The sequence below is a fragment of the Balaenoptera borealis genome (assembly GCF_965194805.1).
Source record: "Balaenoptera borealis genome assembly, chromosome: 9".
In the NCBI taxonomy this organism is placed as follows: Eukaryota; Metazoa; Chordata; class Mammalia; order Artiodactyla; family Balaenopteridae; genus Balaenoptera; species Balaenoptera borealis.
This window is the reverse complement of record NC_138873.1, coordinates 28510994-28632889: the sequence shown is the minus strand read 5'-3', so window position 1 is coordinate 28632889 and position 121896 is coordinate 28510994. Positions and strand designations below refer to the sequence as shown.

The following is a 121896-nucleotide window of genomic DNA, read 5'->3' as shown; positions in this document are numbered from 1 at the left end:
TGATCGTCCACCAAGCAGCACATTCATGTTCTGTACACTTTACCATATGGATGTTATTCTTCAATTAAGAAGCAATGCTGTTGAATATAGTAAGCCATCAATATATAAATCACACCATTTCCCAATATAAAAAAATTGTATCATATGGTCCATCAGAACACTGTCCCAGCCTCAGCTGAGGACAAAATCCACTCGAAAGCAATGGTACCCAGGAGGGAGCTCAACAAATACCTGTTAACTAAATACACCTTGGAGTTTGTTGAAACTTTAAAGAAAAACATGACTCTTACTCATAGGGGACTTACAGTCTACAAGGAATATGAGATAAAGTCATCATACATGTAATTATAAAAGTGAGAATGGGAAAAATAAAATTAAGTTATGGTTAGAAATGGATGAGATTAAATTTGATCTGCTATTAGGATAAAAAGCAAGAATTCAGGTGAAAGAGTGGGGAAACCCTCAGGTGAAAAAGACACCATAAAACCCAAGTCCTACTTAGAATCTCATAAACATTGAAGAAACACAACACATTTTGTTGTTATGCTCAAACTAAGGCATTTTATTAGCTGGTTTTACACCTTAAATAGTATCTTGGTTACCAAAGGAACAATCTCCACTAACTGCAAGCTAAGCAGTTCCAAATGGCTGTTTGTTGAAGGAAGAACACTCCCTGCTCAACACAAAACACCTTTATTAGCCTTCAACAAATCTTTTCTTACAGTTAACTAAAAAACTGCTCAGGTCAAATATTAACTACCTCAATAACCCATTTTAGTTATTCTTCCTTAAAAATGTGTGTTGTAAGTTGAAATCAAAAGAGAAAACTGTAAACATTTTGTGGTTTGGCTGGAAGTAGAGTTCACGTCATGATGATTCAATGTCTTCTAACACATATTTCTGATAACTTCCGTAAGTCTCAGCAAGGTAAATCCATTACTAACATTTCAAAGGAAAAGCTAGTTTTTTAAATGAAAGTGCAATATTAGCCTTTCTTTGCCAGTTGGCAACTTAAAATTTTTGTAGGAGTGATGAATGATACTTCTTTGCAGCTGGTTATAGCTTGAATTTTCTCTCCCATTTAAAAAAATATCAATTGAACATTGTTGCTTTAACTGAATAACTGGATTCTTTCAAAACACGGAGGTTAGCTATCTCATTGTGTTTAGAAACATGGTAGAAATTCTGACCCATCAGTCTTTTATCTGTAAAAGAAAAAAAAGTATTTGCTATAATTTAACCAATCACATTATATGAACAACAACAACAAAAGGAAAAAATGGCAGTGGAGTAATCATTACATCAGGTGAAACTTTGTTTTTCCTGCAACTTTTTTCCTTCCCTAGTCTTGTTATTTGAGATTTTCTATAATCTCTCCATTATTTTCCACAAGAGACTGCATCTTATTTTTATTTATTTATTTATTTTTGGCTGCATTTGTCTCCGTTGCTGCACGTGGGCTTCTCACTGTGGTGGCTTCTCTTGTTGTGGAGCACAGGCTCTAGGCGCGCGGGCTTCAGTAGTTGTGGCTCGTGGGCTCTAGAGCTCAGGCTCAGTAGTTGTGGCACACAGGCTTAGCTGCTCTGTGGCATGCGGGAGCTTCCTGGACCAGGGATCGAACCCGTGTCCCCTGCACTGGCAGGCGGATTCTTAACCACTGCGCCACCAGGGAAGCCCTGCATCTTAGTTTTAGAATGCTCTTTTATAAAGAATGTTTTGACAGTTAAATGTGATGCTGCTGCTGCTGCTATTAGGTAACATTTACTGAACGCTTTCTAAATGCCAGTCACTGTGCCAAGTGCTTTATGCAGATCATTTCATTTCACAACTCCAGAAGGTAGATTCTATTACCCCATTTTCATAGATGGATAAATTCCAGGAGAAATGTTGTTCTTCTGCAGCTAGGAGTTAGTGGAGCAGTAACTCAAACTTAGACTTAAGTTTAACTCCAAAGCCGTTTACATGGTACACGTATAACTGAATTTTGATGCAACCTAAAGCCCTATGTCCAAAGTATCCATCCAGTTAAACGAACTGAGTAATTTTTGTGCAGAAAACAAGCATATGAAGTAATGAAGCCCCTTTTAAAAATACATGCATACCTCGGAGATATTGTGGGTTCCGTTCCAGGCCACCTCGATAAAGTGAGAATCACAATAAAGCAAGTCATAGGAATTTTTTGGTTTCCCAGTGCACAGAAAAGTTATGTTTACACTATACTATAGTCTATTAAGAGTGCAATAGCATTATGTCTAAGAAAACAATGTACATACCTTAACTTAAAAATACTTTACTGCTAAAAAAGGCTAACCATCATCTGAGCCTTCAGTGAGTTGTAACCTTTTTGTAGGAGTAACATCAAAGATTACTGATCACAGATCGCCATAACAAATATAATAATAATGTAAAAGTCTGAAATACTGCAAGAATTACCAAAATGTGACACAGAGACATGAAGTGAGCAAATGCTGTTGGGAAAATGGTGCTTAGAGACTTGCTCAATGCAAGGTTGCCACAAACCTTCATTTTGTAGAACGCAGTATCTGTGAAGTGCAATAAAATAAGGCATGCATGTATTCATAAGATCTATATTAATCATGATAGTGTGGAAGAAATTTAAATCACTGAAATTCTGGTTCATTTCTGGCTATTTTCTCCAAAACTCAAATGTACCTTACATTATATATTAATGTTTCAGAAACATTACTGATATATTAACTGAACTTTCTGAATGAATGAACTGAGAACCAGTTATTAAAAAAAAAAAAATGTAATGAGGGCACTTCTGTTAAACAAAACCACTACCCCCAATTCATTTGACTCTTAAAGTCTGTTCTGATGATTTGGACTGCATACAGATGTATTTTTCAATGATTTCCTTTAATTTTGAGCAATATTACTGGTGGAGAAGACAGTTTGGAAGTCTCGTTATGAGACGATCTAAGATGAAACATTTTCTTCCCATCACTTTTAATCTTTAATAAAATTTTAAAATGTTGTTCTAATATAACTGCACTCCCCTTAAGTCATAAAATCTCAGTAATCATTCTTAAAAAGTAGAAAAAGAGGGCTTCCCTGGTGGCACAGTGGTTAAGAATCCGCCTACCAATGCAGGGGACATGGGTTTGATCCCTGGTCCAGGAAGATCGCACATGCCGTGGAGCAACTAAGCCCGTGCACCACAACTACTGAGCCTGCACTCTAGAGCCCGCGAGCCACAACTATTGAGCCCACGTGCCACAACTACTGAAGCCCATGCACATACAGCCTGTGCTCCGCAACAAGAGAAGCCACCACGACGAGAAGCCCATGCACCGCAACGAAGAGTAGCCCCCGCTCGCCACAACTAGAGAAAGCCCGTGCGCAGCAACGAAGACCCAACGCGGCCAAAAAATAAAATAAATAAAATTTTAACAAGAAAGTAGAAAAAGACATAATAACCATGGATACATAATCAGTCACTTTAAAATACCTCGGTGACTACACCAGCAGCTATGGTAGAACCACTGTAGCGCAGCATGAATCTCCCCAGCTCTTTAAAGTCTTTGTACAGCTCAAGAGCCACTGGTCTTTGTGTCTGCAGCTCCACCAATGCATTCTGGCCTTTGGTCAACAATCTATCACGAAAAATAAAATGGATATCTAATAGAGGTAAAGAAATGTAATTAAAACCTGAAAAATATTTCACATTCCATCTACACATCAACTTAAGTTTTTCAAAAACTTAAAAAGTAAAAAGGGATTTTCTTAAAATGAAAATATATGTCTCTGAATTTGGGGGGGTTAGTTGAAAGAAATGAGAGGAGTAATTCTAGATTTAAGAAATATTAGCTAGTTCGTGTGTGTATGAGTGTATGTGTGTGTGTATATTTTTTAAACAATCCTCCAAATTGAACTCTATCCTTTGAAGGACGCTATAATCTAAAATACTCAAGACTCCTCCACCAAAGTCTTCCCTTTCATTCCCTCATGAAATTAAAGAAAGTGATGCGGTTGCATTTTAAGAAAGGAATGCAATGTCCTATGTCTTCCCTAGTACAATCCTAATTGGTAGATTATGTGTTAAAAAGTTATCTTTAAAGAGGATAATCTCCTAGTGCCAACACACTACCCTAGATCTCTCTCTCCCTCCCTCCTCTCTCTTTTCTCACATAGGAAGAGTGGTTCTTTAACAGACATTCAGGATAAAATCATGTAAGATTCTTCCACATTAAGATGTTTGTAGGAAATGAAGGGAGATGAGGCACGGGCCTGATTGCAAACAGCTTCACACAAATAAGCAAAAAAACCAAGAATCCTTGTGCACGGGCCCCACCAGACTTACTGAAAGAGGGAGAACCCAAAGGGGACATTCTGAAATGTTCTCTAATTCAATTTTGATGTGTTCTAGAAGGATAGAGAACATCATTCATAAACTCCCCTTCTGAAAGATTAATTCAGGGACAGACAGATAGAATAAGCCAAGGTTTCTAAAAAAAAGTATTCCCAAAATTCTAAATATTGGTTTTGGGCAATTTCAGCTTAAGGTCCCGTTCCTTAGGAAGGAGAACATCTAATATATTCATAATTTGCATTAAGTTTGGTTCTAGAAAGTTTGATTCCATCCCATATAAAGCAATCGAGTCTACAATGTGCCAGGAATGGAAACAAAGGGGAAAGGCCAAATGGTGTTGGTGCAAAATAAAAGGACGAAGCTACAAATACGGTGACAGGAAAAACTAGCATGAGAATATATTAAAACCTAGAATTAGCATCATTGAGCTAGACTCTGCAGCAGGAGCAGGGAGGGTAAAATTCAGGATTACATCTGATGAGCCAATGTCAGATTGAGAATTTTCCAAATCACTTGTCTCAGTCAAACAGCCTGCCTCCTGCCAACAGAATTTATGTGACCCAACTAACTAGATTAGAATCCTGGGCCTGCCACTTGCTAGCTTTGTGATCTCAAACATGTTATACAATCTCTCTAAGCCTCAGTTTCCTCATGTGAAACATGGGAAACATAATAGTACCTGCTTCATATGGCTGCTGAGAATGTAAACCATGTGAAAGCACTTATGACAGAGCCTAGAAAATAGTGGTCCTCAAGAAACATCAGCCATTAGTTCTATCACACTTCTCAGTACATTATGACAGACATTCATGCTAGAAGCTAAAGACTCAGGTTAAAAATAAAGAACTATCTTTAAAAGAGAGGTGAAGTAGCCTCTTTTTTCTAACTAACGGAGAAACAGGCATGGGTTTAGAACAGTGTGAAGATTCTTTCTTCTACGTGCAGCCAATCCTAAATTAACCCTCTAACCACCTTGGCCTCTTACACAGGTGCAAATGAGGAGGAACACCCCAGGACTGAAAAAAAAGGGGATTTTGGGTGGGATTCCCCATAGGGCTAAAGTGAGGAAAACCCCAAAGCTGAAGCAGCCAAGCCAAACTGTGGTCAACCTTTAGTTGAATTAGAGTAAGAAGCTCAATATTCTCAGGAAGCACCTCCTCTGAAAAATCCCGTGCCTATCCCAGCCAAGGGGGAACTGTCCACACCTAGACCTAGACATTAATGGTAAGCAGAGGGGACCAACATGTGGTGACCACCTCAGCCTAGGCACCAGGTAGACTTCAAGCAGAAAATAAAAGTACTTTCCAGGTGGGAAAAAACAGTGTTTAGTTCACTCTCTTCCTGAGGTATTCTTAGCATAGGGCATGATTCCCATGAGGGGGTGACAAGAAAGTTAAGAAGAACAATCAACTGGAATTTGGGACAAGTGGCTAGGCATAAATCAAATTCATCTTCAAAAATGTAGGACTGATTTTTTAAACGCCTTCATTTTTACATCATCAGTATCTAGGGCTTGATACATATAAACTTATATTTACATTTTTATTTACAATTCACACCCATCACCATCATATATAACTGAAATTATATCTAACATTCCTACCTAAACAGGAGCTTAAATATTTGTTTTTGTGTTTTCATCTAGTCCTTTAAAAAAATGATTTCTGGAACAAGTAAAAACAGACTTCACTTATAGCAAAGAGAAATATTATACAAATGAATTAATCTGTAAGGAATGTGCTTAAGTTGTGTTTATTATTTATGCATTAAAACACTTACTTAGGCTTTTTCTTTGTGACTTCACCAGTGCTTTTGTTTAAGACGCTAATCAATCGTTTAACAACAGCAGGTTCACTGACGGTTTGGTAGTGTAACAGCACCTAAAACAAAAAATTGTAACACTACAAAGCTGTTCGCTGCAGCACCTCTGGCCTTTTACTCTGGCACTCACACGGAATCACGTTAGCCTCAGCACTACTGCCTGGGGTTGCAGGATCTCCAGCTGTCTCCCCTAAGTCCCACCACTCCAATCAGGCTGTCCCTTAACTCACTAGGGGAAAAGGTCATGGGAAGCAGTTCCAATTTCTCCTCCACCACCTACTGTGTAAACTTGAGTAAATTACATAACCTTCCTTACAGGATTATGATGAGAACTAAATAACAGCAGAGACAGTGTCTGGTACAGCAGATGTTCAACAAATGTGAATTGTTTCACCATAAAAATGAGGGAAGTAACGAATTGTATTCATTGGTGGATAATGAGAGTAAAATACTATATGGGCGTTTAGACAGGCTTTGAAGTCAGGCAGACCTGAGTTCAAATCCTGACTTTACACATTCTAGTTGTGTGATCTGGGGCAAATCCTGTAATAACCGTTTCCCCCCCAATATCCCCAGCATCAGGTCTCTCGTCACTAAATGAGGAAAACCAGATGATGTTATTTTAAAGTGGTGTCTAACACACGGTAAACCTGAAGTTAACTGATGGCCTTATATATTAGCTATTACTGTTCACGTTTTATATGTAAGGAAATTAATATCAAATAGGTTAAGCAGCAATAAGGGTGCCAAGACCACTCAATAGGGAGAGAACAGTCTTTTCAACAAACGGTGCTGGGAAAATTGGATATCTACATGCAGAAGAAGCTTATACCATATACAAAAATTAACTCAAAATGGATCAAAGACCTAAACAAAAGGATTAAAACTACGAAACTCTTAGAAGAAAACAGAGTGGGAAATCTTCTTAATGTTGAATCTGGCAATGACTTCTTGGATATGACACCAAAAGTAAAGGCAACAAAAGAAAATGTAGATAAACTGGACTTCATCAAAATGTAAAACTTTTGTACATCAAAGGATACTTAAGAGTAAAAAGACAACCCACAGCATGGAAGAAGATATTTGCAAATCATACACTGATAAGGAATTAAAACCCAAAATACATAAAGAAATGAAAAGATGCTCAACATCACTAGCCATTAGGGAAATGCAAATCAAAATAAACCGCAAGGATACACCCCTTCACACTCATCAGTATGCCTATTATAAACAAACAAACCTAACAAAAAATCACCCCCCCCAACACCCACACACACAAGAAAGGAAAATAACAAGGAAGAGGAGAAATTAGAACCCTTGTGAACTGCTGGTGGAAATGTAAAAATGGTGCAGCTGCTGTGGAAAACAGTTTAGCAGTTCCTCAAAAGTTAAACACAGAATTTCCACACAATCAAGCAATTCTACTCCGAGATATATACCGGGAAGAACTGAAAGCAAGGGTTCAAACAGATACTTGTATGCCAGTGTTCACAGAAGCATCATTTACATCTGCCGAAAGACAGAAACAACCCAAACATCCATCAACGGATGAATGGATAAATAAAATGTGGTAAATACTTACAATGGAATATTATTCAGTTTTAAAAAGAAATGAAATTCTGATACATGCTATAACATGGATGAACCTCAAAAACATTATGTTAAGTGAAATAAGTCAGACACAAAAGGACAAATATTGTATGATTCACTTATATGAGGGATGTAGAATAGGCAAATTCATAGAGAAACAAAGTAGAACTGTGGTTACCAGAGGATAGGGGGAAAGCGTAATAGGGGGAGTTGTTTAATGGGTACAGAGTTTGGGATAAGGAAAAAGTTCTGGAGGTGGGAGGTGGTGATGGTTGCACAAGGTGAATGTACTTAAGGCCACTGAACAGTACACTTAAAAATGGTTAAAATGGTAAATTTTCTGTTATAAATATTTTATCACAATAAATCAAAATCAAAACATGAATTTAAAGTCTAACCCATTCTTCTTTTTACTTCTTCTTAAATATATAGACAGTTTACCATATAAACTAAGGGAAACAAAAATATTTATGTATTAAGGAACTAGTCCCTAAATAGTGAAATTTAATTGCTTAGGACGCCTTTCTTTGGTTAAATTTTTAAAAATTGTGAAAGTTTCTTCCCACAGAGAGTGGATTAAATGACAAAACGTGATCGTTTTTTCTGAAACAAATTTCATCCTGGTATTTGTGAATCAACATAAGCAAGTAGAATCTCATAAAGCAGCACTGAAAAACTTTTAATTCATAAAAGAAACTACAGTACACAGGAAGACAGTATTACTATTCCAAGTAACTACCGACCTCCTGATCTCTCTACCTCTCCATTGGCAAAAATTATTGCCGCATGAGTAAAAACACAGTAACCAACCTCTCCAGCTTCTCTCCATTGAGTGCCATTCGTTCAGAGCAATTTCTTGCTTATCAACACATGAATTTTAAATATTTAAAAGAAGTATTTGCAACAATAACTGTTTTTTTGGACAGAAGCTTTTGCCCCTCCCCTTTTTTAGCATACGGGAGAAATGGAATATAATTATAAAACTAAAATACTTAAACACTATTTTATAAATATAATTTTATAGGACCAAGTTTACATAGAAATAATTACAAAGAATTATAAGCAAAGCACATGGTTATCTCAAATAAAGGTGCAGAGGCATAAAATAAATTTAAATGAGCTAAATAAATTTATTCCCAATCTTTAAAATACTATCACTAATTTAAATAAAGTTTAAAGGTCAATTACTATTACTGCCTTACTTTTATTTCAAAGATGCATCAAATGGAGAAAATGATCTGTTTATATTTTTAAAGGCAAGCCATTTAATTCCACCGAGAACCATTTTTGATCCTCATGCAGAACCTGTACTATATAATAAGCTGATCAAGAAAAGAAAAATAAGTCTAATGGGGAAAATGTCCATTAGTTAAATGGCAGAAGCAAGGTGCCAAACTATAAACAGAGTATGGCCCCAAATAGCTGAAAAAAAATTTACACATAAAACAAAGAATTCATGCTATTCACAAGTAGTATCTTTCCTGGATAAGTAACATTATAGTATAAAATCCCCCTCTTCCCATAAATGTGTATGTTCAAATGGTGCTAGTCAATGATAACCTGCAAACCAACCTCACAGCTTCAGCGTAATTAAAGTTTACCTAGGTCAAGCATCACCAAAATATACCCATAGATAGCAATGTACACAAAAAAATACTCTGAAATGTGAAGAATAGATAATTATAGGTTGCACAATTATAGAAGATTGTTTTTCTTAATAAGATGTTAAATATGATTTTTTAAATTAGTTAATTAATTTATTTATTTATTTTTGGCTGTGTTTGGTCTTTTGCTGTGCGTGGGCTTTCTCTACTTGTGAAGAATGGGGGCTACTCTTCGTTGCGGTGCACAGGCTCCTCATTGCGGTGGCTTCTCTTGTTGTGGAGCACGGGCTCTAGGGTGCACGGGCTTCAGCAGTTGTGGCTCGAGGGCTCTAGGGCGCAGGCTCAGTAGTTGTGGCACACGGACTTAGTTGCTCCGTGGCATGTGGGATCTTCCCAGACCAGGGCTCGAACCCGTGTCCCCTGCATTGGCAGGCGGATTCTTAACTGCTGCGTCCCAGGGAAGTCCCAGAATTTTCTTATCATTTTTACTTTTTGTGTGTTTTCCAAAATTTTCTATAACAATGTATTACTTCTATAATCAGAAAAACTAAAAATAAGCTTATTTAAAAATAAAAACAAAAACAGAAAGACCCAACCTAAGAAGTAACATTTGGAACTCAGCAAAAAAGTATCTACCATTTTCCCTAAACGATTTTTTTATTATCATCAGTTTGTATCCTATTGATTATGAAATTTCTTCTCAATGCCTTTTTGAAAAAAACATCCCCAGACTTAAGGATCAAAATAAAAAAAAACAAAATAAAGATGATTTTCAAATTCCAATTTCATGTTTTTCTGGATGAGAGTAATACAAATGTTAGTTGAAAATAACAACAGCATCATCACTTATAAAGAGAGTTACTACTTTTTAGGATAAAGTTATATTGACTTTATAAAAACAGTAACAAACATTTTGGAACTTACAGGAAATCCTTTAGTGATAGGAATTTCAATATTAAAGATGAGGATTCGGGCTCTGAAACGAGTGCAAACCTTAATGGGTTCTTTGGGGCCACAAAATATGCAGCCAACACTGTAACAACAACAAAACAAAAACAAAAAAGGAGAGCAGGTAGTTGGGGGGATAATTAAATACACATCCAATAGGAAACCTTTAAAACCATTAACAAGGTAAAACAATCCAGTAAATTAGGGACTTTTTCTAAATAGTCCCTTTTGGGTTAAAGCATGGCTTTACACCATTATTAACCTTATGTCATTTTCATACATTACAGTTTTCCCTCAAAGAACATGTCAGGTACACGCGTTGACGCATATTGATTTAAATTTTAGTAGGTTTTGCTTATCATTCTTACACTTCCACAAGTGCCTATTTTTGGCCAAATGAGATTCAGAATTAACACTCATTCTTTCATTTGAGCTGGTGAATTGCAAATTTTACGCGTTTTGAGGTCCTACATCCAAAACAATGGTCGCTTAAACTCATTTTCTCACTCACTTGATTTTGATGACATCCATCCCAACCAACGTGAGACTAACATGATCGCCCGCCGCCGCCCAGTCGACAGGTTCATCATGCAGAGTGATTCCTGGAAATGAGTAAGAACCAAAGCATACAGTGAAACACCTCAATATCAAACCATAACAACCAAGGGAGTTTGGCTGATTTGTGCCTCATCAGTCACTACTCATCATTTTCAATATGAATGGATTGAGATTGAGAAGTGTTAACTGTAAGCATTGAGGAAAACACACTTCCTCTAGACTTGACTCTTCTGGACCACCACCCTAAACATAAAGTGACTTGTATTTGTCCATAAAAGGCTGATTTCTACTTATTTAATCAAGATTTTTTAAACTCATTTACACGACTGGTATATTCATTAAATAGGCCCCATTCTAATACTTCTCTTATATTAATGGATACAGGCATAACAGTACAGTCCCAGTTATTTTTAAAACATAAAAGATGGGACTGGGGAAGATGCCTAGTAGTATTTAAGCTTTGCTCTAATTAGACAACCACGTAAACAATCTCTGAGTAACCCACAGGGCATCAGTACTCAATCAGATGGTACCCTCGGCAGGCCCCTTCATTATTCCTGGCTCAAAAGAACTGCTTCCCAGAGAGACAGATGCACAATGATAAATAGTTTTATGAAAAGGAGGAGATTAATAGTGTAAGAAAATTTAATTTAAAAATGGTCCCAGCTATTGCTACCTTTATTACCTAGGGAAAATCCTGGAGTATAATTGCAAAGGGCAATAAAACTCAGGTATTTGAATAAAGGCTTTTAAAAGGTTTCTCATATTTTCTGATTCTGTGCAGTAAGTTCCTTTCTATAGGAACTTGAGTCTTATGATGAAGACAGTATGTAGACCAACCACTGGGGAACAGTTCTTGATTGACATGTTTTTAGTAAATTACAATTCACCCATCTCTTCCTGAAAATACTTATTTTTCCCATGTAGCATACTCTTAAGTGAGTTTCTTTGAGACTCTTTGGGAGTTCAAGGAGAACTTTAAGGGCTCTGAGACAACCTAAAGTTTTATTCCAAGTTTCATGTAGGTGCACATCTGCATTAATCTGAGAAGAGGGGCCATAACTTTCATCAAGGTATCAAAGAGGTTCCTGACTCTAAAAACGTTAACAATTATGACATTTTAAAATGTCTGTCAAATTTTCAACTAATTAAATTTAGTTTTTACGTGTAAATTTAAAATGACCATATCTGAGTTTTGGTATGAAATGTGGAATTGAAGTCAGGAGCTAGCTACTTACATAGACTAGAGATTGCCTTTAGCTTAGGATTTAAGAGCTTTCATACTAGAAGTTCAATTAACAATATAAAATTTTCTGAAGATAATATATAATCTGACTTCCTTCCCCCAAACATGTCACACTGTCCTACATGTGATATTTATCTTCTTAAGGACTTTCTTCATTGGAGAAAGAAGTTCTTTTTTAACACTCCATGAACTTATATGTTAATAAAGTGAAAATGTAATTTAGAATTTCCATTTGTTGGTAGCAGATTTAGTCAGTTCTCTTTTTTAGGACACTACTGGTTAGTGAGCCACTGTAGCACCTAAAGTGTTCAGATAGAAGCGTGCATTAAACAATCAAGTAAATCAAGCAAAAGCATTAGGGTGAGAAATTGAGGACTGAGAATCTCCAAGTTGGGTTAAAAGGGTGGCTCTCAAGGAGTGAAGCAGTGCTTCTCATATGGCTTCCCTTTAAGAACCACTGGGTTAAAGATAAGTGGTTGGAGTTTTTCTGGTAGGGTAGGGACAGGAAAGAAAGAGGGAAAGAACGTAGAACTTTCAGAGGTGACCAAATTATGATTTTGGAGCTCACAAAGGAGCCAATCTGTAAGGTCTATGACCATGGTTTAGGATCATGGTTTTAATTCATGTCTGATTATATTTTTAAAAAATTTCCTATTCTCAAAAAGGTCTTTAACATATAAAGAAATTAGTATTTCAATAGTATTGCAGCTCTTGATCACTTTAAGAAACAACAGCAGAGATAATTTAACCTAAATTTAAAGATGAATAAGGGAATGAAAGCCAAAGTTATTTCCATTTTACCTTTTTCTTTCTACTTGCTTAGAGATCAAGAAAATTTTGTTAGATAAAAATAATATACACTTTTTTAAAAAGAATCATTTTCCACAGACCTTTTGTTTGCAAGTTTACTTTATAGTATAATACAGATCTTCAGTTTTATGTTGAAGTCAGAAGTTTAGTTGGAAGCTAGAATAAGGTAAGTATAGAATTACAAACTTTTAAGCAGAATTCAAAGAAGAAGAACATGTATACATGTAAGGTCAAATGATCAGAAGATAGAAACAGTTATAAGCTATTATGAAAGGTCATATACGTCCAAAAGCAATAATTGTGGCACTTAAAACTAGCTCAATTTCTCTTTTCAACATTAGGATTCTCTCCATTTGCATCTTATTTTCTTAAGTCTTCCTGTCAAAAATTTCTTTTGGTATAAACATGATCTAGGTTGTTAACTTATAGTAATTCTGAAATACACATTTCAAAACAACAGACTGTAGCACTCTGCTTTGCCATTGACTATTTAGTGCCAGGATGGGGTCAGACTTAATTTCTGCTACTGAATACTATTTTAAATGTATGTGACAGGTGTCCATACATCTGGTTCAATCCTAGCCAGGCTTCTCAAATCAATGTCCAAAAAAAAAAAAAAAAAATGCTACCACAGTTAGAATGTTATATGTACATTTATACACACATAGTCACAACAGAAAAAAATCGTTTAATGTTTTCACATTTTTATCTTCAACAGTTAGTATCATTTTGACAGTCAGTTACAATTTCAGTAAGAGGTTATTTACTCTGGAGTTAATAACTAAACTACTTTTAAAAATCTGCTGTCTCAACTTAAGGGTTATTTAACAAAAGAACCTTGCAGAGGAATACCTTTTGCAGTACAAGTTTCATTAGGAGGCACTGCTAGCAGTCGGTCACCAGTTTGGATATAACCAGCTTCAATTTTACCAGTTACACAAAATCCAGATCCTTGATCTGCAAAACATGCCAAAATCTTATAATGGTTCACATAACAATATCATCTATGTTTAATACTGCTAGCTATACTTAGTTCCCTTGTAGTTATATAAAACTAGTAGTTCAATGAACATTAAGCAATGATCATTTCAGAATTTTTAATATATCTACTAAATATGACACACCACATTCTACTCTTGATTTTCTTATAAATAAAAATATTTATATTAGAAAAAGTGGGAATTCATTCCTTTTTCAATTTCATTGAAATGAAATTTATTGAATACGTACTAAGTACCAGGCACAGTGCTAAACTCTGGGAATAAAGAGATGAAAATATAAGCCCCTACCTATAAGGAGTTTTTTTACACTAGTGAAGAGAAAGGCAAAAACAATTACATTGTCCTGAGACAAATGTTATTTATAATGTGCAATGGAAACAAAACAAGGTTCATCGAAGAATCCATGATGATGGCGAACGACTACACTTTAGCGAGGCACTTAGAAGAAGGAACAGGAGTTTACCAGATAGTTTGTGTGCATGTGCAAAGGCACAGTCATAACCAAATGTGGGACATGCTAAGACCCATGCGTCATTTATATGGAATTTATATGGGGACCATTTGGAATAATGAGGGAAAGGGCAAGACAGGAGGCAAAAGAGGTAGACATGGGACAAATAATGACGGGGCCTCATAAATCACACTTAGGGCTTGAATTTCATCCTCAGTTAAGTAATGGGAAACCAGAAAAGAATTGTGAATGGAAAAGTGACATGGTGGTGTTTCTGTGTCAGAGAGATGGGGAGGCTGACTGAAATGCATACATGGACTACAGAAAGGGAAGAAACTCAAGAATTTGAGAATAAGGTATGACAGATTTAGGGTGATAAGGTAAATGGGGGATAATGGCAAAAACAGAAAAATCTGAGATGTGCATTAATTGTGAGATAGGAAATTAAAGAACAAGATCCATTTTAGCCTTGGTGAATTTGAAGTGTCTGCAAGACATACAGATGGAGAAGATGCATTCAAGGGGGCACCAATCACACCAAATCCATGAGAATGGTACCCTGGCAGCACACTCCCTGTGGAGATGCCCAGCAGCAGTTAGCAGATGTACCTGCAGAGTGAGAACAGGTCTGGGTTGGAGATTTGGGAAGCATTAAGACGCAGGAGATAGATGAAATCATGGATGTCGGTCCAAAGGGAGCATGTAGAATAAGAAGAGGACTGAAGTGATAGAACACGAGTCAAGGGACAGAGAAAGAGAAGCCCACAGAGAAGATACAGAAAGGTGAAAGAAACAGAAGAGCAGGAGAAAGTCGGTCACAGAAACCAAGGGGGAAAAGTTTCAAGGTGGATGTGGCTACGAGCCTCAGAAGTAATGCCAAATTCAAGTAAGATGGAAGTAAGATAGAACTGAAAAATGTGTACTGACGTTGGCAACCAAGAGGGCATTTGATAATCTCAGTGGGAACTGAGATTGAGGCAAGCAATGCAGGCAGAAGCCAGGAAGCTGCCTGAAGAAAGAAGAGGTAAACAAGTAGAGTCAGCAAACCCTGTTAATCAAAAAGAAAATTAAGCACCTCTTATATTTTAAATAGATAATAGGCATTTTGAAAAGAATTACCGTATTTCCTCTTCTACTAGAATGCTGGAAAATGATAATAATAAATTTCAATTTCATTGAATGATTTTTGCAAAGCACCTTCATTTATTCATTTATTAAACAACGTTTATTAAGCATGTGTTATGTGCCAGGCACTGAGCTAGGTCTTGCAAATATGGATATAGAAGTGACAGTACTTGCCCTCAAGGAGTTCACAATCTAAGTGAAATAAACAGCACAGGAACAATTATAAAACTACATGAAAAATGCAGTGACAGAGGATACAGAGAACACAGAGCGACACCTTAGGGTATGTGTGTGGGTGACCTCAATTATCACCCCAGAATTATCAATTTATTGCTGCTCAGTTCCAAATCTAATCTTTACTTCCTGCACTGTGATAATGGAGATATGGGGAGCAGCTGACATCTTTACCATACTGATTATTCCAATATATGTTATATATTGGAATAATAAGTTATATCCTTTTATTTATTAAGACCTTTTATTCCATTTCCATTTTATATTTTTCTGTGTAGGGCCTTGTACACATTAAACTGGATGTATTCTTAGGTATTTAATACAACACCTCCTCCCACACCTCTTCTGAGTTTGTCCTTCCTTGGGTTCTCTTCCTCAGCCCTAGGGTACCATATAGTGCCCTTGTATCTTATAGTCACTCTTTTTAATATATTAATAATCCTTATATTAAACTTCCCATTTTACATATGTGTGGTATCTATTTCCTGACCCAGACTGCTATATATGGGTAGGAAATGGACAAGTAAAGAGAGAGAAGAGCACAACATGGGTAGACATAGTGGCAATAAAAACTCTATGTGATTAGGAAATACTGAATGATCCAGTTCAGCTGAAGGATACAGAAACTAAAGGAATCTAATGGGAGAAAAAAACTATGAGGCTAGACAGATAAAGGATCAGGGTTTTTTTTATACTTGGAAGGTGAGTATGAGTTGGGGAAATGGTAAGTAAATTGAAGATTCTTCCGGGCAGGGGTGTTAAGTAACTAGAATTGTATACCACTGACATAAAGAAGGAAGAATCTGAAGACAACATGATAATTTTGTCCAACAATAGAGGTCAGGAGAAAATGGAAAGGCAGGGACCATACTGAAGAAGGCCAATAGAGGTAGCACTTACCTTTGAAAACATCAGATACACATAATCTAAAAGGCTTGTCAACAGATCTTCGAGGAGGCTTGAAGGAATCTGGAAAAAATGGTAAAATGGCAAGGTTTAATTTTAAAGTAATTTTTGACTCATGTCCAATGAGTCCACTATACTCCCATGTCTCTCAGAAAATAATTTTTTAATAAATACTAACAGCAAATTGACTGTGATTCATATAATACTCTAGTTTATAAAATGTTTTCACGTGTGTTTTCTCATTAATGTCACAATAGTCTGTGAGGTAGGTAGAGCAGGCATTAATTAAACACGAAAAATTTAGCATCAGTTTAAATATTGCATAATTTCAAAACTGGTAACCTAGCTCCTCTGACTACAAATCCTATGCTTTTTCACACATATCACTGTCCCCCACAAAGAACTCTAAATAATAATTAATATCAAGTTCATAATGTATTAAAATTAATATGGCAGTATTCTTACCAATTTGTTCTAATAAACATAGTCCTTTATACCATTTTGTAAGTTCACTTGACTGAGATCTTGTGATTAGATTTTCACCACTGAGACCACTTGTAGGGATAAAAGCTACATCACTTTCCTATAAAAAAGATTGAACATATGAAACTCAATACAACATTGTTTTTAAAAAGTTAAAAGGTTCACTATTAGCATAACTGTACCAAGTTTGCAAAAGCAACACTGTACTTTTTAAAAAGTAATAGAAATCAGAGAACTACCGCCCTGAAGTTACCTGATACAACAGTTTTCAACTTTCTTGATTTTGTGGGAGGGAAACTTACAAGCATTAAGTATTGAGTGTTTCCAAAACACTCAAGCATTTTTACCTAGTAACATAGGCATATTTCACATTTTTGCTGGAGAAATTTCTCTCTACTAGTTTCCACATTCCTCTGTGACCTCCTTAAACCTATACATCTAATTTAATAGGTGGAGAAAAAGTCTTCTACTTATACTAGATCCAAGCCAATTTATAAAATGTACGCAATTTTCTAAAATGAAGTAATCCAGGGAATTCCCAGGCAGTCCAGCGATTAGGGCTCTGCGCTCCCACTGCAGGGATCCCTGGTTGGGGAACTAAGATCCTGCATGCCACGCGTGGCATGGCAATAAACGGTCAAACAAACAAACAAACAAATAAAATGAAGTAATCCAAAGAATGTAAGATATACATAATACCAGGGAGAAATAAAAACAAAAAGAATTAAAGTACTGAACAAGAATACCAAAGTAGTTTTTTCTCTCATATCAGTAAGATGAGACTTAAGGAAAGTACCCAAATAAATTTAAAATTATCTTACCTTAAAACCTGCTTGCTTAAGAAAGTGCCCAAGTTTTCCAGTAATCTCTTGAAACCTTTCTTGTTGCCAATTAACCTGATAAACATCCAATTTATTTTTAAAACTATGCTTCAGACCATGCTATATATAAAAAATTTAAATTTTTGCAATAAAATATAAACAGTCAAGACTATAAAATATAATTATAAAATCTATTAAATATGAAATCTATTAAAATTAAAGCTCACAATGTCAGATCTTACTATTAATATGATCTAAAAGTAACTTTTCTTACAACAGAAAGGCTGGAAACAAACTCCAATGTTTATAGAATTTTTTGTATATGCTAAAAGTGACTTCAAATGTGGGGAGAAAAAGTGAATAACTTATTAAATTGTGCCTGGACCAACTGCTGAAATAAAATAAAATTACTGACACCACCCCCCCAAGTCAAACAGACATCTTAGTGTATGTATATGTAATATGAACTCTAGATAACCATTCCCATGCTATAGTATTTAGGAGTAAATGTAACAATGTCTGTAACTTGTAACTTACATGGAAATTCATGTCAAAATAAGATGGATTAATGGATGGATACAGGGGTAGATAGACAAAAATGAGATCAAGCAAGTGGCAGAATATTATGTAGTAGGTATAATATGGGTGTTACTGTAAAATTCTTTCAACTTTTCTTTATGTCTGAAAATCTACATACTGGGAAAAAATAAAAGGTATATGTAATAATGACACTATAAAAGAGTTATGTAGAAAAACCTAGGTGAATATGAATTTGATCCCAGGGTAAGAAAATACCTAAGCATAATGAAAGAAATCAAAAGGAAATAGTAATATCTTTAAATTAAGCTTATAAATTGATTTTTTTAAAGTTTCAAAAATGAGCAAATTACATAAATTCCAAAAGAAAAAATACAAATGATAATATACAAAGTATATTTAAATATTATGACCATTCATAGAAGAGTAAGTTTAAAGAAGAAAAATCATGTTTTATATACCAAATTGGAATACAATCTTTTAATAACAGCTGTGTTGATAAGAATTTGGGGAAGTGAACACACCATATAGAAGTAAATAACTAGAACTTTTCTCAAAGACATTTTCATCATGTACAGCAAGTCTTAAAAAATATATATATCCTTAGGCCCAGAAATTTCCATAGAATAGACTACTTCTAAACACACACACACACACAAAACTGGAAATATTCAAAAGTAGGGGATTGTCTGAATAAATTTTAGTATATCTTTAAAATACACTAGAATAAAGCTATAAAATCTACCTCTTTGCCTCTTTGCCTAAAAATTATTAATTACTTGGAAACATGAACAAGAATATTGTCATTTTTTTTTAAAAGTAGATAATGAAACAGACTAGAACCCAATATTATTAAAAAAAGATTTTTATGTGTAAAAATAAATTGGATGGAAGTACAAAATGAAAAGTTAAAAATTGGGTGGGAGAGTTAGAAATATAGGTTATTCCAGCTTTTATTTATACTAAAATAAACATGCATTTTTATAACTTAAAATGACTTTAAGATTTATAAATTAATTCTGAAAGTGAGAATTTATCTTCTTGCTTAAAAATTACTAATACCTCATTTATTTAATATTAGCATCATGAATTTATTTTTTAAAATATGACAACTGGACTAAGAAAATGTATACTAGTCACACCTGAGGTCATCAATACGGCAGAACATCATCTTAACTACCATCTAAAACGAATTCTCAAGAAGCCTTTAAATACCTGATCCATTTTATTGACTGCAACTGCGAGCTGGGTCACTCCCAGAGAACGAACCAAGAGGCCATGTTCTCGTGTTTGTCCCCCAGTCTCAAATCCAGCTTCAAACTCTCCCCTGCTGGCATCTACAACCAAAACAGCTACATCTGCCTAAAAAAGAAAAAAATAACAATCAAAACTAGACATAATGTCACAGCATTTTAATTCAAAGGACAGATTATTAAATTAATTGTGTTGGTGAGATTTTAAAGGCAGACTCTAACCCGACACCAAACACAAAGCAAATCAAAGGAATTACACAGATGGATTAAAATTTTAAATAGAAGAAAGTACTAGCATGTGCCAAAAAAATAATGACATAAAGAATAAAAAATTCCCATATTTGATTACATAATAATTATGATAACCAGGCAAAGGAGGAAAAACATAAAATTAAAACATACTTAAACAGGGACAAATATTTATAACATTTAAGATGAAAATTATAATCTTAATATCAAGTCTTTACCAAAGAAGAAAAAAAAGTACAGCTCCATAGAAAACTAGTTAAAGGATACAAGCAACTTGCTAAAGAAGAAATATAAATGGCCAATAAACATTAAGAAAATTCAAATTTATTAGAAACCAAAAAAAAAAAGGACATTAAAAACACATCAACATATTCCTCCCTTCTCCAATTTTACAAATCGCAATGTCAAAGATTTAAAAGACAAAATTATTTACACAGGCAAGGGTGCAGGGAGACAGGCATTCATATACATTGCCTGCGGGACAGTAAGTCCACCACCTTTCTGGAGGCCATTTTCACAATAAGTATCAAGAGCCTTAAAATTATGTTTATTTTGTTTCCCATCAAACTCTGTATCTAGGAATTTATCCTAGAGAAGTAATTATGGATCTACAAAGAAATTTGTCAGAGTACTGTTTATAATGATAAAAAAGTTGTCAATAAATGAATTTTCAAAAAATAGCATATTCACCCCCTACAGCCACCAAAAAAGAACCTGAATAACAAAGTTTCCTAACCTTTGTGGACCATTTTGAGAATCAGATGAAAGACATTTCTTCTCTTATGCTCAATTTACACACACACACACACACACACACACACACACACACACACACACACACACACATGCACAAAGAAGGAAAAGCGCTAACCTTAGCTTAGGTCATTTTCTTCTTTAGCCTTACTGAACCTAGTTTTACAGGTTCCCACTATTCCTTTGTGTTGTTGATGCTTCTTTATGTGACTCCACTTGCACCATATGAATGCAGCGTTTGAAAATTTGCAGAAAACAGTTTGTGCAACCATAGATGTTCCTCCATTCTCATTCTCATCAATGATTTCTGTCAGTGCATTGTCAGGACATTTCTTAAATGAACACTCCATCTTTCATTTACCCCTTTTACAGTTTTGCCTTGTATGCATACCTGTTCTTATAGAAATCTGCTTTTCTGTAATTCAGAATATAATGTCTAAATTTGGCACTCCCCTCTTCAGCTATCTCAGACTGTTACAAGACAATCACTTTTTCTCAAGGGTCCTCTTATATTCGATTCACATCAAGTGCTCTGGCCTTTTGGTCAGAACAGAGTCCAGAACAGCTTTTCTCTCTGTTGTTTCCTCAATGACACTTCATGATTCTGCTATCAGTTTTTAAAGATTTTCACATATGTCATCATATAATCCACACCATAATGGGAAATGAAATGGTCATAAAGTAAGTAAAGCATTTATCAGATACTCTGCTCGGAACACAACAGAACTTTATAATTTAAATCAGAAGTATCATGTACATACTTTGGTGGGGGCAATTTACACTATTATTTCTATTCTTTTTCCTTTAATTCTTACCCAAATATTCCTTCTGCTTTATATCTACTCTTAAGTGCATCTTTCATACCCAATCCTTCATGACTTCTAATGTTAAACTCCTAATTTCTTCAATGAGATCCAGTTCTTTTGATCAAGGATTCTTAGTTAAGAGCACAAACTAAAGCAATCAATTTGAAAATTGGCTCTTTCACTCATGTGTAGTCACTAGCAGGTCTCACGCCTCAGGCAAATAGACAGCTATCTCACCTCACAGAAACACTGGGGGATAAATGTAGTTTACTTAAAGCCCTGACCTTCCAAATCCTAGGCTCAATGACTGTAAATCTCCTTCTCATCAGGTTTTGCTAATAACTGTCAAATTATATTTACTTTTTTAGATTAAAAATGGAAAGTCACTGAACTGGTATTAAGATACCTAAGTCAGTAAGTATTCTTCCTGATCCTCTTTCCTATTAACATCTCAAAAAAAATTACTGGGCAATTTCTCTATTCTTTCTAAGCAACAGCTTGTCTTTGGGAGCTCAAATGCCTATACATTTTCAAGGAAGCCTTTTAAGTGGTAAAAAGCGATCTCTCCTCATCCATCATGTATACTGTGTATATTCTTCTTGTAGTACATCTGTGTTAGCCTTTCATTGTTACGTGTCTTACCTTTCTACACTGTGATTTCCTTGAGGAGAGGCAACATGTGCCATATGCATCTCTGTATCCAGAAAAGCCTACCACAGTACTTCATACACTGGGTACGTTACTTAATGTCTTTGAGCCTATTTCTTCATTTGTCTTATAATGGAATTCAATTAAATAATCTCTAAAATCCTTTCTTACCCTAATTCCATCAGGAGTTTGGAATAAATGTTCTTTACGATTACTCCGGACTCTAAGATTCTAGGATTAAAAAACATTTTAGTGTCATTGTGTGTTCTGGTGTTTGCCTCCCCCAGTAAACTATCAAAATGTGCTTTGTAGTCCATCATATCTCCACACTGCCTACCACTGTGCTTGGCACATAGCAGGCATTCAGTAAGTTTTCACTGAATGAAAACATACATACATACACACACATACACACACATACATACACATACACACATACATACACACACATACACATAAGGAAACAAAGAGAAAAATATATCCTTTGGTAAATGCAATGAGAAGTATATCAATTTAAAATGGGGCTAATATGTATTTCACAGAATTGTTACAAGGATTAGATTAAACTAAATGCATGCAAAATACCTAGTACAGAGTCTGGCCTGTATTCAGTACTCAATCAACGTGATAATTATTACTTTTCAATCTTCATTATCTCATTCAGTCCATGGACTGCAAATTAATATTCTGAAATTATATGTCAACTTCCTTAAATAGAATCAAATACTTCCTTATTTACCTTCAAATATATTCTAATTTATTCATATAACATCCTTTTTACGTTGACAAATGCTCATAACATTGTTTGATAAACATTCCCTTTAAATGGCTGGAAGAACTCAGAAAATGGTCAATCGCTGAACACTTTTGCCAAGTGACACAAACTTATGAACTCTCCACATTTTCCAATAGTCGTCTATCATAGAAGAAACCAATGTCCTATATGTGTAGTGCTATTTGCATTGTTTTAATTATTTAAAGTTATTATCTTTGATTTTTTTTCAGTATCCTCATTAAGAATCATGTAAGCTTACAAATTGCAATGGTTTTTTAATCTTAAGAAAGCAAATAAACCACAAGGGGAAGACTCCCAAGCTTCACTATTTCTGCATAAATTAGCTCTTTAAAAAGATACATGACTTGAATATAAATATAGTAAAAAGGCAGATGTTGAAATATTCACTCCAACTTAGTAATAAATAAATTATAAAGCTATGCCTCATTGAGCCCTTACCATTATTTTTACTACAAAGAAATTCGTAGCTTTTATACATTTGCTTCTTTGTAATAAATTAGAAAAGGTTTTATAAAGTACCAATAGAGATCATGAAAAATACATCTCTATTTTTTTTCAAATTTTTAAAAAAGTTAAAATTTAAAATTTTAATATTTTAAAAGTTATAATCCTAGCATTATAACCTCAGCATCAGGAAATTATCAGTGTACTTTGGTTAAGGAAATATCTGGTACCTGGGCTGCTCCTGTAATCATATTTGGAATGAAATCCTTATGGCCTGGAGCATCCATTAATATAATAACTTTGGTTTCGGTCTCAAACTTTGTCATACCAACATCCATTGTTACTCCCCTTAAAGAAAACATAAAATGGTTAGAATGCACTATAGAAATAATCAGTGTTATGGATTAAATTATTTAATAATATAGATGAAATGACAGTCTAAATTCTTAAGTAACAATAGGAATTCTATTATATAGTCTATTATTTTGAATAATTAGGCTATCTGGAATTTCTGCTGTAACAGAATTACACTGGTATGGCTTTAAAACAAGGTTGTGGATACAACAAGAGCTTAATCAAAATGACTGATGCTTCCTATTTCCTTTTTTTTTTTTCAGTAAGAAGCAGTACAGATTGTGAACAAAGAAAGATATATAGGGACATATCTGGAGTGGGAAACAATAAATATTGCACATGAGAAAAGATAAAAATGAAGAATGACCACTATCAGGAGGTACCTTTCCTCATTTTCTTACATTTATGCTTCACTAATTATAGAAATAAACTTATAAAACTTTCATTTGTAAGGTTGGTCAGTATGTTACACACTCAGCAAACAGGAAATATCAAAGGAGATGCACAATTTTTTAACAATTGAGAGAGAGGGACAGTAGTGGTTTTGCATCCCATGTCATCCTCTTGGAGTCCAACACAGTGCCTCATCTTAGCCACAAAAACATAGATTCAGATATAAGAAAGCCCAGGAGGGTCTACAAAAGCAGCAAGTCTTTCTAGACTTTAGGAATTTAAAAAGGGAAATCACGTGGGCAATAAACTAGGTAATTATTCATCCTGGTTTGCCCAGGATAGTCCCTAGTAAGGAAGGAGCACTCCCTTCTACTACCAAAGTGTCCCAACAATTATAATGGTAAATTATGTGTTCACCCTAGCAGTCAGGTAACTGTGGGTCTCCTTAGTCAGGTTATTCTAGTTTAATCCGAAACCATGGGCCATTTGAGTTTGCAAAAATGATACTTAATTCTTTTTAATAATCCCCAAATAACTGCCTGAGAATAGTGATGAACCAAGACTGAGTCTGAGCTCCTCCCTGGACTGCTTTGACCATACTCTTTTGACCCAGCTCTGCTCTGCATTTGTAATTGAGAGGATATGAAAATGTCACTCAGGCTACTAATTTCTGTCCAACACATGAGCAGAACAGAGGATTTATAAATATTTAACATGGTGGGATAAGCAATTCACTGTATTTTTGAAATGCTACTAAGGAATATATAGTGGTGAATTAAAACTCCCATTATGTGTATGGAAGCTTCTGCTACCTACCGAATAAAGGAATATTCTAAAAATTGTAGCATGCTGAGCAATAGAAAACTACCAGCAGCAAAAATATGACAGCCAACTAGCAGATTTATTATTAAAAAAACACTAAAATTATTAATTATTCTAGGAAAGAGATTATTAGCTTACTTGCCTGCTCAACTCACACATGAAGTAAATTCAAACAAAGCCATTCTAACTTAATTATACAGTCCTCAATCTCTTTACCTAGTTAATAGATGGTACAAAGAAAACTAAAAAGCCATATATCAATAATCTGCTTAATAAGCTGATAGATGGAAATTTAGTCTTCTAATACTGATATCATACAAAATTCTGTTTTCCAATATTCGTTTTCCAAAAAGGTGTAACTGTCCAACTATTTTTTCTTACTAGGTTGTAAAACAAGCTTGTGATACTATGAAGAATAAGAAAGACACCTACAAGAAAAAACAAAACAAAACTCAAACCACTATGATATAAAATTCTATTTACCAGAAGAGCTAAGGAATAGTGTGACCTGCTTTATTGAGAATTATCTTATATCAATACTCCAAGAAAATAAACATACACACTTTTAAAAAGTATGAAAAGCCAAATATGTTCTCTAATCATATTCAGAATGAAGACATCAGAGAACAGAGTAACTTCTTTGTTGATTCAGGACTTTCAGAGGACTTCAGTCTTTATTATTTTGAGACAGTAGGTATATTTGCCATTTCACTTAATTATAAGTGTCCTCTTTCTTTCCTGACAAAGGTGCCATTGGCTTCCCCATCCCTACCAGTTCTAACATGAAATATCTAAAAAGACTTCAAGAGAAATACTGTGGCCAGAGGTATATGAATAGCTGTATTCTCCTAAAATCTCACCAAAGTTAGCATTGAACACAGTAACGCATACAGGAGTAATCGAATGGATTAGATCTACCTGGTAGGAGACAGGTTTAATTACTTGTTTGTTGACTCTGTCTCATAAAAGCATAGTACAGAAAGTATAATGATGAATTAAGCCTGGTAATTTGAATTTACCGGTCATTTTGATTCTAGACAGAAGACAGTTTACTACAAAAAGTTACCTTTCCTTTATAACCTGATATAATAATCTTACGTATATTAACATTATATATATTAATTTTAAGTTAAGAGTCTTACTCATAATTTTAATTCAAAATCAAGACAATCTGACATATACTCAGGGGAGTGACAACCGAAACTTCTCCCACAGAATAATTAGCTAAGGGTTTTTACTGCCTTTTTCTCTGTGTTTTTTTTAAAATTTTTTAATAAACATTTTTTAAACTATTTTCATAGAACTTGGAAGAGTAAAAAATGTATGTAGACTACAATGAAAACTACAATAAAAACATTTCCCTGATAACTGAAAACTTTTTTCTAAAAATAGTCTCTAAAATATTTCATGCTTTGTTTCATGCATATTCAACACATATTACGTACGTATTTAAAAGACTATATACCATTTCAGAATGAAAATTTTGAAATAGTGACTACCTTTCCCTTTCTTCGCCAGTCTCATCCAAGACCCATGCATATGCAAACGAAGCTTTGCCAGCCTTTTTAGACTCTTGTTCATACTTATGCATAGTTCTTTTGTTTACATTACCCAGAAGATAAAGCAAATGGCCCATCAGAGTACTTTTCCCAGCATCAACATGACCTAAGGAAAATTGATTGAGGATTAATACTAGGTTCATTTTCTAGATGCTGTTCACATTGAGGCATTGCATGAATATGTAATTCAATAGTTCATGTCAGTGTTTAGCGTAATAAATACCAATTTTTATCAAATAATAGTTAAGATGTCTAAATGGAGGGAAAAAAGCATGTCTCTTTAAAGGGGGGATAATTTCCTTGATTTCTGGAAATTAAGATTGTCAACAAGACATGCAATTTTCAAATGTTCACAAAATGAAAATGCCACAACCAAGTCTAATGACCTCTTTAGTAACTTGGCATTGTTTCACCCAGAGTGACCTTGGTAACTTGACATTATGATGCAATGCCTCCTTGCTTCATGTCTATTTACACCCACACAGAAATGCAGAGTGGAACGAGTTTCCATGCTGCCACTGGAAAGTTATTGGGCTTGAGCAGTTGACTGACAATCCAGAGGAACAAAGGGCATTACCAATGACCACTAGGTTGAGGAGTTGCTTCCCTCCTTGCCGCTTTTCCAGCTCCGCTTTGATATCTATTTGTTGCCTCAGCTTGCTAGACTTTTTCACTGGTGTTGGTGTTGAACTCTGCTCTTCTGATGCTTGAATGGTGTGGGATGGAAGAGCTGATTTAGAAGCGGTCTCAAGTACATCAGAAGAAACAAGGCTGGTATCTTCACTAGAATGTCCTTTTTGAGGTGTGTGGAAAATATGACCATTTTCTTCAGCAGTTACTCTACAGAAAGCATAGATAGGAATAAAGTGCTTAAAACAATTTGACTGACATCCTATAATGTCAGAAGGGCAGAGAAGTTGTCTCTTCATATTCCTTACACTTGCAGACCAAAAAATGATCTTCACTAAGTGGCTAGAGTCTGTTAAGGTGGAAATGATAAGTAGCTAGACCCAAACCACACAAATACATACATGGAAGATCCCAGGAGAAAAACAGACGACCAAAAACTAAGATAAGAAGAAAATATCCCATAAAATAACTGAAATTCAATGTGTAAGCCCATAGCTTAGCCATACAATCCTATCAAAACAGATGGCATAAAGGAGATATTTTGTAAAACTTGGCACTGTGTTCCTGGAGATAAATCAGTACTAAAAAAATAGCTTTATCAGTTTTATCCCTAACTCATTCCTCCAACCGGACAGAGACTTACAATTTTTTTTGCTCAAACACTATCCTTAAGGGAGAAATCGTTAAATGTGTACATTTTCTTATTACTTTTGGCAAAAGAGTTTTAATTCATTAATTCAACAAACACTTGATTCACTAAAAACTATATTAACATATACTAGCACTGATGTTGAGAAGAAAAGATAAAGAAATGAAAAAGTTATCAACTGATCCCAAAAGCTTACAATCTACTGAGGAACTCAGATATGTAAAGTAGAAACAATACCATCTAGCTTAACTTATTTCCTCCTTGACAATGACAATGCCTCCAAAAGTAAACACTGATCTTAGTTCTTCAATAGTTCTTGGACTATCCTCCACAGAAACTCTACCAGTGCTATGCTATGGATAGCTACAAAGGATGTAATCTAATCAACCAGACTACGATGTGTCTTACCTTTCCTTCAATGACACAGAATTAGGACAAAGAACAGGTTAAATTGCAAGTTATTAAGAATGAAACCAATTATATGTGACTCAATGTGGATCTGGCAGAGAAGAATTACATACAGAAAGCAGTTTACAAAAATAACTTAAGGGGCTTCCCTGGTGGCGCAGTGGTTGAGAATCTGCCTGCTAATGCAGGGGACACGGGTTCGAGCCCTGGTCTGGGAGGATCCCACATGCCGCGGAGCAACTAGGTCTGTGAGCCACAACTACTGAGCCTGCGCGCCTGGAGCCTGTGCTCCGCAACAAGAGAGGCTGCGATAGTGAGAGGCCCGTGCACCGCGATGAAGAGTGGCCCCCGCTTGCCACAACTAGAGAAAGCCCTCGCACAGAAACGAAGACCCAACACAGCCAAAAATAAATAAATAAATAAATTAATTTTAAAAAAATACCTGCAAAGGAAAAAAACTGGAGATTTAGTTCCATGGCATCATTATTAAAAAAAAAAAAAACACTTAAGGATTGCAGCGTAATGGAAATGTGTACGAACAGTAAATCTGCCAATATTTTCTTCTTGCCCACAATAACAAAAACAGATTCTTTGTTCCCCCTCAGGGTGTTTTTACATGCTCAACACTGACCCTTCCTCCTATGCCTCAGGAAAGAATCACATTCGTTATATTTGCAACTTCATTAAAAGCCTCATATTCATTCCCATCTTATTTTGGTTTTGCAAATCTCCACTAACCAACTTGGGTGTTCACTTTTTAACACTGCTTAGACAGATTAGCTTCATCTCAAACTACAAGGAAAAAATATAAGTATGTGGAAAATGTTCCCATTCTTTTTTTTAAAAGAGTCCAACAGACTAAGTTAAGTAAATCAAATTTAAACTATAATTTGCAAACATTTATTTGAATGACCACAGCTACTCCTCTAAAACAAAAACATGACAACTCTGCATTTAGGGGAGCAAAAAAAAACCCTACAAATTACAATGAAAGTATTCAACCAGAATGACTAGTCACGTCACAGAATCTGGTTCTGATCAGACCTGAGAGAAATCACAATCTCTGGCTGCAAATCTTTCTGTTTTCAGTGACAGAGGCTTTTCTTCAAAGGAAAGCTCACGCTAACTCCAACATGGAAAACAGATAAAAGCAGAACAGCTATGGCTGACACAGTGGGTTGAGGCCTGAAACTCAGCTCACCCACCAATCCAGGCAGCCCTGCTCAGGATAGGAAGAGCGTCACAAAACATGGCCTGACTCGGTTATTTCATTTACAATTCAGTAACATGAAAGGTTTGCTTTTTTTTCACTTTCATAGTAACATTCCCTTCAAGTAAATTTTAGGCAAACTGCAAATTAGTTCACTAAACTGTACAATGTTAGAGAAAAAGGGTCAAAGTAATTAGAAAAGCATCGATGAAAGTCTGTACTTAGTAAAAACTTCTGCGTAATATGAAGTAAAAGTTAATGTTTTAAGATTTTGAAAAATCTCAAAGATGAGGTCTAAAAATGACCATTCTGGGTTCAGGGTTATAATTACTGACTGGTACAAAAGAAAGAACAGGTTGGTTGAATATTTTTTCAGGTGCTTTCTGATATAACTTTGTAACCTTATCTACTATTTTAAAGTGACCGGTCTGTTTTTTTTTTAAAACCATCTTTCCAAGAGTGGGACTATTTCTACATGAATCTAGAGGCTTAATCTTTCTTTGTGAGTTATTTAAATGATACTAGAAAGCTAATAATTTAGATTGAAGAGGTTAACCACAGAGTTATTTGTTCTCTATGCAAGGTTCTAACGATTTTTACTTACTGCACTTTCTAGAGAGATATTTACTATCTTTACTATTAGTGAAGAAAAAGTTTGCTGTTTCAGTTTCTTCTAAGAAATGCATTATCCTTTTTTTATAAGCTGCCACTGGGAATCACACTATGTAGAAATCTATGATGCTGAAATCTTGACTCAAAAGTGTTTTTTTTTCTTTGTGTTTTCTTGAGACCAAATCAAAACAACAGCCTAAGTATTATCCCTACTATAAATTTCCTCCCAAAATCCTATAAAAGTATTTGAAGTAAATATAGCTTGGTCCTTGAGCAACAATATGCATTCTGAGTATCTCCATTTGTAATTGCAGACCTTTCACATTCTGATGACTTCTCCCACAGGGCCACATCAAAATATTGGCTCACAGGCTGCTTTTTACCTTTATACTATTTCCAGGTTTATTTTTAAAATAAACTGTATTTCTCCAAGGACTCTGATCAATAAATATTTAAACAACTATTCTATGAAAGGAATATGATGATGAACATTAATGGTCCCTGTCCTCATGAAGCATATACTCTTATAAGATTTTGAAAGGCTTGCATTATACTTGTAAAGCATAAAGGTGGGTTTCTAAGAATTATTTACTTATATTTACTATTTATTTTTTTCTTGATCATTTATTACCCATTATTTTTATAAATATTCACATAGATAACTATGCATTTACTTCTAATATATAGATAGATTAATATACGTAGACAAGTCTAGAATCAAGCCTATTTTCTCATTCCCTTTTCTTTGTACTATGCTCATCTGCACGTTGCTTTCTAAGCCTCCGAAACCTTTTGCATAAGATTATAAAATCCTTAGAACAAGGAATTGTGTATTCTATTTATTTTTTCCTCTCTCAATGAAAATAATTCCATAATAGGATTAAATGGCACTCAAGACATGAGAATAAAAAAGGTACTTATGATTCTTACAACTCAACCTTCATTCAGAGAGAAAAGACATACATTGAGCTTTTTGTTACTGAATCAGGATTCAGAATTATTTTAACGGGCTAAAGTTACTCAAATTAAAAATTAACTTTTTCATTCATCCATTTAACTAACGTATACTGAATGCCTACTATGTCCTAGATATGGAGTTCTTTCCCTCACTAAATTTGAAATCTAATGAATAAAGTCTTGCTTCTATTAAAAAAAAAAAAAAAAAATGAACTAGGTAATCATTAACATTCTTCCCAACCAAGACTCATGGATACTTCTATTAATTTACATAAAAGAATGTTGTAAGGGAGAAAAAAATGGCTGCTGAGTTTGTATTTCCTGCAATTGGGGAAAAAAAAAAATCCTCTATTGTTTATATTTGATAATAGTGTTTCTTGTCTGATAGACAAAAAATATATAATTTATAAATAATAGATTTAGGAAATGATTGAAAAACCTGAAAACTTTTAAAGAAGTTTAAAGTTAATGTCTTTAGGGGAACTAAGATCCCACATGCTGCACGGTGCAGCCAAAAAAAAAAAAAAACAAAAAAAAATTAAAGTTAATGTCTTTAAACTATGCTGTTATGTCTCAAGCAACCCACTTCCCTTGTCTATAAAAACTCCCGAGAGAATCCTAAAGACTGTGAAAAGAAAGAATAAATGAGTGCTACTAAAGCAGCACTTATTATCACTTAGCACTTATAATAAGTAGCACTTATTAAAGTAGACTTATTATCGTTTCTCACTAGATATTTGCAGTTCTAGGTAAGTTTTATTTTATATTTTGTCTTTGTTATACTGATCCATTTTATTCAGTATGAAAATCTAAAAGAGTTTAAAGATAATAGTAAAAAAAATTTAATTAATGATTCCTTGATTGACCAACTACATTTAATTCCCAAACACTGCTTACTTACGCCATCTAGTGGCAAAGGATTCCCTACCTCACAGTGCTAGATTTCACAAAATCATAGGTTTTTAACGTTAAAGTAGCTATATTTAATTTGTATAAGGAAACTGACAGTGAGGTAGGTTAATATACATAGATAAGTCTAGAATCAAGCTTAATTTCTCATCCCCTTTTCTTTGTACTATGCCATACGGAGGACCCATTATACTTCAATGATTATATTATGCAAAACTGAAACAGATTCTCTTTCTTACAGTCTAACAAGGAGACAATACTAATTTCAAAAAAGGGGGGAGGGGTTAAAAACGTTACCCAGGCACTTCAAATCCCATAGTTTGCTTCTTTCCAGATACCGTCATTTTAGCAACTTTTGGCACAATTTCAGATTCACTTCGAGATGACTGGGAATCTATTGATTTTCCTAATGAAAGAGTAAAATATAAAAGGCTAGTTAATTCAAATTGATTCCTAGAAACATTTATTACATATTAAATACATATTATGGTAATTTTCACAGAATCACATCTTTATACGTATTTTTTCTCTGAAAAAAATTCAGCGCAATTTTAAAATGCTGAAAGAAATTCTTCTGTCACCCTATTCTGGGAAATCCCCTATTGTCAGGACTCTGCTGTGCTTAACCTCCACCAAATCTCTTCCTAATTTTGAACTGACTCTTAAGTTTCAGTATTAAGAGGTCACAAGGTGGTTTCTGCATTGAGCCTCATTCTGACATTATACCTAGACCCTGTATCTCCCTCTCCTACCACACCCTTTCACAATACTAAAATTGTCCGGTCAGTTAGCAGATGGCTAAACTATTTTTAATCGTGATACCTATAAACTGAGGAGCAAGCTGAGAGTTCGCTGAATCGTGCTAGATACCGCATATATTTTACTTGCTCACAATACGAGACTTAGTAAGATATTTGATATCTCCATAGAATATGGGGGAAGAAGTCAATATAGAAAAAGTGAATTAAGAACATGAAGGAGGATAAGTTACGAGCTAGATCAAAGTAAGACTTTTATGCATTTGATCCTTTAAAAAATATATATGTAATTCATGAAATTCTTCAGAATGTATCTTCATTATTTTCAGTAAGAGTACCATCAGGATTGGGTCCACATAAAACTATGGAAACTGCATTGCTACACTGGTAAATATATATACAGAAATTACTTTTAAAAATTAGAAAAGATAAATTAATGTACACAATTCATTCAAAATGTTTGCTATTTGCTTACTATATGCCAAGCACTACGCTGGAAATATAGTGGTGAACAAAAGCAGACATAATCCTTGTACTGAGAGAGCTTACAGTCTAGTGGAGAAAACTGATCACAAAAAATAAAAGTAAAATTAAAACTGTCATTAGTGTTATAATCTGTATATGGTACTATCAGATTTGGTGACAGGGCACATGAATTAGAATGCTTCCATAGGAAAATGAGAGTTAAGTGAAGACACAAAAAATGAGTAGGAATAAACTACCCAGAAAGGAAGAGCGTTCCAAACAGAGAGAGTAGCTGTATGAGGGCCCTGCTGTAGGAGGCAGCATGGCCTTCAGAGGGAGTAAAACCAGAGGGGAGAGGGAGCGTAGTTAAATGGAGCTGAAGAGGGGGGCAATGGCCAGGCAATGCAGGACCTTTAAAGCCACAGCAAAGATCCTAATGTTCTTTCTAACACAACTGGAAGCCAACAAAATGATGTAAGAAAGTGGGGGGAAAGGAAAGAGAGGAGAAGATAAAACAAAGGGTCAAACTCAAAGGAGAAGTCTGGGCTGGAGCATATATTTATGATTCATCAGCACATAATTAGTTGTCGAAGGCACTGACATAAGTAAGATCACCAAGGGAGAGAATACTGAGTAAGAAAAGGAGTGGTCTCAGGACAAAGCCTTGGAAGAAATTCAACCTTTAATCACAAGATAGAGGACAGCAAGAAAGAGGACAATGAGCTTTCAAAAAGGTGACAGAGGAGGGCCGGGGAGGATGGTGCCCAGGAAGCTAAGGGAAGTGGCATCACCAGAGTCTGAAGTTGCTGTTCAGTCAGGTGAGACGACTGAAAACATTCACTAATGACACGATTCCTTTAGATGAAGGTCATTGGTAGAGTTAGCAAGAACCATCTGAGAGAAGTGAGGGAAGGAAAAGTCAGAATGGGTTAAAAAGATGAAGGTGAGAAAACAGGCAGCACATGTCCACTATCTCTTACGCGTAATTCCAAAATCCAAAAGCTCTGAAAAATTAAGGTTTTTTGTTTTAACTCATTCGGAAGCAAAACCTGACCTGGACTAAAGTGAAGCTTTTTGTAGCCCTTATTTATCCCACTTAAAGTGGAAAGCCATACATTTCAGTGCAGAAATAACAATGTGATGATTAAAGGGTGCTGCCCCAAATTCCACTGGGGTTATCATACCACAGATGTTAATGCTTTTCTCAATCCAAAAAATTCTGATTTCTGAGTCAAATCTGGTCCCAAGGGCTTTAGATAAGCAATTGTAGATATGGACTAATGACTCTCTCAAAAAAATCTGGTTGGAAAGGGAGGAATGAGGTAGAATGGTAGCAAAAGGGAAACATGGGATCATCTGATGGAGAACATAAAACTGAAAGGGCTGGCTGAAAATATCAGGATGAAAAAAGATCATGTCAGATATTTTAGAATTTCTGAGAATGCAGAGAGGGATGGGACATAAAGCACAGGTAGAAACTGAACTAAAATAGGAGAAAGGCACTTTTACTGTAATAGAAGCCAGATCTCAACATTCTCATACAATTTTGAGAAGCTAGAAGATGAACACCCCTAACAGTTAGCTTCTATTTTCTCTGTAACATAGCAACAAGTTACCTGGTGAGACTGAGGGTGAATAAGAAAAGTAAAAAGACTGGTGAAGCAAATAAAGTTTTCAATAATCTTTGCACAAAGAATGAGTTGAATACACACAAAAATAGGGGAATCGTTGGATAGTACTGAGGGCCCATTTAAGATCTGCGATAACGAATCTGCAGTGGAATCCATCTGCCTATCCATGCGGCTTTTTCCAGCAAGGTTCAGCCATTCAGGAAGAGGCACAGAGAAGACACTGACTGCTTCATTCACAGTGAAGTTTCTACCCAACAGGTACAAAAAAAGGGCAGAGAAACAAGGTGGTTGAAGATACTGGCAACAAAAGGGGGGAAAGTTATTGAAATGATAAATAATGAGCTCTAAGCTGAATTAAACAAATAAAATGACAAAGGAAGAGTACTGATGTACTGAAAGAAAGTTGAGGGGTCCAAAGGTCAAGAAAAGGTAACAATGTAAGAAGTACAACTAGGTGGCTGTTGTCAGAATGGGACAAGCGGTTTCATGATTTTGGAAGAGGCGGAGTTACAGTGAATTGCTGACGAGAGGGGAAGGTCACTGGAAATAAGGTGGTCAAGGAACTGCAAGTCCAGGCCGCTGGACTTGTTTTCCCATATTGATGCACAAGCTATGATCATGAAGAGCTTAGGGTGTAGAAGAACACTGTCAGCCAGCTGCCAAAGTCTTAATGAATAAGGAAAAGTAACCATGAGATTGTTCAGGAGATGAGAGCAGTGAAGAGTAATAAAAGGCTGGTTCGGGCAAAAGACAGAAACTTCAAAGGAGCAGAGATTGAAGGGGAAAAAAAGGAAGGAGGGGGGTGAAGGAATAATTGTTGGAAAAGGCAGAAAAGAAAATAAAGTTGACCTTCCAGACCCTGGGGTTTGAGAGGATATACATGAAGTAAGGCAAGGAAGTAGAAAAAAACACTAGGAAAACAGATTGAGAATTGTGGAGGGGTTTGATTTCCATGATAAAAGCAGTTCCAAAGTTCTAGCAAAGGTAAAAAAGAGTGAGAGGTGAGTGAGTGATAAGGAAGGAGGAAACTGAGAGCATGATGGTGATGGTGATGGTGATGGTGATGGTGATGGTGATGGTGATGGTGATGGGGAGGAGGAGGGCGGGGGAGTGGTGTGTGTGGGTGGGGAGAACACCCTGACTGATAGAGGCATGGCAGACTTTGGCCTCTGTCAAAACAGGGAAAAAGAACCATAAAGCATAAAAACGCCTCAGTCCACGCTATACAGGGCTAATCCCCACTTCCTATTAATTTTAATACCTTCTATTTTGTGTGTAAAAAATCCCTTGACTCACTTATACATTTAGTACATTGAAATACTGTTAATGTTGACTTTTAAAAAAAAGTAGGAGGGTCTTTAAGCAGAGAAATGTGACAATATGAACCTGTAATATTTCCGGGAATGCAGTAAATATATTATTTTTCATTTCTGGCGATCCTATCTAGAGGATATCAAACCTCAAACCTAAGATGTAGTATTTCAAAAATTTGGTTATGTAAATGAAAGTCTTTTTTAGAGGAAAAAGTACTACAGGTCTGAATATCACCCATTAAAGCAATGGTTCATAAACCTTTTTATTTAGGTCAGATACCCCTTTGAAATAGCTAATGAAAACAATGGGACACTCTTGGCAGAAAAATACACCACACACAAAATTTTGCATGCTATTTCAAGGGGTTCAATAATTCCAATCCTAGAACCCTCCCCTTGAGAGACAACCTTGATTCAGGCTACTTTGGAAATATGTTAATTCAATTTGATGTTCTCCATAGTCAATGAAAACATACATTTAGTAAATTTTCCATTAAGCTGTTATTAACGGCAATGTGACATACTTTGACTTATCCAACCGTATTACACAGTCCCCCTCGTAACTAGCATCATGCTGATGACAGGCAAAATCTACTGACAGAGGTCAGAAATGAACTAATAACTAAAATAATCAGTCATGGATCAGTAAGAGATACATATATCCATCACATAAAAGTGTAAAATGTTTACTGTATTCCCTCATCTTCCCCAACCAAATAACAAATTCATTTTCTGTATAACAACCTCAAGAAATTGAGCACTGAAAGTCCCAAAATAATGGCAGCATGGAATGAGTACTGGATGGAAATAAGGAGCTTGGATTCTGATTCCTGCTCTGCCACTAATTAACTGTTACCTACCTTACAGCTTAAACAGTTCATTTAATTTCACTAGCTTCAGTTTTCTCATCTACATAATGAAGTAAATTAAATGGTTTCTAGTTCTGTGGATGTATGTGTCTGTGACTCCCAAACCATTAAGATATCCTTTAAATCAAATAGCCTACTAGGAGGTTAAAATGTGCCATTCCAAAGAAAAGCACCAATGTCCTCTCCCAAGTCATGTAAAACCCACCCACCAAATCATGGTCACCAGAAAGAAACATGTTCTGAAGATTCATATATTAGTGATTAATATATTAGTGATTAGTGTTCTGTCTCTAGTAGGATGAAGAATTGATCATCTTTTAGATTTTTCATTTGGATGAAAATAACAGCTACCCAGTTAATCAAGTCCAACCTCCTTGTTTTGTAGACAAAACAACAACAACAACAACAAAACCAAGGAACAAAGAAGTGACTTCACCTTAGCAGCAAGGCATGTACTTAATTAATCAGCTCACCTACCTGTCCCCTTCTCCTTTCTCATACTCCAGTTGTCTCTAAAGCATCGCCTTCTTCTGTCCCTAGTGGTTACCCTTTGCTGGGCTACTTCCTCCAGAATTCTACTGTTTCCTTCCTGGGGCTAAGATCTAAGCAGCAAAATCTATTTGGCTCTGTCTCTTGAACATGAAATTATCTCAGTCCCTTTCCTGAAGACATTTTTCAATGTATATTCCTTTGTAAAGGATCCAAAGCCAAATTTCCCTAGCACCACACGACTGTCATAGACTTGCTGAATTTAATGAAACTTCCTGCTTACATATCCACAAGATTTACCCTCTTTTGACTCATTCCTTTGGTCTTTACAACACAATCAGTATTAGACTACTAGCTCTTTGAGGGTAAGAAGTGCCTCATACACCTGTCCACATAGTACAAAGCACACAGCACAGTGCTCTGCTCACAACAAGCATTCAAGAAACAGAGTTTAATGATCAACCCCTAAGGGTTTAAGTTTTGAAACCATGAGTTGATCTCTATTGTTTTTGCAAGTTATCTTAGTTCTCTTCTTAAGGCAATAACCTCAATTTACTCTCTCCCTACTTCCTGCACTTATTATCAGCCACCTTGGACTTCCCTGGTGGTGCAGTGGTTAAGAATCTGCCTGTCAATGCAGGGGACACGGGTTCTATCCCTGGTCCAGGAAGATCCCACATGCCACGGAGCAACTAAGCCTGTGCACCACAACTACTGAGCCTGTGCTCTAGAGCCCGCGAGCCACAACTACTGAGCCCGGGTGCCACAACTACTGAAGCCTGCGCCCCTAGAGCCCGTGCTCCACAACAAGAGAAGCCACTGCAATAAGAAGCCCGCGCACCGCAACGAAGAGTAGCTCCCGCTTGCCGCAATTAGAGAAAGCCCGCACGCAGCAACGAAGACCCAACACAGCCATAAATAAATAAATAAGTGAATGAATGAATGAATAAATAAATAAATAAATAAATAAATAAAATACCAGCCACCTCCTAGTGCTTAGAGCGCTGGGTTCTAGAAAGCCCACCTGGCACTTCCTATGGGCACTCTTGTATGCTCTCCTGCCAGGAGGTTTTTATATGCTCTTTTTTTTACCTTCACAGCAACCACGCAGAACGGGTATAATTATTCCCACTTTACTTTAGAGAAACTGAAGTTCAAAACAGTTGATTTGCCAAAGATTATGCAGCCTTGGGCAGTGACAGAGCTAGATTAAAAAAAAAGATATGAATCACATTTTTTTCTTTGGTGTGGACCTTTTTTTTTTTTTTAAGTCTTTACTGAATTTGTTACAATATTGCTTCTGTTTTATGTTTTGTTTTTTTGGCCCTGAGGCATGTAGGATCTTAGCTCCCTGACCAGGGATTGAACCCACACCCCCTGCATTGGAAGGTGAAGTCTTAACCACTGGACCGCCAGGGAAGTCCCTCAAAGAGTTTATACACTATTCTGAGACAATTATAAACACTGTGGAGATTAAGTTGTAGAAAGAATAAGCAAGAGTATTCTAAGCATGCACCTGAGTAATTAGGAACAACTTAACAAATGAAATGAGATTTGATCTGACCCTGAAAAATAAACAAAAAGGAGGAGAAAATAACATGGAAAAGTCATTTGTAAGGGTTAATGGGGTAAATATTCTGAAAAAGACTGGGCAGTGATCAATAAATTTTTAAAGACTATATAACTGAAGCTTTGAAGGAAAGAACTCTTTAAAACAAAAGATCTTTTATAGATTTATTTTCAAGGACTATTTTCTCATTCAATAAGTAGAAAGTAAAACAATATTAAATATTCTAAATTAGGGAAGGTAATAATTGAGACTATTTAGAAATGGGAAAAGCTAAATTAAGAAGAGGTAAGAGAAAAACCATGCAAACTTATATGTAATAGTGATTTCTCCATAAAATATGCTGCCCTGTCTCAGCAGTCTATAATTCCCTAACTTCTCCCTAGCCATTAATGAGGCATCCCCCACTCTTCAGTCCTAGGGTGCTTTAAACTCTACAGATATCTTCCACCCTGCAGTAATCAGTTCTAATCAGCATGGCTAGAAATCTAAGGCTCTGCCACCAAAAAATGCATGAACTTGAGCCTTGACCTAGCCATCAAATACTCCAGAGACTGAGTTTATCCCATGTGCAAAATAAGGATATCACCACCAATACCATCTACCAAAGATTTTGTAATAAATATTATACTTGTAAAAGCACACCAACTATTTTAAAATATTCTCAACAACAACAAAAAAGACCTTATTCTATGGAATTATCTCATCATTGTTCATAGAATATCCTTGCCAGAAAACTCATAAATCAAAATAATTACTGAAGTTTGTGGTCAATACATATTTACTGTAAGTATCTTTAGTTTGACTGGATGTTGTTGCACCCATTAACCGCCTTTATTTTTTAAATGATTTTAGGCAATTATAGGATGAAAAAGTGCTAGAATAAACATGCACCTAGTCACAAATAAACAGTAACACAAAAAGTATACCTCACCTTGGCTTGAACCCAGTGGTTTTTTTAATTCGCTTAAGTGTCATACAAGTTAAGTTTCAAGAGTACATACAAAAAAAAAAGAACATGCTAAGCTGATGTTCATCTGGAAAAGTAAATGTGAGAGAAGGACCAATAAAATTTTTAAGTTAAGGATAATGATAGGGGACTAGAACTACCAAGATATCAAATATCATAAAGCTGAAGTAAGTTAAAATGTGGTAATGGCACAAAAATAGCTTGATGAATTAGAATAGAGCATCTGTAAATGAACCAATTAATAGTAATATATTTATGTTTGCTATACATAAAAATAAGAACTGAATGTTCTTATAGGAATATATAGGTTACACAGTTTTAAGTAGGAATTCAACATATGCAAAGAGATGTTTCAAATCAGTGGGAAGAGAATGGGTTATATTCAATATTGTATTGGGAATACTGGCTATCCATTTGAGAAAAAGACTCTATCATACGTTTATGGTGTTTCATATATAAATTCCTTGTTGTTAAAGATATGAAGAATAATATAAAAATATATTTAATTTTCAGGTAAGGAAGACTGACAAACTTTACATAAAATTTAAAAAAATTTTCCCTGATTAAAGATACCACAAGCAAACATAAAAGTATGTGAGGAAATACATACAAGGGGTTAATATATATATGTGTGTGTGTATGTATATATATATATAAAGAGCTCCTACAAACCAATAAATAGACCAGTTCAAAATACACAAGTCAAAGAAAGGTGTGGCAGAGGAAATGGGGGTGGGGTGGGGTGGGGAGGGATAAGCAGGAGGAGCGAGGGGAGGACGGAAAAGAGGAGATGGTGGAAGAGAGGGGACAAACGGACAAACGGAGCAGAGGAGTAAGTAGAAGGATTTCTACTTTTTTTTATTAGCGTCCAGCGTTGCAAAGGAAAATGGGGAAAAAAGCACTATCTGACACCGTTGGCGAGAGTACAGCCTGGTACAACCTCTGGCAGGGAGAAATTTGATAAAATAAAAAACTTTACTATATACACTATATTTCTGGGAATGTGTTCTACAGAAATACTAATACTACTGAGCAACAATATATGAACAACATTGTTTACCGTGGTGCCGTCTGTAATGGTGAAAAAACTGTAGATGTACCTCAATAAGGGAATGGTTAAACAAATTATGATGTATCCAAACAATGAAATAATTTGCTTCAGATAAAATAGTAAACCTACATGCATGAAAAGAAAACAATGACACATTAAATGGGAAAAACAATTGCATTATACAGCAAAGATGCTATATTATTATGTTATTGGCATTAAAAAGTCTACAAGAATGTAAGTGAACTTTTAAAAGAGATTACTTCTACAGACAGAGAAAGAGAAATATCGTATGACATCCCTTATATGCGGAATCTAAAAAGAAATGATACAAAAAAAACCAAAAACAAAAACAAAAAAAAACAAAAAAATTAAAAATAAAAAGAAATGATACAAATGAACTTATTTACAGAACAGAAACAGACTCACAGACTTAGAGAACAAACTTATGCTTACCAGCGGGGAAGGGTGGGGAGAAGGGATAGTTAGGGAGTTTGGGATTGACATGTACACACTGCTATATTTAAAATGGATAACCAACAAGGACCTACTGTATAGCACAGGGAACTCTGCTGAATGTTATGTGGCAGCCTGGATGGGAGGGAAGTCTTGGGGAGAATGGATACATGTATATGTATCGCTGAGTCACTTTGCAGTGCACCTGAAACTATCACAACATTGTTAATCAGCTTTACTCCAATATAAAATAAAAAGTTTAAAAAAAAAGTTATTACTTCTAGAGAGTGATATTAGGAAAGAGAGGAAGTGACTTTTCATATCAAAATTTACATACTTCTATGTTACAATGACTATGTATAATTTTTATAATTAAAAACCGTTAAGTGAGAAGCATATATATTAAAACATTTCAAAACACTAAAAACTTATTTCTATACTATTCTTCAGAGATACTCTTGATTTTTCTTATTTCATGTTTTGAAACAAAGGTACAAAGTTCATCCAATCAATCATCCAATGACAACTTTATATTCAGAATGCTCTAGTAAGGCTGAAAGTAATGCTCTGAACAGTTTTGTCTTTTGTGTTAAGTAACCCCTTGTTAGGCTCTGAGGCTTCTTGACAGCAAGGACTGAATCTTTTGGATTTTTCTATTTCCGCAACCAAAGTATGTGATACATGGCACATCATTTATACATGTTTGCTGAATGCTGAATTGAATGAACAAAATCATTTCCTAATAGCTCTTTCAATGCTCTAATAAATTCCTAAAGGAATGAAGGTGAAAACTAAAGGGAATTATAAATGTGACGTCTTTGAACATGTCATCTCTTACGGGGAAAAAAAAAACATGGTAAAATCTATCCTGCACTTCTCAGATTTTCTCAAGCAGGACTTCTCAACCTCAGGACTACTGACATTCGGGGCAGGATATTTCTCTGATGGAGGCAAAGGGGTGTCCCACGTATTGCAGGATGCTTAACAGCATCCCCAAAATGTCTACAGAGCCAAATGTCCTTTGTGGGGCAAAATCACCTCCAGTTGAATACTGCTCTAAATAGTTATTAACTAAAGAATTAAATATATATTATACACCCAATAACCACTCCATGTCAAAATCCTCCAATTCAACTCTCACTTGAGAGTCTGGTAAAGTAGGTAAGACATAGACTCTGCTGCCAGATAGCCTGGGTTGAATCCAGGCCCTGGCACTTTAGTTATGTGACTTCAAGTAAGTCACTTCACTTCCCTCAGTGCCTAGTTTCCTCATCTGTAAAATGATAACAATATTAGAACCTACCTAATAGGTATGTTAAGAGAATTTAATGAGTTAACACATGTAAAGTGTTTAGAGTAATGCCTGGCATATATTAAGTACTGAATGATTCACACCACATTGAATCTATAGACACAAATTACTCTCTGACAGTCACATATTAATTCATGATGGGGAGGAGGGAAATGCCAGCTGTATGACACTGTGCTAGGTATTGGAATAGACAGATCAAAGAATAAGACATGATTCCTATCCTCAAGAAACCTTAAGTCTAATAGAGATACCACACAAACATTATTACAGTGTGAACTGCTATAATGCAGGTACAGTGACAGTGCGTAGGAAAGGTACTAACCCACCATACTGGAAGAATTAGGCAAGGTTTCCTTCAAAAGATTCCTAATGAATCTTGGAGGGAAAAATAAGGAACAGGGGCTCAGGGAACATGACACAATGCATACAACTGACAGTAGATCGGCATGGCTGGGATATAGGGAAAGAGATTAATTGTGTGAGACTTAAGGACAGAAAAACTGGCAACTCATTTAGGGCCACATAAAACATTTAAGTACTTAACTTGATTTTGAAACATAAGAGCCACTAAAAGAATTTAAGCATTGGTATGACATACCATATTGTGCTTTAAAATGAATTGTGGAGACAAGACTGAGAGAAAGCACATAGAAGATTGTTGTACTGACATGCATAAGAAATTCTATGAACTGACCTAAGATAAGAACGATGGAGATGGAGAAAGGGTTATTTAAAAGATACTACAAGGTAACATTAGGAATGTTTGCTGCCTCAATGTATGTAGGAAAGTGAGAGAAAGAACAGTTCCCAAATTTTCTAGCAAGGAAAAGTAGATGCCTGTGTCATTACCCAATAGAGAATACATTCCAGAGAACTAAGAGAAGTCTGCTGGTCAGGATATTGCTTCTCTTGGATAGTCTTTTATTCAAGTGCAAAATTAGAGCAGTCCATAGAGGAACTGCTTCCTCCTAAACAGCTGGAGATTGCCACCAAATATTTTGTGTTTTTTTAAACACTGCTTAGACACTATCTCGGGTCTTTAGAGTTTTTCAAGTTAAATTATAACATGTACTTGGCATGGGGGACACAGGATGACTAATACTCTCTGTTATCAGGTAGCTTTCATTCTAGATGTGATGGACATGTAGAATGACAAGACTGAAAGAAAATATAAACAAAGAAATTAAGAGAATTTTGCATGAGACCACAAGTGCTATGACTACAGCTGAGCAAGTACCAGAGCATAGGAAATAAATAAGAGGGGACAAGAATGAGAGACAATATAGTAACAGAATATGGTGATGAATTAAATGTTAGGGAGGCAAAAAAAGAGAGATCTAAATCCCTAGGACTCTAAATTAGATATGAATATAGAACACATTGGATCTGAGATTCTTTCAAGACAAACAGAAATTGGATAGAAACCTGGATAATTGAGTCTGCAGAAGAAATGAGAGCACCATTAAAACACAAGAAGTAACTTGAGACCTGGAAATGGATGAAATAACTTACAAAAAAATGAAAGGTGAGAAGGTAGCAAAGGTCCAATGAAGGAATGCTGACTAACAGAGGCAGGCAGAAAATAAGCGTTCACATTACTTCTACAGTCCTTACATGGAATTGAGGTTCATGCAATCATGCAAATTTGCAGGCTGTATTATTAAAGGTCATTTGGTGCAGTCCACCATTTTATAGATGAAAATTTAATAAGATTTCTAAAGATCACGTGCCTGATAAATGGAGTCTTTTTCTCCAGGCTGTTTCCAAGGCACCCTCTCCTTTCCACCATGTTTCTGGTTGCACCTCCTCAGGACCTCATGGAAGTGGATTTCCCAAGATAACCAAACCAGGTTTATTTTGAAGTTAAAAGTATACGAAACTTGCTCAATCAAGTGCCTCTATAAAATGTTAATGCTTTGTCCAAATCATGACTTTCTGATTTTTAGTATCTACTCAGATACTTCTGATAATAACGTTAAAATCAGTAATGCTGACTTCATTTAACGTTTGCACTTCAAAATCTCCTAAGAATATAGTTAGAGCCTAGCAGTTAAATCATTCTCAGCTTAACAAAGAAGTTTCTATTTAGTACAGTTTTAATTTCCAATGGGAACTCACAAGGGTAGGCTAGTCTTCCTCTAATAACAAACATCTAGATACTATCTTCTTAACCTTTTGCTTATGCTCATTTTAGGTGGGGAATGTGACATTTAGGGTCTAAAGCATACATTATAGCATAATACTATCAATTTTAGGTCACACGTGATAATCCCAGATTCTTGAAAATGATAATTCCAGACCAAAATGTGACTTGAAATAAAAAACCTTTATTGTATATTTTCACGGAGCATATATTGTTTTCATCTGTATTGTAAAATATCAATATAAGTATGTGCCTTACCTCTCCAACTAACCTCTGAGCTCCAAGTGTATTTTTAAATTTTTTTCCACAAGATCCAGTCCAGTGGCCTAGTACATACTAAACACTCAAATATTTACTAAGATTACATAATTTTATATATGGAAAAAGGTAATATATTCTCTGAGCCAGTGATTCTCAGCTTGGGAGGAGAAGGTAGATCAAGAAAACAAGCACATCCTTGCCCCCTCCCCCTCTGAAAATCATTGTCACTGACAGATCTGATGCCGACAAGAAAGTGGTATATCTCAGGTGTCCTGGGACAGAAAAAATTATTGAGAATGACTTGTCTGGTATAAAACTAATTTTATACATGAAGAAGTGAGGTTCATGTAAGTTAAACAATTTGTCCAGTTTAACATTCTTTGCAAATTATATCTTGTTGCCTGGTTTGAGGTTCATAACTAAAAAGATGTTTGAAGATCTATCTCAAGTCAGGAAATTAGTTCAGATGACCTTTTAAGGTTCCTGCCCTCATACTCCTATTTTTAAAAAATAACTACTTAGCCTATTCAGTGAGAATCTCTCCCCCACATATATATCATTAAATCTCTAAATGACATCAACTGTAAAATGTTTGAACATTTTAATACTATTAGTCACATCAAATAGGGTATTAGTTAATGAAAACTGTTCTCTAGGAAATAACATTCTTAAATCCAATTAAAAACAACCAAGGTTTGTTTTTTGGTTTGTTTCATATAAAATCCATAACTAAACATGAGAGGATTATAAGGGACATTTAAAAAAATAAGCTTGTTTACCTGATGGCATTAAGTAATTTCAAATTTGAATAGGACCTATAAAGATGTGAAAACACTAGTTCAGAACAGTAGTTTTTGTTTTAAATTTAAAATGCCTTTTATAATTTTTTAATCAATATTTTTAAAGTAGTCTCTGGATCAAACTGGGATGTAAAAATTGACTCCATGTTTAAAAATGTGTGCTGCAGAAAAAAAAAAAAATGTGTGCTGCAGTTAGAAAATGAAAAAAAGGAAAACACAGGATACAAAATTGTATGTATAACTGTATGTACAAACTTTAATAACATAAAGAATAAAAATGTATAGAAAAAAAACTGAAAGGAAATGTGGCAAAACACAAGATTTTTGTCTTTGGGTAAGAAAATCATGAGTGGGACTTCCCTGGTGGCGCAGTGGTTAAGAATCCACCTGCCAATGCAGGGGACACGGGTTCAAGCCCTCGTCTGGGAAGATCTCACATGCCGCGAAGCAACTAAGCCCGTGCGCCACAACTACCAAGCCTGCGCTCTAGAGCCTGCGAGCCACAACTACTGAGCCCATGTGCCACAACTACTGAAGCCCGTGCGCCTAGAGCCTGTGCTCTACAACAAGAGAAGCCACCGCAGTGAGAAGCCCGCACACCACAACGAAGAGTAGCCCCCGCTCACCGCAACTAGAGAAAGCCTGCGCACAGCATCGAAGACCCAACGCAGCCAATAAATTAATAAATAAATAAATGACAAAAAAAGAAAAAAAGAAAGAAAATCATGAGTGATTTTTTTCCCCTTTTTCTACATTAAAAATATATTACTTTGATACTTAGGAAAATAGTAAGTTAATAGGTGATTTGAAAAACTTCAAAAGGAAGAAATTTTTTTTGTATTTATATGGTTAAGATAGAAGACAAGTTTACAACTTAAAATCATTCAGATCAAAACACCTTGAGTTTAAAAAACATTTAAGGTTCTTTTTTTTTTAAACTGAGGTTTTCCAGGTAAATACACTTTTTGCCATCAATCATTATAGTTCCTATAAATGTTTCAATATGGGCATACACACACAAAAAAAAGATTTTCAAAATTTCAAAGAAATGAGTGTTAAATTTTCAATGAAAAACTATTTCAAATAGAAAATCATTTCACTGAATCTGACTACACGTTTAAATTCTAGTTACCAGATGTACATTCAGAAAGTACACCAACTAGGCTATACAGAGAATAAACCACTTCCTTCAATATTACAACCACACTGTGATTTGTTTAGTATGAGTTATGTTTTCATTTTAAAACATCCTTCATATAGCATAAACTGCCTCATCAAATCCATTATGCAGTATCCATCTCCTATGACACAGAAGACAAAAATGTTTTATCCTAAAAAAATATTCACTGGGATCAGATTTCAATTTTCTATAAATATCATTGAGTTGGCAATCTTAAAAATTAAAAAACTTTTGATGAATAGATTTCAACCTTATATTGGGCTGGATTATATGCCTTGAAGTAGTATCCACAAAATTTTATAATCTATGTAATTAATTTAAATTATATTAGGACCAATAAGAGTTCTTGCTACTTCAAGAGTTAAGAAATAAAGGCAATACTATGTTACTAATAATTTTCCTTTAAAAAAGCCATTTACATTTCATTTTTAAATATTGCTGTAATAAAAATTTTGTTAGACCAGAAATAGGACAGCCTATAAAACAAAGCCTTTTTATTTTACAGAATGAAACTGTATATACCAAAACCCTTTTTTAAAAAACTAGACAAATGTAGCAGTGTTCCTCACCATTCTTCCCTAGGCCTTCTGTTTTAACTTATTCTAAACTCTCCCTGAGAGATCTCACCTATATCACCATCGCTGGAATTATCTACCCTTAAGCAACTCCCTAACAAGTCCTGTTAATCCTTCATGTCTTAAGCTTCAGCATGATGTTATTACGGGCAAAGCTATGAATGTATATTTGAGAAATGCCTCCTTAACAACACAGAATAATCTAAATATAATGAGCTCCTACTGTCTGCCAAGAAATGCTATAATGGCTTAATTTAAGACTTCATTTAACATCAAAACTACCCTAAAAAATAAGAACTATTTTTATCCTAATTTTGCAAATGAGAAAACTGTGACACAGGGTGTTAAGTAATTTGCTGAGGGCACACAGCTAACAGATAGGTGGTTCCACTAGAATGTAAATCCAAACAGTCAACACAAGCAGCTGTGCTCTTCCAAATTACTGTGGAAACTAGCAGTGAGAATCGACAACTTCTAGTCATAAAATCACAAAAACACTAAACATTTAGGTAGAGGAAAAGGCACAGTAGAAATAAAAGGCTCACAGTATGCATGTGAGCTGAAATAAGGAAAAGAGTTAATAAGAACCTTGCTGAAAATTTCAAGAAAGGAGTCCAACTAGCAAGAGATGATAAATGATAATTAAACTGGCATTAATAGTCAAATTAAAGACATGAAATTTCATTAATATTCTCATTATTTAGGTGTCATTTACACCATTTTATTTTAGTGACTGTAAAATACACACATGTGCACACATACATGGGCCTATACAGATTCAACTTAATCCTTATTTCAACTTAGTCTTCAATTTCTTTCCTAAATTCTATCTTTGAGATTTTCAAGAACATGATTGTAAAGACAGAGAGAGGCTGCTGTATTTGAATAATCCTAAACAAATTTAAGTTTTAAAAAGATATACACAAAGGGGGAAGGGGGAGGGATAAATTAGGAGTCTGGGATTAACATATACACACTACTATATATAAAATAGATAACCAACAAGGACCTACTGTATAGCACAGGGAACTATACTCAATATCTTATAATAATCTATAAGGGAAAAGAATCTGAAAAGGAATATATACATATAACTGAATCTCTCTGTCATACACCTGAAACCAACACATTGTAAATCAACTATACTTCAATTTAAAAAAAAAGAATTAAAAAAATGATACACAGTAGGTCACAACCATCTCCACACTTCATCTTGAATTCATAATTGGGGCAAAGAGTCATTCCTAAATAACTTAAAAAAACTTGGTAATATCCAATATTATCCAATACCCAGAAATAACTCCATAATAACAAATGTAATGAACTTTAAAGCAATTAGTAAAGGGAAGGAAAGGGAAACTAATACTGTTTTAAGAGACTACTATATGGTACAAGCTGTGTTAAGGATAAATCATAATACTTTGAGATAGATAATATTTTTGCCATTTTAAAGAAAGAAACCAAGTCTCAGAGAAAGCCAGTAAGTTTACATATAGCAAATAAAAGAGTTAGATTACAAAACAATAATCTGAGCGCTATCATCCTTCTCTACTATACCACATGCCACTGGTCAGAGCATAAAGTTGATGCATCTTTTAAATTCTAATGAAACTCTGAAAGAAAATAAAGTTTGACAATTTTTTACACTTCACACAGAAATAAATTTTAGAGGAATTAAAAGTCTTAAATGTAAAAAACTCATATAATAGTTCTCTCAAAAGAAAACAGAATATTTACAACCTAGAGGTTAAGGTTCTTTTGTTTTTTTTTAATCCAAGACTGCAACCTGGTAAGTTAAAAAAGACAGATATAATGGCATCCAATTTTTAAATGTTTCTGGAAAGATACCATAAATAAAGAAAATGAAAAGATTGGGAAAATTATTTACAATGCATATACTAATAAAAGATTAATATCTATAATACCAAGACTTCAATTAATAAGAAAAAGACAACCCAATTAAAAAATGGGCAAAGGATATAATTAGCAATTCATAAAACAAATTCAAATGGCAAGTGAATATATGAAAACATACTCAACTTCATTAATGGTCATGGAAATGAAAATTAAAGCAGCAATGAGACATTAATTTCTTACCTGTCAGATTGTCCTAAATGAAACATAACACCTCTCATAAAGCAAAGGCCATATCTATTTAAAGCAAACAGTATACCTTTAAAATAGCAATCCCACCACAGGGGATCCATCTGATAGAATCAAAAGCCCTAGTTTTTAAGGATATGTACACAGATGTTCTGTAAACAGAATAGTTCATAGAAGCAAAAATTGGAAATAAAATGAATATCCTTCAATATGGGAAATCTTGAATAAATTGTAGCACAGCCATACCACGGAATATTATGTAATTACCAAAAAGAATACATTGGAAAATACTCCAGTTGACAGTGTATTATAAGGAAAATGAAAATTATAGTACATCCTTTTTTTTTTTACAATAGTAATGAAAAATCCCTCTATGTATATGTGTCTATTTTTATATATTATGTGAAAATAAAGAAATATATGGAAGAATCTATATCAGGCTGTTAAAAATGGCTAAGATAGGTAATCCCCTCAAAAGGGCTTACATAAAAAATCATGAATGACTTAAAAAAAAAAGTGAGTGGAAGTAATACAAGCCCCTCAATGCATTAGACTTTAATATAATCACTTTTTATAGCACTTGTTCCTTAGATGGTAGTAAAAGAACACTTTATTTCTTTGAACTAAGTTCAGCTATCACTTGTTGAGCATTCTCTATGTGCCAGACACTGTGCCAATTGCATTACATGGGTTATTTTACTTACAGAAACTTGTAAGTTAGGTACTGCTTTCTCATGAATAAATGGAATTTTAACACTGCCAACCTATAACAGAATGCACAATGCACCGTGAATACAATTTTCAGGGACACAAAGGTGACTGTCATCACAACAAGCTCCCCCACCCAAAAGGCATAATCGATCTCGGACTCCTACCTACTCTGTTAATGAATGAAAACATCAATATGAATATAAAATCCTTTCATGGAATATAATTATCCTTTATAAACTAATGCTATCAATGCTATTATGATTCACAGTTAAATACAAGAATTAGTACAGTCTTCCCAAAGGTAACTTCACAATGTGTACTAAAAGCATTAAAAATGCCTGTACCTTTTTATCCAGCAATACTACTCTAGAAAAATCTTTTATAAAATAATTGAAAAAAATGCACAAAAAGTACAAAAATGTTTACTGAAGCATTTCTGGTAAAAATACATTGAAAAACTTAAGTTCCTATAATAGGTATTTGGTTAGATAAAATAACAATACTATGAAGCCTAAATTATTGGCATACCAAAAAAGTCTGTGAGTGGTTGCTAGGGACTAAGAAAGGGGAAAATGGACAGTTGTTGAATGAGTATTGAGTTTCAGTTTTACAAGATGAAAAAGTTCTGGAGATTGGTTGCATAACAATGTGAATATACTTAACACTACTGAACTATATGCTTAAAAATGGTTAACCTGGTAAATTTTATGCTACCTGTATTTTACCACAATTAAAAATAAAATTTAACAAAGTTAAAAAAATTTTTTAAGTCTGCAGCATATGATTAAGTTAAATGGGTTAAAAAGTGGAGTGGCTCCATTAAAAAAAAACAACAAAACTAATATTCCCTATATGTAGAAACATACACAAATCATAAAAGACAGAACTTTAGAAGCATATTATTCTGAATGTTGGCGCCACCATTTACTAGTTTTGTGGCCTTGGGCAAGGTGTTTAGCCATTTTTCAGCCTCAGAGCCTCCTGGTGACATTAGAATAAAAAATAAAAATCCCTACGTGATTATTGTTAACATTAAATAAGATAGCAGATATAAAGAGTTTAGTACAATATTTGGTATGTAGTAAGTGTTCATTAATATTGCCTACTATTATTGCTTAAATGCCTCAAAATGCTAACAGTTCTGAATTCTGAATAATGGTATTAGGTATCCATTGGCTCATTTGGACTTTCTAGCTTTACTCAATAAACACTGTTATTTATTATTTAAGCATGTGCTTAAAGACGGCACCAAGCTAGCAACTATTAAAAAATTAAATTCTTCAGAATTTTAAATCAAACAGAATTGTTGCTTAAGTAAGGAATAGAAGACAACATAGTGATTTAAGATTAAATGAACTAGAAAAGGACTTCATTTCTTAGGACCACTAATTTGCAAGGATTTAGAAATTGACATCAATTCTCTATATAGGAATGCCAAAGTCTGTAAGTAATACCAGCAGAAAAAATAGTTGAAAGTAATTTTTAAGTACCTCACTAATGATAAAGCTGGTTTCCCTAACAAGGGATTTAATTTTATCCGTAAGATACTTACCAACAAATACAAAATAAGATTGAGTTATTATAGTATAAAAACTGGTTGCAAGTAATATATAACAATGAAAAGGGTGATGAACTAACACAATATTGTAAATCAACTATACTTCAATTAAAAACATTAAAATTAAAAAAAATTTTAAAAGGGGAGTTCAAGTTCAAAAGAACTCAGTTTGAGTTACAATTTGCCTCTTAATAGCTGTGTGAAATAACAAATTATTTATTTCATATGAGCCTCAGTTTCTTCCACCTACCTCACAGATTCTCATAATAATCAAATAAAATATACACAAAGCCTGACACAAAGTTTACATTCAATGTATTAATTCACTTCCCTATCTTCCCTTGAGAAGTAGCAGCTCCCAGAACAGAATACTTTTACACATAGCCAATAAAAAGAAACAGGCAACTTGTTCAGAGGGAAAACATCCTGGCTATATTTGGTGCTTCTATTAAACCAGACTTAGCCCCAGAGGGGCTACTATAAAGTTCTAAGGAAGAGTCTGGGGCTTAAATCTATGTCCTCAATGGCTACCACATTTTTCTGATAAAAAGCGAACATGCAGTAAATGTTGGCTAAACCGAATTGTATTTATCAGCTCCCATTCTAATCCTAATCCCTTGCTGAATACTTAGCAATTCTTTAGCACATGCCAAGCACTCAAAAAATATTAAAAAGTATATATAATTGCCTGGGAATGAAACAAGAAAGTATATACAAATATATGTAATCTGATTATAATTTCTATGGTTTAAAAAAAGCAAGGTAATTAGGATTAAAAGAAAACTGCATTTAACATTCATGCAATTCTTATATGGTACTAGCTATTCGAAGAAGATAAGCTGTTTTGAGAGTCTAAAGCAAATTATTTTTAAATTAAGCAATTAATGCTTCAGTTTTTCCAGTGTAGGTGTATACACAAAGAGAATCTTAAGACATATCTGAGAACATTCTGAACTACTTTTTTTCACTGAAATAAACCACTTCCTTTCAAAAGCCCACAGAATTTTAAAGCAGAAAGCCAATTAATTCTAAAGTTTTCTGTACAAGTATAAAATTCTTCTAACTGCTTGAATAAAATTACTCAGTGACAGAAAAATTAATGAAAATATTTTTCAAGGAAAAATATATTTAAAAGGGGACATCGGAAAAACTGTAGTTAAATATAGCTATTTTAAACTCTATATAAAAAAGGATTAAAGCAAAATAATATATTTTAAGTACATTACTGAAAAGTTCATACATAATAGATTCAGAAGTGTTCATAACATCCTATAGTAATAATTTTTCTTTGTAACGCAGACTTTTCAAATTAATCATAGTCTTTATTTCCAGGATAAGGATAAAAATCTCATAATATATTTGACCCGAGAAGGGAGAAAAAAGAGGTTATATCTCTTCTTAAAAATCTAACATCACTATCACTCCTATTTAGTTACTCAGGTAATGTTGAAGAAAGAGACAAATACAGCACAATAACCAAGTTAAAAAAAAATGACCTTGTTCCAAGTGTTTACAGCTCTGCTTTATCTTTAATTTCTTGTACCTTCTCTAGGGAACAATCTGCCATTGAGACGCAAGAATATGATAATCATCATCTGAGTAGAGTTACAAATAATACTTTACAGATATTCAAATAGTACTATGCACATAAACTGTATGACGTTTGTTTAATAGACTATTAACACTACAAAACTAGCAAAACAATGCTAGCAAATAACTATATCCTCATTATGTAAAATTAAGCTTTATTTTTTGTAAATGAAAAAACTTCATTTGAAGGAAAAATGATGAAATTCAAAGGGAAAGGAAAATGATGCATAATAGGTTTCTGAAGTATGAGCAAACCAATACTACTCAAGACAAATCTTATCAAAAATAGTACCTGAGGACTTCCCTGGTGGCGCAGTGGTTAATAATCCGCCTGCCAATGAAGGGGACACGGGTTCGAGCCCTGGTCTGGGAAGGTCCCCCACGCCACAGAGCAACTAAGCCCGTGCTCCACAACTACTGAGCCTGCGCTCTGGAGCCCCCGCGCCACAACTACTGAAGCCAGCGTGCCTAGAGCCCATGCTCCACAACAAGAGAAGCCGCCGCAATGAGAAGCCCGCGCACCGCAACTGAGAGTAGTCCCCGCTCGCCACAACTAGAGAAAGCCCACGCACAGCAATGAAGACCCAATGCAGCCAAAAATTAATTAATTAATTAAAAACAAAAATAGTACCTGAATTGTCCAGTATTAAAGTATATTTCTCCAGAGCCTCCAACACTTTTAAACAATGAATTTTCTTAATGATATGATTAATATAAAATTTATTGGCTACTTTATTTGTGAGGCAAATGGAAATATCAATTTTAAGAACCATATAAAATGTTTTTTTTTTTTTTTTTTTTTTTTGGTCACACCACGCAGCATGTGAGATCTTAGTTCTGTGACCAGGGATCGAACCCCCAGGAATCAAACCCATGCCCCCTGCAGTGGAAGAGCAGAGTCTTAATCACTGGACAGCCACGGAAGTCCCCAAAATGTTAAATTACGCATGATTCCTTTTCCATATTTGTGGACCAACTATTTTTTCTTTAATGTTCACTTTTATTTAGATCAACTATTTTTCTAAAAGAATCAAAATAAGCCCAACATTAGAAAAAGACTCAATAGCAATCAAGAGTTAAACCTCATTTCACACAGTAATATCCATTTTGTCGAAAACTATTTCTCTTCCAAGTTTCTCTTCTAATCATAAAATTTTAAACCATAACTTGTAAGATTTTTCTGCCCAGAATTTTCCTTTCAAACAATAATACTATGTGTATCTCAACTGCTGGATCTTTTGTGGAAAAAAACCCAAGAGTCTATGTTACTTAGTTTTACAGTTTTGGCAATGAATCCCCCTGCCCTTGGTAGGTTTAAGGTGGCAAGGAAAATACCAACAGAAAACAGATTGTCCCATGATTTTACCCCCTAAATATACACTCTTTCAGCAGTTCACCCATATGAATGTGTAACAAAATTATACGATAACCCATTCTAAGGTCATTTGTATTTGCTATAATGGTTACTTTCAATATTATATATGTTAATAAAATGAACTAAAACGTTATCTAAGTTAAGGAGACACATAAACATTTAATACATCATTTTAGAAATTAAAGAGTTCCAACTTATTATAAGATAAAAGGTTAATTTTCACACAGATATTAAGTTCTCATTCAAAATTCTAAAAATATTGAAAAATTTTCCAAGTAAATGTAATAAAAGAAACTTTCTCCTAGACTGTTCAGTGGTATGTCATTTTAAAGTCATGTTGATATGGACAGTAGAATTATTATACCTAAGTATCTAAACCTTTGGAACAAGGTCTGTCATATCACACACCCAGAAAGAAATTATTCACAAGCCTCTCAAATTAATCTAGTTTCACAGCTGATAGGGGCATTTAATCTAATCAAGTGCTGCCGGAAAGATATATCCAGTTAAAGAGACAAAGTAAAGATGTTTCTATCCCACTTTTCCCAAAGAACATACCACACACACACATACACGATAAAAGAAAGGGAAAAGATGATAAAAACAACAGAAGAAAAAGTTGAAAAGTAAGTCAGCAGAGCTCACAAGAAATACAGATTAAAAAAAAAAAAAAACTACTTACAGAAATAAAAAAAGCCACACTAGAAGCAGTGGAATGGGCTAGCTAGCAACATATAATAATAGAAAATGATACAGCAATATCTGCAAAGCCTTCCAGGAAAGAAAGAGGAACCAAGAACTATTATTTATAATGCAGATACAGGTCACAGAATCATTTTCATACATTCAATGATTTGGGAAATATTTCAAACATGTATATTTTGGGGGTAGGGGAAGGTGAGAGGTGGAAAAGATGTCAAAGTCGAACAAGAGATAAACAGAGGCCTAATCATGAGAATTCAATCAATTTTAAGATAACTATGGTTGGTTTAAAACTAAGGAAATTTTGAGTACAGAATCTAAGAAAATACTATAAATCTTGGCACTATGTATATAATGACTAAAACTATTAGGAGATAAAGGGAGAGAAGAGGTCAAGTATGAAAAAGTATAACTCTGATGAGCTCAACTTTTAAAGCCAGGACTCATTAAAAAACTGTTTAAAGTTAATTCAGTTGATAAGAGTTTAAATATATTATAAAAGGTGTAAAGGTAAATACTTTCCCTAAGAACTTAAAATATTAACAAAAATTACAAGAAATAAAGAGGAGGTAAAGTATAAGTGTGTTAATTTCTTCATCTTTCATGAGAGATCAACACATACATACTGTTTAAAGTTGGCAAAATTTTTAAATGGTAACATGTTATTATATTATAAAGATAGGGACTTCCCTCGTGGCGCAGGGGTTAAGAATCTGCCTGCCAATACAGGGACACTGGTTCAAGTCCTGGTCCGGGAAGATCCCACATGCCGTGGAGCAACTAAGCCCGCACACTGCAACGAAGAGTAGCCCCCGCTCGCCACAACTAGAGAAAGCCTGCGCACAGCAACGAAGACCCAACGCAGCCAAAAAAAAATAAATTAAAAAACAAACAAACAAAAAGATAAACTACAATATTTCCAGGTTATCAAAGGGTATATACAAAGTCAAAACAAACACAGACCATATATTAAAATACACAAATATAAAAGATAACAACATATTTTTTAAGTGACAGAAGGTATTACATCTATCCTATCAATGCCATAAATGGGAAAAAACTATCTGTCTCTAACAAACCAAATTACACACAAATATAGAAAACGCAACTAAAACAAAGTGACTCAAAACACTGAAAGCAAAAGAATGGACAAATAAAACTTAGAGAAAGCAGCAAACATGATATTGTTAAACAAACTGAATTTAAGGCAAAAGGCATAAAACAAGCAAACCAGGAACTTTATATTAATGAAAATTTCAAATCCACAGAAAGATCAGGTATCTTATATCAAAATGTACAGGGTGAAATGTTTATGCAATAAGATATATTTTAACTTACCTCTCTGCCTATAGCCAATCAAGGAAACAGAATTTAAGTAAGAATACTGAACTCTACAAAAATGTTAAAAGTAACAGAAATATATCATATATTGGTTTCTTAAGGCAGAATTCGTATACTTGACAGAGGCCTATGAAATCATTATAAAACTACATTCGACCACAAAGAAAAACTCAATAAACTTCAAAGAGTAAAAGGTACAGACCACATTCTCTGATAACAGTACAATGAAACCAGTAATCATAACAAAAATAGTAAACAAAAATCACACCATAACCTGGGATTTAAAAAAAAAAAAAGATTCTTGGCTTAAAAAGAAAATCAAAATTAAATTGTGGATTATGCAGAAAATAATAGTTAACTCTAAAAGAACCCATATGCTACAGCAAATACAGTAAGCAACCTAAATGTCCATCAACAGACGAATGGATAAAGAAGATGTGGTACATATATACAATGGAATATTACTCAGCCATAAAAAGGAACGAAATTGGGTCATTTGTAGAGACGTGGATGGACCTAGAGACTGTCATACAGAGTGAAGTAAGTCAGAAAGAGAAAAACAAATGTCGTATATTAACGCATATATGTGGAATCTAGAAAAATGGTACAGATGAACCAGTTTGCAAGGCAGAAATAGAGACACAGATGTAGAGAACAAACGTATGGACACCAGGGGGGAAAGGGGGGAAAGCGAGGGCAGGGGAGGGGGTGGTGGGATGAATTGGGAGACTGGGATTGACATATATACACTAATATGTATAAAATAGATAACTAATGAGAACCTGCCATATAGCACAGGGAACTCTGCTTCGCTGTACAGTAGAAACACAACATTCCAAAACAACGATACCCCAATAAAAATTTTAAAAAATAAAAGAATAATTAGGTTCTTGGCTTAAAAAGGAAATCAAAATTAAATTGTGGATTATCCACAAAATAACAGTAACTCTAAAAGAACCCATATGCTACAGCAAACACAGTATTCATAAGAAAAACAATAACTACAGAGACAAAAGTTAAGCAAGAGAAAATAGGAACAATGCATATCAACTTCAAGGGAGTGGGGAGGAACAAGGAAAGGGTAGAACTTGGATTCTAATCTAACAATTTATTTCTTAGAACAGAGAGAGAGAGAGAGAGAGAGAGAGAGATATCAGAAGTATGTGTGGCAAATGTTACCTTCTGTTGAAACTAAATGGTGGGTTCATGAGTGTTTGTTATATTATTATTTGTGTTTGAAATTTCAAAAATTAATATTAATTTTTAGGGTAAAAAATTTTAATGTATTTAAATTAAATGTTCTACTCAGAAAGGTAGAAAATTAAAAATAGAAGAGATTAGGTCATAAACTCACAAACTAATGAATTAAAACTAGTAGAACTAATTACCAATTTAGGAGCCTATCTTTGGGGAAGAAAAATAAATTACAAGGTAAAACTCAAGAGGAAAAAAAGCGGGCAGAGGGGGAAAGTAGAGGAAAGAAAACAATATTTAAAATAAGAATGGAGATTTAACCACAGTATAGAAGAATCTAAAATAATAGTAAGACAATGTTTGTTACAATGCTAAACAAATACATTTGTCAACCTGGATGAAATGGATAGTTTTCTCAGAAAATTAAAGCTTCCAAAACTGACCTTAGAATATTGAGAAAGATAATTCCTAACATAAAACAAATAATTTCAATGGTCTTCAAATTATTTAAGGATACAAGAAAACTTTCTAAGCTCTCTATAAAACCACGAGAAACCAAAACCTGACAACACACACACACAACTGTAAATTAATTTTATGGATAGAACAATTTTAAATAAAATATTTTCAAATAAAATCCATCCCATTAAAAGAATAATCCACCATGACCAACTAGGAATGTTCCAGTGTAGACCAATACTAGAAAACCTATTTAAATAATGTAATGTTTACTGTCTAATAGTGTAATGCTAAAGCCGTTTACATCTATGAAAACGGTTTATTTTTTTCTCTAAAAAGCTTTTGATAACATTAAACAGCCCAATAAAAATTAGAACTAGATTTTTTTCAGTAATTTGATGTTGTTTCTAAAGCTCATGTAGGAAAAAGAGCCACGTGAGGTAATTCAGGAAAACTATGAAAAAGGAGAAAAAAAAATAAGACAGCCTATAAAATATTTAAAAACTAATAGTAATAAAAAGCTACAGTAATTAAAAATTTGATACTGGCATAGAACAAGACAAAGAAATGGAATAGTACAGAGTCCCAAAACAGACAAGACAGATGGAGAGAGAAGAATTTAGCATATGTCAAAGATGGCATTTCTAAGCAGGTTAAAAAAGAAAAAGGATGTGTAATACAACAAAAGGTAACTGTGACAAATCCAGCCATCAAAAAAGAAAAGACGTTGGCAGAAAAACTCTATTTCTACCTTATCCCCTAATAGCAGCTAGACTAAACACTCAAATGTTTAAAAAAATAAAGAGAGAAACTGTCAAACATGTAAGAAACAAATAATTTTTTTAAATTATCTTGTAGTAAAGTAGAACTTTCAAACAAGAGCCCATAAAAGATTAGTAAATTTGAATATAATAAAATCAACAATTTGTCTTATAAATAATGATCTAAAAGATGACAAACTGAAAGTAAGAAAAAGTATATGCCATGCATATAACAACAGGATTTTCTTAGAATTTAAATATAAAAATTGAATATATTAAATACACACACACACATATATATTCCTATAAGTCATTATGAAAGATAGCTAGCAGAAAAATGGGTGAAGATTAGGAATAGGTAGTTCTAGGGACGAGAAATACAAATAGATTTAAATATGTGAGAAAGCAGCCAGCCTCACTCATTAAAGACATATAAATAAATGAAAAAAATATTTTCCGATTATTAGGAAAATAACACCAAAAAGAGTAATAATCCTATCTGTGAGAATGTGAACAAAAACACTCACAAACTTGTGGGAAGGAAATTAGCACAGCCACTATTAAGGACAATTAGGCAGTATTTATCAAAAATTTTAAAGTATATACTTATTGGCATAGAAATTCAATTTCTAGAAACATAGGATGTTCATTTTGGGATCATTAGTGATAGCAAGTTAAAATGTTTATCAACAGGGGCTGTTTAATGTACAAACATATTATGGAATTCTACACAGCTTTTAAAAAGAGTGAGATTGATCTCTATACACTGGTAAGGAAAGATCTGCAATATACTTTGCTAAGTGATATAGACACTGAAGTGTTTAGTAATCTTCCCGTTTGTGTAATGTATATATATACATTTGATATGTGTAACATGCAAATAGTGTCTAGAAGAATATAAAAGAATTTTTCTTTTTTTCAGATTTGTTTTACAGCTTCCTCTAGGGAACAAGATGTGGGACAGTATTTAAGAGTGGGACTTACTTTTTACTTTAAATCCTTTCCTACATTTATGTGCCAGATGTATTCTAAGCTGGGAATATAGCAATAAACACATAAAAACCCTACATTCGTAGAAATTGCGTGGGAGGGTCGGGGGAGACCGGGGAGCAGTAGGGAGACAGATAAAAACTGTGTACACACACGGAATGTCAGATGTAAGGGTTGTGAGGAACAATAAAGCAGGGTTACAAAGGAAGGGAACTATATGTATAGGGGGGTTATGATTTTATATGGGGTGGTAATAAAAAGGAATACAGTGAATTATGGGTACATATGAAGGTTCCCCTATCTCAGGATTAGGAGTAAAGTGAATATAAACTACAACCTCCAGAGCTAATTGCCAGAAGGAGAAATGGAGGGGGAAGGGCAAAGTACTATAGAAGCAGAGGAAACTCAGGTAGGTGTTCTTGGGTGGATTTGGGTAGTGGGTTACACAAAGCGAAACCAGTTGATAAAAGATCTTATAAAATAAAGAGTTTATATAGGGGAACAGAAAATTAGAGCTACATTTTAGAAAAGTTACTCTGGCTGTATTGCAGAAAGTGTTTTGGAGAAAATTAACTGAGAAGTAAAGAAGCCAGTTAAATATTTTAGTAATTCTGCCCAAAGCTAATAGCCTTTAAGAGAAAAAGTAGCAACAAGACCAAAGAGTAGTGGGTCAAAAAATGTACAATCAATCCTCATTTTAGGATTCCATATTCATGAATTCAACTACTCACTAAAAATCATTACTTTCAACAATTTTGCAGTCTCTTGTGGACAAGTGCAGAGCAGGACAAAATTTGAGTAGCCCAACAGGCACGGTCCCAGCTGAGGTCAAACAAGGTGACATTCTGCCTTCTTGTTTCAGCTCTCATACTATAAGCAAGTGTCCTTTCCATGACCTCTTTATTGCCACATTTTTCACATTGAGCTGTTAGCTGGTAGTTTTGCTGTTTAAAATGGTCCCCAAGAGTAGTCTGAAGCACTGTTTAGTGTTCCTAAGCACAAGGCAGCTGCAATATGCCTTACAAATAAAAGATGTATGTTAGATAACACTTTGTTTAGGCATTAAGTTATAGTGCTACTGGCTGTGAGTTCAATGTCAATTAATCAATAATATATAAATAATATATATTAAATAAAGTGTCTTTAAACATACATAAAATAAGGTTATGTATTGATTGGCTGACAAAAATGTTCTGACCAGAGGATCACAGGAACCTAACCCTGTGTTTCTTGTAGGAGCAATGGTTCAGTATTCACCAAGTCAATGTTCCCATATTTCGTTCACTAATTTATGACTTTATAAAACATAACTACCACAAATAACAACAATCAACTATATATCTACACACATATATTTCCTTATTCGTAAAGCAGAAATAATAGGACTGGTAATCAGCTCTAAGAAGTAAATGAGGGGGAGAAATCAAGGATGGTGCTAACTAGGCTTCTGGCTTAAGCAGCTGGAAGGTGGTGCTATTGCTGATAAAGACAGGAAACAGGGGAGGAGGTGGCAGCTTGGATCAGGAAGACAAAGATGTCAGCTTTGGAGAGTGTAACGTCATGCATGCTACACACACTGTAATAAATATAATTATGTGTTTAAGTACCCATTTTCCCCTCCCATTTGAGAATCAGATCTTTGTTCATCTCAGGACATGTCCTATAACTAAAATGACACTTTCCTTTAAGTCACATAAACCAGGCATTGTCAACATCAGAAATGTGTAGTTTTATCGATTCTTTTACTTTCCACTGCCATCTTTGCAATATTACCCATGTCACCATATTCTATACTTTAATAATGTTTCTATGGGAGTCCTAAAAAGTAAAAACATAAAATTCTACCTTTTGGAAAACAAGAATTCTAAATGACAAATATCTTCAAAGAAAGTCTTCACAACCACGTAGCTTGTTTTTCAATTTGTTTACAGAAAACTTCATCATAAATTATTAAAATACCACTCTGAAATATCAAGCCTATATAAAAAATCCTAATGGATAAATTGTGATGTTTTCACACCTGATTTTAGAAAACCTCTGAATTATAATTTATTTCCACATAGCTTTTACAAAAATGTATATATACTCTCAAAATGTAACAAGTCTTTTACACCCTAGAAATTAAAATTACAATATACAACTGCATACACTGAGCCTTATATAATTATAAAAGAAAACTACTAAAGAAATTCATATGAATAACCCCGTCTAGTCAGCATTACCTTTGTTTATAAAAGTAATAGAAAACAATTTCTAGGTTACTACAAAACTGACTTTACAAGTAAATATACACTTGTGTGAACACAAAACAGAAACCTGATACATAGTTCTTCCTCAATATATAAACTGTGTACTTGTTTATTTGCAATGGTCCACATATAGAAAAGCACTGGACTAGTTTTATCCTTGGTATGACAATTAGTTCTATGACCTCCCACTGACTACTAAAAATTAAATATAACACACTGGAAATGGTTATTACTATTTACATGAGAAAAAAAAAAGGTGAAAGAAAAGTTTAAGAAAGAAAGATTCAAAGCTAAAGGGAGGAAAAGAAGTTAGAATACCAGTTCAGTAACTAGGAAATAGGAAAAAGATATAACAATTAAGAAAGAAAAGTTAAGCAAAGTATTCTGTACAGAAGTGAAACCCTGGTTCTTGGCAATTAATGGTAAGAAGAACCATAACCAAAAAAGTCAACTAAAGACTTTAGCATGCCAAAGGGAAAAACATCTATGAACACCAGCTCTTTTAAAAACCAAAAAAAGTGAAGAGGAAAAATGGTCAAATGTCTTTTGTATTTTATATCATTTAGAAGATAATTACATTATTTATATTCCTAAACTATCAATACACTTGATCATAATGCAAATAAACATGGCTTTGCACTTCAAAACTGGTATTTGAACTGGAAAATAAACCAAAAAAACTTAGCATACCTGAGCTACCAAGACAGCAGTCAGTCAATAAACAGCAGCTGGTGCAGAATATGCACTTAGTGCGAACAACTGCTGTCACTAGGAATGTATCCGTGAACAAGCAGGCACTTGTCTACCAAGGGCCAAGGGCCAATGGCCAAGGTAGAAGGGACAGTGGGTCTTCTTGGTTCCTGTCTCTGAATCTCAGAGATCTCAGTCAACAGGGCAAGTGCATGTCAGATACATGCCTGACAGACCGGTAGCCGTGAAAACGGAAATAGGGAGACATTTAAAAATTGTTACCTTCCCTATCACCCTGTAATACAGAAACTTTTTCCCCTAAAAAAAGAAACTCATAAATAGTAGTTACAATCCTTATCAGCCAACAAAGGGAGATCTAGTTCACTCTACAAGATCTGCTATATGGCTTAAAAAGTATATTTCCACTTGAAAATTAGTTTGTTATAAAAGAAGGTAATATAACAGTAACACTGTTCAACTTCAATATGGATTAAACAAGTATGTGTGGATTCATGAGCAAAGGGACCACTTGTGTAGCATTTATCCTATCAGGAATTATTGTCAGTTCCAAACAAACACTTAGAATACAATTCACTTCTAAACTGGAGACTGCCTACACTATATAAACCTAGTTGATGAGTCATAGATTAATAGTTCAAAATTACTAAAATGTTTGATTAAGGTTCAAGACTAGAAAAACAAAATCAGCAGTTGAAGTAATTCAAACTTTAAAATCAAGTATAAAATATAACTTGTGATTTATATTATCTAAGCATCAGTATGATATGCACTGAAATCTGCAATTAAAAACAAAAACTGAAGACATCACAAGACAAGTGTTTGGTCAAGAACAATGAAGGCATAGGCTGGCTTAAGTTTTCCCACCAAAACACTGGATATAAAAACATCATATACAACTAAAAAGATTGGAATGTCATTCTGAAAATAAACAAGAAACAAAAAAAATTATCAAATGCATAGTAAAGTAGCTGTGAGAGAAAAATATTTCTTTACTGGGAAAATATAGCTATTTTATTCTCATTACGAAATAACATTTTATATATTTTTTCCTGCAAGAAATAACTAATAATATAAAAACAGCATCTTCTTAGGCAAAAGACCCTAAATTCCTAATTAGCAATATTCCTTGGTATTCCTAATTACTGGAAAATACAAATTAAAAATTCAAGTTGGCCAATGTTATCCTTAGCATTAGTAATTTCTTTTATTCTACTGATTTCTTTAAGGCAGCGGTTCTCAAGTAGAAGTAACCCATCAGAATCAACTGGGGACCATTTTGAAAATACACATTCCCAAGTGTCATCCCTCAGAGACTGATTTCACCATATCTGGAGTGAAACCACAGTACCTGTGTTTTGAAAAAAACTCCCCCAGTGATTCTGACTGCTAGTTAAGGATGACTGCTTTAAGGGATGAATTACGTACTTGTTCTACTGACTGGAAGAGCTCTTATTTGGCCTGCCATTGCTGAAACTTTGTCATTATAGCACATAAAGCTGTCAGTAGCAAAGAGGAAAACTCCACATTTCATTACTTACAGTAAAAAAAGTGAAAGAGATCTGATAAGATTATCTATTCAAAGAACATGCAACCATACTTGAAAAGACTTTATATATATTTATTTTAAAGTGTTCATTTAGGACAAATGGTTTTGAAAATGTATAAAAATACTTTATGTATTAATCCATCTTTAATATGTACATGGTCCCTTAAAAGGATTTTCATTTATCATGAAAAATGTATTTCAACAACCTCCACAGTATTGTTAAAAGTCAGAAATTTTAAGATTTTCTAATAGAAAAGTTTTAGTACTCACCTGCAGAAAAATAATGAAACTGGGAATGATTTCACTAATATTTTAAAATATAATACGGTCTCAGCTATGCTGTGCCACATATCATAAGAAAAATCTTCATCACTAAACTGTAATGATCCCAAGTGGTGGCATTTTCATTTAAGAGCAAAGCACAAAATTATTTTATAAAAGAAAATGTCTCATCGTAAAAACTTAAAAAGCTGAATGCTTTAAACAAAAATAGCTGCGGTTTGATTTCACAATATCAAGTTTCCATAAGCATTTTGTAAACATACACCCATTGTAGGCTATCAACTTAAAGCCAATTATCACTAAAAGAAGACAGAGTAAAAAAAAAATATTTCAGTGCAAAAGTACATATCAACTGAAGTTATCAACTGACTTAAGACAATTTTAATACAAAAATCACAACTTAAATCCCATAATATAAAGTAATCCTATAAAGACTTTAAATTAAAAGAAAAAGCTCTACAACAGTTATTAAGTTTTCCTTTTGTTACTATTCTCTAGTAAAAGCTTTCTTTTGATTAGCTTTCACAGTGTCATCAGGAGATGCTGATTTGAAGTCAAATGGTGTTATTGCTATAAGAGGACTTATTTCTTTGTCCTTTATGTCTTGAACTTGTCTACTATAAAGAAAAGTCTTATAGAGGTTAAGGGTGCGTCGCTTGCAGCTTTTCAATGGGTAACGAAGACACAGTGTTGCAGCAAAAGCTGAAGGTCTGGCAGCAAGGGCCTTGGTCCAAGAGACAGAAAAAGGTGGTTTCCTAGTCAGAGAGCCTTTACTGTTTTTCTTATTATCCTCAGAAGAATTGGAACTTTTCCCTAATTTTGAACTTAGAACTTTAGTTCCTGGTATTGGAGCAACTGATTGGTCTACTACAGGTTTTGGAACAAAATCTGGGGCTTTTATGAGGACACTAAGATCGATATTAGAATCTATTCCAGGTGACCTCATTTCACATAAACTGAGCATACAGGAATCTTTCTTAATCTGAGAGTTGTCTATATCAATTGTTTCTGCAATCAAATCAGAAAGTGACAAATTCTCAAGGTCTCTTGTTGGAGAAGCTTTACAAAACGCCAAAGATGACAGAGATCCTGTTAATTCTGATATTCCAGTCGAAGACTGATACCGATTTGCTAGTTGTGACAAGGGAAAGGATCCCAAAGTTAGATCTGTGAAACTGGCAGATGGTTGGTTACAAAGATCAGATAAAGTAAAGCACTGGCTCGGATTGTTCTCTTTGTGCTCCTGAAACAGTTCAGCTAAGGATGGACTTTCACATTGGGAAAACTGCAAGTTGTCATTTTTTAATATGCAATTCTTGGTGCTTTGTTCAACTGAAGAAACACTTCCAACTTCAGTCATTTTACTAGCATTTAAATTACCAACAGCCATATTTTCCAATGAGCTAGTTAAGAGCAAAGGATTATTTAAACTTCCTAAACTGTTTTGTGCTGGAATGTTTTGCAAATCAGGTACTGAATTATTTTGACTAAATAAAGAGTTATTAGGTGTTGTGCTCTTTATCATTAAGGATTTTAAATCTGGTATTCCTTTGAATGCAGAATCATCTTTGGAAATACATTCAGATGCATGAGGTCTTAACAAATCAGCATCTAGACTCTTTGAAAGTAGACTCTCCAGACTATCTGTGGATGATAATCTGACTGATGGCTGACTTTTACAAGAATCTCTTGGCATATCATCAATTAGGTCAGCTAGCGACAGCTCTTTTGTTAACTTACATGATTCTAGTTTCTTTTCACTTTTAGGTCTGTCAAGTTTCTTTTTTTTATGGAGTAAATAGTGACTTGGTACAACCGAAGAATTATGATATAATCCATATTTCGCTACTGGGCCAGAAAAATCAAAGGGTTTGCTACTGCAATCCAAATGGTTTGCAGATTGAGGACAAGAGCTTTGTACATTATCAGCTGAAACTTCAGAGGAAGATAATAAGACTCCTTACCTTACAAGAGCCATTAATTTTCAGATGGATAGGTTCACATATGCAGAAGACAGTCACAGCAACCAAAAGGAAACATGAAATGAGGCATTTAATTACTAAATGTTTCTTTTGATTATGGCATGAATAAAGTGACACGATCATTATTTAATAAAAAGTGAACATTCTAAAAAAAAAAAAAAAAAGGATTTTACCTTCCTTTAACCATCTTAAGTGACCTTCATACTTTGTTCACTGATATATACAAAGGTAATTACCAAGTTAGTCAATGTTCTAATTTTCACAAATTTTATAAATGTGAGGTTTTAAGATACTTATAGTCAGGACTGTCTCAAATTCAAAACGTTTAAAAAACCAATGGAAAGAACTAGGTTCATCTTCTGTATTTTTAATGTATTAAAAACATGCAAACAAATAATACCCTATAATTTCTACTGTGATCTGGGATAAACTATTAATATAGATGACACATTACAGACTCATTCTCATATTATTGGTCAGTTAAAAGTGCATCCCACCCCCCACCAAAATAAAAAAATTTTTAATTTACATAAACATGACCCTTATTTCATAGTAACAGACTGCATACAATTTCGCTATGGCAAAAATCTACTCTTTAGGTTATGAGAAATATCAACCCAGTTAACAAATCACCATGCTCCTCCTGACAGGCATCATACCAATTAATATAATTGGTTACCTTTTCTTGTGGACTAAGTTCTAAATTTAACCCCAAATACTAAAATTTAAAATTAAAGATCTGGCTATGAAATGAAAGAGTGGTAGAATTATAACACTTAGGATATTTAAATAAAACTAAATTATATTCATAAAATGTTATAACCATAAAGGGATTTTTTTGACATTGTCTGGCTATTAATTTCTATCTCCTGACTCACTAAAGTTAAAAAAAAAACCAATAATTAAAAGCAAAAAGTGTTCTGTCTTGCTGTTATCTAATTTTATTTCCCTTATATTCTGTTAGTTACAAGAACAAGCAGGGAAATAAAAAACAGGCTTTAACAGAGTGAAGGGAATGCAGCCATTGAGCTTAAAAATTCACAAACTGTAAAATCAACTGATAATAATTAAGAATTATTATAACATGCAAAATTTTCATGCATTTTTCTTAACAGATCAATCAAATCAAAGCCTCTTTCAAAGTATTAACTGTAAAACTAAAAGAGAACAAGTAAAAGCATACCTTTTGCTATCTTTCCTGTAGATATTGCTCCCTCACTCTTGACCTTCAAATTCTGCATTTTATCTTGCTCCAGAACCACTGACAAAGCCTTTTGCACATCAAACTTGTTCTTCAGAACTGCTTCAATCAATATGTCATCTGGCACAGCATCTCCAAGTACCTCTCTCATGTGATCAAGGCATGAAAAAAGACGAGCTAGAACAGACAACAATAATTAAAAGCTATACTATGTGGTGTCATGAAAGAACCCTCAATCTTCAAAACTGAAAAAAGGATTTGAAACTACAGCAGGATGTTCAAGTCATTTTTCCTTGGCAAAAATTACAGTGATTATATTTTTATCCACAATATACCTAGCTTCCCTTATCAGAGGAACAATTTCAATAATTAAGAAATCACTATAATAAATGTCTCCAAAGTAATATTGACTAATCCTTGAAAAAAGCGTAAATTGTATACACTAAAATCTATTTCAGTCAATGAGGATGATGAGGCCTATACTGATGATTTTTTACGTGTGTAGAAAGGGAGGGTTAATTATAAAAATACTTCTAACTAGTTAGTGAACCCAGTTAATCACTAAGTATATTTCTTAAATTTCTTGCATTACTACCTTAACCATTATTAAGTACGTTCTATTTTAGGCTAACTTCAGTTCTACTCAGCCAACTAAAATCATCCTTAACAATCCTTTAAAAATGGGCGAGATAACTTGGCATAAAAATGCCATAAAAATTAGGAAATCCAATAGATTAAGGAAAGAATGGACATTTCTTTTTTTTTTTTTTTTGGCCACACCGCACAGCATGTGGGATCTTAGTTCCCCAACCAGGGATCAAACCCGCACCCCCTACAGTGGAAGCATGGATTTCCAGCCACTGGACTGCCAGGGAAGTCCCCGGACATTCATTTTAAACACAAAGATTTAAATCTGGATATCTAAAATCTTTAAGGATTTTTCTTTTCTGATGACTATGTTATTATAAAAAGTAATTACTAATAACATTCAATAATGACATAAATTCCATGAGAGCAAAGGCTTTATATCCCTAGATCCTAAAATAGTACCTGGTACCTAGGGGCCACCAAATAAAAATGCATGAATATATTAATTTATATTTGTATAGCAGTTGACAATTTTCAAAATATTAATACATATATATGCATTATACATATACACATATGTATATATATCCTTTGTAATCCTCACAGTAACTCTATGACTTAGATATATCAAATTCTAAGTCATAAAGATAAGAGGACTGAAAATCATGGCACTACTAAGTTTAGCAGTAATCAAAATATAACTCAAGTTTTCAGACTCCCTAATCCAGTGAAACCAGTTCACAGAATGCACTGTACATTACATTTTCACATGCTTTCATACTAAACAAGGAATCTACTCGCAATATGCTTTCTTTTAAAAAAAAGAAGTATTTAATACTTTTTCCATTGCTCCCTTTTTTAATTATTAAAAATAAATTCTCAAATATTTGGGTAATTCTGCTTTGCTTGAGTCCAAAATTAATTATAGGCTAATAAGCTAAACTTGAAAAATTATACCTATTTCATAAATACATGAATTACTAAAACTGGAACAGAATACTTAGTGTATATAGCTAGCATCAGGGCCTCTTCTAATTAATTATAGCAACTGTTGTCTACACATACACAAAGAGTAGACATACAGAGTCAGGCTGTCTTGGTTCATATCCTAATGCCACTTACTAGCTGGTGCAACTTCAGCAAAGTAACTTTGTGTCTCATTTTCTTCCCCTATAAAATGAAGACAATACCTGGCCTACCTCATAAGGTTGTTATGAAGACTAAATATGCAATTACCTGAACAGCACTTAGAACAATACTCGGAAAGCAGTTAGTAGAGGTTAGCTACAATCATTATTATTGTTATCATGCAATTACTCACATATGTAAGGTGGGAATGATTAACTTTCATTCTCAAACATAACTCTGAATTTCATACCTCCTTAATCATACTGAGGCACAGCAGAGAAAGTATAAGACTTCTACTTTATTCCTACCCTTTCCCCCCACAATGACAACTATAACACATTCTTTAAAAATATAATCGAAACTATCAAGGAATTTATACAGCAGCTCCTCTACAAACTTTTATCCAGATTAACAAATGTATTTGCCGAGTTGATGAATTTTTTTATTTTCTGTTGTTTCCCTTTCCGCTTTCTAATTTTGTGTATTTGTGCTTTCTCCATTTTTCTTGATTTGGGTAGCAGCTGACATATATTTTACTGATTTACTCAAAGATCAGCTCTCAGATTCATATACTCCCCCCTTCCTGTTTTTAAATTGTTATAAATTTTCAATTTAAAAACATTTATAGAACAAAGCCACACTCCACAGAAAGAGCAAATCAGCTCAGCCCTGCTCACTACCAACGGGTGGCATTACTGTTATACCTGGTGATTTTAGGTCTACTACATTGTTCATCAATCTATAGCTTGAGTAGTATGTTTGAAACAATGTCATATTTGAAATTTATTTATAAAAGGCAAAAGCCAAAATATAAAATATCTTTGTTAAAATGTTTAAGAGAACTAAAAAGAAGCAAACTCAGAACCAATGCCATTACCATTTACGAGTTCTATCTTGAAACTTAATTTACATGATTGTGACCAATCAGGACACTGTATAGTATTACTTCAGACTTAAAATTTTTTTTTTTATAAAAACCAGACTTTTGGAACCTAACATTTTGCAAGGAAATGAGCTTCTGTAATCTAACCATAAGCTCTACATAGAGCTTATGAAACAATAAATATTGCTAAAAGAAAACAAATCATTGAAGTTTCTCTCCTAAGGAGATTTCAATCAAAAATTCCAGTTATTAAATAACAGCCACACAATTTTTCAACCATACAGTTAACCATCTAGTCCTCACAAAATATAATTAATAAAATGTAAATTTTCCTTGAAGATATAAGATATAATGGTAGTTCATACCATTACTACCCACGATCATTATTATGAACAATAAAATTGATAATTTCCGGTAAACTGATTATTAATCATTTTCAGATAAGAAACATAGATAGACTACTTTTTACTATACCTTGATCAATTCCGCTTAGCTGATGGTTCAAAAGAGAACTGGAGGATTCTTTCAAATCTTCATAATCATATTCTTCTACAGGTTCAACAACTGAAGGTTTGTCACGTTGTGAGTAAATAAACTGAGCAGCTAGAATATACAATGATTAAAGAATGCTGTACTGTAGCCATTTCCCATTAACTTTTTTCTTTAACAACAGTTAAAATAAAAATCAAAGATTCTGACCTACCACCTACAGTCATTTGCCCACATTTATAATAACGGATGAAAACAAAAACAAAGACAAAACATATCATACCCAAATTCTGCTCAAATGTCCTTACTAACCATTCACTAGCCTCTTATAATTGTCTTCCTTCTTTCCTTCTATCTCATAAACACTGAGCTTACTTTCTCCACAGTTTTCAAAAATTATCTCTCCTAATATCTCATCCTTGCCTACTACTCCATCTTCCCTGAAATTTTTTCTTTGATACAAATACTTTAAACCTCATATCAAATTTGTTCATTTGCATAATTAAGAAAATACCAAAAACAGACTAGATTTTCACTTTCCAAGAACTACTAATTTTGCCTGAACCCAAGAGTTGACCAAAATCATAGGCCTTAACTTTTTTTTTTTTTAAAGATTTTTTTTTGATGTGGACCATTTTTAAAGTCTTTAGTGAATCTGTTACAACACTGCTTCTGTTTTATGTTTTGGTTTTTTGGCCACAGGGCATGTGGGATCTTAGTTCCCCAACCAGGAATCGAACCCACATCCCCCTGCATTGGAAGGCGAAGTCTTAACCACTGGACCGCCCAGGAAGTCCCCATAGGCCTTAACTTTTAAACAGTTTATACTTCAATCATACACTGAGACTGTATATTAGTGTCATACACCTAACTTTGACTTTCAGACAGAAGTCTGTGCTACTCTGCAGTACTGGCAGTGCCATTACTCAACATATAACTGGGCATTATATTTTTCATTAATAGGTAGAAAGACAAAATATCAAAGTGCCAACATATGCTTGTATCATACACGAAATACGTGTGAGCAAAGGAGAGAATCATCATGAATGCCCAAAGTGTTCACTCTTCCACGTCAACTGGATGCCCACTGAACTCAAGTCCTAGAGAATGTACTCAATTATGAAGGAATAAAATTAAAGAATAAGTTTAAGGAGGATAAAAACATCAATACAGTATTCTAAAGGCAAGGTGTTATCAAGGATTTTATATTATTTAGCTTTCTGGAAGAGCACATAACATGTATGTCTGTTGCTGAGAGTTCCCACATTTGACTTTTGTGCATGTTTTCAGGAAGGCACTATCCATGAAAGGGAATCTCTAACTGCATTCAAAATGTATAGATAACACATATATAGACAATAGAAAATACTATGACTTAAGGGTAACACCTATACTCAGAAGGTCATGGCGTAAGTGCTATTTATTTATAGTATAAATCAATGATGGCCTTACAGATTAGCAGGAAAGGCAAAAAAAGAAAAGGTAATGACATACTTTAAAAGCCAAATGAGTAGTACAGATGACAAGTGCTACAGAAGCACGGAAGATTAAGTAATCACTGAAGACTAGAGCAGTTATAATAAAGAAGGCAAGAACATCAGAAAAACTGAAGAAGAGGTGGAAGACATCCTGAACAAGGAGAACAGAATAAGAGAAATAAAGAGCAGTTGAGAGAATTCAATCTATTCTGCTATAATGCATGTTTCCTTAACACAAACTAGTTTATACCAAATGGTCAACAGGGGAATGATGACGGTAACATTCAAGTTGCTTTGGTTTATGAGATTTTCCCCCCAACACTTTGTAACGCAAATACAAAGTTCAATAACACCAACCATAGAACATTATACTGTAATTGGAATTGTACTTTAATGCCAGATAGCCCCACATTCTTCCTCTTGGCTCCATTTGGCCATGTGTCCTGTTTTGTGCATGCTTACCGCTTGGCTCTCTAAGACCTGTGAGTATTTTGCCTTTGCAACATTACTCATTAGTTTCAACTCTTCCTTACACCTCTATCAAGCTTTCACCTTTTTGTTAAATGTAAAGTCCCATATATACTGGAATATATCTTTATTAGGAAGTTAATGTAACTTTCCAAATGTGCAAGCATTTTTATTAGATGATTATTGGTTTTATTAGTATTGATACTTTACGGGCTGAGTTGTCTGTCATGATCCTATTTTTTTCCCAGAGGTTTTGTTATTTTTTAGTATACAATTTTAAAGACCACAAGGTTTTTCAAAAATGTACATATTATGCTATATATATATCACTATTTTCCCTCCCTCTTGTGCAAGTAAAATACAATACTGCCATTACAAAGTCAACATGGTTAAACAGCAGGAAAAATATCCTGTTTCACAGATTTTCTAAGATGACCACTTTTTTCATACATTAAAAATCTCAGAATGAGGGATGTCTTACAATCAAATGGCATCTTAGTATTATGTAATACTTAGACTGACAGCTGATTTTTTTTTAAGTGGTATGTAAAATAACAATATGTCTTACAATCCATGGCATTTTAGATACAATAAAATGTGGTAGCATTAAAAAATGTAAACCAGGCCATTTTGTGCCTGATGATTTTCAAACTACTTTCCTGGCTGTAATTAACTATTCAGTTTAGCCTAAAACTAACTAATATACTTTCCCCAACTTTCTCTCATAGCTCTGAACTGTGAGGAAAAACCTAAGACAAATCAAAAATTAAGTGAGAGAAGAAATCAGATACGTCCGTGAACAATTTTCACTTAGGAAATATTGACAGGGAAAAAGGAAGTTATCAAAATCCAGACTTCTACTCTACCCCCAAGGAGCTATTCTTCCTAGGGGCTTTTCCTACCCCCTCCCACACACAGATCCAACTCAGAAACTGTGGCCATTGTTTTAGAAGTAAATGATGGGACATCCCTGGTGGCGCAGTGGTTGAGAATCCTCCTGCCAATGCAGAGGACGTGGGTTCAAGCCCTGGTCTGGGAGGATCCCACATGCCGTGGAGTAACTAAGCCCGTGAGCCACGACTACTGAGTCTGTGCTCTAGAGCCCATGAGCCACAACTACTGAGCCCACGTGCTGCAACTACTGAAGCCTGGGGGCCTAGAGCCCATGCTCCGCAACAAGAGAAGCCATCGCAATGAGAAGACTGCGCACCGTAACGAAGAGTAGCCCCCGCTCGCTGCAACCAGAGAAAGCCCGTGCAGCAACGAAGACCAAACACAGCCAAAAAAAAAAAAAAAAAAAAAAGAAGTAAGTGATGGCTGGATTTGCCCGGGAGTGCAGAGGGACGCTGGGTAGGAAAATTCCCCAGGGAAAATAGCTGCTGGGGAAAAAAGAAGAATCCAGATCTCTGAAGTTGAAATGAGAGCCAAAAGGCAACAAATATGATAAAAAAGAGTGAGAGAAAAGCAATGGAGAGAAAAGGATAAATATAAAATGCTCTTCTTTTCTAAAAATTTAATCACAAACTTTGACAGAAATGCTTTCTGAAAAATTGGACACCCATAGTGACTTTTATAATTTAAAGCATTTTGATAAACATAAAAATTCAGAGAATTCAAAACCTGACTCCTGCAACTGCCTAATATTGCTTCCTAAACATCTTAAAATAAAAATTATGTGAGGCACTCATTAAAGATACAGCTTTCTAGGCTTCTTCCCCTGGAGATTCTGGTTAAGTGGTGTTGGAATGGGGCAGGGAATCTCTATTTTTACAATTACTCCCAGCTGATTGGTATCATCAGGGAAGGTAGGAAAGAGCCTACAAGTCTCCCCTTTCATCTGTCCCAGATGTAGTCCACTTTGTATACTGTCATCAGTTACTTTCCTAAAACATGACCCCCTTAACTCAAAAACCTTCAATAAGCTAAAACTACACACCTAAAATTAAAAACCTTCTTCCACAATTTGGCTATTTCCTTTCTGAGCCCTCTTTGTGCTGCAACTGCATTAATCACGTGAGTCTTCCCAAACACGCCTCACTTAGAGGCCACTGCTCAAGCACTGCTGTTTCCTCTCTAGGATGCCATTCTTACTCCCAAATTTACCAGTCCCAATCCCACCTCGTTCCAGAAAGCCTTTCCAGACTCCTTCAGGCAGGACTACTTCTTTACCCACCATACTGTCATTTGAAGGGAACTTTTAACAAGCTTCCTTACATGTTAATTGATGCTCAATAAATTAACATGGAATGGACTGAATAAGGTTAACTACTGTTAAATTAATCATACAAGGAGGCCATGAGACTGAAGTGGCTCTAATGCCTTGGTTGCAAAGGGAAAACCAATCCAGAGTCAATTCCTGCAAAGGCCTCAGGATTTAGAACAACCAATCACAGAAAGCCAACTACTCTCCCCCAAATAATGTAACGGGTTAAGCTGTAGCCAACCAAATAATTCCCTTGCTTTGCTTCATGTCTTCTCTATAAAAACCTTGCCCCAGCTCCTGTTGGTGGAGTGCTCCTAACCACTTCCAGTTTGGAGCTACCTGATTCAAACTGCTCAAATAAACTCTTAAAAATGTTAATATGCTTCAGTTTATCTTTTACCACTTCTAATTATATTAGTTGAAACAAGATTTATAACTGTTCAAAGTTTTATTTATAGGCTCTTTTTGCTATCACCAGCTCCCTAATGTATGTTCAATATTCAGCATCAAAGTCAATCTTTCTAAAGAAAAAAAAAGCTATAACATTTAGAAAACACCTTTCCATCAAGAAAACTGTGCTTAGTAGAGTTTAAAAAAATACATAATAAAATTTAGAGAAACTCCTATTAATTGATAAAGTCATTCAATTACCAGAATTCATTAGACCATGAATTCAATCATCTCTTCGATGACATTAGCTGCTTCTTTAAGAACAGAAAGTATCCTTCTAAAACTATTTTTTAATTGAAAATTGCTTGGAAAAATATACCACTAAAGAGGAAAAGTGTCTGATCTGATATTACTACTACTTTATACATGTTTTGGAAAATTTAAAAATCCGAAACTACATGCTTTTGTTAAAAATACCAGTTTGTCACAGAAGAAAGTCAAAACCATTTAACTATCTCCTGCTTTGATAGACAGTTGACTTCCTGGAGTATACAGAGGTAACTTTCAAAGAGTCAGACTGTCCTGAATATGAACCACAGACAAGACACATATCAAGGGCTGTGAGAGACAAGGGATAAACTATGACCTCAAGAAAGGTAGGCCATAAAAGCAAATCTCAGAAAAACACCTTCAGAATGCCTGACCTTGTGTAGTGTTAGCTCATTACTCAAGATTAAGCATGATTTATTGAGACAAGCCTAGATAAATGAATGCATTAATCTGCAATATTAAGATGTCTTTCAGTAGTCCCTCTCCCTATGAAGGTTTCCTTGTGCAAGCCATAGTCCACCAACTTCCAAGTAGACCTTAGCTCCTGTAATTATCTCTTGAATCTATTTGCAAATCCCCTGCTGTCATCCCTGTCCTAAACAAATGGTTCTCAAAGCAGTAGCTGTGTCCCACCCTCAGAGCTTCTGACTATGGGGTGGGGCCCAGAATTACTTTTCGAACAAATTCTCAAGTAATGCAAATGATACATGGACCACATTTTGAGAACACAGTCCTGAAATATCCTCATCTCCTCTAGATTAGTATAATAGTCTCCTAACTACTCTATCTACATCCACTTATGTACCACCGTCAATCCAGTCTCTACTATATGAGATTTTTTTTAAAAACTCAAATCTAATTATCACATCCACATCACCTTCTCAGTTTCATGAACATGCCATGATCTTTACTTCACTTGTAATACTAGTTAGTGCTACCAGATATTACTTTGTCACCTAGTCAACTGATGATAATGAACTGTAGGTGCCCCAAAAGGTTAACCCATAGAGTTTTTTTTAACACACTGCAAATGACAAGTGCCTGGGAGGTTCCTTGGGAAAACTGAAATTTCTTTTATCCCTAATCCCTACAAAATATGGTCTTTTTGAATCACTGAAGAAGAAGCTTTAAAGGAATGCTGATTAAGCCGCCTCTCAGCTTCTAACCCAGTCTCTTTACTCTGCTCTGTGACGCTGGGGTTGAAGTCTGCAAAGCACATTTCTTCTATGACAGCTGGCTCCCTTTTAGGATCAGCCAACAGGAGATGCTAAAGGGAGACTGGAAGGCTGGAAGAGGAACACACATGCTCCTTTCCTTTTTGTTTCTTATCTGGTCACCATCACCCCAGCAACACTTCATCTTGCAGATATCATTTGTTCCAGTAACTGCAATTTATATCAGTTTGCAGTTTTTCCAAAACTCCCAGAACCAGCTTCAACCATGACCAGACAGCCCACTAGAATTCCCTCTTCAAAAGGCTGAAGCCCAGCTTCACAGTGTCCCTTCAGAGACACCAGTCCCAGCCACAGAGCATCCCCTCCTCAGGTCTCAGTCCCAGCTCCACAGTCCCTCCTCTGAACTTCAGTGGCAAAGCAACAAAGCAGAACCCTCTTGTTACACATCTAGGTCCCAGCTCAAAGGAGCCCCCCACCAGGTTCTAAAGGTTGGCTTCAACCTTGTCCATTGGTTCCCCTAGGAACTAGAGATGATAAATGCTTCCTAAAGTTACTACCTCCTTGATATTTTGGTTTGCATTTTTTGTCTCTAATACCTAGTTAACAACTTTTTACATTAAAATCTCTCTGGCAAAACAACTGGTGCAATTTCTATCTCCTAATAAACTCACGACTGATAACAGTGTAACATTAAAGGAAGAGAAGAAAGGCTCTGATTAGTTAGGCTAAATGATTAAAGTACACATAAAGAGCTAGATGCATTACAGAGTAATAAGTAACAGGAAAAAAGATGACAGGAAGAGTAGAGGTGCTATGACAACTTCTAGAGCACCTATGCCTTTATAAAGAAAAAGAAATTCTAAAAAGTCAGAAGGGACATACTTGGTCTTCAGAGACTAAGAGGAGGCATAAAGCAGGTTTACAAAACAGCTCAGGAGACTATAAGGTATTAAAGACAAGGCACACTGATAGAAATTTTAATTACGATATTAAACCTTTCAACTAGTGGAAAATGAGTTTTATGAATTATATTTATGCTGTACATAACTATATGTAATTGCACCTGCTTTTATGGCATAGTAAAATTTATCAAGGCATTTTAACCAACTGTTTATAGAGTAGGCTAAAATTTGAAGACAAACGCATTGTTAGGGAAATTAGTGAGAAAAAGGTCTGGATCAAAGACACTGTCTCTCATGTACCACAATGTTCATTGCAGCACTATTTACAATCACCAGGACATGGAAGCAACCTAAGTGTCCATCGACAGATGAATGGATAAAGAAGATGTGGCACATATATGCAATGGAATATTACTCAGCCATAAAAAGAAATGAAACTGAGTTATTTGTAGTGAGGTGGATGGACCTAGAGTCTGTCATACAGAGTGAAGTAAGTCAGAAAGAGAAAAACAAATACCGGATGCTAACACATATATACGAAATCTAAAACAAAAAAAATGGTTCTGAAGAACCTAGGGGCAGGACAGGAATAAAGACGCAGATGTAGAGAATGGACTTGAGGACACGGTGAGGGAGAAGGGTAAGCTGGGACGAAGTCAGAGTGGCATGCACATATATACACTACCAAATGTAAAACAGGTAGCTAGTGGGAAGCAGCCACATAGCACAGGGAGATCAGCTCGGTGCTTTGTGTCCACCTAGAGGGGTGGGCCAGGGAGGGTGGGAGGGAGACACACAAGAGGGAGGAAATATGGGGATATATGTATATGTATAGCTGATTCACTATGTTGTAAAGCAGAAACTAACACACCACTGTAAAGCAATTATACTCCAATAAAGACATTAAAATATATATACATATATATGTAAAAAGACACTGTCTCTGCTGTAAAGAACAGAGGAAATGTTTTTGTTATATGGTTGCAAGGAAGAAATTTTTCAGCAAATGAGACAGAAGATGCAGCTCTTATGTGGAATCCTACAGGAATTTGAACTCTAAATCACTTTGCAGTTCCATCAGAAGTTTGAATTACATGTATTTGGTTTATTTACAGTAGATAAAGTACTGTATGAAGGGAAGTCTATGCATAACACTTCAGTGTTTCTAATATTCAAGATTTTCCTGGGAATATAAAATTAACTGCTGTCTGCCTTCAGAAGTTTTAGATTTTCATTATTGACTAAATTACCATTTTAGTCAATTCAGATTAATTGCATGCTGCAAAGAATATTGGAAAACCATAGTTTTCAGAGTTTTCTTCCAATTGTTTAAAGTCAAATGATGGAATCAAAATTTTAAATTCTATTCGTAAGTAAAGAAATTATTTTATATACCTTTAAAGTTCACATACAATTATCTTTCTAAATGGTACATAATATTACAGTCTCCTGGAACATGCTTGTCCTAGAATGACAATAACATTTACTTAACATTTTTAAATACCCAAATAATGAAAATCAAATTATTTTTAAAAATTCACCTGTTGATGGTGAAATACAATAATCATCCTCTACAGACTGGCCATAGAGATCATCATCTTCAAAATCTAAAATAAAAATACAAGAGATAAATTCACTTACAAGTTCTTTTTATATTCTTAGTTATTAATGAGGAAACATCTGAATTCTCTCCAAAATAAATTAAATTAATTAATTAAATTGTTCATCTTAGAATGTCCACTTAGAATGTCCACTTTTCAAAAAAAATTCTAAAAATTCTACCCAAAGTAGGTATTTACAGACTTTCTATATTTATAAAGACATACATGTTTTTAGATTTTTAAGCTAATTGAGTTTTAAGAAGTTTTTCCAAGTTTTCACTTCGTGTGATCAAAGAATAATCCCATACACCATGTACTTGAATTGTCCTTCCAGTATTGACAAAAATCTGAAATAAGCCTTCCATCCATTTTTTCACCAGATGCCTGCTCTAACCAAAACATTTATTTTCCATACAACTGACTAGCGCAGGGTATACAATCAGACCATGAAGGCAGTTTTTCTTCATGTAAAGCTAGGTAATGCACAAAACCCAGCTTATCCTAAACTCCCCTCTGCTCTAGCTAATTGGCCTTTTTTCGTACTGACTAGAATATGCTCTTTGCCCAGCTTTTCCTACGGCTGTTTCCTTCTCCTAGTTAAGGTTCCAGCTCAAATGTCATCTATTTCAGAAGTCTTCCCTGAGCACTCCGGGTAAAGCAGCAAGCCCTGCCTGCCACTTTTATTCTCTAGCACACTCCTCTAACTGAATGTCTTCAAAGCACCATACCTGGTTCACTCCATGGACTATAAGCTCCTTCAGGGCAAGACTGTCTAGGCAACTACCTGACACATGCTTGGCATAAATTAACACTTGTTTTATTATAAATTAATGAATCAATCTATAACTAAAAGCCCACAAAGAACATAAACATGTTTACCTAAGTGTATTTATTCATTCAACAAATACTAACACTATGCCAGGAGCTATCAGAGACATTTGGGGTACAAGACTGAGTGGCAGGCACATTCCCAGATCTCTACAAACCTAAAATCTAACAAGGGAAGACAGACGAGAAAACGAGCAATTACAAAACGATATTACAAGTGTTTGAGACATAAGAATACAGAATGATCTGGGAACACACATAGGAACAACAAAAACAGAATTGGGAGTGGGGTGGCTAGGGAAAGATCCCCAGGAATATCATATTTTAAACCAATTCCAAAGGATAGTTAGCTAATTTCTGAGGGTATTCATGTAGCAGCAGCAGGAACAGCATGTTCAAAGGCTGAGATCAAATATTTATGGCAAAGAAAAATTACATAAATGCTACTATTGGATTAAAATGTGTAAATTTTTACACATTCAATAAATTATTAGATCACAATCCCGACTTAATAAAAAATTATTAGCAAATAAATGAGAAGCCATTCACAAAAAATATATATTTGGATATTAAAGACAACAACAATCTTTTTCTACTGGGTCAGTTTTTCAGTACTGAAATGAACCCTAAAAGTGTTACAGTATCAGAAGATAAAGAGAATTCTTTCCTGGGATTTTTGTAAAGTGGTTCTTTTCCTCAACAATATTTTGGAGTATTTACTGCACATAAAGCATTGTACTGGCTAATGGAGTAAATATAAAAATAAAGTATGGGGCTTCCCTGGTGGTGCAGTGGTTGAGAATCCTCCTGCCAATGCAGGGGACACGGGTTCGAGCCCTGGTCTGGGAAGATCCCACATGCCGCGGAGCAACTGGGCCCGTGAGCCACAACTACTGAGCCTGCGCGTCTGGAGCCTGTGCTCCGCAACAAGAGAGGCCGCGATAGTGAGAGGCCCGCGCACCACGATGAAGAGTGGCCCCCGCTTGCCGCAACTAGAGAAAGCCCTCGCACAGAAACGAAGACCCAACACAGCCAAAAATAAATATAAATAAATTTATAAAAAAAAATAAAAATAAAAATAAAGTATGGGCTTTGCCTTCCTGGGACTTTTATTAATTAGTAGGTGAGGCAGTCTTGTAAAGTACTACCCATATTACAGAGAAGAACAAAATGAGAGTTAAGGAAAGGAACCAATAGATTTTGGAGCACAAAAATCTCTGTAATGAAGTTATATTACTTTTGAGAATTTTTAAATTATTATCTGAGAGAACGGAAAGCTTAACTGAGAAAAGAAAAAAACTGGACACTTAAAATAAGTAGAACTTTCACAAGCAAGAAAAGGGGATGAACCTCCGATGCTATAGAAACAGCTTGGTTATGATATCATCAATTGTTCCAAAGAAATCTGAAAACCTGATCTGGGGTGGCTAAGGTGAGAAGATACTTAGCACTCACTCCCTCAAGCCAAGCACCTCTCCTTCAGGATGCCTTCCTTCACGAACGAGTTCTGCTTAAACTCCTCCGACTCGTTCTGAACAGCTGTTCTCACTTAAGTAGCTCCCATAGCACTTCATAATCATCTGTTACTTGTGTATCTCCCTCTTCAAACTCCCTCAAACATCTTGCTGTTGGTCCCCAAAGCTCAAACAGTACTCCAAACACTCAATGTTGATTGAGGACATGATAAATATCTATTAAAGAAATGCATAAGTAGTAATTAGACCTATTCATGTCTTTTACAGCATATTTGCAAAAGTATCTCCCAGGCTAAAGTCATTTCTCAGGTAACAGTGGTCCACAGGCAATACTTAACATCCACTGCAACACTGAAAAAGAATTCCATTCTGAAGTGACCACCAGGAACCTAACACGTGCCAGGCTAACTGGATCACTGCCTTCAAATGTAGCAAAGGGTGTTAGCTGCCCTCCGCTATGATTAGAGCATACTGATGTTCTAGAATAATCTGCTGGGAATGCTAATAACCACCACCAATATACTAAGCACACTGCATGCTCTGTACTCAACAAAGTGAGAGATCTTTATTCATTTGCACTCCTTCATACTTGTTTATAGTTTTAGTTTGTATGATGCTTGGTGATGCCTATAATTATCCACTGTATAGAGATTAAACTCCTGGACAACATTCATATTGTTTTATTTCACTTTTAAAACCAATAAGTCCTTTTAGAAGCCCCCTTTCTTCTCATACTACTTTTTTTCCCAAAAAAGTACATTTATATTCAGCATGACCAACCAAGAACTGAGTACAAACCTCAAGGTCATCTGATCAACTTACTCTTTGGGCCTTTTTAATATGTATTATTTTTTCTACCATCTCCTAAGTTTCCAATTTAACTTGAAAAGCATAGAAAATAAGTTTGTCAGCTAATTCAAGCCAGGTTCTGCACTAAGTGCGTAGGAACAAACACACAAAATTTACCCTGTAAATCTAACAGTTACATCAGAACAGCTGAATGTAAGCATTAAGTCAATCCTTGTTTTACAAATAAGAAAGTTTCATGGGCCTGTTTGAAAGGAGGGTCGGGGAGAGAAGCTCGAAGTAGGAAAGTGTGTAGCCAACCTGGGGGGAAACAATGGGAGAGGTAATAATGCTTACGTGGGTAACTATCACCGGAGCCCAACCTTTTCAAAACTCCTTCCCATATGAGGCCCTGCAGCACCTCCCCTGCCCTAAATAAAACCAATCCCAGAAAGCAAAAATCACCACTTAACAACGCCATTCGGTGGAGCTCAGGCGGCCTGTAATTTTCTCCAAATGAGCCTCCTCTGAACGCCAGCCTGGCACCACCGACGAGAAACTAACATATGGAAGTGAGTGCCAACCGGCTGCGATCCCGGCTGGAACGATGAAAATGACGTCCCGGCATAACCCTGCCACCTACCTTCATCGTAGTTATAGCCTCGGACATTCCGATGCCTGGCCATGACCGCGGAGAGGGCGTTCGCCACAGCCGCTTACAAACTACCAGCTCAGATACTGACCAGGCGCCAACTGCGGCCTGGCAAACACCTATACGCCATCTTGGCTTCCGGCAGGCCTCAGCGCTGAGCGCCTGCGCACGCACGACGTCTTATCTGAGTACGGCAACCTCTCAGGCTCATTCGCCTCTCTGAGGACGCATGCGCACTCATGCTCACGGGAGGGGTGCGTTTCGGCGAGGCCGCGCCCACAGACAAATTGACTGACGGGGCTTTCGAAGGAGACGAATTACACCATTACACCGCTTATAATTTGTTAGTTTGGACTTGATATTTCGAGTCGGGATCCTTGACCTACGCCGGCGTTCCAGATTATTTTCCAAACTTGGCTTATGATAATCTAGTGAGAAAGCTGACTGTGTGCTCAATAAAAGCACGAACCGTGTCTTATCCAACTTTTCATCTTTGCGGCCTACTTAGGCACTAATAGGCGTTAACAAACTTGTATACGTTTGGTATAAGAATTAGTCCAAGTATTAAAGGCGAAAAAAAGACTCTTCATAAACGGGTATATTTTCATTGAGAACCTGACTACAATAGGTCACCATGCATTTGTGTGGTTTCATTTATGTGCTCCATCCTGCATTAATACCTCTAGTAAACACCTGTCTGCCCTTAGCCATGTAAATGATTATCATCAGATCATAAAGGATTCAGGGAACACTCATTCAACACAGTAACATGCTAAGATTATTAAATATAGCTTCTTAGATACTGGCCTTAAATGGTGATGAATGTTGTTAATGAATAAATCTATAACCTATTATTAAGCGTCATTTCTTAGGTCATAAAGTGAATGATGCTATGTAAAAAATCAACCTCCTTATTTTACTGAAGAAACTACACTTTAGTTTTAGTTTTATATTTTTGAAGTGGTGATACCTCAAATTCTAGAAATAAAAGCTTACTTAGCTTTTTATTATCCATAATGGAAAGAAATAATGATACAAATGCAACTCATATTTGTAAGTGGCTTGAATGGAAATTTACGCATGTGTTTGAATGTGTCTAACCACCAAATGTTTGTTTTTAACTATCATTGCTGTTCAATGTAACTCCAAGACAAAATTTTACACAAAAATAGTTGCTAATTTTATGTGGCTTAAGTGTTTATTTTACACTTTTAGGTAATGTTTATGTTGTAGACTGTTTCTTCGTCTGTAAAATGGAGATAGTAATAGTATCTAATGTACAGAGTTGTGAATAATTATCCTTGTTGAAGGATTTCACACAGACAAGACAAAGGTTTGGGCTATGGGTTGTAAATTGTGACTAGGAAAAGTATTCTGGGGGCAAGGGAGAGGCAGCAAAACTAGTGGAAGATAAGGGATGTTTCAGTAAGTTTGTACAAACCCATTTCAGCATCAATTCCTAGTTTCTGTTGATAAGGATGGTATCTTAATCTCTCTTCTGGTATAGGAAGGACAGTTTTCTCATAGGAAATTTTATGACCTGCTTTTAGGTGGAAAGGAAAAGGCCTGAGAGCCCTTCTTGATGTTTCTCAAGTTACTTCAATTCAAAATAATCAATATACCAGAGCATATCGTAGGGTGACATGCTCTGCACTCCTTCAGTACTCAGTAAATTCTAGTTCTCTACCCCACTAATTGGAAAGCTTTATGATTGTTTCTCTAGCACCCTAATGTCTGGCACTTTGAATGTTTGCTAAATAAATTTGAAAAGATAGATATAATATCTTGCTATGAGATATTTAACAAATACCACAAACAACTATACAAATAATTCGTTTTAATATCAATTTTTTAAAAAAATTATAAGTGAAAGTAGCATAACTACCTTATAAAGTTTTTAACACCTTTATTGAAGAATCATTGACATGGAATAAACTGCACATATTTAAAGTATACAATTTGATGAGGTTTGACATATATATTCACCAGCGAAACCATCAACCCAACCGAGATAATGAACTTATCCAGATTTGCAAAATTTCCTCAAGTATCTTTATTATCTCTCCCTCCTTCACCTCACTGACTCCTCACCCTGGCCTTAGGCAAAAACTGATCACCTTTCTGTCGCTATAGATATAGTTTGTATTTTATAAAATTTTATATGGAGGAAATCATATGTATTATTTTCTTCTCTTGCTTCATTCAGTCAGCATAGTAATTTTGAGATTTATCCATGTAGGTGCTTGAATCATGTACAACTCTTTGTATGGACATAAACTTATTTATCCTGGGTCAATACCTAGGAGCAGAATGGTTGGATTATCAATATGATGTTATCTTTAGTTTTTTGAGAAACTGCCAAACTTTTTCCAAAGTGGTTGCAATATTTTACATTCCCACCAGCAACATAGTTCCATTTTCTTCACAACCTTGCCAGCAGTTGGTATGGTCTAAAGATGTTATATGTGTTTGACATTTCTGTATCCTCTTTGGTAAAGTGTCTGTTTGAATCTTTTTTCAATTTTTAATGTCAATTTTAATTTTACTTTGGAGAGTTCTTTTTATATTCTGGATACAATTTCTTTGTCTGATATATAATTTGGACATAGCTCTTTTAATTTGTAACTGGCCTTTTCATTCTCTTAATAGTGTCTTTCAAATAGAAGAAGTTAGTTTTGATGAAGTTCAATTTATCAATTTTTTTAATAATGGATTGTGCTATTGATTTCATACCTAAGAAACCTTTGCTTAACCCAAGGTTACAAAAAATTTCTCCTATTTTTAAATAAGTGTTATAGTGTTAGGTTCTACATTTAGATTTATGATCTGTTTTCGGTTGATTTTTGTATATAATGTAAGGTTTGGATCAAAGATTGTTTTTTTATATGTATTTTCAATGGTTCCAGCACCATTGTTGAAAAGAAGGTCCTTTCTCCACTGAATTACATCTGCATATTTATCAAAAATCTGTTGTTCATATATGTGTGGTCTATTTCTGGACTCTCCATTATGTTCCATTGATCTACTGATCTTTTGATCTAGCTTGACACCAATACCATGCTGTCATGATTATTGTAGCTTCAAAAATCTTAAAATCAGGTAATGTTAATCCTCCAGATTTCGTCTTCTTTTTCAAAATTCTCTTAGCTATTTTAGGTCCCTGGCATTTCCATATGAATTTTAAAATGAGGTTATCAATTACTACAAATATTCTGTTTGGGACTCTAATATTTTGTTGAATCTATAGATCAATTTGGGGAAAATTGACATTTTAAACATGCAGTCTTTCAACACATGCACATCATATGTCTAATTTCTTTCAATAATGCTTTCTAGTTTTCAATGACTTGTTTGCACAACTTTTGAAGATTTAATTCTAATTATTCCATAATATTTTTATTCTATTGTGAATAATATATTTTTTTAATATCAAGGTAAATATATATAATTAAACTATTAAAATTAATAAGTTGTTTAGCACCATCAATACCCACAAAACTGCACATATATAATAAGAACAAACAGTAGGAAAATAAAAATTAAAAATAAATTAGCTATATTAGCATAAAAAATATCAAATACCTAGGATGAATATAGGAAAAATGGGTAAGCCCTAAACTGAAACTAGAAAACATTGCTGAGAAAAATAAAGAAGATAACATTAAATGGAGAAATATACAATGTCCATGGATTGGAAGAGTCACTATTATTATGTTAAATGGAAGACATGTCAATTCCTCCCAAGTTAATCTATATTTGATATTATCCTAGTCAAATCCTACAAGTTTTTTGGTGGAAATTGACAGATTCTGTAATAAAAATGGAGCTGCAAAGATCCTAGAATAGCCAAGACAATCTCAGAAAAGAATCAAGTTGGAGGACTTACACTATCACTAAGACTTGCTTTAATGCCATAGTAAGTACAACAGTGTGATACTGACAAAAGGATAGACATACTATTGAAACACTGTGAAGAAAGAAATCGTCACATGTGTGATCACCCAATTTACAGCTGAGATACCACTGCAGTTTAGAAAGGAAGAAGATAGTCTTGTCAATAAGTTGTTTCATTACAACCAAAAAAATAAATAAATAAATAGGAGAAATAAGAGAATATCTTTAGAGCATGAAGGGGGGCAAAGATTTTTAATCAGGGCACAGAAAGCACTAACCATAAAAGAAAAGATTCATAAAGTGAACTTTATTAAAATTAAGAACTTCTGTTCATCAAAAGACAACATTCAGAAAGTAAAAAGGCAAGTTGCAGCCTAGGAGAAAATACTTGCAGTAACTATATCTCACAAAGAACTCATTTCTAGAATATACAAAGAAGCCTATGCACCCCCCCAAACCCCAACAATTTAAAAATGAGTAGAAGTCCCAAAGAGGCACTTCACAAAAAAATAATATCTGTAATGGGCATTGAGCATCCTCAACGTCATCCATCATCAAAAAATGCAAATAAAATCATAGTGGGTGTACCCCTACCAGAATAACTAAAATTAAAAGCACTGACAATAGTAAGGGTTGGCGAGGATGTGGAACAGTTGGAAGTCTCATAGCTAGTGCATGTGCAAATTGGTATAACCACTTTGAAAAACTTTCGGCAGCATTGCCAAATACTAAACATTTGTATGCCTTGTGACCCAGAAATGCCCCATCTAAGTACAGACTCAACAAAAATCAGTGCTTGTGTACAAGAATGTTTATAACAATTTTATTCATAATAGCCCCAAAATGTAAACAAACCAAATGTTTTTCAACAGTAGACTAGATTAATGAAATGTGACATATCCATTTAGTAGGAAAATACACAGCACTGAAAAACAGCAAGGGAGGTTTTATACATATGTAAAATTTTATTGTGCTGTATATTTAAGATATCTGCACCTTACAGTACATAAGTTATACCTCTATAAAAAACTAAATAAAAAGAAAAATGGGGGGAAAATCCTTGGTATATTCAAGCCTATCTTGGAAATGGAATAAGGGACTATATATATCATACAGTTTTCAAATGTTTCCTTTATACCCTCTTAGTGTCCAATTTTAAAGATATATATAAAAACTAAGAACTTTGATATATCTGGGTTAGAATTCATTTGGTAATATATCAATATTCCCCAGAGTGCAGTTTGTTTTCTGTTTTCTATTCTAAACCAATCAATTTAGACTGAAATTTAGAATTTTCTATTGTTGCTGAACAAACACTACTTTGGCAGCTACTTAAATACTCACAGGTATTTTGGAAAATACATTATGGTGACTTCTGTACTCCATACTTCTTAAAAAGAAATAAAGGAATTGCTCTTACTCGTTAAGAAAGGAAGAGTTGGAAGAGAGGGAGAATCATTGTAATTGTGACAGTAGACACAGCATATGAGAAAAGTCTACAGTTTTCTAATTAAATGCCTAGGAAAGTATGGCCTATAGTCCAAAATGTAAAACGACATATGTAGGTAGAGAATCCTTTTGGGGTCCTTTGCAGTTCTGTGATTATGATTATACATTAATAATGTACATCTATTCATCTTTATTATTGCCAAATATCTGTAAAACTACAAACAGGTGACTTAATTTTCCTACTGACCTTCTAAATTAGTTACATAACCCTCTGTCTGACCTAATGATATTCTTACCCTCCTCTATGGAACTTCCCCTATCTTCGTGTATTATTCATTTTGTTCTTTTCTTTCTTTTTTTCTTTCATTTTTTTTCTTTCTTAATTTCTTCCTCTCTCTCTTTTTTAAACATGCACATAGATGGGTGAAAACTGGCAAGATCCAGTGAATAGGTGCTACATCAAGATAAAGCTTTGCCCCCAAAGGGCTTGAAGCCATCCAGGGATTCCTTGTTTGACAGAAGCATTGACAGCATAACTAAACAAACAAGAAGGTGTTCAGGGAAGCTGAAACAGATCTTCAAAGAAATTCAGTGGGTGATTTTAAAATTTCTGTGTGGTATTATAGAGCTTAATGCAGAACATATCAAAACTTTGAAAAGGCAGTGGTGAGGTCCTGAACTTCATAAGGCAGAATGATTCCCTACAAGAACAAAATAGCAGTCAAAGTGTTCTATATTTAGATGTGAACTACACTCATTGGGGAATACCAGCAAAACAATAATGCCTGGGCAAAACCTTCCTACACAGGTAAGTTCTTTCAACCACCAATCCTGGCCTGTCTAACTGTCAAGCACTCTGTCATAAAATATGATAGTAAATATGGTTCAGGAATTCTTTATAAGATTCACTTTTTTAAGTTCGTGTTGTTCTAAGTGTTCTAGAAATAACTAATCCTCCAGTTTAAAATCTTTCAACGGAGCCACATTACTTACAAAATAAGTTTAAATCCTTAGAAAGGCATCGGCATCCTTTGTAATTTCACTGCTGCCTGGTTTCGCACATCACCTGCCATCACTCCTCCACCCTACCTGAGTCAATCTACACCACAGTTCTTGCTTTTAGTGTTTCATGCTCTTCCTGCCCCAGGACATTTGCAGATGCTACCCTTTCTGCCTAGAATGCCCTTCAATCTTCATGCCCTCTTATATTACTCAGGAGAACCCCAGTAGCATCACACATTCTGTGATGCCTTCCTTGACTCTCACAGAATAAGCAACCCTACTCTGGACACTCAAAGTACCCGCTGGTTGTCTCTGTTATAACACATATTAATAATATTCTAATTGTCTATGTTTGTATCTATCCTTCTCCATCTCCCCAGCTAGATATAAATTCCTTAAAAGCAGGACATCCTTTAGCTTATTTTGTATCTCCAGCATTCAATATAGTGACTAGTACAGAACTGGAATAAATAAAATACATTTTGTTGTATGATTGTTGAGTAAATTTATAACTTATAAAATAAATATATTTGTAAGGTAGAAGAATTTCATAACTTTGGAGACATCGATATCAATAGGATTCTGGAAAAAGAAACTTTTTGCAAGGAATGAGAAAGAGAGAGTGGACAATACGGAAATATAGGCTGTGAGTAGAAATTTCTAGATTACAAGTCTCTTTTATATATACCCAAAAGAAACAAAACACATGATGTTCACACAAAGTGTTGCGGACAAATGTTCACTGCAACATTATCCATGATAGTCAAAAGGCAGGATCAACTGAAATATCCATTAACTGATGAATGGATTTTTTTTTGAAGTGGTAATTCCACACAGTAGAATATTATTTGACAACAAAAAGGAATGAAATACTGATAATATGGCTACAACATGGATGAATCTTGAAAACATTACATTAAGTGAAAGAAGTCAGTAACAAAACATATATTGCGTGATTCCATTTATAAGAAATGTCCAGCAAAGGCAAATCTGTAGAGACAGAAAATAGGTTAATGACTACATAGGGCTAGGGAAGTTAGGGGCAAATGGGGAGTGACTGCTAATGGGCAGGGTGTTTCTTTTGGGAGTAATGGACTTGTTCTAAAATTGATTGTGGTGATGGTTACACATCTCTGAAAATATACATAAAAAACACTTTAAAAATTGTACACTTTAAATGGGTAAAATGTATGATATGTTAATTATATATCAATAAAGCTGGGTTTTTTTGGAAGAGTCTCAGTGAAATTCAATCTCTTTCAGATAAATATTTAGTCAATTTGAAGATCAAAATTTCATCCTTGAAATTGAGAAACATGGCTGCAGCGAGAAGCTTCTGCAGATTCTCAGCAGAGAAGGAGAAATATCTAGCACAGTGGCAACCTACTACAGTGGTTAAGAGCTACCTGAGTGAAAAGCCTTGTTCTTCCATTTACCAACTATGCAATCTTCGGTCAATTGCTTGTCCTCTGATGCCTTATTTACCATGCTGTAAGATGGTGGATAAAAACTGAACAGCCTTAAAGGACAGTGAGGATTTAAGTGTCCTAATTCAAGAAAGTACCTGAAACATCTCCTGTTATATAGAAAGCATTCCAACAATTCTCCTTAGGCCCCATTGAGTTCCTTTGCAGTAAACGAAGCCCATCTTGTCTTTGAATGTTATGTCAGTCCCCACTGAGATAGGATTGGTCTGGTTTCCTGCCTTGGTGCTGACATCCATCACACTGACACCCTTGAACTTTACCACTACCTCCAGTGGTAATGCCCCCATGAGGCCTTCACAACTTTACTTCAGGCCTCTTGGTCCATCAGAATGTTTAGTACTTTCTTGCCCCTTGGCAGGGCTGATCATTCTCAAACGTTTTCTCAGCTCTGTGCTGTAGCAAGACAACTTCAAACCTTTTTTTAATATAAGTTTATTCCACAGTGATCATTCCCTTAGTACTAAAACATATTTTATATGAAATTATTTTGTACTTATATTTGATGGTTAATACGTGTACTTTGTTGCCTTTATGACAGAATGATGCTTTGAATTATACCTGTAGAATTCCACCATGAAACATAAATGCATTTGAAAGATGCATGTTGAAAGAATGTTGAAAATGCCAACAAATCATAATTTAAAGTAAGTCATCAAGAACTCTGAACTCACCAAACTATAAACTCATATTTGTATTTCATGATGCCAAGCACATAATAGATTTTTTAAAATATTTGTTGAAAATTTTAAACAAATAGAAAGATTGAATTATCTTTCTATTCTCTCTACAGAAAATATTACAAAATTATTGTCATGGGAAGAGGTAATCAAATTATATGCAAATAAAGATGTAGGGAAAAGTATTATAGAAGTGTGATAGGCAATTCATAGATGTATTGTTTTTAAGGATTTTATGATGTTGGTGGTATTTGTCGGCTTTTTAAATAAATTTATAATCTTTTGAGATTCTTTTTTCAATCTAAATACGCACCTACTTTTCAAAATAATTTTATAATTATTTCATGTTTTTTTTCCTAAAGAAGAACTCCAAAACTGAATAAGCTACAGACACCACCAAACCTGAATCTACTTTGATAAGCAAAGTCAAGAATAAATAAGCTGAATTAACGGGCTAACTTCCTCCATTTTACTCCTCTCCTTCAAGCATTGATCAGCAGTTGCACCGTAAAAGTCTACAGTTTCTTAGACAAGGAATAATGTAGAGCAGTGGGGAAGATACCAAATAAGAAAAGAAGGATCATGTGGTCTGATTGTTGCATTGTCTGAAAAAGCATGAGCAAGGGAAATGTATTAGTTCTGACTGGAAATTTGAAGAAAGTTGGGTAAGAAAGATAGTTGGGTGGAAATACTTCAGTGAGAAGATGAAATACTTATTTGTCCATTCTGGTCTCAATTCAGGCTTGCTGGAAATACGTTGTTAGTGCACACATAACTTCTTGGATCTACAGCCTGTCCATTTCTTTGTGTCCTCTTGAATGCTGCCTGTGTATGTTTAGTTTAGGGACATATACGACTCCTTAGCCATGGGAAAGAGATGTATCCACGGTACAAAATGCTCCAAGGCACCAACAGAATATTGATAACAAATCAAAGGGCAAAGCACTTTTAAATCCCAAGGGAAAATTCAAAACAAAGAAAATTTGCAAATTAAATTTAAAGGAGAAAAAAAGCATAAACATAAAAGGTAGGGTTTGAAAAGGTAAAATAGGGTCTCATTAGAAGTCATTTAGAACAGTAAACTGTTTGAGGAATTTCCCTTCCTTGCCTTGTCATGCTCTGTTTTCTTTGAAAAGGCAGAAGATGAGGTATGGTGTCAATGGGTTGTCTAGGAACCTAAATCTGGAAAAACTCTGAGAAGACAAGAGTAAAATAATTTAAGTCAAAACCATTTAAGCCACTTGGGATAGTTCTTAGAATTTCTTAAGAGGGGCAAGTTGGAAAATGGGAAGAAGCAGAAGGGAAGCATTTTTTTCTTTCTCATCTCAATATGTGTATAAGCCTGGAGGTGTTGGTCATCTTGGCAAATTGGGGTATGGGACAGTCACACAACAATGTTGCCTATATATTAGACCACTGATTTTGCACACTATCCCATAAAATCTGTTAGCAGTTTTGAAAAAATCACACTGAGAAGAGACCACTTGATACTGATTAACTTTTTACATAATTTGACCAAAAGGTAATTTAGGAGCTTGGCTCCTAATTTTTACTTGAACCAGGAAAATTTTCAATGTGATTAGTCATTTTCTCCTTAGTTTTCTTATACTGATTTGTGATTCTAGGGATATGATTTAAATAAGCAAGAGTTACTTTGACTATGGTTGAAATGTACATAATCACATTGATATGACTAGAAGGTTTATAGCCATGTTTGCATTTAGATAGATAATTGAATAGACATTAATCCTTTTCAAGTAGAACATTGAGCAATTACTCCTAATGGTTTCCCATCACAATTGTGGTAGATTATACTTTCCTAAAATGTTTGCACCAGTATATTCCATCCAACATATTTTCCTTACCATGTAATGCTGGCACTTTTCCATTGAGAGATAGGGGGCTATATATCCCCACTTAAAACTGGGTAGACCTGTGCCTACAGTGGAAGCAACGTTATGCGTCTTCTACGCTGCCATAAGAGATGATGCAGCTTCCACCTAATCCTCTTGGGATGCTCATTCTTGGAACTTAGCCACTTAGTATTGTGAAGACACCGAATAGCCATATGGGAAGACCATGTGTCAGTGTTTCAGCATCAGCCTTAGCTGAGGTCCCGGATGACAGCCAGCATCTACAACCATGAGGCTTCAGATGATTCCAGTCCCCAGCCTTCCAGATGCCTCAGCTGATGCTGAGTGGAATAGAGAAAACCTGTCCTCACCAATCCTACTCATATCGCAGATTTATGAGCAAAAATAAATGTTATTTTTGTTTTAAACCAATAAGTTTTGGGGTGATTTGATATGTAGCAACAGATAACCAGAATAATTATCAAACCAAAAATATTTCAAGGGGAGATAGTAATGAATACTGCCATGTTTTAATAAAGACTTCACGTACCTACAGACTGATAATTCATAAAAATATTAACGATAAAGTTAATGTTCAACACTATTGATTATGATCATTTGTATGACAAAGAATAAAAGTTTAAACAGTCTGTTTTAAGTGAGGTTTTGGTATTATGGTGGGTTTTTTTTTTTTTTTTTTTTGGTTACTAGCCACAATTCTGAAAACTGCCTCCTAGGTATTCCATGAATAATCACAAAAGATCTTTTTTATTCCATTCCATGGATATTTTATACTAAAATAACTCAGGAAGCCTAGTGTAACAAGGACTTGATTTTCTAATTTAAACATTTATGTTATGAAATTCTGTAGTCTCTACTCTTTAACATGTTACCCAACACATTAATTTCCTGAAAAGTATTAAGGAACAAATATTTTATTCAAAGGTTTATGCTTTTTTAAAAAACCACAACTCAACAAAGAAACGTTTGATAAAATGCCCCCTTCCCAAGTAATTTAATATGGGTCATTTATGATTTTTTTTAAAAAATATTATTACAATGTTATTACGTTTTAATTGTGCTGATAATTGATTCAAACTTATCTCAAGGACTTTTTATTCCTTAAGTCATTTTTTGAGTAGTGAAAGAGGAAAGAGAGCAAGAAATTAAGCAAGTTACCACTACCCATGTCACTAAAATAGTCTTAATCAATTTTGATAAATACACAACATTCTCTATAAGAATGTTTTTAAAACTTTAGTAAAATGCTTAAGAATTAATTGTTCCCTATCAGGCGTTTTATTTTATTTTATTTTTAATTTAATTAATTAATTAATTAATTAATTAATTAATTTTTGGCTGCGTTGGGTCTTCGTTGCTGTGTGGGCTTTCTCTAGTTGCGGCGAGCGGAGGCTACTCTTTGTGGCAGTGCACAGGCTTCTCATTGAGGTGGCTTCTCTTTGTTGCAGAGCACGGGCTCTAGGCACGTGGGCTTCAGTGGTTGTAGCGCAGGGGCTCAGTAGTTGTGGCTCGCGGGCTCTAGAGTGCAGGCTCAGTAGTTGTGGCACACGGGCTTAGTTGCTCCATGGCATGTGGGATCCTCCTGGACCAGGGCTTGAACCCATGTCCCCTGCATTGGCAGGCGGATTCCCAACCACTGCACCACCAGGAAAGTCCAGTCAGGCATTTTAGACCTGGCAAAAGGTGAGACAATGCTTTTCCCACACTCAGACTTATTAACGTACATACATTTGTTTTAATGTGCTAGTAAGTATAGGTAAGTCATAACCACTGACAGTCAATGAGAAAAAAAAGAGAAAACAATAAAAAGTTTAAGAGGAAAATGATATTGGAAATTAGAATTTTTTTTAAAAAATCACAATTTGGCCAACAAGTCCAACAGGAAGAGCCAAACAGATTGGCCTTTATATTGGCCCCTCTTTCTTCTTCTCAGCCTTGGACCCAGGGCTGATGTAAGAAAATGAATACCACACTCTAGAAAAAAATGATTGAATAGCTTGGAACTAATTAGTCTAGAGAAGAGGAGCCCAAAGGAAGCTATAACTGCTATTATGAAATATATTAAGAACTTCCCTATGGGTAATGGAATCAATTGATTTTGTGTTGCCCTAGAAGGGTGGGCTTTACAAGGACAAAATTTCAGTTGACTACGAGGACAATTTAAACAAAGTTTTTCAGCAATGGAATGGAATGTCTTAAGAGATAGTTAATTTCCCATTATGGAGAACATCCTATTGAGAAAATTCTAGGATTATTTCTTCATTTGGTTAGAGATTGCACTAGTTGTCCTTTCAAAAGCTCATGCAAATCTGGCCTATGATTCAATTTTTAATCAAATAGTAAGCTAAGGCAATAAATTATTTTAAGCACATAATAGACTGGAAGAAAAGCATTGGGAAAGTAACAGAGATATAAATGGGGAATTAGCAGAAAAAAGAGAATGGAATAGGAAGAGACAAGATCAGTAAAGAAATTTAGACAGACATAATAAAGCATTCTAACTTCAGGATGATGGTTGGGACCTTGAACCAAAACTGCAACCAGAAGTTGACAGATTAACCAGAATAGAACGGGAATGAATCAGAAAGTCAATGTGATGCTTTAGAGGAGTTGATGACTGTTAAGACCCAGTGCCAAAGATAGGTCAGGCACTCAGCGACTTTGAAAATATAGCAGTTTAGGTGGGAAAAGCCCAGGATGTGGGCTAAACCCTTGACCGTATATTTTTGCATAATACATACCAAAGGGTTACATGGTGGGGAAGGAGGGAGGAAGGTGAGCAGTTGGGAGAAACGGATGGAAAAGGAGATGTGAGGAATTTGTGTGAAGGTGAGGGAGAGAACTTTCCAAAAGGCCTGCAGAATTTACACATAATGGTTTTATTTCTCCGTCAAGCAAAGGGAATTATTTTCTGGAAAATAAGTAAAATCTAAGCCATTTACACACTTGTATTTGTTAAAGATTACACACTACTTCAAGAGGAAGGTGTGCTAATATCTCCACATCCTGGTCAAATTCCAAGTCAAATAATTTCATTTTCTCTACCTAAACCCTCTGCTGCTTATTTGAGGGAAGTCAAGCTTCACTTCCTTAAAAGCTAATAAAACATGTCTGGAGTTGTTCACACCATTATACTATGTGGTAGAATGTGATTCTCAGATTTCTAAAAGTCCACAGATTCTTTATATCCCTCAAAAAAGATGCTTTAAATTTAGGTTGTTAACATTTTTCCCAACAGTAACATTTTGGATCTTTATTTAGTAATATATGTCTTTATTATGTTAGCAATATATGTTTACGGAACATCATGGTTAGGAATATAATTTAATATGATTATTTTTATATAGCAAGGTGGCATCTTTCCTAAAATTACATGATAGGAAGCAACTTCCAACTTTTCTTATATTTTGCATGGTTCTCTTTGGAAGGCTCACCATAGAAATCCAAGAAAATATCAACTTCTGCTTGGCTCTTCACTCCACCTCTCAGTTGTCAGCCATTCTGAATTCTCTTTTACATTAAGGCAAGACCTAACTTGGCTTGGTTATTGGAAAATCCTAGCATCATAGGAGGGTGGAAACTTGGCCCTAATCCAATAAACTTTCATGATAACACTCTTTCAGCTTCATTTTGGTTAATGAAAGATTAATCTGATAACCAGAAATAAAGGAACTACTTAACAATATGTCAGCTTAGTATCTAGTTTGCTTCACATGTCTAAAGTGTAAAATTCTATCACCCATTGCTAGGATAAATGTCATATCTTGCAAAGACTAATCTTGTTCAACGGATGCACTTTTAAAATGTATAAATCTACTTGAAACCAATCTGATAACAAAAACATGCCTGCAGAAGGATGATTCAGTTGTATCCATGTACTTGTCACTCAGAACTCGCCCCCCCAAAAAAATTATGTGATGGGTCTGGGTGGGTGTTAGAAGCATGCGAAGTCTTGATAATAGGAAAACATTAGCCACAAGATGAAAAGAAGAAACATTTATTTAAGTTCCAGGCAAAAAATTGTCTAATAAGTTTTTTAGACTTTATTACATGAGTACAAAGAGACACACTGTCATTTTGCCTGAAAAATTAGTAAATCTTTACAAAGGTTTTATTTACTTTGGCCATTATCTTTATTTTAAAATTGAGATTAAACATACTGTCCTGACTCATTCTCAAATAGTATGCTTGAAATTGGGACTATAATTCTTCTTTGCTTCAAACATTATAGTCCATTTTGCATACTAGTAAGGAGGGAGAACTCTCTTTTTTTTTAAATTAATTAATTAATTAATTAATTAGGCTGCGTTGGGTCTTCGTTGCTGTGCGTGGTGAGTGGGGGCTGCTCTTCATTGCAGTGCGCAGGCTTCTCATTGCGGTGGCTTCTCTTGTTGCAGAGCATGGGCTCTAGGCACGCACACAGGCTCAGTAGTTGTGGCTCGCAGGCTTTAGAGTGCAGGCTCAGTAGTGGCACAGGGCTTAGTTGCTCCGCGGCATGTGAGATCTTCCCGGACCAGGGCTCGAACGCGTGTCCCCTGCATTGGCAGGCAGATTCTTAACCACGGCATCACCAGGGAAGTCCGGGAGAGCTCTCTTGTAGAAAATGTGCTCTATCTCCACACCATTTCCCAGTTTCCCCTATTTTCTTGCCTTTATTTAGTTAGTTGTAAATATACTCTAATTAATTTTATTTGTAGCAACTGTTGGCCAAGTCCAATAGCCAATAACTGAAAATGAGGGTTGTTTTCTATATATTCATTAATACTTTAGGGCACTTTACTTTACCTATGTCCAATTTCAAATGAGAAACTGATAGGGATAGGATAGGATAGTTATACAGGTAGTTGTAGAAATCCCAGTAGGTGATTATAGATAGAAAGGGAAACCTAGGAAACTTTGGGAGACCACTGTAAGATGATGATCGCTCAAGAAAGCTATCGGAACGTTGTGGAACGAAGCAGGCTTGCTTAACTATGAAGACATAAATAAAAGCATGAGATATGCTCCAGGTCATTAGGTGAAAGAAAAATGTTACCACTCTTCTACTGATTTGAATAAGCGCTATGACAGTCTGACCTCATAGGGTCAGACACTGTCCTGCCCAATACGAAGGAGGAACTAGTGATGTAAGCCTGACGTCTACTCAGAGAAGGTGGTCTTTTCCCCTCCCCCACTTTCCTTTGATTATAAAATTTTAGCCCACTTAATCCTCGGGGCAGAGCCTCCTCGCCTGCCCGCTTGCATCTCTCACAAGCATCCTGTATTAATAAATCTACTTGCTTATCACTTTGCCTCTCGATGAATTCCTTCTGCGCTGAGACACAAAAGAGCCTGAGCCTCAGTAAGTCTAGTCACCAGGTGAGTGATTCTAATTAAAAGACCGTGGGTTCAAGTCCCAATCTGCGGTACACAGTCTCAAAACTGTTCCTCTAAAATCTAATTAAACAAGTCTAAGATAGGAACATTTTTAAAAGTTCACAAAGTCCAGCCCTAAAAAGCCACATTTTCCTAATTATTTCAGCCAGCCTCTCCCTACCTCAGAAACAAGAGCTATGCATGCAGAGTCAAACAAGAGTATTATTATTTGATGTATTGGTCAGGTTTCTGTACTATTCTCAGGGATTTCAAAAAAACTTCTTTTTTTGGCTGCGCCACAGGGCATGTGGGATCTTAGTTCCCCTACCAGGGATTGAACCTGTGCCCACTGCTTTGGAAGCATGGAATCTTAACCACTGGACCACTACGGAGGTCCCTAAAAATTTTTTTTAAATTATAGTAAATTAGGATCTCTATCCTTACTTCGTGAATGGATAATTAATTGCTCTTCACCTGACTTTTTCACATCTACTTGACTTCATTTTACCATTTTACTATGATATGAGGCAGCAGGAATAAAAATTATCCTTCCTTCCTTGCCCCTCTTCCTTACCTCCTCCCTCCCTCCCTTCCTTCATTTCTTCCTTCCTCTAGTTAAGAACTTAGGAATTTAACTAAAGCACTTGTTTTTTTTCACTTTTTAATATTTTTTGTTTGGTTGGTTATTGTGTGTTTGTGCTTATTTCTTTTATTTTTATTTTTTTCTTTTTTGACTGAGTCTTTTTTTTTTTTTTTTTTTTGCCTGTGTCGGGTCTTAGTTGCAGCACACAGGATCTTCGTTGCAGCATGTGGAATCTTTTGTTGCAGCGCACAGGCTTCTCTCTAGTTGTGGCGTGAGGGTTTTTCTCTTCTCTAGTTGTGGCACACAGGCTCCAGAGCACGTGGGCTCTGTAGTTTGTGGCACACGGGCTCTCTAGTTGAAGCACGCGAGCTCAGTAATTGTGGCACATGGGCTCAGTTGCGGCATGTGGGATCTTAGTTCCCCGACCAGGAATCAAACCCACATCCCCTGCATTGGAAGGTGGATTCTTTACCACTGGACCACCAGGGAAATCCCTATTTCTTTTGTCTAATTAGGAATTTGATTATATAGACCTGTGGAAAAACTCATGTTATTTTTATTTTTATCTTTATAGAATAGCATCTCACCTCTCACATCTTTAAGAATTTTATTAGAAAAATTCACATACAAATAAATAGCTTTCTATTCCTACGTCCATTTAAAGTGCACACATAAAAATTATTAAGTGAATTAGATGCAAGGATTTTTAAATTCCATTTTAGAGAACTGAGCAAATAATAATGATATTTTACATTTGAGTGTTTTAGGTAAAGCCAAAGCATGACAACATCTGATTTCCTCTTTGAGGTCCTGAACCTCTAGTGCTTTCATGAACCCTCAAATGCTAGTATTGTCTCAAATTTTTCTACTATTGACTGAATATGAGTCAATGTATTATTTCTTTTTAGGGGTTGAGAACTTTGTACTTTAAACTGGGCTTCCTAAAACCAGCATGCCTAAACCTGAAACTATAAGTACCTAGTCATTGGAATCTTGGTCACCAGAAAAATCAGTGAGGTTCAATATTGGGAAAAGGGAAAACACGTTCACTCAGACATTTTTCATTCATTTATTGAACACCTACTATATGATAAGCCTTTCATTAGAAACCAGAGATACAAACTGAAAAAGAAAAGATAATATAAAACTGTAGGAGAGTCCAATCTAGAGAAAGTAATATTGTCATTGAATATGAACTATTCTCGACCTGGAATCCTCTTTGTCCATTCTCCTTTCTCTTGACTCCTTCTCAATTGCTCCACATTCCTCCTTCATTCCATCCCACTTTACATCCCTTGTTCAATTCCTACTCCTCCTGCCGGGTTTCAACTTAAACCTTGCTCCTTGGAAACAAGGAAGACCTTCTCCAACTCCATAGACATAGGTACATGGGCTATAAACTAACAATTTTTCCTTATAATAAAACCCAACAATTTTATTATACCACTTGCTTAATGTCTATCTTTGGACATTTAAAGCAGGAAACATCCTGATTTTTTTTTTTTTTTTTTTTTTGCTACTATATCCTTAATACCCTGCACATTTCCAGGCTCATGGTAAGTGCTCAATAAATACTTTTAAATGAACAAATGAATGAAATGATGCAGTTCAACATTTATAAAGAAAAAAAGTATTAATTTAACAAATAGGTTGAGTAAAATAAAAATATATTTTTTAAAGCAAAGATTAAAACATGATAGGGGCTTCTGTGGTGGCTCAGTGTTTAAGAATCCGGCTGCCAATGCACGGGACACAGGTTCAAGCCCTGGTCCAGGAAGATCCCACGTGCCGTGGAGCAACTAAGCCCATGCACCACAACTACTGAGCCCGAGTGCCACAACTACTGAAGCCCGCATGCCTAGAGCCCATGCTCCTCAACAAAAGAAGCCACTGCAATGAGAAGCCTGCACACCAAAGCGAAGAGTAGCCACCACTCGCCGCAACTAGAGAAAGCCCGCACACAGCAATGAAGACCCAAGACAGCCAAAAATAAAAAAAGAAATAAAAATCCTTCTATTTAAAAAAAAAGATTAAAACATGATAGTGTTGTGACTTCAGCACTATAACTTTCTGCTGTTCAGAGTCCATATGCACTTTCAAGTCTTTCAACAGAACGTTACACTAAGTTCTACAACCCCATCTTTATTACCTTCTGATTCCTAGTTCTAGATTATAGAACCATCAAATTATCTTGGGAAGTATGGGCACATATTCACTTTTTTTTTTTTTTTTGCTAAATGAAAATTCTTAGTAATGAAATAAAAATGTACATCTCTGTATACGTATTCAAGACCAAAAAAAAAGAATTGTGTTTTTTTAATGCTGTGGAATGCCTCTTTTCCTGGTGCCTAACATAATACATTGACCTCTAACGCTGTCAGAAGTCCAGCTGAGGTCACTAATATTTAAGAGCAATGATCAAAACTGTGTGTGCCAATTATAAAGGGTTGCAGCCCCAAACCCACCCTTTATACTTGGGTTCGTGTTACTGGGGCTGAGACTCTGCAAAGCACATTCCTCTTTTGCCATCTGGCTCCCTGCTGGGCTCAACCAACAGAAGATGTTAGAGGAAGGCAGGAAGGCTGGGGCTGAAGAAAGGGCTTGCTCCTTCCTGCCGGCTTCCTGTTTCATTGGTGTTGTCTCAGCAAAGGTCTCTCATCCTGGCAGAGGCAATGATTCATCTCCTGTCAGCCTCGTGGTGTCCCACACTGGTACAACCAGGGCCCAGTCAGGAAAACAAAAACAACACCAAGTTAACGAAATGAAAGATCAAATACGTATTTGAAAACTGAAAAAGCGAGAGGGGGACACTGAGGTAAAACAGATAAGCAATCCCAGGGAGCAGCTGCCACCCAAAGGCTAAAAGAAAGAAGGAGGAGTTATCAGAACCTGGAAGCCTCGGACATCCCTGGCGGTCCAGTGGTTAAGACTCCGCGCTTCCAACGCAGGGGGGCGCAGGTTCAATCCCTGCTCCGGGAACTAAGATCCCACATGCCATGTGGCGCTGCCAAAAGATTTAAAAGAAAAAAAAAAGAACCTGGAAGCCTAGAGGAAGGACCCAGCAGAGCCTCTGAGGAGGAGCCATGGCTTGTTGGTGCTGAAACTCCAGGAACTCAGAGGAAGAGGTTCATGGAACTGGGACTTAGCCCTGAAGTTGGAGCTGCTGCCTGGCTGGTACAACATGTAGAAGAAAAAAAAGTCAGTTTGAGCCTAGACTATGTCCACTATTGTGATTCAGGGATACCTAAGTATCTTTACTGAGCTTTTGAGATTTGCCTAAGAGAAGTTAATTTATATCAGTTGATATATTTGTTAGTTTGCTTCTTTGTCTATTTCTTTGTTTGGGCTCAAGGAGGAGGAAATAGATTTTAATGATCAAGTGCCTATGGAGAGAGATTGGAGAATAAAGAGTATGCGTGGCATTCAAGTCCCAGCTTGGTTTCTTTGACAAATTTGGAATCCTATAAGGAGAGAGAGAGAGAAAATGTAAACAGGCTTAAGAGAGCATATCCATGAAGTCTTCATAAAACACAAGGCACTAGGGATACCTCTTAGATTTCCACATGACAAAGTGTATCTCAAACTGCAGGGAATGAGTGCTCTGCACCCCAGTTTCTGGCAAAAACACAGTGCCACACTGGCGTGGTAAGAGCTAAATTACATATGGTGGTGTTCAGCACACAGTGGTACCATTGCAATGCTGAAAATCAGAAAATCAGAAAATGTGTCTAATAGGGAACAGAGTTAAAGATGTAACTCAGAAGAGAAGTTCTTCCACAAATCTTAGATTCTTCCCTCATTATTCTCTACTGTACAAACAGCTTTTGAAGTAACATTTTGATATCTCAGCGAGGCATTCATTAAATAGCTATTGATATTTTCAGTTTAAAGCACAAACTCTTGTATGAGATTCAGAAACCTCTGTAGGTTCCCATTGATAATACATATCCCTGGTGTGAAATTTTGATGCAGTTAAAATGTGCCAATTAAACTAGACATTACTAATTATGTGAAACATGGGAAACACAAATCACAAATATTTAGGCTAATTTAATATCATGCTTGTACTTATGATATGCTTCATTTTGGGGGTTCTTTCTCTCACTTAGTCTCTCATATATAGAACCCCAAAATTCAGCAGCTTCTGTGCATTAAGCATATGTTTTACTATGAAAAGTAGTGTGCTAAAATGTTTGAAAAGGAACATGGAAGCTGTGCCACCAAATTCTAACCATGAATTTCCTTAAGAACCCTTTAATCTTAAATTAGACAGAGTAAGCCTTTACAGATGCTTTTCATAGTGTCTTCTTCAGAATTTTTATTAATTTAAAGAACATTAAATGTCTAATCATGCTTTGGGGTATACACGAAAAGATATCAAATGCAACAGAACATTTTAAAACATTCTGAAACATCACCATTCCATATGCTGGAGGGCATATTGCAGAATTACAGTGAATTCTTGGGATCGTGGTTTCACTGAAACACTTTTTATACTAACAATGGTATTTAAGCAGACAATCTGTTCAAGACTTCTGCTTGCCCAATTATTTACACTCTAAGTCTAATGTAAGCCTGACACATTTATTTCTGTGAACAGCAAGTATTTTGCTATAGAAAGAAGGTGTTTGTAAGCATTGCCACATGGTTCTAGGGATGTCTGAGTACAGTAAGAAAGTCATTTTTTTAAATTAGAAAACAAAGGCAACGTATAGACTAGAAAGAAGCAGTGTTGATTTTTGTTGTTTAAAAATGTTTTAGGAATTTTTACATTGCTTTTAACTTAAGACACAGAAGATGTATAGTATAAAAAGTAATTCATTTTTTACATAATAAAAACTTTCTGCCTGAGGTTGAAAGTATACCTCAACCCATAGGCATACACACATGCACGTGCACACACACACACACACACACACACACAGCCCCTCAGCAAAGGTCAAAAGATTTACTAGTTAAAGGCATTTAAGGAAATCTCTAATTCCTAACTGATCACTAAGCCACCTGAGCAGAGACTTTAGTGGCCACACCCAACAAAACATACAGACCTTATAGAATTAGTTTGGAAAGTCACTAAATAAACAGACAGCAATAGCGAAAACAACAAATCCTTGGATTTCTAGATTTCCAGAGTGGCCTTGTTATATTATTTTAAATGTCCAATTTTCAACATAAAAATTACAATACACACAAAGAAACAGGAAAGTATGGCTATTACAGGGAAAAGGTAGTAAATAAAAACTGTCCTGAAGAAACACAGACTTCGGATTGCCTAGACAAAGACTTAGATCAGCTATTACATATATGTTTAAAGAACTAAAGGAACCCATACTAAAGAATTACAGAAAAGTATGAGAATGATGTTTCATCAAATAAAGAATATCAACAAAGAAGTAGAAATTATAATAGATAAACCAAATAAAAGTTCTGGAGTTGATAATTACAATAACTGAAATAAAAATTTCACCAGAAGGGCTCAATATCAAATTTGAACTGACAGAGGAAAGAATCAATGAACTTGAAGATAAACAGATTGAGATTATCCAGCCTAAAGAGCAGAGAAGTTGAGAGAATGAAAAAAAATAAACAGAATCTTAGAGACCTGTGTGACAACATCAATTGTACCAAGATAAATATAGTGGAAGTCCCAGAAGGAAAGGAGACAGAGAAAGGAGCAGGAGGAATATTTGAACAAATAATTGTTAAAAACTTTCCAAATTTGACGAAAAACATTAATCTGCACATTCGAAAAACTCAGTAGATCCCAAATATGATAAACTGAAAGAGATCAAGACCTAGACAAATCATTGCCAAACTGTAGAAAAACAAAGATAAAGAATCTTGGAAAACCAAGAGAAATGTGACTCAACATGTACAAAGGATCTTCAGTAACTATAACATTCTGACCTCTAATCAGAATCTAATAAGGCCAGAAGGCAGTGTGATAACATATTCAAACACTGAAAGAAAAAGACAGTCAACCAAGAATTTTATGTCCAGCCAGAAATGAAGAGGGGGAACTTCCCTGGTGGTCCAGTGGGTATGACTCCATGGTCCCAAAACAGGGGGCCTGATTCAATCCCTGGTCAGGAAACTAGATCCTGCAGGCATGCGGCAACTAAAAGTTCACATGCCACAAATAAGAGCCTGCATGCCACCACTAAAAGATTCCGCATGCCACAACTAAAAGATCCCGCATGCCGCAACAAAGATCCCATGTGCTGCAACTAAGACCCAGCGCAGCCAAAATAAATAAATAAATAAACAAATTTTTTTCTTAAATGAAGAGGAAATTAAGACATTAAAAAATAAACAAAATACAAAAAATATTAAACGTAGGCCTTCAAGCTGAAATGAAAGAACACTAGATAATAATTTGAATCCACATGAAGCAGTAAAAACACCAGTAATGAAAAATATACAGGTCAATATAAAAGACTACATACATGCATTTTTTTGGTAATTCTTTCCTTCTCCTATTTGATTTAAAAGACAATGGTAAAAACAACAATCATATGACTGTATTGATGGGCTTATAATCTATAAAGATGTAATTAGTATGACAACACTAACACAATGGAGAGGGAGGAAGCAGAGCAATATTGGAGCAAAATGTTTGCATACTATTGAAATTGTCACTCAATACAAATAGATGGTCTTAAAACTTACATGTTAACAATAATCCCAAGAAAACCACTAAGGAAATAACAAATATTTATATATATGTATGTATATATACACAACAAGGGAATTAAAATCTTAACACAAGACTATACCAATTTAACATAAAGGCAGGTGATTATTATCAAATTTCATTCAACTCTTTGGCTTAATGTGGTAAAATTAAACCACTGAGTTCTTATTTGTCAAGATGACCATAAAATTTATCATGGAAATCAAAGCAGTTTTGAGAGTAACACAGGACATTATTAATAATTATGTCAGGACAAAAGGCATAAATAGGAAAATCTCTGGTTAACCAGTATGTAAGATCACCCTACTTCCCTACTTTTAAGAGAAATGTTTAGGTATTTTGAACGATCAGTTTAATTATACTGTATCAAAAATTGTTTTGGCTACTAACTCCTAGGGTAAATTGGGCACTATGTTTTAACATTCTGGTAATCTGGTTATGAAAAATTACTTTTAATGATTTAAATATGGCCACTACCACCAAGTAAATATTTTGCTTGGGATTGTGTTGGTTCTATAGATCAATTTGAGGAAAATTGTTTTGTAAGTTTTCATTGTACAGGTCTTGCAATATATATTGTTAACCTTACCCTTAAGTATTTCGTGCTTTTTATGCTATTGTAATCTGTATGTTTTCAACTTGTTTACTGCTATTGTAGAATGGATTTTTGTATCTTGACCTTGTATTCTGCAACCTTGATAAATTCACTTATTAGTTCTAGTAATTTTTTATAGATTCATTTTACCCTGTCATAAGGCTAAAATTTTAAATTATTGATATTAATGCTTGCTACTGGTAGGGATACCGGAAAATGGTATTTGAAAAAGCAAATATTAACAGCTTTTTGGAAAGCATTTTGATAGCATCTATTAAAATTTAAATTAAAATATACATATATTTTTAGCTCAGCAATCTCACTGCCAGGAATCTATTTCATAACCTGTATAAGGATACATGTACAAAGATGTTGATTGCAGCTCTCATTTGTAATGACAGGAAATTAAGTGGATATAACCAATAGGTGAGTGGTTATGTAGTGGTATATCCACCCTTTTTTTTAAGCTAGCTTAAATGGGTTTCTCAGACTAATGGGAAAAACCTGTTTCAGCAAAGGACTGTATAGTACACCAATAATATTTCATTTCCACATCCCATTATGTATTTGCTGAAAACTATTTTAAAGATCTATTACTGTTCAGTGAAATCTTTTTTATTCTTTATAAAGCATTGCCTTGCTGTGAGAAGAGGTATCCACAAGTATATATTCCTTCTGAATTTGCATACTGAACTTGCAATTTTTTATTCAATTGACAGTGAATATTCATAACTTATTCAATAGAACTTACTCAAATACAGAAATATGCTTATTTACACTACGACTAACTTTTTTTAAAACTCTGGTATTTATCACTCCTCCATCATTAATTACTTAAAAAGAAAAACAAACAAACCAAAGAAAACTTTATTCTGACAAGTGATGAGATGAGCATGATTTCCACATACCTCCTTCATGCACACTTTTAGTGTTCATATGCAATCTGAAATCATTCATTATATCACTACGTATCATATTAAGTGCTGATTGTTATTGCTCTATAGATTTTATTGCTCTTTGAAGAAAAACACAAATACTTTTCTAATAAAAGTAAAAGTAAAGAAGTAAAGTAAAGAGGTGTTATGGTCAGATCTTATGCAAGAGCATCAACAGCAGACCATGGTTATCTTCCCAAGGCTTGACATACGAGAGGACTGATTTATAGCAGATTCTTGGAACAACTACTATCTGGACGACTTAGCAGAGAAAGTGAAATACAAAGACATAAAGAAACTCAAAAATAAGCCACTTTTGCATAGTCATTAACTGCAGAGAATATGGTTTGTGCTCTTATGAAGAAATTATTTGAAACATCCGATGAAGAGAGGAAGCCAGAAGCAGTGACAAATGTTTCAAATGGGGTCTTACAGAGGGTCACACAGAACGGACTGGGGAAAACAGGCTGATTATTTATTTCTTTTTCTGTGTCTTAAAGAACGATAATTACAACAAAATCTCTTTTTACTTTTTCCTTTACCTAACATCCCCTTGCCTAAAATGTCCTTATTCTGCTGTAGTGCCCTGAATTTCTACAGTTAAACTCAGTTCTCAGAAATATTATATTTCCTCATCTTTTGCCATGAACCAACGAGTTCATATAAGAATAAATTGAAAATTAATGCTAAGTACATTCTTTAGAGATAAATAACTTCATCAGCAATCCCACACTACAGCACAGTCTTATAAGAGCTCAAAATTCTTGGAACTAACTATTGGTCTAATAGTTAAGGAAACCCTCCAGCTTACTCAACAAAAATATTAGCTTGGTTCCTGCTCTGAAGGAAATATACAGTAATAATTTTATTGAGTATTTTCATTCATTTGATTAGCATAGCCAGCTAATTTCAATAAATATAATGGCTTAGAATGAATATTTCCTTCAATCTTTTGCAGGTTTTATTTACAGTTGCTCAACCCTTCATCTATTCAGAGGGAAGATGCCAAATAAATATTTACTGAAAATCAATACATTCTAACTGTGATGTAATAGCCATGAAAACGTCCTAATTAGAAGTAGTGTTTATAGTATTAGTCAAATATAGGAAACCATAATTTTATGAAGAGTGGCAAAAATAAATGAATGAATAAATAAATAGATGGATAGATAGATAGACAGACAGACAGACAGATAGTAGTTTCTGAAATTCAATCTTCACTCTAACCTGCTGAGAATTGAATTCATGCTGCAAATTTAAAGCATGGACCAAAAAGAAAAAAAAAAATCAAAATTAATGAAAAATCTTGTAAACTTGGTGGAGATGCTGCAATCATCAAAATAAGTAGCAGTAAAATCACCGTAACTTAGAGCTGCCTTTTACTAAAAATTATATGTAGGAAATATTTCATCAAGAAAATCGTAAGAAAGAAAAAGAATCTATGTGATAGACTTTGGGTTGTCAAAGCAAAAATTATCCACGATAAATAAGAGGTGGAGGATGATGATTACAATCCATTTTTTAAAATAAATTTATTTATTTTATTAAATTTATTTTTGGCTGTGTTGGGTCTTTGTTGCTGCGCGGCCTTTCTCTAGTGGCGAGCAGGGACTACTCTTCGTTGAGGTGCACAGGCTTCTCATTGCGGTGGCTTCTCTTGTTGTGGAGCACGGGCTCTAGAGCGCAGGCTCAGTAGTTGTGGCGCACAGGCTTAGTTGCTCCGTGGCATGTGGGATCTACTTGGACCAGGGCTCGAACCCATGTCCCCTGCATTGGCGGGCGGATTCTTAACAACCGCGCCACCAGGGAAGCCCACAACCCATTTTTTTAAAACAGTGACATTGGTATACATCTTTGAGTCAAACCTGGGACTCCTCTTCCCTTACAAATAGATAAGGTAGGCTGTAAAATTACCTCCAGTTAAGCTCTAGGCTTAGGCCTGGGGCTTAATTTCAGAAGATTTGCTTTACACTACCTTGGGGCCTGTAGGGGAGCCCCTCAGCAGAGGGGGTGTCTGGGGTGGTGCATGCTGATTTGACATCCCTGGCACATCCATGTCTACAGACAGACAAAAATGCTGCTGCGGATTGACTCTGAGGATGGCCTGATCAAGATCACCTAATTCAGGCTGATGTTTTAATGTGTTTTACATATGCAATTATACAGTAGAGAGACAAATTCACCTGCTTTCACTTTGCTTTCACAGAGGTAGTTCTCTTAATGCATTTTCTCTTTTTGTTTATGTAATAATTTCCTCTGGGTTGGCTGGGTTCTAAATTTATTATGATTTTGGCAAAGTTTCTGAACTTTGTATTTCTATATTACACACCTTGTGTCTGTTACTACTGTTGTGGTTCTACACTCTGGACTTTAAAGTCTCAAAGATAATCACGGTAAGTCAACATCAGTGGCTCTGTTTAAAATATTTCATCAGCAGGAACTCAGCACAGATAACCTTCCCTTGAACACCCCAGGCTCTCAGAAACCCTTAAAGATCTTTATATTTAAAAGAGGTGTTTAAAAAAAAAAACCCACCTATTTTTACTTAACTTCAGCAGCATTTGAAAGAAGATAAGGAAATTTACTCTGGACCCCATCACTTGAATAGTATGGTTACTTCATTGTTAAAACTAGGAAAAATTAGTCTGAGATTTAGAAAGAGCAACTAAATAATTTAGTCCAAATTCTTACCCATAATGACTAGAGTATGGGAAAAAAAAAAAGAGAGAAACAAAAATACTGTTTTAACATAGTAGAAAGAGTGTAGGCTTTAGAGCCACATATAGTCACAAATCCCTGCGTAAGTGCATTTTGTGAAGCTATTTAATATCATTACGCTTCAGTTTCCTTATCTATGGAATGGAGATGATACCTCCTCCATGGCATTGCTGTGAAGATTACAGCATGATAGGTGAACTCTAATAATTGGCGCTCAGTATACACTCAATATACGGATGCTGTTAGTATTAGGAGGGGCTCTTTCTGTTCATGGTATAGACAGTGGTTAAGAGCTGGATCAGGGTGTTTATAATGATTATGTGGAAAGACTGTGTTCTGTGGTGATGTCATGGATATAGGAATTAAGACAGAACTTTCTAAACCTTTTATGAGACTCAATGAAAAAGAAAGAGCTGGGAGTGTTGAGGGCTAAGTGTCAGGACAGCGATGGTTAAATTAATGCAGTGCCTGATGGTTGAGCACACCTATCTTCTTCCCCTTCCCAGCCCACAAATCTTAGACTACTGTGTGAGCTTTGTACCTTCCCGCATGAGGCAACTAAGATCTCCCACCACAGGTCCCAGTTGGCATATCTCACCAATGACTCTCACCAAATAATACTTGTGTCCTGCCTACCTTCCACACCTCCTAGCCCTTTCACCACCAAAAAATATATATTATATGTTTTCTTTCTTTCAGCAAAATATTCTGACAGTCCACATACAATTGCATTCCAAACCTAAGTTCCGCTACTTTAATAATGATAGTGTGTGTGTGTGTGTGTGTGTGTGTGTGTGTGTGTGTGTGTGTTTCCGTGAGGGAATTTTACCTCTATAAACCATATGGCAAAGGGACAAGACAGAACATGAGCCACAGTGCACATGGGAACAAACAGCCAGACATGAAGACAGACGGCGTCACAACAACTCAAGAAGCTGGCAGTTTCTGGGCTTCTAAAGTAGAATAATTTTTTTTTAACTAGGCAAACCACAGCTACCTGTGTGGTTGGTGTGTACCTAAAGGCCATGGCTTTCCTATCATCTGATCTCACACAGAGCTGGAGTGCTTCCAGTGAGCAGGTGCCAACGGTCCCTGAAAGCCAGTTTTTAAGAGACCAAAGAGGGGTCAGAAAGACACCTACAGCTGTTGTCTCAGAGTGATACGCTTTTGAAATCGAAAGAAACCCAGGTTTCCCGAGAAATTGCTATCAAGGTTGAACAGAGATTCCAGTACACAAGCAGGCAATTTACCTGCCATTTATCTTTATTGAGCACCTTCTTTGTACTGTGCGCCTCCCCATCTTTGTCTATTTAAATCCCGCTGTTTCTTTAAATCTCAAGGAATCATCATTTAGTACGGACTTTCCTTCCTTCCCTGAAGAGTTCAAATCCTCCTTTTATACACGCTGGAAATACTATTTATCTCTCCTTCACAGCTCTTACTACAGCTGAGTTTTACACTTATATTCTTCTTGGATTAACATCAGTCTCCTTCACCAGTTGTAAGCACCTCGGGAGCAAGGGACCGTCCCTGACTTTGGTCACCTCCATGTATATCCACAGTGTGTAACAGGCACTCAATATAAATTTGTTAACAATTGAGGATCTTTTTGTTGCCTGCAGTCTTACATACTCTTAAGGTAATAGCTCAGCTGACCTGGCGTGGCGTCAGCTGGGATAAAGTGAGTAAGTATTGAGAGACAGTGTGTATTTCTTTCTTTGGGAGACAGAAATTACCCACACCGGTGGTGAGCTGGTAGGCCAGCTCCCAATAAATAAATAAATAAACAAACAAACAAATGAAGCTGATTTGCATTGTTTGCCATTTTCCATGGTATAAAGACTCCTACCGTATCCAATTTCAGGTTACCGTCAAGAAGTCACTGAAGCTAAGTTGGGAAGAAATGTACACAATCAGTTCTCACGAGCCAGTCTGAACCAGCACTAGCCTACTGCTGCCTCACACCCAGGGATACTCTTGATATTCCTACATATTGCATTGTTGCTATGGTTTACCATATCTATAGACAAAAGGGCAACCTACAATAACTTTTGTCCTCTGGTAGCATCTAATTAGAGAGCTCATGAAATACGGTCACATGCAAATGATTCACCAGGAAAAGCCAACGCCATTAGGAATGGCATGTTAATTTTTTAATCTGCGTAGGATTGAAAATGTAGTTAGGATGCTGTGTGATGGAACATAGATTCACATTTGCACTCTGGGGAAATAGTGACTTGGGAACACGGATTCTCATTTTAGAATGTTGCTAATTTGATACTAGGAAAATAATGTTTACTCTATAAACAAGCTCTGTGGGCCTCAATAGATGGGAGCAATAGATGGAAGTATTGAAAGGGGAATTGAAAATTTGCATAAACAGGTTATCTGTTTCAAATTTCTTATTTATTTATGCAGAATCTAGCCAGCTACTTCTCTTTAGGTTTTGGTAGTGCTTAATATTTTACTTTTAAGTCACATATTTAAGCTAACATTTATTGAGCGATCACATGTGTTGAGAAAATCTATAGGAGCTAGGGCTTTAGATCCAAAAGGTTGTTAGTTTTAACCACTTGCAACCCTCACACGTATATGACTGAAAATTAACACTGATTTTTGCTGAATAAAAGTAGCAGAAACCACTTATCTAAATAACTATTATTTTCTTAAAAGCAGTTGTCTTGCCTATGTATTGTAATATTTCTAAAATCTACCAGAGCCTTTGGAGCTTTCAATAGCCTCCACATTAGCAAATCTTTGATATCGGAGGAAGAGTGATTACTGTAGTCAATAATATATGGAGCCAAGGCCAGGCTATATGTTGGTGAGTGGTAACATGGGGAACACTGTTGGGAACAAACGAGGCCCAGCTCCCAGTAATGGGCTATATACCTTCTGGACACACTCTGAGGATTAAATGTGATATGCTGACACATGTTGAAGCCTCTAGCACAGTTTTGGCCCAGGTAGGTACTCAAAAAGCCTCCATTTAATTAACTATAAACAAATATGTGAAACAAGACCTCTGTAAAAGATCTTAAGGTTGAGAACATATTTTATAAGAGGCACAAGACTGAAGCCGTAAATGGGGGAAGATATGACAATAGAGTCTTTGATGTTGATAGAAAGTCAAACTGGAAAATATTCATCTTTCAGAAGCTCAAATCCACCCACACTGGAAATTGTCACTAACGTACTCTTGCCCAGGAATAACACATACTCTGACTTATAAAGCTAGTCTTGTTCTTTTACTCTTATACAGAAAGAGGTCAAGAAGCAAAGAGAGGACAATTTATAGTTCTACCAAAGCCAGTTTTATATACATTTGGAACTTAACTGGGCAAAAAAGGCTGAGCTAATTTAGACACTAAAAAATGGGGAAGTTATGTGGCTCAGATTTTTTTTTTTTAATGCTGAATATTTTTTTAAAGATTTATTAATTATTTATTTATTTATTTTTGGCTGCATCAGGCCTTAGTTGTGGCGCCCCGGATCTTCGTTGAGGCACGCAAGATCTTTCGTTGTGGCACACGGCCTCTCCATTGCAGCATGTGGGCTTCTCTCTTATTGTGACGTGCGGGTTTTCTCTCTCTAGTTGTGGTGCGCAAGCTCCAGGGCGCGTGGGCTCTATAGTTGTGGCACGCGAGTTCCAGAGCACGTGGGCTCTGTAGTTTGCGGCACTCAGGCTCTCTAGTTGAGGTGCGCGAGTTCAGTAGTGTGGTGATTGGGCTTAATTGCCCCACGGCATGTGGGATCTTAGTTCCCTGACCAGGGATCGAACCCACATCCCCTGCATTGTAAGGTGAATTCTTTAACACTGGACCACCAGGGAAGTCCCACGTGGCTCAGGTTTTACACAGTCTAGAAAATCATTATCCTTCTGATACTCTAAATCTCTCTCAGGAAAGCCTCTCAGCATTGAAATATCTTATATCCATTCTGGCGGACTGGACAATTTCCCCTTCACCTAGTTGCATTGTTTGGCTTGTGATAAAATCTCCTGCATACATCTCAATAATAAAACATAATATAGCTGCATCTGCTTTGTGATAACTTCCTTTTGGGGGTGCTATAAAGTATTGGTTGTTGCTTTGCAAGAAATATGGAGCTGTGGTCATTTCTCAAAAGACAAATTTTTGCTTTACCCAGTGTGGTAAGCAGAATAATAATTTTCATGGACATCCAAGTCCTAATTCCTGGAAGCTATGACTATGTTAGATTACATGGAAACAAAGGGGACTTTACAGATGTAAAGATTAAGAAGTAAAAGTGAAAAGATTAAGGTTAAGGACCTTGAGATGAGGAGATTATCCCAGACTATGTAGGTAGACCCAACATACTCACATGAGTCTTTAAAATCAGAGAACATTTCCCAGCTTAAGGTCAGGTTCAGAGGGAGATGTGAATATAGAAGGTTAGAGAGATGTGATTTGAGGAATCAACCCGCTGTTGCTGGCACTGAAGATGGAGGAAGAGGCCCAGGAGCCAAGGAATGGGAGCGGCCCCAGGAACCTGGAAACAGCTTCTCCCCTAGAGTCTCCAGAAAGGAATGCAGCCCAACCAACATCTTAATTTCAGCCTGGTGAAACCTGTGTCAGACTTATGATCTATAGAACCATAAGATAATAAATATTTGTTGCTTTAGGCCACTGAGTTTGTGTAAACTTGTTACAGAAGTAGTAGAAAACTAATACAGCAAATATCAAAGGTAGGCCCCACTGCCTTGTTTAAATGCCTTTTTTTGTAAACAGTCACTTTTAATTTCAATGCCAAATAATAGTATACTCTTTTAAAAGACATCTTATATGACAATTAAACTCAATACATGTAGTATCAACATGCATGTAATTAAATTGAATCGACCAGAACATAAACAGCTATGACAAGTTCATGTATGCTCAGGCAAGGACAACTACATTACAACTGCCACCCCATTGACAAAGACTATATGATTGTAAGATGCATCCCAATTTCAAAAATGTTAAAATGTAAACAAATAGAATCTCTACAATATGGAAGATAGGGATCATGCTTGGAAGATAGGGATCATGCTTTCGAGTTCTTCACATCCCCACCACTCCCCACTGCCAACTCCCTGTGCTCAGAGGCATTACTTGCCTGGGGCCTAGGGACCCTGGTATAACCTCTGTTTCCTCCTTTGTAGACAGGAAAAATGATATCCACTCCATAGGTTCATCATAAGGGGGAAGGGTGAAATAACATCATAAATGTGAAGAGCGGTGGATATTACCGAATATCATGCAGATGACCAAGATGCTCTCAGTCTTCTTGTCACCAGACCAGACTCCATTTTTCTCTTTGCCCTCTCCTCAATTCATGTCCAATAGGTCCTGAGGTCTTTCCATCTATTTTTTCCTTTTCCACTGCCCATTCCACATGTTAATGCTTAATTATTTTAATAGCCTCCTAATAGTTCTAACTGGAGCTGCTGTTTCTTTCTTCCTTTAGTCGGTTTTACAAAAACAAAGTCTTATCTCTGTCTGTCTTTCTTGACAGGCAATTGTAAACTTTCAATGGTTTGAAATTTTGACTGAAAAAGCACAAACCCTTTAGCATGGACTCCAAGGCCCATAGCAGTGTTGCTCTCCACCAAAACATACCATAAACCCAGCATGCCTTTATTGAGAGCATTCTCCTGGTCTCTCTTTCCTCCTCTATGCATATCTAAATTCTAAGATTTTACAAGAATTGAGCTGAAGATCCAGATCTGCCATGAAGGCTTTCTCAACTAACCCAGGCCTTGACTGCCCTCTCTGATCCCTCATATCACATGTCAGATGCCTCTGAATTTTCTGACATATCCAGCATCATGCCCTAAATCATGTAAGATGATAGCTGTTAATGGTCATGAAACTCCTCCCAGGTTTTTTATTGTCCTTTGACTCTGTTATGTTCATCCCTGTATTGACAATTTACTGATGCATTTCACTTTGTCTGAAACACCTTTCCCTTACAGGTAACTAAATCCTGCCCACCTATCAAGGGTCAACTCAAGTTTTCCACCTCTCCTAGGAACATCATCCTTCTAGCTCATGCCATATGCACTATTTGAACAACTGAGTTTGTTCTGTGCTGTATCTCTACTTATTCAGTTGATGCATGTAACTCATGGTTTTTCCTCCAACCAAATTTCAAGCTCTTTAAGACAGAAACCTTTATCATTCTTTCTGGATGTTAAAATTCCACGCCTGCCATGTATTTGCCGTGCGGCCTTGTGAAAGTCACTCAATCTCTAAAAACCTCAATTTCCTCATTTGTAAAATGGAGAAAATGTATGAGAAGGGACCTATCAAAGTGCCTGGCACATAGTAAGCCCTCATTAAATGTTTATTGTTTGCATAATATTAATTTATAAGCTTCTATTCCATTCCATTCCTTGTCACCCTGTCCACATATACATAAAGCTACTCGTTAGACTAATTATTTCATCCCTAAACTGGTGTAACTCTAATCTTTGGGATGGTTTGTTGCTCACCACAATGACCACAACTAATGATATGCTATCCAGAAGATAGACACTCCCGGAGGTCGGTGCTTTGTTAGTGAGATATTGAAGAAAAACACTGTCATCTTTTGATCCTGAACCTTATATTTTCCACCTATAATAACACTTGCCTCCTTTACAAGAGTTTTCTGAGGTTCAAATGAGATAAATTATGTGAAAGTGTTTTACATGTACTATAAAGCACTATTAACATACATTATTATTCCAATGTCCTTATTCACAATTTTGTTTTATTCAAATTGCTTTCCAGAATACAATAAAAGAGGCTACAAAATGCAAACTAATATATATAGGAAGAATAAACAGCAAGGTCCTACTGTATAGCACAGGGAACTGGATTCAATATCCTGTGATAAACCATAATGGAAAAGAATATATACGTATAACTGAGTCACTTTGCTGTACAGCAGAAATTAAACACAACATTGTAAATCAACTATACTTCAATAAAATTTAAAAAATAAAAATTAAAAAATTTTTAAAAAGAGGCTACAAACAATTCTCAATGATTACTCATTTATCCATTCATTCTCTTTGTCAACCAATATTTACTGATGTCCTATTACGGGCGGAGTAACTGTGCTAGTCACAAGGAGCGAATACAAAGATGTAATATATCTACCCTCAAAAAATTTCACATTATCCTTTTTTTCTTCTCACCTTTCACCTTAAACCATCCTGTTTATCAACTGAACATTTTACTTGTCTGCACATGAGACAGGGTGGGGTGGAGAAAAAAGCTGAGCAGGTGACACTGAAGGGGACTCATCTGCATGATCAACTCTGTTGTACCATGTGAACCACAAGCACTGTATTTATAGTGTAGTGAATCTTCTAGAGATGAAAAGTCTCAACCCCAGAAAGCAATGTCAAATTATGAAAAATCCGGAGGCAGGAGAAAACCACCAAAGGGTATTCTTTAAAAAAAAAAAAAAAAAAAGTCTACCCACTAAAAACTCTGATCACGTATCATTATGACTCATAGTAAAATGGTCCTTGGTGATTCACTGCTACTTATATTTTTTTAAGCGTGATAATTATCTTTACTGCTTAAATTAAGCTTTTCTTATTTCCCAAAACAATTTTTTAAACACTTGAGGCTTTGTTGGATTTTTATTGCATTGTTTAATGTAAATAAGATTAAATACTCTGAGCCTTTCAAGTCTAACATGAGACTTGGTTATACTTTTGTAATACAGGATGTATTTTGAGTTTCTATTCTAGATAATTTTTTTGAAAAAATAAAAAGATTTTTCAAATTGCAAGTTAGCTATAAAGTAGAATTTTTAAAGCTATATTATAAGATGTTATTTCAATGTATTTCACAGTGGGCATTTCAAGATAAGCAAAGGAAGACAGAGAGGTCAGTAGGGAAAAGTCTATGAGATATTTCACTGGCTATACTTAAACAAGTATTAACCTATTTCAAAACCAATATCAGTTTCATAGTAAATGAGTTTTGACATGTGCATGATTATGGTTATATTTTAAGTGAAAATGGCCTGGCCCGAGGCTGAGAATCTTCTGAGATACTAACCACTTCAGATATTCTCACTACTCCATTTGTTCGTTAGTGAGTGAGTTCATTTGATAGGCAGATTGGTCGCAGTTGAACTCTCCATTTAGTAATTGAGTTTTTTTTCTTAATGCCTGATAATTCATGAATAAGGAAATAAACTTAAATACTCTAAAGAATAGCAAAAGCATATTTTCCAAAGACCGGATCATCTCCTGAGTGTGGTCAGTCCTTGTTCTTTGTTATTCTTTGAATTGCAATGAAGTCATAGAAAAATAAACCAGATTAAGAAAGAAAGTGTGCATTTCTGTATTTATAGTTTAACAGTCTCATCTGACTTAGTGGACAGAAAACTGTTCCTTGCCAAGAGTTTCATTATGTAGCTAATTAGCACTGCTACTAATTTACATCATGTGCTTAACCAAGTCACTTACTCCCCTGTTTCTTCATGTTTGTTCAAATAACTCTCTTATTATTTATGAAATAGGACTGTCTTTTCTGACTTTATCAATGTATGAATATTATATTCTTGGTACCTGCCAACCTTGGCGAGGATGCATACTCAGAACTTTGTATGATATCACAAACTCATTAAAAGACTAGTGTTCAAGCCTATTAAAGTATTAAAACAAGACTTACACCCGATACCTACTCACAGAATCCTGTGAAATTTTAGAAAAACATCTATTCACAATGTCTGGCATGTCTGGAACATATTTAAAAGAAGCAATACCTCAAACACTTAGAAACTACCTTGTTGTGAGAGTTCATTCTAGATTTGACCCTAATTATGATTTTTAGTGAAATTTTATCTTCTCTTAAACCGCTGTATTTAAAAAAACCTGCTGAGAAGACAACTGACTGATACATACCAATAATAAATACACATTTTGAATACAATTTTTTTCAAATATCTTGTATTATTTAACCTAGCCAGTGGACTGGTGAATTTAGTAATATTACTGATTCTATTTTTCAGATACTATAGTCAAGCAGAGGACCAGGTAGTAAAAAGGCATAAATTAGTTCAATGCGTAGATATATACACACACACAGGGCCATTGCTCAAGAGAAATGTGGATGCGGCTTGAAGGAATTACAAATTCAAAGAAGTAGACCAGTAGTTCTATCAATGAACACTATCAATATTATATAATTCACCACAATAAATACATATTAGCACCTTAATAAGTACCAAACACTATTCTAAACACATTATATATAACTCTTTTAATCCTCCTAAATAGGTTTCAGGTAGGTATTATTATTGTTCTCATTTTATGGATAAAGAACTGGGACACAGAGAAGTCAAAGGTCCACATAGCTAGTAAGTGAAGGACCTGGGATCCAAACCCAGCACTCTGCATTTTAAACTTCTACAGAGCAAGGATCATTTTCAATAAACATGTGCTCCTGCCATAATGAATGTAGTACATTGTATTTAGAAGCATTTATTAAGTATTTGCTGAATAGAATTATGACAGTAGTGAAAGTTTTTTGGCCAGGATAATTTATTGAGCCTTTCTTTGTAAGCCACTGCATCTAAAGTAAACTAAAGCTACTGCCTTTAATAGGTGTTTATTGGGGCAATCAGGGCTTTAGTGAACGAAACAAACTGGAAATATTGTCACACCTTTTTCTGAAACTAGGAAGGTAGCTAACAGTCAGCAAGCTTTCTAAACCTCAGTTTCTTCAGCAGTAAAATTGGGATACTTAATATCCTGAGAAAGAGTTTGTGAGAATTAGCGATAATATAATAAAGTGCTGTAGAAAGTAATATATAGTAATCAAGACGTTAATAATAATAATGCCTGTAATTATTATTCTTTTTCTCATTAGCTGCAAAGCACTCTTTTAGCTGATGGACCAAATGGAACTAGAAGCTGGGTCTTCAGATTTCTAATCCAGTCTGCCCAGACACTTTTGTTATTCTTCTCCTCTATGGCTATTAGGGGCAAATTAAATAACTTTTACATTCACCTAACACCACCACCATGGTTTCGGTGCACACCATTTTTAAGTTCTGTTTTTTAAGCCTGATTGTGAAAATAATTTTGCGACATTGCAGGAGAACAAAGCAATTTGGTCTTTCTGATTAAGGAGTTCTACTGTCACTACATCAGGATTAAATTCACTCTAGAAAGCAGATGTTACTATATCAAAACCACAAAATGTTATCAGGGCGGTTCCCTCAGAAGACACTTACTGGCAAAAACTTCTGACACTTACTATCAAAAAATTTAACATTTTTCTCTTTATAAGACTTTATGGTAGAAAATTTAGAAAGTACAAAGGAAAAAAGAAGAATAAAATAAAAATGTCCAGAAATGCCATCTCTGGGAAAAGCACAGGCCTGTGTGTGTGTGTGTGTGTGTGTGTGTGTGTGTGTGTGTGTGTGTGTGTGGTATGGCGGGGTAGGGAACTGTTCTGAAGTGTATGCAATGTTTATAATTTGCATTTTACTTTTACAGTAGATATTTTTTCACGTCATTAAATATTCCTGTACACCATCACCTTAAAAGGCTATGTGGGGCGCTTCCCTGGTGGCGCAGTGGTTGAGAATCTGCCTGCCAACGCAGGGCACACGGGTTCGAGCCCTGGTCTGGGAAGATCCCACATGCCGCGGAGCAACTAGACCCGTGAGCCACAATTACTGAGCCTGCGCGTCTGGAGCCTGTGCTCCGCAAGAAGAGAGGCTGTGAC

The 121896-nt window shown here is 35.2% G+C and overlaps 1 protein-coding gene across 6 annotated transcripts; it reads right to left on the bottom strand.

The window, feature by feature from the left end:
• Positions 1–533: 533 nt before the first annotated feature.
• On the bottom strand, positions 534–84102 carry HBS1L (HBS1 like translational GTPase). 6 transcript variants are annotated; one of them, XM_082405693.1, is made up of 19 exons: positions 83880–84061; positions 80088–80153; positions 71586–71714; positions 68495–68689; positions 41043–41165; positions 32218–32326; positions 27123–27385; positions 26486–26651; positions 23648–23765; positions 19684–19830; positions 17932–18006; positions 17093–17210; positions 16622–16690; positions 13763–13867; positions 10808–10898; positions 10273–10381; positions 6113–6213; positions 3473–3617; positions 534–1205 (listed from the first exon to the last, which is right to left on the bottom strand). In XM_082405693.1, exons 1-19 carry the CDS (start codon positions 83920–83922, stop codon positions 1194–1196), a joined length of 2184 nt encoding a protein of 727 aa, XP_082261819.1. In that variant the 5' UTR covers positions 83923–84061; the 3' UTR covers positions 534–1193. The 6 variants fall into 6 exon arrangements, with proteins under 6 accessions (XP_082261819.1, XP_082261814.1, XP_082261817.1 ...); XM_082405688.1 differs by lacking the exon at positions 41043–41165 and having other exon boundaries at positions 83880–84059; XM_082405690.1 differs by lacking the exons at positions 534–1205; positions 10273–10381; positions 41043–41165 and having other exon boundaries at positions 3477–3617.
• Between the last annotated feature and the right edge of the window lie 37794 nt (positions 84103–121896).

Excerpts from the sequence above, each read along its gene's own strand:
- HBS1L (XM_082405693.1), bottom strand. The coding sequence starts at position 83,922 with ATGGCCAGGCATCGGAATGTCCGAGGCTATAACTACGATGAAG. Across the intron at positions 80,154-83,879 it reads AGGCTATAACTACGATGAAG|ATTTTGAAGATGATGATCTC; the intron begins GTAGGTGGCAGG and ends TTTTTATTTTAG. Across the intron at positions 18,007-19,683 it reads CAGTCAATAAAATGGATCAG|GTTAATTGGCAACAAGAAAG; the intron begins GTATTTAAAGGC and ends GATGTTTATCAG.